At 33.8% G+C, this 106,735-nt stretch overlaps 3 protein-coding genes across 3 annotated transcripts; 1 reads left to right on the top strand and 2 right to left on the bottom strand.

Annotated features, from left to right (window-relative positions):
• Positions 1-2,874: 2,874 nt before the first annotated feature.
• On the bottom strand, positions 2,875-59,578 carry LOC129220074 (cell cycle checkpoint control protein RAD9A-like). The gene is made up of 11 exons (XM_054854411.1): positions 59,328-59,578; positions 46,450-46,520; positions 46,203-46,319; positions 39,053-39,167; positions 36,747-36,846; positions 36,556-36,662; positions 28,207-28,313; positions 17,416-17,480; positions 15,129-15,275; positions 10,768-10,981; positions 2,875-3,119 (listed from the first exon to the last, which is right to left on the bottom strand). The coding sequence occupies exons 1-11, from the start codon at positions 59,359-59,361 to the stop codon at positions 3,012-3,014; spliced, it is 1,185 nt and encodes a 394-aa protein (XP_054710386.1). The 5' UTR covers positions 59,362-59,578; the 3' UTR covers positions 2,875-3,011.
• A 246-nt stretch (positions 59,579-59,824) lies between these two features.
• On the top strand, positions 59,825-75,991 carry LOC129221508 (60S ribosomal protein L8). Its single transcript, XM_054855999.1, has 7 exons — positions 59,825-59,908; positions 60,034-60,173; positions 64,083-64,224; positions 67,999-68,217; positions 70,347-70,462; positions 72,155-72,241; positions 75,889-75,991. Exons 2-7 carry the CDS (start codon positions 60,036-60,038, stop codon positions 75,961-75,963), a joined length of 777 nt encoding a protein of 258 aa, XP_054711974.1. The 5' UTR covers positions 59,825-59,908; positions 60,034-60,035; the 3' UTR covers positions 75,964-75,991.
• Positions 75,992-88,923: 12,932 nt separating this feature from the next.
• Positions 88,924-103,401, bottom strand: LOC129220540 (calaxin-like). The gene is made up of 4 exons (XM_054854969.1): positions 103,378-103,401; positions 95,943-96,002; positions 91,220-91,324; positions 88,924-89,001 (listed from the first exon to the last, which is right to left on the bottom strand). The coding sequence occupies exons 1-4, from the start codon at positions 103,396-103,398 to the stop codon at positions 88,951-88,953; spliced, it is 237 nt and encodes a 78-aa protein (XP_054710944.1). The 5' UTR covers positions 103,399-103,401; the 3' UTR covers positions 88,924-88,950.
• Between the last annotated feature and the right edge of the window lie 3,334 nt (positions 103,402-106,735).

Genomic DNA, 106,735 nt, shown 5'->3' with positions numbered 1-106,735 from the left:
AAAAGTCCCCAGACTTAGCCAATTCCAGTGTGAAGTGGGGGACATCTTTCACACACTTTGCAGATGGATGTCCTGCAGCATGCATTTTCATTTCTTCTTATTCTCATGTACCGCAATAACTCGAATCTAAAGGGACCAAGGAAAAGCTTCGGCTTATCGGAAGTTAGACTTAGCACTAGTTTCGGTTTGACATTTTAATATTAAAAACCTTCGAATATTTTAATTAATATGTGCATATAACAGACAAAATTACAGAACTTATAAGTCTTTAAGCACAATATGCACAGTTGTATCAAAAATACTGAGAGAAAAAAAAATCAGAAGCATGGTTTTAATTTCGATACTGTTGGAACGACTTGAATAGAGCTGATCCTACTCCAGGAAAGGTGCACTATCTTCATTTGTTTCAAATTCGGATTCATGGATTCTACCACTTTAGAAGTTTTCCTTTTTCTCTTAAGTACCTGGACGACCGAGCCTCGCTCGGCTTTAAAAGAATTATTTTTTGTCAAATTGTATTTTTTTAAGGTTCAATACTTTTCCAAATATACTTGAAAAGCTTCACGTTAACGAAATATTATGTACTCGACCTTCTTATAACACTAAGGTACCAAACAAAGAAGATTCTGAATGTAATTAAAGCAACATTTTGCTTTAAACTATCTGTTACCTTTGTTTCCACTGTACAATTTTCTTGTCAGTAATTAAAATATTTTGACCTTAGTTTTGCTATGGTGAAATCGGTTTTTAACCGAATACTTCATTTCATACTATGATGTGTTTCACGATTTTATCCCAATCGAGATTTTCTTTTTGAATAAGTAATTTTAGTTTTTACGCCAGAAAATGCTACATACAGCATGATATCCATCAAAACTGATGATCCACAAACTATTCCAACAAATGATAACAACTGTCTTAACAAAACATAAACAATCCCAAGACATACGCTTCTTCGAAATAAAATTTAGATGCGTGATTTAAAAAACATGTTAAACTATTTGAAGTGTAAAAAGAAAATAAATAAATAAAATAAAAAAAAATAGGATGGTCAAGCAATAGTTTCACTTAAAAAAGAAAAAAAGCCTTACATCGACTTACATAATGCTTTTGAATTTGTTTCAGCCAAGTGTGTTTGAAATTAGCCAAAGTGGCCAATATCAGCCAAACCTGGCAACCCTAAGCAAATATAAAATTTTAAAGCGAGAAGAGACAAATTTTCATTGTTATGGTTGCAAATCGTCTGCCTGATGCGTCAACTCACAGTTTACTTCAAGGCTTAACTCAATTTGACTTCATATTAAAAAACTTTTTTGTAAAAAAATCGCGTTTTTACAGAAAAAACACTGATGTAGATGAACTTAGAATGCAAAACTACAATTAAATCCAAAATTTCATCCAAATCGTTAGAGCCGTTTCCGAGATAAGAAATATATATATACCCACAAGAATTGCTCGGTTAAAGATATAAAATATCATTGACAGAGTACTTGCTTAGACATCTTTAATAGTAAAGAAAACTCACTCTGTCTCTCGAGAACTTATCTGCAAATGATCAAACTAAAGAATGAAGGGGAACGCATCTTAACTTAGGTCACTTGTCAACTTAAGAGCAAATTTGTAGATTCGTAGTTCAGCAACATGTCAAAGTGTAAACAGTACAGTACAACAAGAGAAAACAAGCTAACTCATTTCCGCACATGTAACTCCTTTATCGCACATTGGCTCAACAGGTGCTTTTCTTGCTCTAGAGGTCTATTGTGCAGGAATTACAAGTGAAGGTAAATTAGTTTTTCTCTCATAGTCGCTTGTAAATTTCCTTTTTTTTTTCGTTCTTTGGAAATAAATTTCGAGCCATCTTGGAAAAAAACTTCAAGTAAAGGAAGTTAACTTCGAGATATTGAGAATAATTAGCGTGAAATGAAAGACAAGGGGGTCAGAACTTGATAAAAACTTCGACTTATAGTAATATTCTAGTTATCGCAAATTGTATTTAAAGTTAGCGACTTTTCTTAAAACTTTGGCAGACTTTATCTTGATAGCAGGGACACAAGGTCAAGTGACTTATCCCTCCAACAAATGCATTAATACGATCTTTTTAATTGCTGCTTATTAAATTTCTTTTCATTACTATGCTATTTGTGTGGTGCCCTGTTAAGGATGTATTAGTTGAAAAGTTAAACAATCTTCCTTTTAAATGAAGTAAGCATAACTCTTCTTTTCATGTAAGAAATATCTTATATAATTAAAAACTGAGCGTATGTAACTATGCTTGTAACTATGTATGTACCTATGTATGTATGTCCGAGCTTCTTCTCCCGAACGACAGTGAACTGACCATCGAACCAGGTATCGATGTATTCGTAATCTTCCCGCCTTTATGTTTGGCTATTTAACATAATCCTCCGATAATAAAGAGCGGAAATAGATTAAAAACTATTAATTACGACATTTAGATTTCGACATAAAATCCCTATTTTTCGAAGGCTTTCTCTCCATTCCAATTATTATTCAGTGCTTCATCTCCACTTTACGCAACAATGCTTTTATTAAAATTTACAGCGTGAAGAAAATCATTAAAGGAAAGATCTGTTGCCATTTTTAGCTCTCAAATATGAACAACTAAAATTCTGGTTCTTGTTTTCAGTCTTTTCCCGCAATCGGGGGGGATTTAAAATGTTTCCTTTTTGGATATTTTTCTTCGATCTGCCACAAAATTTTACTGATTTTTTTTTTTTTTTTTTCTGGTTGAAACCTGATTGTTGAACACATGTCACTTGACATAACTTTTCTTTTCGAAGTAGACCGTGCAAAGCCAGGCGACGCGGCTAGTAAAAAAATAACTCTTCATGAATAAGATAAAAAAAATCTGTATTTTCGTTCTTGAACGACAGCCTAGTGATACACAATGACATCAATATCACATTTCGAGGCACCATTTGCATTATTTTCAACTGTAAAGGTATTAAAGATCTTTTACACAAGTTAAAAATGTCAAATTCTCAGCAGAGTTAAGAGTCCAAGAATTCTTCATCGCTGTCTACAACGAGCACTTCATCGTTCTCGGGCATCATGGAGACGCATGTTGCTTGAGACAAACCCAGAAACATCGAACGAAACTAGAAATAAAAATGTGTTTAGAAAATTGTCAAAAAATTTACGCACTTTTATTGAGTAACTTATGAATTTTAACAAGTGAAAAATAGTGACTGGCACTCTGAAACTTCATATTTTATTTTGAAAGTGTTGAAAAAGGAGAGGGGGTTTAAAAAACTTTTTTTCAGCTACAGTTCAGGACATCCCCTATTTGTTCCTTACACTTACTAATAGTATTATGCTATAAAAGTTTTCGCTTCTTACTCAAATTTTAAGAGGGTGCTCTATGACTTCTCCATTTAACATTAGGCATAGCATAGAAAATGCCACGAATTAAGAAACATTTAATTTTCTCAGCTGTTTTTTCAAAAATAGTGATTTTATTGCAATGTATAAGGCATACTACTCGTGTATGTTATGATATGTACCCTTGTTTTTTCAGTTCAATGTATTTTTAACCCCCTCCCCATACTGATGAAGTTTGGGGGGAGGGGGTTGAGCACCCTCTTTCAGTTAAAATAGGAAGCTAAAATTCTTCCAGTATATTACTATCCACAAGGCTAAAAATACTGAGAGGTGTCCTGTTATCTAGGAGACACTTTTTTTTTACATGTATTTTTGAACCACCCTATGGAACAACCTATATCGAGGGACTGGGATCAGGGTTGCCAGGCGTCCCGGGTTTCAAGGGACAGTCCCTCCCGTACAGTGGCGCCGACTCCATGGGGCCTGAGGGGGCCCGAGCCCCCCCAATAATTTAAGAAAATTATTAACTATTTAATGCTTTCTAAACTCAAATTTGTCTTAGTATTTTTTATTTTAGTTGTTTGGAGATAGTTACCTTGTAAAATGCATTTCGTAATGAGTTTAAACAACTATTACAGTAAAAAGCAGGTTTACTGAAAAGGAGAAGCGATTGAACAATTTGGCTGTTCTTCATAACCACCAAGATATTTTGGATGAATTGAATATTTGACAAATCGTCAACGACTTCAAATTCAGTAATCTAGTCAGGCGGTTGACATTTGCATTTTTCTAAAGACAGCCCAGCACCTTACTAAAAACACCCTTCTATTGGTGTTTAGAGCAACTTTAAAAATCTCTGTAAAATAGAGAATTAACTACATACACAATGTTAGATTAAAATTTCGAAACATTAGTACCTACTATTACATTATTCCCGTATTACTATAGTACTGCATTAGTTTTTTTTTCAAATACTTAAATATTTTTAGGTTATAAGACTCTATAAAAAATCGGCTATTTACATACTATATTAACTTTATTAACTAATATTAAACAAATTAACTTTGGGATATTATTTTTATTTAATGAATTCTGAGCCTTATTCAAAGCAAGCTTAAATTACCTATTTCACTTATTAATTCAAGTGCGACAGCAATATTTTATGATTTATTTTTTAATGATAATTTGGGATTTATTTAAATATAATTTGAATCTTTTTATAGATATATATTCACTGTTCTGCAATAGTCTAAAAACAAAATTATTATACTATAAATTAACTTTTTACGAAAATACCGTACAAGTGTTTTTTTTTCAAAGCCAAAACGTGTGTCGAGTTAGCAAGAGTAAAGTTTTCGGGATTCCAATGTTGATAATATATTGCTCTAAATTGCTTAAAAAACTGTAAAAATTACTTTTTCCATCTCCAATTTAGAAAATTTCCCGGGGTTAGACCTGTGGTATGCCCCCCCCCCCCCACCCTACCAATTTTTCGTGGGTAGGCGCCACTGGGAGTGCCCTTCCATGCAAGTCAAGTGTCCTACATTATATCAATGCCTAGCCAGGACACTGCACGACGACTTCCCTCAATATAGAATTTTAAAAATGTCCCTCACTGAAGACAAGTGACATGATCTAACTGAACCGGAAAATTTGCGTACCAATTCTTAGATTGACCTTGAAAATGCTTTGCCACATATTGTTTGTTTGTATAAATCAGAAAATATGTAAATTGGCATTTTCAAAGCTCAAAAATCTAAACTTTTATTTATTTATTTATTTTGGAAAAGGGCGGGGAGGGGGGGGGGGGGGGGGTCCGTGGGATTACATAGCCTCTGGATCACCGGTGACGTTTAGCCCCCCCCCCCCCCCCCCAATAATTTTTGCAAGTCGGCGCCCCTGCTCCCGTATTTTGAAAAATTGTCCCGCATCCCGGGGAACTTCTATACGGGATGGCTAAAGTCCCGTATTCTAGCTAATAACAATATTTCACACAACGAGACATTTTTTTAAGGGAACAATGGAACAAAATTGAAGTAAAACAACAAATGTGAAATAAAGATTGATAAGAAAATCATGTGACTATTTTTTTAAAGTAGCTAGAGAGCAGATTTGAAAAATAAGTTTTATGGATCGTTCGTCACTAAAACCTTAAAACATTAAGACGATAGAAAAAGTCTGTCTGAACGGTAAAAATGTACAAAGTCTGACTGAAGGATACCAGAAATTTCTTGAAACAACTGTGATTACCCAAGAAAGTGATTTAATTTCACAGATAAAAATCCCCTTTTGCCTTTAAGACCAATGACTTTAATGGCTAAAGTACAGTTTTCTGATTCGTCAACCATTGTAGAACAGTAACATTTTGAAAATAAAGTATTAGTAGATGATCTATATCTGTACAATGAGTTTTCATCAACACAAAGTAAATCTTTTTAAAGTTTTTTTCCTTTTGGCTCAGCATTCTACCATCTTATTCATTTGTTGAATGAATATTTTCGTATCTGAATTTGAAGTGAACTGACGTACAAATAGATGTTCTGTTCAGTTAATTAAAGCAGAACTTATTGTGGCTATATTCATTAAACGTAAGTTGCAATGAATTTTATAACAACTTAAAGACACATAAAAATTTGAAAAGAATTGTTACAGGACTGAAATCAAATAGCAAATATGGTTTTTGAAGGCATAGGATTGATCCGTATTATAATACGGATCAGTCCTATGTCTTCAAAAACCATATTTGCTATTTGATTTTAGTCCTGTAATAATTGTACAAAAAATGGGGTCATTTCTCATTGACTAATTCTTTTCTTTCATTTTTTCTTATTTGATTTATTGATCATTTCCGGCACGGTGGCCACAAAAAATAAATAAATAAATAAATAAATAAAAACAAAACAAAACAATTAAAAACATTTTTTAAAAAAATTGCTCCTCTAGAAAACTACAAAATTTATGGTCTTTAATGATCATGGATGACAGTAGTACAAAAATGGCTTTTTCTGCTGGCTAAATTTCTTGTTCAAAGCATCCCAATTTTAAGACTCAAAAATGGGGATTTTTTAATACCCTGTTAAGAGTTTGAATTTTAATTTGTATTTGTTACCTTCTTTTAGCTCGTTAAAAATGTAAGATTTAATTCCATGTCTGATCCATCGTAAAATCCACATGTTTATCAATAGTATATCAAAATAATTTTACTCATTCAGATTTCCCCATTGGATGGTGTGGCATTAAAAAACAAGTTTTTTTCCACGATTCCTTTTCATTATTATTTCAGATAAAGTAGTCACATTGAACAAGAAAATTTTTCGATTGCACCCTTGGTGTTATAGCCAGACCCCGAAGTGGTTTTCTTAGGGAAAAAAGTAGGAAATAAGGAATCAAAAATTAAAAAAGTAGGAAAAGTAGGAAAAAAATCACTTAAAAAAGTAGGAAAAAAATAGGAAGAGATAGGACTACACACACGTCAAGACGATTGACAATCATTAGTATGAAAAATAAACTGGTGGAAACAAAGATATTAATTACAAAAATATGAAAATAAAATCCAAAGAAACATCTTTCAACAATACAGTAATAAAATTTTTAAGTGTGAAAGAATAAAATGCAGTACAGCGATAGCAAAAAAAAAAAAAAAAAACCACCAATAATAATAATAATAATAATAATAAAACTCTTTTTTGGTGCAATAAAACCTTTTTTGTTAAAAATTTGTTTTGTCAAAAACGAAAACATTCCCTTCGAGAGCATCCATTTATCATTTAAAAATACCAACACTTTCAACTCCTGTTATCATAAACTACGATACAAAAGCAAAGCAAATATTAAATTAGTTTTAGTTAAAAATAATCAGCAGCTGACATACATTCTTGCATAAACAGAGGTAGATGTTTGTTTAAAAAAAAAGGAAAAGGAAAACGACTGAAAATGCAAAACTAAAATATATGTGCTCTTAAATATGGGACATAAAATTTATAATAAAATAATTAAACTAAATAAATAACGAAATAAGTCAACTAAAGGGTTTGTACTATGTTATGTACTTTTAGCATTCAACATACATTTTTGCTTCAGGCCGTCTTTTATGGGGGTCAATTTCTCACCTCCCTGGCTTTGGAAAATAAATGCTTAGCTATACAAGTTTGTGCGGTTTTTGTTGTTTTCAGATAAAATTTGCATTCAGTATACATCCTTCGCTAGCCACCTCCGGGGGGAGGGGGGGATCAAAGTGACGGACCAGTTCTAATTTTAATCAAGCAATAAAAACGAATATTGTTTTAATGGTTTGATAATTTTTACCTTCTTCTTGTTCCAAAATTTTTGTCACAAAAAAAAAAAAAAAAAACCGAGCTGATGTGTGCATCACATGACTTCCTTTTACTCCAATTTAATGTCATTTTCTCATTATTGGCAGTTTTAATGTGATTCAATAATTTACTCTCTAAATATCACCATCAGTGGCCAAATTGAAACCAGATTAAAAAAAAAATAATAATAATAATTTGAATTTTGACATCTTGAATTCAAATTATGTTTTTCGCAATCACGAGTGTGTGTATGTAGGCGTGTGTGTTTGTGTGTGGGGGGGTGTTTGTGTGTACGGGGTATGTGTGTTTATGTCTGTGTGCTGGCATAAGTGTGGGGAGGTATGTGTATGGGTGTGGGGGGGTTATGTGTATGGGTGTGGGGGGGTATGTGTATGTAGGCATATGTGTTTTTGCCTGTGTGCAGGCAGGAATGTGTGGGTAGTTGTGTGTATGTGTGTGTATGTCGGCATATGTGTTTGTGTCTGTGTGCAGGCATGAATGTGTGGGTAGTTGTGTGTATGTGTGTGTATGTATGCGTGTGTGTTTGTATGCGTGTGTGTTTGTGTGTGTATGTGTTTGTGTGTGTAGGTGTATGTGTGTATAGGTGTATGTGTTTGTGTATGTGCGCGTGTGTGTGTGTAGTTGTGTATGTATGCGCGTGTGTGTAGGACATGGATGCAACCTGGAGAGGGCTTTCGCTATAGGTGCAGCATCGTGAGGAGCCCGCCTGTCCACGGTGATGGTGCAGAGGGTGGCGGTGGGAAAAATCAAAGGAACGTCAAAAACAGTCAAATGAAAGCAATAAGCAATCGTGATTGCTCAATAAATAAAATTAAATTAAATTTAAAAAAAAAAATCCAAATTTGTCGCCAAGTTGGCGACCAAAAGACTGGCGATATATCGCCACGTGTGAGCCAAATTATAACACCACTTGAGTTTACATCGAAATTAGCAATGATTTCCCCGCAAAAAGGGGTAAAAGACCCCCTTTGGAGCATCCGAATGCAACCAAAAAGGGAGGTGCACAACTAGACCCTACTACAATACGTACCAAATTTCAACTTTCCAGGACATACCGTTCTTGAGTTATACGACATACATACACACATACATACGTACATACAGACGTCACGAGAAAACTCGTTGTAATTATCTCGGGGATCGTCAAAATAGATATTTCGGGTGTCTGTACGTTCCTAGGCGTATATCCACGTGTGGTAAGGTTGAAAAATAAACTTTACGTTCATTCGGGGGTGAGCAAAATGGAAATGAAGGCCGATTTTTGAGTAAAAATTTTTTCGCGAATACAATACTTCCTTTTTTGTAAAAGGAAGTAAAAAGGAAACATCCATTCATGGTAAAAATAACATTTTTATCAAAGACAAAGATCAGTTACTAATGTATCTCTGTGCATAAAAGGGAAGGCATGTAGTTTATCTCAATCCTCACCATACAACAAAAATATTCATTCGTAAATTGTTCACGAAGTTAAGAGTGAAAGGGGAGAACCTGGCATCAAATGCCTGCATATATATCTTTCTCCCCCCCCCCTCCCTTTGGTCAGGCGCACTAAGTACAATTGCTTACAGTAGATACGCCGCATCGGTATAATTGCCGCACCCCGACAAGAGAAAGAGTCTGTCAAAAAATTTTAAATGCTCAGAAATGTCGCATTGTCATAAACACAGCGCATAAAAATGATGAGCAACTCCTAGATATTGATGATATATCAGAGTAGAAAATACTCATTAAAAAGAAAAAAATTACATATTAGTTTGTGACTCTATCCCCCAACTTTTAAAAATAAGAAGAAATAAAAACAAAATATCGCATTTAAATTGATTTCCGATTTTTCTCCAAAAATAGGAAACGTTTTGCCCATCCAAGTTTTGCCGCTTTTTTTTTTTTTTTTTGCAAATACACTCTTTGCAAGGAAAGAAAATGAAATTTTATGGAATTTATAATCATGTTTACGATTTAGAATGAAGAATAATCATATTTATGTACGAAAAAAGTTAGTTTCCGCGATTATTTTTGAAGTGGTCCGTTTTTGCGAATTTCTGTTATCTGTCGCTTTTATGTTGTACTAACATCAATAAAATATATACAGTGTACAAGTTTTTCATTTTTTGCTTCCTTATGTTCCTTTTAAGGTTTTACATTGCCTTTCTGTTTAAATAGAGCTCCAATTCACTTGTAATCATACAAAAAATTGGCGAATAGGAAATTTGGTTCTTCCTGCATTTTTTGAACAGTCGGCCGTTTACTTTAATTAAAGCTTCTAATTGACGGGTAAATAATATATAATTGCATCAGAATGTGCCAGTATCTATTTTTTTTTAGTTTCGTTAATACAGTAGGAATGAAGTCGGGGCGATAAAAAGAAAAGTCGATCATAAACGACGCAACGGCAAAAAAGTCACTTACGAAAATTTAACTTTTAAACACGCAAACGCCGCCGCCGCGGCGTTCCTTCCAGAATTTAATGTAGCCAGTCAATAAAAAGCTCAGGATCTGCTTGCTTCTTTTGCTTTTCCAAATTGAAACATGTAGAAAATTATCGGTGTGGCATTGTTAAAATAAGAATCAATGCACAATTAGAAGTGCTATACTAAAGAAAGAAAAAGTAGGAAAAAAAAGGAAAAAGTAGGAAAATAAGGAGAGAGCTCTAAAAAGTAGGAAAAAGTAGGAAAAATAGGAACTCTTCGGGGTCTGTATAGCGAACGCAAGTAAAAAACAAATTAGCAACTGTTGCTATGAACGTCGATCTGAATACTGAACTCCGTTCTGTTGCTCGCTTTATTCTTTGAGTTAGAGTTCCTCCAAAAATGTGCTCACTCATAACCATGCTGAAAGGAATCTTCCGAAAGCTTTTTAAATATGGTTTTGTATCACCCCTTAAAAATACACCCAGTAACTGCCCTCAATCTCAAAAATATCACCCCCCCCCCCTCCTCTCTTCTTACTCCAAGAAAGTCTGTCCCGTATTTACTGTTCTTAAATCTGGCAACCCTGACTGGGATGCACAAAAATGTCCGCTAATTAGAAGTGTCCATCAAAGGAGGCTTCCCCGTACAACCGAAATCCATGATCTGTGAAAAATTAACCATACCTTTTTGTGAGGTGGAGTTGAAGGAACAACATCTTCCACATTATCATTGTTAAGTTCCAGATTTCCTTCTAGTAATGACTCATCATCATCATCATCACTCAAAGAGATTAGTTTAGGTAAATTAGCATTTTGTAATGTGTTATTTGCTGAAGCTTGTTGGTGAATTGAAACAGTTTCGTTCTCCGGCAATTTTTTGTTTCCGCCTTTTATTGTCCTAAAAATAAAAAATAAGAATAAACCTTTATAACAAATGGTAGTATTAAATATTTTCAGAAGATAATCTTTAAGTTTCAACAGGCCTGTCATTTTGAATTTTTCCAGTAGGGCAAAGGGTCAATACTCAATGCAATTTTATCGGAAAATAGAAAAAACCACACCCTCTTATATGTAAAAATAAAATAATTTTTCAAAACCAGGAGGGCAGTTGACCTTTTAAATGGACCTGGGTTTCAATGAAGTTTATTAATGTTGCAAAAGGGACATTGAAAAAACAGTAAAACAAATCAAAACGTATTTTTATGTTACATTCAACAGAGAAGCATTTTTAGAACCATAGATTGCATGCATGAATTAAATTTTGAATCTTAAAAATAATGTACAACGTTAAAAAGTTTTTATAAAAGTATTTTCCTAAGATTTGAATTAAAAATTTTAAAAAGGTCTTTTACAAACATCCCCCCCCCCTCCCAGAAAAAAAACTTGTTCTTTCAAATCGGGGCATGGCATTGATCCTATTTAGCACACCCCGAAATTGCTCTACTTCTTTTCAGTTTAAGCTCCGACATAGAGGCATGGTTTTCCAATTGTCAGAAAACAGTTGCCCACAATCAGATGAAATTTTATGTTTTGTCTCATATAGGTCTAATACAAAGTTGAAGATCATGGTATGAAAAAATACGTAATCTGTAACAATAAAGGCAAATACAACATTGCTATTGTTGTATATTATTGCTCTAAAATCTTAAAATTATAGGCATGTAGCTTTAATTTAGGCTGTAAACTCTTACTTCTTTAAAATACTTGCCAAAGTTTTGTCAAAAATGCGGGTTTATGAAAGAAGATTTTAAGTGGCACTGTTTTGCAATAATAAAATTAAAACAGCTGTTTCAAATAAAACAATTCATTTGGAAGGCAATGTATACAAATACTGCAATGACATGTTCATTAAAAACTTTTTTAAACCCAATACTTAATCCATTATCTATACATATAATAAAATAAGATGTTTGAGTGTGTGTGTGTGTGGCGCGCTTCCCGGGAAAACGGTAAGGCCCAGAAAGATGAAATTTGGTATACAGGTGCAGTTTTTGCCGAAGATGTGCACCTCGGGCTTCGATTTTTGATATTTTAATTAGAAAAAAAGTTATTTAATATTTTATGTGTTTTTTTGCATTTTTTAGTACTTTTTGCCTCACAAACCCCGAACCAATCGCTCCACACAAATATTTTTCCTACCATAGTGTAGGAAATTTAATTTTAAATATGATGAATGAAAAAAGTTTGAAGATAGAGCAATTTTTGTATTTTTTATGGATTTTTGAAAAAACCTTTAATTTGCATTTTTTCCTGGGTTTTATTTTTTTCTAATATCATTCTGCGAGAAGTATCAAAGCCTGATATCTGAAATTTAAGTTGGTAATAGTAAAAACATTTTGCCCTCTTTAGAAGTAAAAAGTTCTTAAAAATACACAATGGTTTTTTTTTTACAATTTTTTTAATACTGAACACATTATGTCTTTCCACGCATCGGTCGAAGAAAGCGTTCTTCAATCTTTTATGCCTCTGACGTCACTACTTGGATTTCGATTCGATATTTACGATGGAATCTTAATCGCAAACAATGTTAATCTTTTTTTTTACGATATAGCTTATTTCTACATTTTATGACGTGTTGACCACGTGTTTTTCCGGCAGCGCTTGATTTTTTTCGTTCCTTTTTATTGTTTTATTTGGAGATTGCATTTATTTTTTTCCATCCCCCCCCCACCTGGACGTTTTGCTGTATCTCTCTATATTACATTACATTTCATTGTGCACATTTAATTCAATAAAAAACAGCGAGATTTTTTTTTCTTTATCAAATGCTACTTGCACACTACGGGGAATTTTGGAGATAACTTTTTTTTTTTTTTTGCTCTACTTAAATAAAAGCGGTTTTTGAGTGATCTTTTTGTTTTTATTAGGAAATGGCCGGGTAGGTTAAAATAAATAGAGATGGATAAGAAAATTTAGAGATAGATCGTAAAGGTAGATAGCCGCCGAAACAGGCAATCTTGGCGTAAAAATGTGAATGGCACAAAAAAAGATAGAGATGGATTGATTAATACTGCTGCCAAATTTATTTTAACAGCCGCCGAAGGCGGCAAACTTGAAGTGAAAAGGTAAATGACAAGTTAGCCAAACAGCCGCCGTAAGTGGCTGCTTGCATAGAAAGGCGAATTGCGTAAAAAGGCGAACCAGCTGGTCGCCGCAGGCGGCTAGTTATTAATATAGTAAGTCTCGTAATAAATCTGGAAAAAATAAGTCCTCTAACAATTACTTAGGTATAAACAGTTGCAGCTTTTTTTTTTTTTGCTCTTAGTAAAAATGCTATTCTACCTCATAACATTGACTATTCATTTTTGAAGGGAAATATTTCAACATTACTCTGGACTTGGTCGTCATTACCAGAGCTAATAAAATTTTTTAAACCTTTGCATATTGATCAGATATGCAATGGTTTAATAATATTATCAGATTTTAAATGATACATTGCATCAGTGGTTCCCAACCTTTTTCAGTTTACCAACCCCTTTTTTAACCAACTAAACAGGAAACCCCAAATATATTTGTGAACAAATCTTGGGCAGATTTTACATGAAAACTCAAGGTGCTTGGGACATTTTATTTATCTTGATGACAAAATTTATGCTGGACACAATAGATGTAGAAATAAGAAACATCTATTTTGAAGTGTTAAAGGTTCTTGAGCTTAAGGATTGATGCTACTCAATAAAGCTCTTTTTTCTTATATGTATATTAATTTTGAAACCACTCAATAATACAGCGTATCTGAAAAGTCCTTGACGCATTTTAATTTTATAAAAAAAACAACAAATTGTCTATTAATATGCAGTTTGCACCATAATACTTCGTAGCTTCAAGAATTTTTTATGGCAATGTAAACCAAAAAAAAAAAGTGAAAAAAGAACAAAACTATAAGTATAAGCAGTGGCGTACCTAGCATGGGTGACACCCAGGGCGGTAATTTGTGGTGTCACCCCCCCCCCCCCGATGCAAAAGGAAAACAAATTTTTATGTAAACATGAAAGCATGAAATTCAGGCAATTTTCAGAAACAACTACATTTGTGTCATAACGAAATTTTAAGTGGGCTAAAATGCAAAAAAAACAAGGGGTTCTGGGGGTTTACCGCCGGAAATTTTTCAAATTTATAGCCATAAAAATGCATTTAAGCTTCATATTTTTCAAAAACTTGCAAGTTCACTCAGGGTTCGCCCCCCCAAGCAAGCCCCCTGGCAAGTTCACCCCCCAGACGGGTGACAACCGTGGCAAAATGCACCTCCATAGTGATGCCACTGGTAAAAGTAGTCGCTGCATCACTACAATGGGAATTGTTCTTTTTAGTGTGACGATACGAACGCCAATGTAAATTACTTATAGTTAACACTTTTTTACATTGCCATAAAAAATTCTTGAACCTGTGAAGTCTTATGACAAAAACCGCACATTGATATGACAATTGATAGTTTTTCTATGAACTTTTAAACTGTGTCAGGAACGCATATAAGCAACCTTTACACAGCTAGGGACCTTGAAATACTTTTGGGACTCCTGATTGGTCAGTCGATGCAAACGAGTCGGCCATGATTTTCCCCCATACAACCTATTGAACAAATTTTGTTCCTCAGAAGTTCTGGATTCACGTCTGAATGTTTTTAATTAATCCCCTCCCCTCGAATCAAGTCTAGAAGACCAGTCTTGAATAATAATTAAGAAAAGAATATGAATGTAAGAAATAAAATAATTAGAGAATGAAATAATAATTAGAGTGCGCAAAACAAGCTATACAGGAGATGGATGATGTTCTCACACGGCAACCAATCAGCAGTCTCCAGATTTTTACGTGCCCTATAGCAGAGTAAAGGTAGTTTATATGTTTCCAGACACCTTGAATGCATTTTAAGTGTAGGAATGATATCCTAATCCTGTGAAAAGGACTTCAGACACCATTTGGGACCCACAGGTAGGGAACCCCTGCATTACAGAAAGAAACTTTTACTCTGCAGTTGGATAAACAGCAGACTGTTATAAAATTAAATTTTCAAGAACAAAGCAATCGCATTGAATGACTATAATTACTTTTTCTTAACTTGAGTGTTTTGCGAGACTGACGTTCTGAGAACGGAGCTGCTGCATGACGACGACTGGGTGTCTCTGTCTGCTAAAGTCGCTAACACAAACTGCACATCCACTCCTCGCAAGCCTGTGATGCTGAAGGTAACGGGTCTGAAAATATAGTTACATTTTAGCAACTTACATCTTGACTCCAGCTCATGAATATTAGGGTGGTTCAAAAATACATGTAAAAAAAAGTTTTTCCTAGATAACGGGACATCCCACAATATTTTTAGACTTTAAAAATACTACTTATTAGACTTATTAATATACTGGAAGAATTTTAGCTTCCCATTTCAATTGAAAGAGAGAACTTTTTAGCAGAAGCCAACGTCAAAACTACATGCTTCCTGAATTATTTTTTCCCTTTACCCCTTGTAAATTTATGCTATAACAATCAAGTAGCTCTTCTACATTTGATATTCTAGTTTTCAAAAAAGCTAAAATGATCTTTTGTAATCCCCTAGTATCAGGATGTAATTAAATAGAAATTAAAACTAAAAAGCTGTCTCTTACGGTGGTTCAAAAATACATGTAAAAAAAAGTTTCTCCTAGATAACAGGACACCCCTTAATTATTTTTAGACTTGTGGATAGCAATAAAATAGAAGAATTTTAGCTTCCTATTTCAACTGAAAGTGTTCAACCCCCTCCCCCAAACTTCATACGTATGGGGAGGGGGGTTAAAAAAGTACAGTGAACTATAAAAACAATGCTACGTATCATAATATACACTAGAATGCATATACATTGCAATAAAATCATTATTTTTGAAAAAACAGCTGAGGAAATGAAATGTTTTTAAATTTGTGGCATTTTTATGCTACGGCTCATGTTAAATGGAGGGGTCATTAAGCACCCCCTTAACATTTGAGTAAGAAGCTAAAATTTTTACAACATAATACTATTAGTAAGTGTAAAAAAAAAAATACTCCAGCTGAAAAAAAGCTTTTTTGAACCAGCCTAATGAATATGATATTTGCTGTCTGTGCAAATGCCATGAAATTTTCATTAACTGGAACAAATTAGTTAACAACTGACAAATTGTTTTTGACACATACAAATAATTTGTGGATATGAATTGTTTTTGAAGAATATATTGTTTTTGATTGGATTTTTAAAACATTCAGAAAGTAATGTAAATAGCATATGGTTCAAATGAAATAAGGTAAAAATATAAGTATAAAACAAGATTCATTATGAAGCAAAGTTTGATGCAGGATTTATACGAGAAATAAAATAGGGTTTTGCTAAGCATTAAGAGTTTCAGTTGCCAACAGAGATTTTATTACAGAAATGACAAAATTAAGTTATCATAAATAAGAGTTTTATTTTTTCTGAATTTAACTAAATCATTTAACAAGGCACTTTAAATCTGTAATACAATTTTTACATTACTAATAACTTAATGAATGTAAAATAAAAAAGGAATATTATATTGATTACATATTCAAGTGTAGAATATTACTTTTTGGTAATTATTATAATATTTTAATGATAATAAACGAATAATACTAATATCATTAATGCATACCATGGTTTTTATATTGCAAATATCCCCCCCCCCCTCCATTGACCCCTCCCATGCATTGTGAAAACATTTTAATTAAGAAAAGTGTCTCCTCCAGGCTCGTTGTATCAGAATTTTTCAGGGGTAGAAGGTTAATACTTAATGCATTCTAATAGGGAAAACCAAAAAATGACATTCATAAATGCATTATCACATTCTTTCCAAAATTCGGGGGGACGGGAAATCAACCCGCCCTTGATTGTAGAAAGTACGGGCCTACCCCTCCCCCCCTCCCCTCTTCATGTTCAGCTGGACATTGCAAAAAATTTAATCTTTAATTTAAAAGTAATCGTGAACAAATGTGAAAGCATGAAGGATGCTTTCAAGCTATGTATTACATTTGTGACGTTTTCAAAATAAATATAATTAAATATTTTTTAACCTTTCAATATTTTTTACATTAAAATTCTGATGTCTCAATAACATGGAAAAATATAGTTTTTTAATTATTTGAAGTTTATAATTTAAAAACATATGTATAATTTTAAAAAATGCTGAACTTAATGAACTCATTAAAGGGTAAACCCATGTCCAAAAAATATTTTTAAAAATAAATCAGCCAGTTTTTCACACATAGAGAAAATGTTACTTTTAAGAAAATCTAATTCCTCAAAAAATAATTATACTTCTTGAAGAATGTATAAAACAAATTATAACTATGCACAATATGTAAAAAACTTACTTTCCACCGGCTTGACACTGTATTGTGATGGGAACACTGAAGCCTTCTGAGAAACTCAAGATTGCCTGGGTTCAGTTTTTAAACATTAGTAAACTTATTTTCCATTTATTAGTCATGCATTTCATTCAAAAAATTATCTCACTCAAATAATACAAATGATAATACAATAATTATGATACAGTAATTATAAAGATTTTAAACAAACACAGTTCTACAATCAATGACGGATACAAGGGAGGGGCGATGGGGGCAATCGCACCCTCCTCGAGCCAAGATGCAGGAACTCACCTTCGGAATATTTTAGGTACTGAAATTCCAAAAACAAAATTTCATACCATCTTCGTTTATGTTACAAAAGAGAGAGCTCTCCCTTGAAATTTTTTCTGAATTGTAGTCTTAAAAACGCAATTGGCGGCACATCTCGTAACACTTTAGTGATAGGGACATTGTACATAGTTTTTCGAAATTCCAAAAGCTCAAATATTAGACCATCTTAGTGGTCATTAAATGGAGTTCGGGAGACTCTCTTCCGGAAAGTTTTTCAAATTGAAGTCTAAAAATAAACAATTATACAACACTGATGACGTTAAGGTAAAGGAAGGATGGGATTCATAGAAGTTCCCAAAAAGAACTTAATTTGAGATGATCTTCCATGATGTTAGGAGGGGAAGGTTTGGAAATTAGTATAAGGGTAAAAAATTAAATCAATTGCCCCCTCCTTGAACACTTTCTGGTATGTATTTCATAAGGCAATAAATAGTCAAATCAAAATTTTCATTTAAGAAATTCTTAAAAATAATACAAAAAACCTGCATTATTACTAGCAATTTTTATCCTAATGCGAAAATTTAAGAAAGAAAATTCATATGATCAGAATACGCATATTCATCTTATAAATTCAAAAATACAAGTGAAGCAATATCACTATATAAATCACTAATTGATGAAAACTTAAGACACACACAAGAAAATTTGTATCAATATCATACATGGTATATATGCATTAACTATTGTTTCCCCTGCAACCCCAAACACATTTTTATTCAAGGCTGATTTTTCAAGATAATATCTTCAATAACAAAAAAAAAGTCTTTTTGTTTCATGAATAAATCCTTTTATTAACAGTTACATTTAACATTATTTACTATCAAATTAAAAAAAAAAATTAAAACGAGCTAATGTGTGCATCACATGACTTTCTTTTACACCAATTTAATGTTATTTCCCCATTATGGGCAATTTTAATGTGATTTAATAGTTAACTCTATAAATATTACCAACAGTGACCAAATTGAAAAACCAGATTTAAAAAAATAATAATAAATTTAAAAAAAAAAAAATTTGCCAAATTTATCGCTAAGTTGGCGACAAAACTTGGCGACCAAAAGCTTGGCAATATATCGCCAAGTGCCCTCCAAATTATAACATCACTTGAGTTTGCATTGAAATTAACAATGATTTCCCCCCAAAAAGGTGCAAAAGACCCTTTTAGAAACACCCCAATGCAACCAAAAGGAAGGTGCACAAGACCCCACTAGAAGTCTACATACCAAATTTAAACTTTCTAGGACTTTTCGTTGTTGAATTATGCGACATACATATGCACATGCATACATACATACTTTCGAACGTCACGAGAAAACTCGTTGTAATTAACTCGGGGACTATCAAAATGGATATTTCACGTTTCTATACGTTCATAGGCACTTATCCACGTGTGGTCAGGTTGGAAAAAATACTCAACATTCATTCAGGGGTGAGCAAAATGGAAATTAAGTCGATTTTTGAGTGAAATTTGTCTAGTGAATACAACACTTCCTTTTTTGTAAAAGGAAGTAAAAAGGAGGTACAAATGTAATACTAATGACAGAAACACAAGCAGAACCACATAACACTCTAACCCTTAATCTCGTAAAATGAAAACTTTTGTAGAGCCACAGACACTACTATAGATGCACTTATTTTTGTAAGCTGCAGTTTTCACAAAAATGAATACATCAGTGATTTTGCAACCTACAGATTTTATATTGATAGATCCAACAGTGGAAAAGAAAATACTGCGTGGAGTTAAAAGTTCCTCATTACTACGGGCTTGTGAAAATATGTGCTTTCATCCCCCAGACTTAAATATTCTTTCCTCCACAATTCATTCAATTTCTGAATTTTCAAACAAAAAATTTAGAATTAATACAGATTTTTTTTTCCCCATGAAAAATTGTATCTGATAATCATATCATACATGACTATTTCATTTCCAAAGAAAATTTGTTCAACACTATTGTATAGAGTTATTGTGTAGATAATTTATGTCTTGCACCTTAATTCAGTAGGGTCTGGTGGGGGAAAGTGGTCAATGGGGTAAAGTGGTCATACGTCAAATAAATTACTATAGCTTGGCAATAAATGTTCGAATGAATGTGAAAATTTTATTTTAGGTTCGGTGAGTTAGAAACTACATTTTGAATACAAAATTTCAAAACTGGCAAAATTTTATTTGGTAAAAAAAATATTTTGTGTAAATATGAAAATTTTAAAAATCTAAACACCTCTTTTAACTTCTTTGGGAAATTTTGTTTGTTAGAATTATGAACAGATTGACGGCACAGGAAGCTTCCTACATGTCTTAAGATCGCTTACTCATTAGCAGTTAGCTGAATATATTTTAGATAATTTTTTAGAACAATTTCAGTAAGATGGGGTAAAGTGGTCATAATATTAGGCTTAACGAATATTGTTCTCCTAATGTCACTGAATAGTTAAGTATAAGGCAGATATAAATTAAATATTAATTTCACTTAATATGTATTGTTTTTACAGTAAGTAGGGTTAAATATACGAGTATATACGTATGCATACGCATATACTCGTGTAGGCGCGTACATAAACGTATTCGCATAAATGCATCAGTAAATACGTATACGGGTATCTGCGATATGGGTATTTTTTATCTATGCAGATATACATTCGACTACACACGTATATACTTGCTCTTACTCGTATGTATACGAACACATATATACTCAGGTAGACACGTTTGTACACTTACGTACTCGAGTAGACACTTACATACAAGCATACGACATACAAGTATACAGGGTGAGTTTAAACTCTTGGGAAAATTTTTAAAAGGTGTTAGAGAGGAGGATAAGAAGCAAAAATCATAAGGAACATATGGTCACAAACACAATGCTGACGCACTACATGAACGCAAAGCCAAAGACTGATGGATACAAAACAGGTCACAAATTTGTTACACTAAGATAATTTTACACAATATTTTAGGTCGTAAGAAAGTTTTAAAGCGATTGAAGAAATTTGCGGCCTGCAGCTGTAATACAGGCATCGTAATCACAAAGACTTCTGTGTTTTAATAACGAGACTTTTGAAAAACTTTCATTCGTCGCTGCGCCTTTGTTGCGATGTGTGTATTCGAACTACTACGGGCCGTAACTTTTAACAAGTGCTCTAAATATTTCTGAAAACTAAAATTTTGAGGAAAATCATCTTTGTGTAAAAAATTTGTGACCTTTTTTGCATCCATCAATTTCTGGCTTTGGGTGCATGTAGCGCGTCAGCGACCATAAGCTCCTTATTATTCTTTGCATTTTATCCTCCCCTCTCACACCCCTTAAATTTTTGCTCCAGAACTTGGATTCACTCTGAAGGCATACATGTATATAAGCGTATATGCTCGTGTATACATATTAGGGTGGAACGAAAAAAACAAAGTTTTTATTTTCGAATCGTAATAGTGCGGAAAAGTTGCGATTGGTGAAGACTTATAAAACAAAACAAAAATTTTAAAAATCAGATAATATCTTCCGATCCCGCAACGAGCCTGAATATTTGAAAAAATGGAAAATTTCGTGTTTTCTTAGTGATTTTTCAAAAATTTTGCTTTAATGTTTCTTTTTAAAGCTCTAAGACGGAAAAGTTACGATTGGTAAAGCCTTCAGAAATATAAAAAAAATTGAAATCGAATAATACCTACTGATCCAGAAACAGGCCTAAAAAATCGAAAAAGTTGAGAATTTCAGGTTTTTTTTCCGAATTTTTAACATTTTTGGTTCAATGTATTTTTTCAGGCGGAAACATTTTTTCAGGCGGAACGGAGAAGTTACGTTTAGTGAAGACTTCAAAACAAAAAATAAATATCTTCTTGAAATAAAACAATATCTTCCGATCGCGCAACGAACCTACATGTTTGAAAAAATGTAAACTTTAAGCCCTTTTTCAGCTTTTTTTTAAATTTTAGTTTAACGATCCTCATAAGTTCGGTATGAAATACTAATGGAAGAACGTTTGTTTATAAAACAAATGTGATATTTTAGTATTAGCCTGCCTGTGAAATTGTCCACATGGCCCTTCATTCCCGCGATACTTATATTTTTTTATGCCACTCAGTACAGTGTATGCATCAAATACGCCCCATTAGCGCCTCATAATCTTGAATTTATGAGCTTTTTAGTTGGCTTGTGACTATAGGTATCTTACTTAAATGAATAAAGTAGTCGTGCTGGCATCAGTATTTCTCCATGTTTCTAATGTGCGTGTGAAGTCGATTTGCTCTGCTAAGGTGTTTCAAATATGAATCCATCTTTGCAGAAAAGAATTGCGAGAAAGTCCTTTGAGTGCCCTATATTTGGCCCACCCGAGAGATTTGCCAACAAATAAGACCCCTACTTATGAAAATGTACTTCAAAGTTGCTTTCAAGAGAGATTTGAGTTAGCTAGAAAAGTCAATAACACGAAAGTGAGTTTTTCCGTTGTTAAGGACATAGTGGCGCAAAAAATTAAATGTAATCTTTCAAATAAAGAACAACCAAGTTGTTCAGTCAAGAGAGAAACTGATAATGATTACAAGTCAACCGACCCAGAGAAGAAAACCCGGCGGCAGATGAGGATTAAGCTGAAAACTACGGCACTAAGTAGCGACCGTTACGGCGTATCAGATCGTGCAACTGCTGCCATAGCATTCAGTGTGCTTCAAGACGTTGGCTTAGTGACTGAAACAGATACTTCCAAAGTTGTTGATAGACAAAAAATTAGGAGAGAAAAGAGCCAAAATAGAAAAGATCTGCAAAGTGGCATTAAACAAGACTTCGTTCGGGGTATTTATTTTGACGGAAGAAAAGATGATACTTTATATATAGATAAGATTGAATCAAAGCAATTTCGGCGAACAGTGAAAGAAGAGCATTATTCTATTATCAAAGAACATGATTCCGTTTATATTGGCCACGTGTCTCCAAACTCTGGATCAGCCAAAGACATAGTGAATAGCATTGTTTCATATCTAAATGACAAAGAATTTCACTGGATGATTTAGCCGTCGTAGGTTGCGATGGTACTAAAAACAATTCTAAGTGGAAAAGTGCCGCGATTCGTCAATTTGAAATTTATATTGGACGACCATTGCAATGGGCTATTTGTTTATTACATTTCATTGAGTTGCCTTTTCGCCAGCCTTTTCGGCATTTGGATGGTGGAACAACTGGCCCAAATTTGTTTTCTGGACCAATAGGAGAACAACTCAGAGGTTACGAAAAACTGCCAGTAATAGATTTTCAAGCAATTGACTGTACAATTCCAGATGTAAACTGAAAATGCTTGACCAAGGATCAAAGATATCTTTTAGATATCTTTGATCCTTGAGATAGATTTTTCAGGCTATAAAGGGTGGCAGTTGCCCAATTGATTTGTCAAATCGTGACCCCAGCCCACTCTCACATTCCAGATGGCTCACTTATGCAAATAGAGTCCTTAGATTGTACGTAAATGTATCGATCCCATCAGTTGAGTTAAAAGACATAGCGACTTTCATTTTGAGATGTTACATGGCGGTGTGGTTTGAAATAAAGAACCGCAAAAATTTCACAGACGGTGCCATTCATGTTTGCAGAACAATTCAAACCTGTCGATACTTACCTGACAATCGAAAACAAGTTGTTTACCCTGTCATTGAAAGAAAAACTTTCTTTGCGAATCCCGAAAACTTATTAATGGCAATGGTGTTTGATGAAAGGAGGCACATAAGAGAACTAGCGTTTGAAAACGTCTTAAAAGCCAGGGAGTCTGTTTCTAAAGGCAAAAGAATTAGAAACTTTGTCATTTAATCTCTAAATTTCGAAGCAGAAGATTACAAAGAGATTATTAATTGGAACACGACAAAGCTATCTTCTCCACCATTTCTTCGAAAAGTTCCTAACAAAGACATTGAAAATCTTATTGCAACAGGCACTATACCCGGCTGGGATATAAAACTATACCCCTGCCATACGCAAGCTGTCGAAAGATGTGTGAAGCTAGTGACGGAGGCTTCACTCAAAATGTGTAGATTTAAATCAAGAGATGGCTACATAAGAACAACATTGAAATCTAGATCAATTATACCCGAATTTTCCAAAAAATCTGATTATAAATTAATTTTAACAAGTAACACTTAAAAAACTTGTATACTGGATTGTAAATTTGGTAAATATATTATAACTTTCTATTATTTGAAAATGTTTCATTGTTGTAAAGAATGGTAGTTTTGCATGTTTAGAAGTCAAGAAATAAATTAATGTTTATGTGTAATATAAGGTTTTTTAAAATGCTTTTCCCTGTAACAACGGGGAAAAAAACAAGAAGCACAATTTTATTTTTAATCACTGAGAAAAGATGAAATTCTCCTTTTTTTTTACTTTTCATGCTTGTTCCTGGATCAGAAGGTATTATTTGACTTCAATATGTTTTTTTTAAATTTCTGAAGGCTTCAGCAATCGTAATTTTTCCTTCTTAGAGTATTAAAAACAAACGTTGGAGCAAAGTTTTTAAAAAATCGCTAAAACCACATGAAATTTTCCATTTTTTCAAATTTTTAAGCTCGTTGCGGGATCGGAAGATATTATCCGATTTTAAAAATTTTTGTTTTGTTTTGTAAGTCATCACCAATCGCAACTTTTCTGCACTATTACAATTCGAAAATAAAAACTTTGTTTTTTTCGTTCCACCCTAATACATATATGTACTGGTGTATACACGTAAGTGTACGTATATACGTCTTTTCAGGTATATAATTGTGTTTACGCGTATACATACGTATATACTCGTGCTTCCATATATACATGTATATACGTGAGTAGATACGTACAAACACGCACTGGATACATCCAGGAATTAACTCGTGTATATCCGTATATACAGTAGAACCTCCATTAAGGGACACCTCCGAATAAGGGACGCCTCTATTTAAGGGACATTTTTTCTGGTCCCAGTCCCTTTGAATAGGTACTTCCATGTATTTACCTCTAATAAAGGGACACTCTGTTAAAGGGACAGTCACAAAGCCAAAAAATGCAAAAAATAATTGATTAGCGCATAAGAAATAATGAATTTACTGGAATTCAAGTTTCCCTTTTCCTCCAAAAATATATTTTGAGTTAAGTTTGACTTAAACATATGTGAAGGAAACAAGTAATGTATTGCAAAAAAAAAAAAAAAAAAAAACTTGCTGAAATTAACATGCATGATTTGCCCTCTCAACAACTTATTCAAGTAGGTTCAGCGCCAACGGAGAATGCACAGCAGCTAATTAGCTTTGTACATAAAACTTAAAATTTGAACATTAATTGTAACTCATGCAGTATTACATTGTAATTTACATAACATATTCAATATATATATAAGGAATTACTTCAAAATTATTTCTGTATGATAAAAAACTTAGCCATTACAACATTTTTAGTTAAATTTTAATTAATAAAATAATATCAATTTAGAAATTTTAATAATTGTGAATTTTATTTAGCATATAAGAAATAAGAAACATTTTCAGTATTTAATCATAAGTATTAATTGTGTTAGTGTTAATGTTTATTGTGATATTATGCTACTAAGTACACGGCATGCATCAATTCATCCACCTCCGAATAAGGGACACCTCTATTTAAGGGACAAAATGTCTGGTCCCCTTAGTGTCCCTTATTGAGAGGTTCTACTGTACATTTATGTACACTTGTGTATGTACCCACATGTACACCTGTACATATATGCGTATATACGTCTACTACACACGTATATATTCAGGTATGCACGTGTATACTCGAGATACAAGTGCATACATGCATATGACGTTCATTTATATGCATATATACACGTGACACGTATATAAACATGACACATATATACTCGTGTAGATACGTCAACACTCCTTTAGGTAATCACGTATACATGCTTATATACTCGTGTATGCATGTATATACTTGAGTAGGTACGTGCATGCATGTAGCTGATGTACACATGTATCTACTCATATATGAACGTGTTTACTCATGTTTACATGACACGTATATACTCGTGTATACACACATATATTAGTGCATATACTTGTAACCATAAAAATAACTGAAATATACAAATATTAGGGTTATTTAATATGGTTTTGCATTTATTTTTAACTATGACCACTTTACCCCAGGCTATGACCACTTTCCCCCATTCCATGGGGTAAAGTGGTCATAAATACAAAGGGAAAAGAAAGTGTTATAAAACTAATTAAATTAAAATATTTTTTTCTAAACTTCAATGTACTGTGTTCTTTAATAATGCAATGTAAAATAACAACAAAAAAAGTTGAAGTGTTTAAAGAATTTATTGTTTTTATTTTCCACCAAAGTTGAAAACCTACGATTTTATGACCACTTTACCCCACCAGACCCTACTTAAAAGTATAACTATATTTCGGTAGATACAGTAGACTCTCGTTTTAACTCGTGTACTTATATCGACTTTTATGTACAACATGCATAAAGAAAACATAAATTGATTTCCTGTCCTGTTTAAAAAGAGGAGCTGACTATGATAGTCTTTTGGCAGTTATTAAGAATTTTTCTCTATAGTTCTTCACAGAGCATTAACGCATCCATGATCACTTGAGTCATTTCCATGATAGAATCTTCCTTCACTAACAGATCAGAAAGATTATTTCTATTGTCTAGGAATGGCTCAAAATTTTCAATGTGGACTTTTTCGATTGTGTGTCACCAAAGTGAGTATCCTCGTTGGTTTTGTCCTCCTTTGTCACTCCTGAAAGCTCTTCTTCCAGTGAGTTCTGGACTGTGCGAGTTCAATAACTTTACTTCTGGAAAGAGCTCTGGAACCCATCGCATAAAATGTCTCCAGTGGCCCAATCTCGATTATTAGCAGGACAAAATGCAGTTTACTGCGTGTAATCTGCAATCTTTAGGAGTTTGGATTCTGAAAGAGGGGAAAATTTTACCTGTATGCCCCAAAGCAGAATACTTGACGATGTTCTGCAATGTAAAATCATTTGACCAAAATTGTTCAGCAAGTACTTCACGCATTGTATGCACAAGCAACCAACGTGATCTTTTCCACAAATTGGAAGCCCTAAATCAAAATCGTTTCATACAGGAGTTTTTTTTTTTTTTTTCACTTTTCAATACTTTACTGCTGCTGTGCATCTCTGTGGAACCTAAACCGATTGAGATTCTCCAAAAATGTTTTACATGCTTCCTAAAATGCATAAAAAGAGCAAAGATACAAAATTTTCTAAAAATTCTTCTAAGAAATTAAAATAATGTTTAAAAAAATAATAAATTACTTAAATAATAAGTAAAATGAGTCGAGTTAGGGTAGCAAATAATAAAACACTTAAAAACTTTCTAAATAACTGAATTATTTTTTGGATACAAAAGGATTGAAATCTCAAACAAGACACGTAATTTTCGGCGATAGACGTTGGAATGTATAAAAAAAAAAGGTTTATGGAGGAAACTGCAGTGGATGAGGGTCGATTGAGGGAAAAACCAAAAGCGTTAGAAAAATCAGAATCTTTTCAGATTTAAAATATGAAATTTCTGCAGAAGCTTTGCGCAAATTCTGTAGATTTCTTTAAGTTCGAAGTAAATCTTAAGTTCCTGCAGATGACTTATCGAATTCAACATTTTTTGCGAGCTTTCCGCCGAATTATTGTAATTTCCAAGAATTTTAGATTTAATGGTATTTTAAAGATATCTGCAGACTTTTTTAAAAAAATTTATCTTGAGTTGGAAGATATTTGCAGAAAAACTGCAGTTTCTGCAGATTTTCTGCAGAAATTTCACAGAAATCTGTAGAATTTCTGCAGAAAATTTGAGTTTTTTCTCTCACATTTGAGTAGCATTGTTCTGCAGCTCAGGCATCAGTTCTGCGACGTGCGTCGCAAATTTAGTAGTATTCTGCTTTGGGGCCTGTATGCATTGCCACATCCGCGTAAAATCGAAACTCATCCGTGTAAAATAAAATAAAGGTGTCAAATCTTAAACTGCGTAAAATAAACCCGCGTAAAACAAGGGTTTACTGTACAGGAAATTTTCGAAAAATGATACTCTTATTGTAATATTTGTTGTAAGTCAAAAGTTATTTTTGACATTAAAAAATGATTAAGTTTTTGTTATTAACATTTTGAATATTAATTGAAACTTTCTAATACACGGTGCAATATTTATTTAGTTAATATTAAGCTTATTTGTATTTGAAATATTTTGCTCAAGTAGCCGAGTACATGCGGGGCAAAGTGAAATAGCTTAGTTTGTTTACTCACGCAATCATTTATTAAAACACTTACGTGGTATTCATTTATTAGTTAATTCGTTTACAACTCGTATTAGTTATTCGTTGGGACACCCTGTATTTGATGTATAACCACTATAGCGCATTGATCACTTTACACCATCAGATCTTACATCCATTGATAATTTGAATGCTCACAGAAAAGATTAATTTAATATTAATGAAAAATCTCACTTTCAATTCCTTAAGGCAAAAAGTAATTTTCGTTTCTTGCTCCACTTCAAAAATGTCAAATTCTTCCGATTCTAACGTCAGTTCCGTATGAACCACTTTATTGGGATCTAATTTAACAGTAGAAAATAATATTATCTCCACAAAATAGTTTTTCAAACAAAGTTAAGTTCAAAAATATAAATAAATAAATAAATAAGATAATAATTGATGGGTCACTCTTCATGTTTTAATTTAACTAATGTTTTGCATTACTTCATCTTTCTGATGCATCTTTTCTGGTTTTCTAAAGGTATGAAATGATACACCCATTTATTTTTTTAAATAGCATGCAACTCACAGAATAAAGCATCTTACAAAGTTTCACTTCACAATTTAATATTTAACCCAACAAGGTTGCATTTAATTTGAACCATTAACCCTTGCCCACCTACATTTTCCTAAATTTTTCCAACAGTTATGTGTTTCTATATATTTTTTATTTTTCTGTAAAAAAAAATGGAAGTGTGACCCCTAACCCTTCCCACAAGCAAAAGTTTTTTAAATAAATAAAACTATTAAACAACGATGTCTCTCACTCCAAAACTGCCAAAGCCTTATGCGTTGCAGGATCAGCAGCAGAAATAATCTCCGTCGGAGAAAATTTACTTTCCAAACTGTTTTCGAATGAAGTTTCTGAATTTTCGGATTCGGTATGCGAAAGCTGGCCGCTCATTGATCGAATTCCAACTCTCCCAGCAAATTCGGACATTGGTTCCTGCACTTCCACAAGACTAAAGAAAATGTTCGTCGTATCCAAAGAGGGCCACTCAAAAAGGTGCTTGGAACACTTATCGTCAGGGTTGGCAAAAACCCGGGTTTTTTTAAAAAAGCCCATGGACCCAGGGTTTTTTGGGTTTTTTTAAATAAAACCCAAAAAAACCCAACTAAAGTTGGGTTTTTTTTTAAAGAAATGTGGGTTTTTTTGTCTTTTTTTAGGGAAAATGTGGGGTACTTGTAGCATATTGTAGCATAAGTATATGGACAAAGTGTAAAAATTATCTTCGGGTAAAAAGCTCGAAAACTAGTTAAAATTCAGAGTTTTCTGAAGAAAAGTATAAAAGACGAAAAAACCCAAGAATGTTAAAGTTTCAGATTTTTTTAATTTTCATTATTACCAACAGTTAAGGCAAAGTTACTTCTCGAGTGATAAAATCTATTGTTCGTTTTCAATTACTACATTTTTTTTTTTTTGCATTTTACTTTATAGTATTTCATTTTGTTATGCAAATATGCATTTTGTTATGCAACTGCAGAGCCTCAAGTCGTTTAAATCCCTTTTTACTGAATTCCAGCGTAATCAAGACATTTCTTTGAATTTTATGTTGCCTGTTTTTCTATTTCTGTGTACAGGGTAAGAAATATTAAACTTTTTTGTAAAATAATGAAAATACTGTACCTGTTCTGTTTTCTGTAGACCGTTTGAAAAATCTGTTTATTTCTAAAAAAATTACCTTGTGTTTATTCGAGATTTGTGACGTGTTGGTTAGCAGAAAATAATTTACATGAAAGCCTTTTAACTAGATTAGTTTCCTCTATACAATCTACAAATATTGAGAAAATCAGACGTGACAGGACTTGATCAAGATAAGTTGAGTTATTTATTGACCAGTTAAAGAAAAAAGTTAAATATATTTATTTAAAATCTTTGAAGAATATTTTTAATGCCGTTAAGAGTTAAGAAATACTATTAAAGCTCAAAATTCATTTTTTGTGTTCATTGTCTGTGGTGAAGAACAAATAAAAAAGAAGTTTAAATTGTAAAAGTATTTAAATTAATTATTTTTTGAAAAAAAAATTCTCAGGAAATTTAAAAAAACCCAAAAATGGGCTAAATAATGGGTTTTTTTAAATGGGTTTTTTCAAAAAAACCCATTGGGTCCGATTCGGCCAACCCTGCTTATCGTGGCAACTCCCCATTCGATGCAGGTGGAGCTCCAAATATTGCTCCAAATATTGCTCCGAATATTGCTCCAAATGGCTGTGGGACGGCCTTTTTCAACCCGCGGTCATCCGTCATAAAATTTCTGCAAATTAAAAACCGAAGAGAAGGAAAACCAGAAGCTGAATTTTACAAAGAGAGGTTTTATATGAAAATCTTTTTTTGAAAAAGACAATGTTATTTGAATTTGGTTATTGAAATGAAAATCAATGGTTGTATTATAATGAATGAAATTTAAAAAAATTCAAAAACTCAGTGACTGTTTGAACTATTTTAAATGCTGAGTCACAGCCTTTATGTTCTTTACACTCATTTCCTATCGAACAAAACGACCATTAGCAATAATTTCCCTAATTCCAATTTTCACACCCCAATTTTTTTTTTGACGATTATTCAACTAACATAAACTGCACATTTACAATCCTCCCCCCCCCCCCCTTCCGAGGAAGTTGGAGTTGCCCACACAGTCAAATTTCCTTAAAATATGCCCTGGTGTGATCTCAGTTTGGAACGATATATTTGAGTTTTTAAATGACACTAGATGGCGGTTGAAGTCCGTTAGTTTTTTCAATACTAACGGACAGAGTGTTGACCTTCAATATCTGCTTTCGGTTCTATTCTTTTTTTTTTTTTATCCGTGGACTTGGATAAGAAACATTGCACCTGTTACAGCATCTGAAGCTGGATTAGTAAGAGCTCAGATTTATGACTTTTGCTCCATATGTTTGTTTATATTTTACTGAAATGAAAAGTATGAATGTTTATTGGTTAGGGGTGGGAGTAAAATTTTCAGTTTTGAGTTTGCTGGATCATATTCGGTATGGTTAGGATTATGGTTATTCCAATCACGATGGATAAAAGAGGGAAATTTTTAACAGAGGGTCAGATGTAAAAACTGATGAATGAATCATATATGAAAAGGAAGGCATGAAATTTTGAACATTGGAGGAAGTGATACTGAGGATGTGGGTTTTAGTGTTTAGTTTTTTTAGCCCAAGTTAATGGCAAGTGGACATTGTAGGGGCTGAAGGAAGCATTTCAGCCCTCGGAAATAATTAGCAGAGTAGTAGTTTAAATAAGCACATGACGAACAAAGTCCAGAAGAAAAAAATATCCTTTTATTTTAGCAGAGCTAATACTTATACAATGTATTTGACTTACATTGAATCCTGTTCAACAGGAACATTAAAAATAAAACACTTATACTGAAACGAACAACATCTCGTCAAAAATGGCTAAAAACTTATTTCGAATTACTTTAGAATAGATGCATCTACACGAAATAACATTCCAATAAAACTAAGCCATTTTCATCTGAACTGGATAGGACGACACAAACGTGCACACTACACACACGAGAAAAATATGGGAGAGAGAGCGAGCTCTCAAAACTGCAGCATTAAATACCGTGAAACCCACATGGTGGAACAACCAACAGTCGAAATTTCAATCGCTTATGCAAAATAACAAGCACTGTTGCCACTCATGAAAACTTTAGAAAAACATCACACGGTTATCACACACAAGAACTAACCAAAACCCAATCCAGTTCAGATGAGTGAATCGCCCGAATGACGTCACTACAGATTCAATGTTGTTTACATCGGAGCAATTTGTCCGAACGCGATCTGCGATCTCTGGGCAATCTGCATAGGACAAAAACGTATTTTAGCAGAAATAACAGTGGGTTATTATTTTATTTATTTTTTTTACTTTACTTTATTTATCTAAATGAAAACTTTGACTAAAATACTAACAAGCGGCCCCATTTTTGCCACATGCAGAACCAAAAGTTACACATAAATATCCACATTAATTTCAAAAAAGGTCTACTATATTCACATATTAATAATAAATCAAACTATATGAATTTCAAAAATTTTACATGCCCAAAAAATTTCAAACTATTACAAATATAAATTTAGATCATATTTCCCCCAAAATGATATCACAAAAATTTCTAAGTTGTGTCTTAGTATATGGCTTTGTCAAGGCATCAGCTAAATTTAGTTTCGAATTCACACATACTAATTTAAATAGTTTTTCATTTACCAAATTTCTCAAAAAATGATATTTAATGTCAATGTGTTTACTCCTCTGATTCTGTATAGGATTCTTAGAAAAGTCTATTGCAGCAATGTTATCACAAAATATATCACAATTTTTCAAATTTAAACCCAATTTTTCATGATTCAAAAGATTCTCATAATCCAAATAAACTCTTTAGCTGCTTCTGTGAGTGTGACATACTCAGCCTCCATACAGGGCCCGATTAAGATATCAAGGGGCCCCAGGCCAAATATTTTTTGGAGCCCCATGTATTCAAACTTTATAACTTCAGCCGTTGACTGAAACAATTTTAGCCATAGACTAAAGAAATTTCAGCCATTTGGGGGCCCATAAATATACGAGGCCCTAGGCCAGGGCCTAGTTGGCCTATTCAGTAATCAGGCCTTTCTCCATAGTAGAAAGAGCAATACATTTATGCTTAAATGTCTTCCACAAAATAGGAGTGTTATCTAACAATATAATGTATCCCCCTATTGAAACTCTATCATCTCTATTTGCTGCTCAATCAGAATCTGAATAACATTTGAGATTTAAATCTGAAACATTTGATAAATTCAATTTGAAATTTTTAGTATACAGAACAGATCCAAGAAGACGGAGCAAACCATGCCAATGTTTCATTCCAGGATTAGATTGAAATTGTGAGAAAATGTTTAATGCATATGTTATGTCAGGGCGAGATCTATTTGCCAAATAGGCCAAACAACCAATTAAATTTCTATATGGTAAAGATTTACATTCTTCCTGCTCTGACACACAATTAGGAGAATCAATTTTAGAATAAATTACACCATTTGTAATAGGAAGGTTGCTAATAGGAATATTATAACTAGAATACATCTTGACAATTTTATCAATATATAATGTTTGATGAATATACCAATTCCCATTAATATTTTCAAATTCAACCCCCAACAATTTTCTCATTTCTCCCAAAATTTTCAAATCAAAATAATTTCTCCAAACATTCACAATTTCATCTAAATCAGATTTCAACCTACCAAAAAGTATGATGTCATCAACATAAAACAGAAGAAGAACCTTATTTTCATAAATATAACAACAATTACACAAGTCTATACTAGAAAAATTCATTTTCAATAAAGTTTCATGGAGTTCAAAATACCACATCCTACCACTCTGGTGCAAACCATACAAAGCTTTCTTTAATAGACAAACTTTTCCCGGCTCCTGTACATAACCACTAGGTAGTTTCATATAAACATCAGTATCCAATTTGGCATGCAAATAAGCATTATTAATGTCCACATGTAGATGACACCATTTGAAAAAGCACAAAAATGCAGAAAAATAATCTGATAATAGGAAAATCAAGAACAGGACTAAAAACACCTTCAAACGACTCTCCACATTCTTGAAGAAAACCTCGTGCACACAAGCGCGCTTTGAATTTAACTATATTTCCTAGGTGATCTTCTTTAACAGTGAATACCCACCGATTTTCCAAAATTTTAACATTATCAGGTGGATCTACCAACACCCATACCCCGCAATTGTGCATTGTCTGAATTTCCTGATCCATTGCATTTATCCACTGTGAAGCTTCATTTGAATTAACTGCTTCTTTAAAATTTCGAGGAAGTTTAATTTCAGCAAGATTTCCCTCCAATAGATCAGATACTTTACCTTCTTTTAAAATTTTTACAATTAAAAAGTCAAAATAAGACTCATCAACTTCAATATTATTTTCATTACAAAATTTAATTACATCATTCATAGAACGCAAACGAATTTTTGACCCCTCTACCCTGTAATAAATATCAGTTCGATCTCCTGACGGTCTTGGAACAGCTTCACGAGTCCAAACAATCTCAGAACATGGCGTTAATCCACTACTAGGTTCTCCACTAGACTGTTCATCCACCTCCTGACCTTCAACTTCCTGTTCTGACTTGGCAGGATAGTCATCATAATCATCAAAGTTGTCAGGTAAATATTTCACAGTTTGTGGACAACTTAACCCGGTACCTAGTACAACATGTAACATCTCGGTACCTAGTACAACATCTGCCCCTTTTGTTCCTTCATCGAAACTGACATTAGAAGTTTCAATAATTCTATTTTCATCCTCCAGCCAGATACGATAACCCATGGTAGTCTGAGCATACCCAACAAGAATTCCTGGTTTCGACTTATTGTCTAATTTTTTTCTTTTCTGAGCTGGAACACCAACAAAAGCTAGAGAGCCAAAAATGCGGAAATGTTTAACAGAGGGTTTTTTTCCCCAAAAAAAGTTCACATGGGGTACGATTATTCCCATGACAAGATCTATTCCAAGCATATGTGAAACAAACTGCAACTTCTCCAGAAAATTTTCCTGGCAAATTACTTTCCTTAAGAAGTGCACGAACTCCCCCCATTAATGTCTGCATATATCTCACTCACTCCATTCATTTCCGGAGAATATGGATTAGTTTTCTCGTGTCATATACCATGTTTATTTAAAAAATTGCAGGGGTAGAAGTGACTGACTTGTCCCATATAGGACATTTTCCACAAAAAATATAGGACACATTATATGAATAATTTTGCTATGAAAAAAGGAATAATACATATCATATATTATTCAGTAGTTGAAAGAATAATTTTTGAAAAAAGTGTACTTTATAGACTAAATAACTAAACAAAATTTGAACAAAGATAATTTTTATTTTTTCTTCCTCACTCACGGCCCAAGTACTAATTCCACTGCTCTTAGATTTTATATCTAAACTGAACCCTTTACCACTTGTATTAAGAACAAACAGAGCTTGAGAAGGATCCTTCTGACGTTTTTCAGAGTTTTCTTTATGCTTGAATGTTTTAGCATGCTGCCTCAATTGTGAAAATCCACTATTGCTTATGGGCACTGAACAGTTGCAAAAATGGCAAAAAGCGGTAAAATCATTTTTTCCTTTAGTGCACCATGCACCAAAATTTGTAGAATGTCCTCCTGGTTCAACAACTCCACACGAAATGTTGTTAAGCGATGCGATTTCGCCATTATAATTCCACTTATTACAACAAACTACGTTTTAACATCATAAGGAACTAACCATTCCACGATCTCAAAATTCCACAAAAAGAAAAGATTGCAAAAAGAAAATTAGAACATTCCGATCAGAAAATGCACCGAACGCAAAAATATACCAACGAAAACGAAAACCATGATGGAAAACAAAACAAACGGCTGTTGCCCACCCCCCTCTAATGCAAAATTCTAAAACCAACTTCAGTATTAGTTCTCGAAACTCCATCCACTATAGAGTGACGTCACATTGCTGTAGCCAATGAGAGAAGATGCCTGTTGCAGAATTTAGTCAGTTGAGTTTTTTAGTTTGAAATTCGTTTGAGCACGTACTTTCAGCGAAAAATCCGATGTCAGAAAGTTTATTTACCGTTCTTTTTAAAAGATATATATGGTATAAAACGGGAATATAGGAAATATAGGACATTTTTGAAAAATATAGGAAATATAGGACGATTTTGATGCTTTTTTTGAAAATATAGGAAATATAGGATATATAGGACTACTTCGACCCCTGAAATTGTCAAACAGTTCATTACAAAATTCACCTCCCCCATCTGTACGAATTGCTTTAATTTTCAAACCCAAAAGTCTTTCATTACGAGTAAAAAATCTTAGAAAAACATTAAAGACATCAGACTTTCTCTTTTAAAGATATACAGTTACACGTCTAGAGTAGTCATCTATCACACTCAAAAAATATTTATTACCCGCATTAGATAAAGTAAGAACTTCTCCGACATCCATATGTAGGAGTTCAAGAGGTTTAGAAGATTTTACGGCCCCAATCGGTTTAAAAGAAATACGTCTTGCTTTAGAAAGTTTACAAATATTACAACAGTCTATATTTTTATGTAATTCAGGCTATTTCTTACTTTTGTCTCAAATATTTTTGTTTTTGTTTTGATTTTCTAATGTTTACCCTGTGTTTTGAATTCTCGTATGCAAACTTATAACCCACTTACATAGATAGTCTTTTGTTTTACAGGAAAAACACCATTTTTCCTCAAAATTCATTTTTATTGTTTTTTAATATGATGAAAATATTGCTGGAATGTATTCAGAGAATATTAATGATAGTGAATCAAAATTTCGGGCCCATTCAACTGCAGTAATGGTTTTATACGAATTTTAAAATAAAATTAGGCTTAGCTACGAAAATCGCCCGGGCCCGTGCGCATTGATTCTTGCGGAGAAAAGGGCCTGGGAAAGCGCTTTTTCCTCTTTCCGTTGGTCCTGAACAGGTTAAAGAACTACAGTAAAAAAATAATACCTGGCTCATCATCGACATAGTTCCGAAGAATCACTTTGTTTGTACACACGGTTAATGTCAATTCTTCTACAGAGTTACTAAAATTTTGAATTCCATCATGAAAGAGTCTAAAAAAGAAAGTATAATTAATGAACCAAAAAAAAAAGCTGATTCATTTATACCAATTCAAAAATCTTAAAGTGTTTGCGAACCTAGAAGAGGCACTGAGCTTGCACAGAAATCCACTTTTAGGAAAAGATCCTTGAACAGTCTCATTCTCAATCAAGTTTAGCTGATAAATTTTTGTCATGCCTGAAATTATTTTTAAACTATCAACAACAAACAAAAAACAATTATAAAAAAATGAAAAAAATAAGTCACATATAGACAGGAGCAGATTCAGGGGAGGATCAAAGGGTCAGCTGACCTTCCTGTGGCATGAATTTTATTATGATTGTTACTAAACTTCAATTTTAAGATCTGAAAAAATAGTACATGAAATCAACGTTAACCTTTTTTTTTGCTTCGTTCTATCTGCAAGTTATTTTTTCTCAACATGTCATATTTCAAAGGATTGGCTGAGTTCGATTACTGGGCTATTGCTCTTTTGACATTTTTGCTTAATTTTAAAAGAAAAATATATTTAAAGTTAACAACATATCCAGCCTGTTTACCTAAAGAAGAATGACTTTTACTGAAAATTTAAGGCAACTATTTTTTAAGGCAACTTGCGCCAAGATCTATGTCGCAAGTTGCACAAAATTTAGGGAAGGGAGGGGTGGGGAGCAATTTGAAATGATAAGATATTTGATCTCATTTGGGGGGGGGGGGCTCTGTAGCATATGAGGAGGTCTGCCATCCTTCTTGCCCCCCCCCCCCCCATAACTGATACTTTTTTATGTTGGAAGTATAACGCTGGCCATTGAAACTTGACCCCCCTTACAAAAATTACTGAATCTGCCCCTGCATATAGACACAAAGAGGAAACAACATAATATTGGGTGAGCAATGAGCAATGGAATCCATCAACAAACTTCTTTAGGAAAATCAAAGCACTAATGTATATTCAAAATTGTTTCGGAATATGAAATATTATTCTTACAAATAGCTGAAAATGTTCTTTTGCAATATTTTTATTTAACTAAATGTTGTTAATTTGTTGAAAATGGGCGTGCATTCTTTTCACTCTGGTATATCACACATCTTCAAATTTTTAGTTGGCTTTAGTAATGTGATTTAAACTATGTGAGCATGATTGTATTTTATTATTCCGTAAAACTTTTCAGCGAATTGAGAATTTTCCCCTTCAAAAATTTAGGTTTGGGATGCTGAAATTTAGGCCCAGCTGATAGAGGCTTGAGAAGTTAAAAAAAACAAACTACAGATCACATTTACCCTATATGGCTGTTGTACTACTAATAAACATATGAGAGTATACTGCCGTGTTAAAGGGCAGTAACTGCAAGTTTTTCCATTTTCTTTTCTTTCTTTTTTTTGCATTTTTATCATCTATTGTGTGCAGGGTTCGAAAATATCCGATATTTTTATATAAATCCGATATTTTGATACACAATTAGCACAAGCAAAAGTCTTCAAAGTAGCAAATGCATCCTGAAATCACCCTTTATTTTCTCATATTATAACTACAATATGTAGACTTAAAAATGTCTAACATTTCATTTTACATTTCTACCGATTTTAGTGGAGTTAATTTAACATTAGCTGTTTCACTCGTTTTTCTTCTGTTAGCTACTTTTACAGTTATGATTCAGAATTAAAAAACATACATTGGTCGGTGCACAGTCATAAGATATTTTCCTTTTCTCTGACCAATGTTTATTATTTGATTAGGCACTTTTAATATGAATTAAAATTGTTAAATTACCAGTAATTTTATGAATATAGAATAAAAAAGGAATTATATTATACTTTGTTACATCAATGATGTATTAATACATCATAAAAATATAGTACACTAGAGGACCCGACAAATGATAGAAATGGTTGAAGATAGAATTAGAATTTTTAAATTTTTAGGTGAAAAAACCAAGTTGAAATTATTGTTTATTTCAAAATCTCATCCTGTGCACTTTCAACAATTTTAAAACTTCAAGTCTAGTAATATATTGAAGACTACTTTATTGATCGTAAATCAAAGTGGTCCCATAGTACATATATAAATGCATATAGCAGCAATGCATATAGCAGGATAAGCATAAGCATAGTGTAATTGTGAGTTATTAGAGCAATTTTTTAAATACCTTAATAACTCAAAAACTCGATATCTCGAATTTTTCCCCCGTCCCGAGATTTTCGAGATAACGAAAATGTACAACGAGGTTGTACTGAACTTATTTTCCCAATTATTTGTATGTTATTCAGGTAAAAAGAATACAGTGAAAAAAAAAAAAAAAAATTCAAGTCCTGTTTTTTAAAGTGTCTGATAAGGACAATAAATTGGGTTGTTGATTTGATTACAACAGAAACATAAAGCAAAGAAAAACTGAAAAAATCTTACCATATTTGCAAAAAAACTTTAGATGCAAATATTCCGGCATACTGGTGATATCAAAAAGACATTTTTCGACATTCTTTTCGAGTGTGGGGAGAGATCGAAATGCCATAAGACATGACTGAAACAGAAATAGTATACATAAGTGAAAACAAAATCAATTTTACAAAAAGCCATTCAAAACAGATTTTTTTTAATACAAATTTAAATTAATATAAATTAATTCATTTATATTTTCAAAAACTAATTCACTATACTGTCGTTCTAAGCACAAAAGTGGTATCTGCACATTTTATCAAAATCGAGTTATTGTCACCAGGTGGTCGTTAGTCATTTAATTTACCTAAATCTCAAGTTTTTTGGCGATTTGTGAAAGCAAAGTATTAAAAAAAGCTTTAAGAAAAAAGTTGTAACTGCACATTTTGCACAGTTTGCTAAGGCAATTTTAATTGTAAGTGAGAAATACTAAGTGTTTAAAGTGGTATCTGCACAATTACCACTTTTTTCCTTAGTAATTTGTAGATACGACTTTTATACCTTAGTAAAGCAGCATATTTAATAATACAAATACAAAAGTGACGACCAGCAACAGGCTCTGGACCCAGCTAGACTGGACCTAGTCAATTTACAATCCCCAATGAAGATCAATGGCCCTCTTAAAACTATCTACTCCCTTGCTCATTACCACCTCTTCCTGTAAGCTGTTCCGAGGTTCCACTACCCTGCTAAAATAATAATTTTTCCTAATATCCATGTTAGCCTGAGATTTAAATAGCTTAAAACAATGACCCCTTGTCCTGTTTTCAGTGCTAAACTTCAGTCATGTAACATCTTTCGTTTTAATAAATTTAAACAGCTGAATCATGTCCCCTCGGTCTCTTCTTTGCTCAAGACTGTACATTTTAAGCCTTCTAAGCCTGGAATCATAATCTAAGTGGGAAAGTCCACTTATTAGCCTTGTAGCCCGCCTTTGAACCCTTTCCAATACATTAATGTCTTTCTTAAGATAAGGAGACCAAAACTGAACAGCATACTCCAAATGGGGTCTTACCAAACTTCTATATAAAGGCAGAAGAACTTCTTTAGATTTGTTTGATATAGATCTATTGATAAACCGAAGCATCTTATTGGCTTTGTTGCTAGCAATGCTGCACTGTTGGCTAAACTTTAAAACCTGACTTATTAAGACCCCCAGATCAGTAACTTTGTCTGCCTGACTAATGACTGAACCTTGCAAATATAACTTGTACACTTATTTCCATGCCCTAAATGTAGCACTTGACATTTCCCAACATTAACAGCCATACCCCTTTTATCAGCCCACTCCGTAATATGATCTAGATCCTATTGCAGCTGATTTGCTTGTTCTTCATTTTCTACAGTCCCCATAACTTTGACATCATCAGCAAAACAATTCATGTTCCCAGAAATATTTTTGTGAATATCGTTCATAAAGACAATGAACAAAACAGGCCCTAACACTGATCCTTGAGGAACGCCGCTTAAGACCTCACTCCAATTAGAATAATTTCCCCTTACAACTACCCTTTGTTTCCTTCCGGTCAGCCAATTTTTTACCCAAATGAAAGTTTTCCCTCCTATTCCTATATCAGCTAATTTGCTAAGTAGAGCAACATGCGGTACCTTATCGAAAGCTTTTTGAAAATCAATGTAAACAACATCTACAGGCTTCTTATTGTCCAACGCCATGGTAACTTTGTCATAGAAATGTAATAAATTAGTTGCACAAAATTTACCTTTCCTGAAATCGTACTGAAAACTAGTCAAAAGATTATTAGTCTCTAGAAAATTTACTATCTTAATTTTCATCAATGTTTCAAAAATTTTGCAAACCACCGAAGTTAGACTCACAGGTCTATAATTTCCCGCACTCCCTTTAGACCCTTTCTTGAAGAGCGGTGTAATGTTAGCCAGCTTCCAGTCCTCTGGCACTGTCCCCAAGTTATAAGAAGCATTGAAAATATTTACGATTACATCTGTTAATTCCTCCGCACATTCAACTAAAATTTTTGGATAAATATTATCAGGTCTCAGAGCCTTAGTCTCTTTAATTTTTTTCAAATGAAGTAAAACGTCATCCTGGAAAATACAAAGTCCTCAAGCTGTACTATAGCTTGTGTCTTGTTGGTGTCAACTGTTGAGATACAGTTATCGTTAAAAACACTCGAGAAAAAGTTATTAAGAACATTAGCAATATCACTATCGTCCTGAATTAAAATTCCGTGCTCATCAACCAGTGGCCCAATATGACTGTTTCGAACTTTCCCCAAATTAGCGTATGCAAAAAACCTCTTGGGATTCCTGTTTATGTTATCTGCCAGTCTTTGCTCCAACTCTCTTTTCTAAATCTGTACCAAATACTTAAATTTACGCCTTGCCTTACAATATTGGAGCCTATCTGCACTGTGACCTGTTTCTCTAAACCTAGCAGTGTATTGTAACAGAGTTAGTTTAGTAAAATTAGTTTCCCATTGAATAGTTGTTATAGCTCCATATCAAAAACTAGTACAACTTTGCATATATATTCAAGTAAATATTCAGCTTTTTTTACTTAAATTTTAATTAGAATGCAAATTATTAAAAATGAGCTGCATGTAAAATATTCAAATCTAATTCTTTCATTCAAAAAAAAAAAAAAAAAAAAATGCATTCATTCTATGGCCAATTATATTTTTAAGTATCGTCTGTTGTCAAAATTATCTTAATGCTGGGTAACAATGAATCTAGAAATAAAACATTGTAATTGATAGCATCAACACATTCTTAGACTATAAAGAACAGAAAATCATTATGGTTTACAGTTTTAAATGTCCGAAATTTTGAAAATGGTACTTTAAGGTAGATTCTGTTAGATTTGTATCAACAAAATAAAGCGGCAGCTAAGTTCAAAATAAGCAGATATTTTCAGTACTGTTTAATGATACAGTAAGCGTATTTTACTAAGCTATTTTTGCCATAAATGTGCAAATAGCCCTAAAAATGTCTAGTAATAGTTGCTTACAGTGAAATTAACCTAGCATATAAAAAGGTTCTGAAGAGAAAATTATCATATTTGCATTTATTAATTTTAAATTAAGAATTTTACAAAACTACGCTCTTATGTAGGTTAGATAAGTTATTTACGAAACAACTCTACCGTGAGTTGATCATTTAATTCATTCACAAATCAAAGAAACAAGTCGCAAAACTTTAATCATGAATTTCTCCTTTTGAGCTCTACTGCAGATACCACTTTTGTGTGCTTAGCACAGCAATATATGACATATACAGGTAATCAAAATAATGGAAACACCTGTGAAGAAAAGTGACATTTCTGACTGCTTCATAAGTAATAAAGAATAAAACTCAATGTCTGTTTTTACTTCCTTTTACAAAAAAGGAAGTATTGTATTTGCGAAAAAAATTTCACTCAAAAATCGGCCTTAATTTCCACTTTGCTCACCCCCGAATGAATGTTGTGTTTTTTTTTTCGACTCGACCAAGCATGGATATATGCCTAGGAATGTACAGACACCCAAAATATCCATTTTGACGATCCCCGAGTTAATTACAATGAATTTTCTCGTGACGTCTGTATGTACGTATGTGCGTATGGGTGTACGTGTGTATGTATCTCGCATAACTAAAAAACGGTATGTCCTAGAAAGTTTAAATTTAGTACGTGGACTCCTAGTGGGGGGTCTAGTTGTGCACCTTCCTTTTTGGTACCATTCGGATGTTCCTAAGGGGGTCTTTTGCCCTTTTTTGGGGGGAAATCGCTGTTAATTTTGATGTAAACTCAAGTGGTGTTATAATTAGGCGGACACTTGGCGATATATCGCCAGTCTTTTGGTCGCCAACTTGGCGACAAATTTGGCAACTTTTTTCTTTTTTTTTAATTTGGTTTTGATTTGGCCACTATTGGTGACATTTAGAGAGTAAACTATTGAATCACATTAAAACTGTCAATCATGGGGAAATGACATTAAATTGGAGTAAAAGGAAGTCATGTGATGCACACATCAGCTGGTTTTTTTTTTCAAAATTAGCAATGTACATATTCTGGTTGTATATGGTGGCTTAATTAAAGTTCTGGAAGTCTTGAATTTTTTTCAAGAGCGTGAAATGTCGGACTTCTCAAATTTTAAAAGAGGCCAAATTGTTGGAGCACGTCTAGCTGGAGCAAATGTAAATGAAACATCTCGAATTTTTGTCGTTTCTAGAGGTACAGTATCTAAAGTCATGATAGCCTACACATATTGCGGTAAGACAAGCTCGGCAGTTTAAGGAAAGAGAAGCTCAGTGAAAGAAACCGACGAGTGTTGAAGTATTAGGGTCTATAAAAAGTGAATAACAGCAGCAAAAGTGACCACAGAACTAAATCACCATCTGGATTCACCAGTGTGAATGATCATAGTAAGAAGGGCTCCTTTTTAAACAGAACATTTACTGCAGAGTAGGGTGGAACGGAAAATTTTTTTCTTGATTTTCAATTTGCCGTAGTGCGGAAAAGTTGCCTTTTCATGCAATCAAGATGTAAAAAAATATGAAAAATATTGAAGCACGTCTTGAGGTGCCGCAAAGAGCATAAAGTTTTGCAAAATTGCAATTTTTGCTACATTTTAAATTTTTTTTAAAAAAATTTTAAATTTATCTTTATATTTCAAATGTTGTCGAAAAGCAATTTTTATGCTCAACAGGTCTCACAATAACTTTTTTTTGTTGTTCGGATTATGTCTTGAGGTGCCGCAAGAGCAAAGTAATTTTCGCAAAAACACTTTTTGCCGAATGCACTGGCATCTGGGAGCTTGAGTCATTGCAGCAGCGGATGTTTAAATGGGGCGGGGATGGTCAGCAGTGATTTCTGTGAGGGGGACCAAGCTCAGATCAGGTGTCAATTTCTTTGTGGAGTTGAGTTAGTGAGTAACGTAAAATTCCGTTAGTTGGTAAGATACTTCACTGTTGTGAGTTGCAATGGCTCAGTCTAAACAAGTGCAGACGAGACAAACATCGGAATGTCCTATTTTTGGAATCTTTAGCGATTTCAATGAAGTTTTACTACCTACTTACGAAGATGTAATGAAATGCTATTGTTTTATTACACACGGCTTAAAATGTGCGGCTGGAAAAGATCTTTCTGTAAGTGAAATATATGTCTTTTTAGTTTCCAGTGTAGATTACATTTGGTCAAGAGCTTCTTTGAGACAACAGGAATAGAAGCATAATGGATTTTTAGATGGTAAAACAAAAGAATCAAACGAATTTAAAGACAAAATAGGTCAACAGCTGGACACCTGTTCTAATCTTCCTGTGGTTACTTCCTTACCTATTGAAAATAGCCTTCTTTTTGAGAACATACAGGACATTAAGTACCGATCACAAATATGGATTGGATATGTGTGTCACTATATCAAGTGGGACTTGCTCACTAGATTTATTTTCAAAGAACCTGGGGAAACTTCCCCACTCCAGATGACTTACATTTGCAAGCCGTATATTTCAATTGTACGTGGCAACTAAAAATCCGACTGAAAATCTCAAGACTCTGACTCAGTACATTGTTAAAGTATAGTTTCCTTTATATGGGCGTGGCATTTCGCTAAATTGTTTGAAACAAATAATAATACTGAAATATATTAATAGTAATCCTTATTCATTCATACATTTTCAAGAAGGGATCTGTTTCTTTTACGGATCAAGTGGGCAATGCGTACGCTGCTGTGTGGTTTAACGTCAAGTTAAAACCTTCTTGTACTTACGGCTCTAAACATTTATTTGAACGTATCTTACATTCACGATACCTCTCTCATGATTTTAAGAACATTTAAACCGAGTTATATAAAGAAATGGGTATTTTGATGCAACAGAAAATCTCCATTTGGCTATGTTATGCAAAGAGCGTAGAAATGTAAGAGAACTTGGATTACGACGTGTGTTGAATGCAAGAACACAAAGTAGAGGCTGGGTTTAGAAGTTTAAAGTTCAACAACTAATTTTTGCTGCCAAAGATTACATCGATTTGATCTCATGGGGTGAAAATGAAATAACCGAACCCCCCTTGGTAAAACATTTGTCTAGTGAATCCCACAAAGTGAAACTTGTAACCAGTAAGCGGCTCTTAATAAGTATAGTTCAGTCGCAGGAGACGAAAAATTGACTCAAGAGTTATTTGGAAGAAAGAGTTATTTTGTACAAAAAGAAAAAAAAAAAAACTACAATGTGTCAAAGAAGTAGACACAAACATCATACAGGTGTAGCCAATAATTTACAATCATTAAGAATACTTTGAATGGTAAAAATGGAATTGTTAATGTCTTTTATAATATACTAGTGATACCCGCACGGCTTTGCCCGTTGTAGAAAAATTAAAAGGTCATTTGGTTTGCTTGTATATTTACAAATAATGTAAGAAGAATTTCTCGCCAATTGGCTTGCCCATGTTACGGTTTCACGTTATGACAACTTGGTAATTTACTCGCTCATCTTATAATTTTGCTCGGGTAAATGTGATTAAAATTGGAATAGAAAAAGAACAAAATCGAATTTTCGAAAAATCGCTTCGAGGTGCACACCCCCATGCTACAACCTAACTTTGTGCCGAATTTCATGAAAATCGGCCCAACGATCTAGGCGCTATGCGCGTCACAGAGATTCAGACAGAGATCTAGATCTCCAGACAGACTTTCAGCTTTATTATTAGTAAAGATTACGATTTTTTTTAAAAACTGTACTTTGTAATTAGTATTTTATTTCTTAATATAATGCTTAAAAATGTATTTACTGTCATATTTTATGCCGTTATAGACAGTAGGAAAGCATAAAAACGAATTTCATTGTTAAATGGAAATTTCGGTTATTATCAAACTTTAAGTTCGTTGCGGCACCTAAAGATGTTGTAGTAAAGCAATGAAATTTCTTCTGCTTCTTTTTAAACTGAAATGACAACTTTTCCCCCCTACGGCAAACCAAAAAAATTGAAAAAAAAAATTAAGGTCATTTTTGTTCCACCCTACTGCAGAGTATGGTTGTGAACACCACACGTGTCTCAGTGTTTCCATTATTTTGATAACTACCTGTATATATATTTCAATTACAACAATTTTATTCATGAAACTCATAAATAACAGGGGAACAGCATGAGTAATAGTCATTTTACCTTGAGCAAAACTTTACGTTTTTCACACGAATCATCTCTATATGAGATAAAGAAATCAGGCTTGAATGTGAAGCATGCATATGCAGATTTTGATGAATTCACAGTATGAAATACTAGCTGGAAGAGAAAGTAAAAATCAATGACATATTTCAAAAACATGTATCAATTTAATTAAATGATATTTGGTGCAATAAGTACGGCAAAAACCAATTAGTTAATAGTTAGGAATCAGTATACAAACACTTACTCCGGCCGGGAGAGCTTCGATGTATAAATCATCTGCAATTTTGACTAGGGCATGGAATGCTTTGCCGAAAACTGCAAATGAAAATAGGTGAAGTACATCAATTGCTACAAAAAATTATTTTTAAATTATAATACATTTTAAGAAACTTACTTTGAGAATTTCACAAAAAAGAGGTTGTTTAGACAATTTAACCCATTAAAATGGTACACATATAAAAAAGGGATCTTAGCAATAAAAGTTAAAACACGTTTTATTATTTTCCAGCATGATATCCAGTGGATAAACAATGAAGAAATTTGGTTTGGAAAATTTTAAGCAGCATCCCTTTTTTTTCAAAAACAATAGCAATCGTAATAGAATCCAACTTGGAACCTAGGATTTTGAGTTTCATGTATTTTACAGGGGCGTCCACTAGGGCATGGCTCTAATTAATGCTTATTTGTAATTATTGTTAACCCTTATTATAATTAACTTAGTAATAAAAGGTAAACCACTTTTCACTCCAAAGTTCCACGCACCTGCCATTACTTGTGGCTTAACCAGTTGAACGGGACCCTGAAGTCAGTTCTGATTTTTTGAACCAGACCAGAAATCGAACAATCCCTGCTCCAGCACCCCCAGAGGTATCGTTTCACTTGGAGGACTTTGTGACCACGAGCATATTTAACGTTCCCCAGTCACCATTAATAAAGACAGTGGATCTTTGACCAGCGAGGATCGAACCCAGGACCCTCCGGCCACATGTCCGATCAGACCACCACGGCCCAAAGGTAAACCACCTAGTGCACCCCTAGAAATACACTTTACACAGAATAACCATCAGTGAGCAGCACCATGTGGCTCACTTTGTAAAATGAAAGTGAAAAATTGGGTAATAAGTTGTGAGTTACTGCATCTTAGCTAGAGCAAGGGAATACAGTCAAAGTTCGTTAACATGAACTCGACGGGGACGCCAAAAATTTCGTGTTAACAGATTTTGACGTTTACCAGATTTAGTGTAGGCTGACAAGTTCTTTTGCTTTTGTGTCTCAGAAAATACAATAGAAACCAAAGTACCTTTGTGCAAAAATGCACACCCAGGCATTAAAATTTATAGTGTATATATAGTAAGAAACACAAGTGATTCGAAATAGACAATGGCTACTCGGACCATTTCTCTACGACAGAGCATTTTCAAGCATCTGATTTTTCCTTGAACACAAGACTGGATTTTCACTGCAGTGTTGAGGGTGCAAAAAAAGCACTTTATCGGTTTTAGACCTCAAACCTCTACTACATGAGTAGACTACATGAGTAGAACAAGTGTTCAGAATTAGACATTTTCTTTTTTTTTACGATGAAATTTTAAATGTAGGTTTGTAAACCACTTGGTGAAGATTTCACTGTTCATCCAAGCTTTTTTACTGTAAGCATAGTCTACAAGTAAAGCTTGTTCTTTCTTGAAGCAACGATGTTTTCCCGATTTATGGAGAAATTTTCTCTCTGCCATCCATATCGCTTGCTTTCAAGTGCAGATCTTTCGACTTTCAAAAGCAATTTCATGTAAATTTATGGGGATTTCATTTTTTCTTTTCCCTTTTTTCTTTAAAACTACAAAATTTGCTTCATCTTAAGCGGGACTTCGTCTAAAGCCTCTTTGTGTTAAGGAATTGATTTAACACTATGTATTTTGTAGCAGGGGTGCCCATCCCCCCCAAGTTCAATGGCGCAAATCCCCCGCCCCACAATTTTAAATTTTTCTCAATCATCTTTCCCTTTTCTATTTTTTATTCTTAGCTCTCTCTCTCTTTTTATTTATTTTTTTAAAAATATTTTTAATAATTTTTTTTTTAAATTTCTTAATTAATTAATTAATTTTTTTTATTATTATTATTTTATTAGAAAGTTCTGTGTGCTACACCAATAACATACACACATACACACAGCAACTAATAAATAAATGAAATAAAATATAAACAGAATAAAATAAAATAAAATAAAATAAATTTGATTTAAAAATAATTTAGTAAATAAATTCAATAAAATAAATTTTTAAAAAATTTACCCCCCCCCAAAAAAAAAAAATCTGATGGTGCAACTTGCGCCATATTTCCTTGTGGGCATCCCTGATTTGTAGCTTCATCTGACAGGGAGTGACATTTATTTCGCGCTAAGCGAAATTTTGCATTAAGCAAGTTCATGTTAATAGGGCTTGACTGTACCAAACAGCTTGTTTGCTGCATGCAGACACTGCAGTCCAGGGTTGGCTTTCTGCCGGCAGAAACTGGTTTTTGCCCTGTCAGTGGCAGAAACTGGTTATAACCGGTAAAAACCGGCAGAAACTGGCAAAAATTTTAAAATATTGTTAACTGTTCCTCTAACTATTTGATCATATTTTTTTAAGAAAAACTAAAAAAGTAAATCCTTTTTATCATTTTAAAAAGTAAAATCCATTTCTGTTGCTCTTGCTTTAGTTCAGAAAATGAACTGTTCAATTACAGATGCTTATAACATTTGGAGTAATGTAACAAAAGATGAGAATCTTATTTCCGCTTAAGAAAATTGTGTCACATACAGATTTAAACAGTGAGTTACTGATTATCATTTGCTAGCTTAGGTATATGTTTCATCTAAAGTGCTTGAGAATAAGATTATAATGTGCTCATGAAGAAAGAAACAGAATTTTACTTGCCAATAATAATCTAGATTTCGTATTGGTACGTAATGTAGCTTTGCAAAATAAAGTAGCTTCATTTTTTCAGACACATTTTTTTAATCAATTTATTATAACTACTTCAGCAACGACATGGTGGGCCAGTTTTAAAAATGTGCAATACATAAAAGTCTTGTTAATTTTGCTTGTTTCTGGATTATAATACCAGTTAGTTCTTCCGGATTTGATAAAATCTTCCCTAATTTGAATGGGGATAATATTGTAAATACATTGCACTTTGGTTAACTAACATTTAACTGTTTTTCCCAAGCAATTCCTTTTCTGTCAGCAATTACTTTTATCATTTTGTGAGTTTCTACCACATTTGTGGCAGATGGGGATTTTTGCCCCGCCGGCTTTAACTGGTTTCTACCACTGGTTTTAACCACCTAGGCAGAAACTTGCCAATCCTGCTGCAGTCCCACCTCTATCTGTGATCGTCAGTCTGGAATAGCCACAACAGAGCAGGACTAAACCTCTTGGCCAAGCAGAGGTGATCTTCAAACTGGTAGCTAAAATTTTTTGAACATAGCAGCGAGGGTCGGCAAAAAGTTTATAGACTATATTACAAGAAAAAATGCAATGATTCACAGAAAAATTGGAATGCATATATATTTTTATAGAGACATGCGCTGATTATGTGTTGGCACCCTGCTGTAAGGAAAATAGCACAATTGATTTTTTTCTAGACAAGTGTGGTTTTTTATATTATCATCAACAGTCACTCACAAAAAAAAAAAAAATATTATATGAAAATCAAAAAATGTATATATATATATATATTTCATATATATAAATATTTATATCGAAAAAAATTGCAAACTGTTACTCTAGCGAACCTTAATGAGATCAGAAGTTGATTACTTTTTACTGTCCAATTACTGTAAAAAGGGAGCCACAATCAAACCACTTTCGTCCCTAGTTAAGCTTGCTTGCTATATCAAGTAAAGTAGGACTCAAGAAATGGCAGCTCGTGCCGTGAAAAAGTTAGGGGGCCAGATCATGGGTGCACTCACATCCCCCCCAACCGGTTTTGATTTTTTAAAAATATTTGTTTTTAATTTAAACTTTCTTAACTTGAGTTTATTTTAAACACAGGACAAGCTACAAAATATTTAAACTACTAAGAAAATCACGAAAGATATTATCATTGTTTATGCCTTTGATTGCCAGCAAGGTGGTGCATTTTCACCCACTGACATTGAAAAATAAAATTAAATTAATCAGATAGGGAAAAGCTACAAAATACACGACGAAATTTTTTTTATCTTATGTTATTATATCCAGTACGCTCTCCAGTACTGCAGTACGCCTCCCTTGCAGCACCGGTAAGGGGTAGCAAGAGGGGGGGGAGCACTTTCATCCCTTAGCTTTTCAAAATAAATAAAAAAAATTTTAAAAGCAATATTAATCGAAGTTTTTAAAAGAAACATTATTTTTAATCTTTTAATAACTAATTATTTTGAATGAGAAAAATAAATTTTATTTTAAGCAAGGCCAAATTACAAAAGTGCAAAAGTAATGTGGTAAGAGAAATACGTAAAAACAAATAAATTAATTAACTTTCACAAAGATTTGTGAAAATACATCTGAGTATTTGCTTTAAAATAAATAAAAGAAATATGGATACACTAAATTAAAAAAACTAAAAATAAATAAATTAAAAAACTAGTAAAAAAAACTCTTAGCGATTTACATGCGGGTGTACCTTCCTCCATATGAATCTGCCGACGCCCATGGGCCAGATTCAGAATTTTTATGCAGACAAAGAAAAATATATCGAACTCTTTTTATTTTCTTCAAATTATTGATAACAATGGTTTGTCCAGGATTTTTCATAGGGTCCTATTTTTGTGAATTAAAAAAAAAAAATATTGTGAAAAATAAGATCTTTTTGTCAAATTACAAAATGTAAACCAAAAGTTATCCATCAATATAGATTCGATTTCTGATTTGCATACTCATTTATTAAAAAACAAGTCCATAAAATGTCCAATTTGGTCAATCGAGATTTTATAAAGGGTTAATCAGAATTTTGTGAAGGGTCTTTTTTAACTAATTATAATTATGTGAAGGGTCCTTTTTAAAGAATTAGATTTTTGTGAAGGGTCCTAAAAAGGACCTACATTTCCTCTGACCAGACCCTTGGATAACTAGTCATATTTCTACATGAGCAGTAATTTAAAGCAAGTAATAATTTCTGAGTAACAATGGAAAGACAATTTTTTGAATAAAAATTAATCTTATAATGATAAATGCACACACATACATACAACAGTGGCGCAACTAGAAAATAACTTTTAAGGGGAGGGGGAGGGGTATCACAATAGGAAAACAATCTCATCAATTTGATTGATTTGATTTGCTCATCAAAACTCAAATTTGAAACTTGTAGTTTTAAAAACGCAATTTTAGGTGATGTTAGGAAAAGAACAGTACAGGGAACCCCTCAAAATTTTTTAGAGTTTGAAGCCTTAAAACGCGGTGATAGGGCATATTTTTTGATGTTAGGGTAAGGGATGGAGCTCCGCGATTTTCATCGATTGTGTTTTTTTCTTTTCTTTTTAAAAGTTAATAGAAATCAATTTCTCCTCCCCCTCAATTTTTAGAAATTGCAGTTCCTAAACACAATTGTAGACAAACTTTGAAGATTTTGACGGGAATGGGTCCTGGAGTTCCTCCCCTGCAACTTTTTTCAAAATTGAAGTCATAAAATCTGCTTGATGAAAAGAAAAAATTCTTCGTATAATCGAAAATTTTGCAAAATTGAAGATCTTCAAATGAAAGTTGATACGTTCCGTAATGTTTTTGGGCGGCGAGGGGGGAGGGGGGGGTAGCTAGCTGACCAATTAGCTGTAACTATTGGACATTTTTAATTCAAAGATTTCTTTTAAAAAGAAATTGAAATTTACCCTAACATCATTATTTTTTTTGAATTAAAATCTCTCCTGCCCTATTGTGTTTCTCAGATACATTTTGATTTAACATAGAATTTTAGCAACTAAATTAAAAATGTGTTGAAGTAATAACTTTTAAGGTACAAAACTAATTTTACAAATAATCTAAAAAATAATGATTTCTTCTCTAAATTGACAGCATAGTACGCTAATTACTTGAATACAAAGAGCAAACGATATAGTCTTGTTAAAATCAAGGCTTCTACCTTTACTGTATGTTGTTTATTTTACATTATCTGAATCGCATAAGAAGAACATTCAAACTAAGAAAAATAAACAACATACAGGAAGGGTAACGGTCTCTGCAAATCCTGCTGCAAATATTGAGGTTCAATGCGCTGGTGTTGAGGAAAAAAATAAAAAACACCACAGGTAATCCACACCTCCTTAATTTTACTTTTTTAACAGATAATCCGTGGATTATCCATTTTTTTCAAATTACAAGCATGTATGCACAAAAAAAAAGAAAAGATAAATAAATAAAATGAAAAAAAAATATTGTCTGGAAAAAGAGAGGGGCACGGCCCCATCCCACGAGCCACCAGCGAACTCAAGGAAAAACCAGTATACAAGTAAACTTACATGTGAACAGGTTTCTGTTTGATTTTTGGTGCTAATGGCTCTCCCATAGGCAAATTAGCACTGAAAATTATTCTTAATTGGATTTTTTCTAATTTAGCTTAATTGCTCGCATTTTTTCTAATTAAGCTTTAGCTTAATTGTCAGACAGGAATGACGTGTAACAAAGAAAACCTGGTAGCACCAGGGGTGCAGAAAATGTTTTTAACACCAACATTTCCCCCAATCTGTATGAAAATTTCCCCAAAATTTTACAATATGCTATATGTTTCAGATAAAAATTCATTCCTATTACTATAGGTAGAGATAGTTTTGGGAAAAAAAAGCAATTGCATCTTTAAAACTAATAGAATGAACTAGTAGCCTTAGAACTCGGTATCTAAAAAGCAAATTAAGTAAATGCATGTAAGTTTTAATTAAAATATCATATCTACATTTATTTTAAATGTAGATTATTATCCAACAAATAGTTGATGAAAATATAAAGAGTGGTGATGAAAAAGAAAATGCATTCAAAAGACAGTTCCAGAAAAGAAAAAATTGGATTTTTCCTTTTTTTTAATCGAATCTGCAAAATTTTCCCCAGATGGTTCAAATTTCCCCGATCCTAGATCGCCGGATCGGACATATTCTGCACCCGTGGGTAGCACATGAAACCTATGGACTAGAGACGTACCGAGTGCTCGGTAACTACTCGGTACTCGGCCAAATTCTGATCAGATACTCGGCCAATACCGAGTAGTTGCAAAAAATTGAATATTGTCCGAGACAGATACTAAAATTTATAAAAAAAAGAGCAAGCATTATATTCTGCAATCATTTACAGTTAAAATTTATAAGTCAAATTTAAATTTTGAGAATAATGAAGTTTGTGGAATAAATCTTTATTTTAATGTCCCCAAAGTTAATAAAACTTATTTATTAAAAATTATGCAAAAAAGGTATGTATAGAAAATATGGAATTTTTATATTAAAAATGGATTTTTGCTACAAACAAAAATTAGTTATAAAAAATATAAATTACCTTTGCTTAAAAAATAAAAGGAAATAAAACAACGTTAAAAGCACACTGCAGACACGTGTTTTGGCATTACAAGGAATTTCTTTTTCAATGCACAAAATGGGAGCTCGTGGATTTAAAGGCATCCGACAAAAGTCGGATTTTTTTGTCGTATGTCTTTACATTCTTTAGCTCACATGTTATGCACTGAAAAAGACGTTCCTTGTAACGGGGGGTCAGAAACACGTGTCTGCAGTGTTCCTGCACATTTGTTTTATCTGCTTTTAAAAATTATTTATGTTTGGCGGACTAGAACTATAATTGATTGGTATACAGTGAAACCCCTCCTAACGGGCACCCCGCTTATGCGGACAGTTTTTAATTCCCCAGTTCCAATGCAAATAACATTATTAAACCCCTGTCCTGCGGACACCTCTATTGTGGACAAAAAAAAATTGTCCTGTTAGTGTCTGCATTAGAGGGATTTCACTGTAATTTGTTTTAATTCCAACTTGATTAATCATACCTTTTATTTATTTATTTTGAATTTTAAAAATAATTTTTTTGTAAAATTTTTGACACAAACAAAATTGTTTATATAATGCGTAATTAAATTTCAGCAGGAATTTAGTTTTAAAAACTATTATATGGACAAGGAGGTTTATACTACTATTCCAATAAGTTCAAAATTCATCACATGTGTGTCGGTGGTTCTTCTTAAAACATAATTGGTACTTGGTAACTCGGTCGAATAGTGAAAGGCCGAGTACTCGGTAACTCGGTACTCGGTATTCGGCCAAAGTGCTACTCGGTACGCCTCTACTATGGACCCTAGATAGGTACGTAACAATACTGCATGATAGACATAGGCCGAAACAACAATTGAAGTTAGTAAGTAGGGAGGTAAGTGGACATTTTTAAGTATTGAGTAAAATGCGTTTAAAGTTCCAGTCCTAGGTAAGCTTTTGTTGAAAAGCATTCCTAAACTATGCTCTGTAGCAGTACTTACTAGTACTTTCTGTCATTCAAAAACTGAGGAGAGGTTCATCTACCATTTGTACTGGTTATCTTCAAAATTTAAATTTTGGCACTTAGATCCCTTTGCTTCTCACTGCTGCATTTAACTGTGTTGGTTTCCTTAAATTCAATTTATTTTTTAGTGAGCTATAACACTTCAAGGTGTCCAGTTTAAAGCACTAAACAGGGTTCAAAATTAAAAAAGGTCTACCGGATCATAAAACAATCCATCGGGCAAGCAGATTATAAATTTATTCGGTTCATGGGACCCGCATTTTACTGCTGTTTCCCAGCTAAAAAAAACTAAAGCTCCTATCTTTTAAAAGTGCTGGGAGAAAATTTGCACCTGTATTTATAATGCTGAGGGCCGATAATTTAAATATGTGTGAAAAAAATCTCATCTGCAACATGACCTATTGACTTAGCCACCATCAGTAGTGTTTCTATTAGGGAGATTTATACAAATGTGACGACCAGCACCCAGTAGCAGAAACTTTCTAGCCAGTCTGCGACACTATTTCCGGTAGTTGAAAATAATCTGCAGCATTATTATTAGTTTTATTTTAAGTTTTAATAAAATACACAACTCCTTTGTGAAGGCCAAGACTTGGACAATTTTCCAACTGGCCAGTGGCCACTAGACCCGAAAAACTTAGTGGCCACCACTGCAGCTGAGTTTTAAAGCAATAAGGGGGGAGGGGAGGAAGCAGCTTTCACTACTTTCATAAAAATAAATAGAACTCTACACACTATGAAAACCAATTCTTTAAGACATATTAATTTTAATATAGAAAATTTGCATTGAAATGGGTTTTTAAATTTTTTAAATTAGTAAATGAGAAGTTGGCAGGAAACTGCATTTTAGATGAAATATTTAGCTTGTAGCAAAGCCTTCAAATCAATGAGGATCAAATACAACTGTGCAGATAATAATTCGCATTTTTCAAAAAAATATTTTATAAAAAGAAAAAAAAAACATGATTTATTGAACACTTTATGTTATCTTCAATAGTTTGTGTTGAGGTAAACATCCAATTCTGTTTTTGGAAACTTAGGTAAGTATTAGTATCCTTTATTTCTATCTTGCGAATGGCCAAACATGGCGTCTACGCGAAAAATTCATGGTTATAAATAGATATTTGAATTTGTTGCATAAAAGTAGCAATAAATTCAAAATCCTTAAAAAACTACAATTTATGTGAAATAGTCAGTTTTTAGCACATTAGCCTCTAAAGCAATGAAGATAAGATAATATTCTGAAGATAAAATTTTGCAATTTTAAAGACTATAATTAAGAATTATCCAAAAAAAAAAATTGACACATTTTGCTTAATTTTCAGCAGTTTGCATTTCAATAAACATCTAATTCCGTTTTTGAAAACGTAGGCACTTCATGAGTTTTACGTACCAACATCTTGGGAATGACCAAACATGGCGACTACGCTAAAAATTAAGATATTAATTTCTTAATTTGTTGCAAAAAATATTTAAAATAAAAATCCTCATGAGACTAAACTTTAGTAAAAAAGTTTTAGCGTTTTTGCGTCTAAAGCAATGAGGATAAGGTGAAATTTTCACATAAAAATTTTCACTTCTCAAGAAAATTATTTTAAAAAATAAAAATAAAAAAACGATTTGCTGTAGATTTTAAGTTATTTTCATTTCTTGGCAGAAAGATAATACATCCAATTCATCTTTGTTTTTGAAAACTTTTGCACTTTTCTACTTCGATTTTGTGAATGACCAAATATGGCGACAATGTTTCTAGTTGAAATGCTGAAGCATCCATCGCTCAAAAAGCGATCTCCAAACGATCTTTTTTAAGTTGTATTTCTTTTTTTTTTCTTCTTTTATTTATTTATTTATTTTTTTCCCCCCTTTCTTTCCTTTTGTTCTTTGGTAAAATTATCTGCAGGCCGCCTCGCAGTTTCTGCTACCGGGGACCAGCAACAGGCTCTAAGCCCAGCTAGGCTGGTCCTAGTCAATTAATTAGTCCCCAATGAAGATCAATGGCCCTCTTAAAGCTATCCTCCCCCTTGCTCATCACGACCTCTTCCAGTAATCTGTTCCAAGTGCGAACGAACCTACTGAATCTGTAATTTTCCTAATTTCCACGTTAGCCTGAGATTTAAATAGCTTGAAACAATGACTCCTCATCCTGCTTTCTGTGCAAAATATTAATCCATTAGCATCTTTCATTTTGATAAATTTAAATAACTGGATCATGTCCCCTCTGACCCTCCTTTGCTCCAGGTCATACATATTAAGCCTATTAAGTCTGGTATCATATTCCAAATCTGAAAGTCCCCTTACTAGTCTAGTTACCCTTCTTTGAACCCTTTCCAATACAGAAATATCTTTCTTCAGATAAGGCGATCAAAACCGAACAGCATACTCCAAATGAGGTCTTACTAAACTCCTATTATAAAGGAGATCTTGAAAGATCTCCTTTATGCAAGAGATCTTATTTAAAGAGATCTTTAGTGTTAGAAATAAGCGGTTGTTAGTCGCACTTTGTGACCAAAGATTTTGATCTTACACCTAGATTTCATACCCTAAGTGCCAATATAATCCCTTAAGTTTTGAATTGCATTGAAGCTTTTCTTTCCTAAAATTTTGGGGTTGATCGGCAACTAACGGCAGACTTCTATGATCTACCGGTCTACCCTAACTTAAGCTGGTTGATTGAATGTCATGGCATGACCAATATTAAGTATTTTTTCACCAGCGTGTTATTCATCTAATGTCATTTGATCAATTGACCGGTATCTACAGGTCGAGGTATGTGAACGCAGTCAAAGTGATTGGTTCAAGTAATTTTAAAATGCAACCAATTCCATCTTCAAATAACCAATTTCTTTTGTATATTTTACAAATATACTATGGACCAGACACAGTTCCGAAGAGGGGAGACATAAGGGTCATGACCCCTGTAAAGTGACCAAATATTGCCTAAAGTTGCGTTTTAGGGCTCCCCATTTAAAAAAAAAAAAACAGACCCCCTATCTTTACTAATAATACAGCTGAAAGTCTGGATCTCTCTTGCTGCCTGTCACTCGCATAGCTCCTTGACGGTTAAGCCGATTTTCATGAAATTTGGCACACAATTAGTTCGTAGCATAGGGGTGAGCACCTCTAAGCAATTTACAAAAATTCAATTTTGTTCTTTTTCTATTCCAAATTTAAGTACATTTCACCGAGGAAATTATTATAGCGTGGAGGAGTAAATTATCATAACATGGTTGAGCAAATGACTATAGCAAATCGGTGAGAAATTCACCAAAAATTATTTGTAAATATATAGGCAAACGAAATGACCTTTTAATTTTCTACTACGGGCAAAGCCGTGAGGGTACAGCTAGTTTGAGAATAAAACCACAGGAGATCCGTCCTTCCTATGGGCTGTTATATATTTTTCAAAAAAAAGCTATATTTGAATCATTGAAAATGGGAGCAACACGGTTGGCATTATGCCACCATGACCCCCCCCCCCCCAAAAAAAAAAAAAAAAAAATTGATGTTTTAACATATAAGTGAGAATGGATTTTGTTGTACACACACACACACAAAAAAAAAAGCATTTAGTATACACTCTTTCTCTAAAAAGAAAACTGATTTTTCTCGCTGACTATGAGTGCTGGAAAACGCTAGCCCCAATAGCTGCCTGCCTGCAGTAAAGGAGGTCGATTCCCACTAACTTCCTCTCTACTTATATGATTCTTGTACTGTCTTGTATGAAACAAAAAATTTTTATTTTTTTTTTAATTAGTATAAATTGGATTATTATAGGTACAAGCGTGTCGTATAGAGAAAGCATAGATTTCAACATTTTTATCTTTAACTTTTATACATACAATAAGGGTAGCAAATTAATGTGTGTATTACATGAGCATTTATTTTGATGAATGTAAGATTAAAACATGTTAAAACTATGAATTTCAACATTTTATTTAACATATGCAAGTGGATCCAATTATACAATTTAAAAAAAAAATTACACTACTCTTTTGTGTTGCTACAAAATTCTTGGCCAATATCAGCATATTTAAGAGATAATTTCAGACCAATTAAAGGACCAACAAAGCTCAGCCATGTAGCAATGTAATTTCTAAAGGGCACTTTCATTAAATCCGCAGTGTGGCAAGGATGAACCATAAAGCAGGGGAAACTAAATAATGGGTGATCTTGTTGGGTGACAGTGCTCCATTTTTGCTCTTCAAAATCACTTTTATAACATTCAGGCACACGTTCCCAGATTTGTTCCAGAGAAAATGGTTTGCCGTCTTGTCCATAGACATTGAAATACAAAACTGGCACACAATAACTATGGCTGTAAATGACGTGATAAACATACACTGCAAAATATCCTTCTGAATCACCAGGTTCAGAACGTACACAGCGTTTCTCTAAGTAAGGGAGATTTTTGTCGGTGCTTTTGATGGACCAGTCATCTCCAATCGTCGAAGAAAACCTAAGAAATTCTTCGATTTGCGCAACAAACGTGTCAGAAGTTAAAGACATTTATAAAACCAACTTCAATCAATTACTATTGTTAGAATGAAAACACATTAATGTCACAAATTAAAATATTATTCCCTTTTTTTAATTTAAATATAAGAACTAGAATCCTTACTTTTAACATTGGAAGCACCGATTAAGCATGACATTGTCAGCAAATGTTAATACAATCAAAATTTGTAGAAAACATTCTTCAATAAATTCAAAATTGACGAGTTCAACTACGATAACACTAAATGTCAATAAACTCGGCCTTTAATATTACTGTCAAATGATTGAAATCACATTTCATGAGTTTCTTACAAATACCTCATTAACAATAAATAACTGAATTAAGTTTTTTCCAAAAGCAACAAAAGTTGCGCCTTCCGCCATTAGTGTACACAGCAGACGATGTCATACAGTTAACGAAATCACAGTTTAGGTAAAAATCGTAGAGGCTTGCCGCAAATCGAAATTGTGTGATTTTTTTTCAGTGAAATTAAGGGGCGAAAGATTGTTTTAGAAAATTTAATAATTTTCATTTTGAAAACATGAAAATATAGTACTGATGAGTTGAGTTTTAATTATGTTCATTAATAATCGTCATTTTTATCCTTAAAAAGTGAAGTGAAGATGAGCATAACTGGTGACGAGATTACATCGAAGACGGCACGAAAAAAATTTTTTGCACGTTCACGTGGACTTGCTATAAAGGTAATTAATACAGTTATAAATTAAGAAACAATTGTAAATTAACAAAATATTAAAATTTAGTTAACTGTTTTCGAAATTTTGTCGTTTCCTTAGCATAACTTCATTTATTACGCTTGATATTTCAGCAATGGGTCGTGTAATTAGAAGTCAAAGGAAAGGTGCTGGAAGCGTTTTTAAAAGTCACACGAAACATCGAAAAGGAGCACCCAAGTTACGTGCCGTTGATTTCGCAGAAAGACATGGGTACATCAAAGGAATAGTTAAGGTAAATTTATCATATCAGAGATTTCATTATTATGATACTGCTTATAGAGCCTCTCAGGGCTATCAAGTTCAAAATGTTCTGTGTATTTTATTTTTCAAAGTAATAACACCTTTCTAAGACATGTATCGGTAGGACATTTTTTTTTTTAAATCTTGATCAATGTATGGGTTTTCAATTTTTAATTAAAGTATGTAGAGTGAAATAGATCCATGAACCATGTGTTAGGCTTAAGACTATAATGAGCCGAAACGTAGCTTTTTCACAAAACGTTTAACCGTTTCGAGTTGGGCTATTTAAAATTTCAATAAATTCTATTGATGGCATTTTCTTTTTAACCCGTAACAGGGGAGGTGAAAAGGTAGGACGTCATAGGGGACGTGAGGTCTCATAGACCGCTTTGTTTACAATTTAAAAAAAAAAATCCTGTAATTAAGATACATTCCTGTAGTTTCCCTTAGATGTTCTTTGAACCTTTATTAACACAGGTAAAAAATATTTTTGAACCTAAATATGCCTTTTCCGAGGAAACATTGCTAGAGTCTTAAGAATTTTCGAGAAAATCATATGCTGCAGTAAATAACTATCTATTCGTAATGTAAATGAATTGCTTGTAATTTACATTTTAGTTCTTTAATATATACAGATCATTTTAGTACCAAAAAACTGATTATATCACGTTACGTTAATTTTTTGACAGCTCTTTACCTATTAGTATTTCGAGAAAAAATTCAGCCTTCATAGTCCCTAAAACATCATTGCGTAACATTTGTGAACATTTCAAACTACCTCATCTGTTGGATGCAAAAACTATATCCGCGATTCTAACGTTAAGAGCCATGTCTACTACTGCGGAAAATTGTACAGGGGTGAATGTGTTTCGGTATTTTACCGAATTTCCGGTATTTTCGGACGTATTTCCGGTATTTTTATGTCCGAAAATACCGGAATTATGTTTTTTTTTTGTTGTGCTTTTATCTCCCTACCTCCGCAATTTCTTTTAATTTTATAATACTCATCAAATATACCTGTAAGAGCCTTAAGATGGACACCTATCCCTTAAGATGTACAAATGTCAAGATAATTTGTATAACAACAGCTTTAAAGTAACTTTGTAACCCATTAAAAATTTAATCAAATGTACACACACTATTTTGACTCAGAACTATTTAATACTATGGCAAAGGTGCACTTAAGTTATAGGGGTCAAAGATATCCCCCCCCCCCCCCCCCCCCCCCCCCCCCCCCCCCGTTCTCGCTTTGAAACTTTCAGATATTTTATGAACTCACAATCACCCTGATTGTAACACTGGAGAGGAGGTGCGGTCTCACAGAGCACTTCTAAAGAATGCGGTGAAATTTAAACCAGATGCACTTGCCTAAAGATACTGATAAGCCCAAGGAATGTTCAAGGACACAAAACAAAAAGCTATTGGGGAAACCCATTCAATTGGACTGAAAATGAAATAGGGGTGATCGGATTAACTTTTGAGCGGTCTGTGAGATCGCAGCTCCCCTGTTAAGGGTTAAGAATAACTGTCGAGTTCAATTTTGCACCCGCCCCCTTTCCGTTTTCTTCCCTTGGAAATTGTTTAAATGTCTGATCTGTATCTTCCTTTTAAGTGCCCTGAAGATATTATTTGAAGCAGTGATTTCTAACCTGCAGTTCGTCCACTTAAATTTTAATTAAGAACACTTTTGGATTCCTCTCTTTTCACCTGATTAAATGGTTGTCAACATATTAGTTCTATTATATGTGGTCTACTTAAGATGCCAGGGCTCGAAAAATCTTTAAAATTTTACATGCCCTGTAGGGCATGTTTATCTAAAAGATACATGCCCGAATCAAATTTTTACATGCCCAGCTTTTTTTATTGAATAATAATAAAAATATTAGAATTTTGTCACATAGCATTATCAGGCAAAAAAAAAAAATCTTTATATCTGAATCAAAAAATTGCAATAATTACACGCCCATCCCAGCTTGTAAGAGTAAAAGACTCATGCCGAATCCGTATTTTTACACTCCCCAGACATGTCAGGCAATGGAATTTTCAAGCCCTGTAAGATTCTGGGGGCGCTCTAAGGATTTTGAATTGTTATCCAGTAAATTAGCCGAATTTTAAATGATAGCCGAATTTCAAAAGTCTTAGCTAAGTTAGACTAACTGGTTTTAATGTATTTTTGTCTGTAGAAAAATTTAATCAGAGAATGAAAAGTAACCATATTTTTGACAACCTTTTGAGGATAAGGGAGATATTTTTTTTCCTTTTGGAAATTCCTTTGGCAGTTGCGAATGCTTAACGCAGTTCCTGGATTTAGGATGAGACCATAGAGGCAACGCTCACTATAGAGGATCATTTGATCTCATTGAGACCAAATGATCCTCTATAGTAAAAAGTTAAGAATCACTGATTTAGGCACCCACAAAAGAAGTGGTCAAGATTGCCGCTTCACTGAATATACATCCTTTTATCTCAGAAGTTTTCATTAGGCTCATGTTAAGACACTTGAGATGGTTGTGAAAACATCCCATGCCTCGAATTACCAATAACTTGATGGTTTTAGCTAAGCTTGCCAGACGTCTCAAATTTCAGACAAATCCTGGTGTCCCGGGCCCATTTACTTGGCGTCCCAGAAAAAATCTTATTTAATTATAGACGATCCAAAATGTTTTGAAATAACTAAGAAGGATTATTTAGAGTAATTACTTTCTCTTTTTTCCCCTTGCACTGTATGAGAAATGAAAACTATAGAAGAGTGATATTCTGGTAATGAATAGTTATACTGTTTTTTCGTATTGTCTTGTCTCGCCACATTACGCCCCTTCGTGTGAAATAATATTGAAATCGCTTGTCTCGGCTACAGCTGTTTATGATAGAGATAAAATAATCTTTGAACAACCCATGGTCTGATGATAGGAGTTTAATGAAGGAATCTACAGTTAAAGGCTTAATGACATGTAAATATATCGGATTTGATTGTGCCAATTTTCACAATAAGATTAAACCTAAAATATACTTTCTGAAAAAAGTCCTATCCAGTGAAAAATACTAGTAAATTAGCGTCCCGTTTAGTATTTCAGGAATATGGCAAGCCTAGTTTTAGCTAGTCCCTTTAGTTGTCCAGAATTGCATGTCGAAAAAAGGGGGATCAAAAGTGTAGAGTTGATTTATAAATAAAACATAAAAAGTATTTTGATGAAATCATAAACCTATATGTTTTGCGTATATTTTGTTCATTATCTTGAAGCCTGTTGGGGCCATTCCACCGTCATGTGCGCGCAAAAATACGCTTTAATTTCATTAACATTTCGTCATATCATAATATTTTTAAGAACCTGGGATAAGCAATTTTTTTAATCCTTACTTTGGATACCAAGATACTCTTGCCACAATTATATTTTTATTAAACAATTTTGTTATTTAAAATAAAATGTATTTACATGCGGGACATCCAAAGTCAACCTCTGGTTGATTTTGAGCAAAAATGACTGATTGAGCAAAAATATTAGCTTTTGAATAAGCTAATATTTTTGCCCTATTAATACAGCAATGACGAAACAAATTGTAGATTTTGAAAGCTATAGTTCTAACATAAAGGAAATATTTCTCTTTAGTTTATAAATAATTATTTTAAACCATTGAAAAAAAATTGTATATGCCCATTCCATTGAAAATGGTCATTTTGTCCTGCATGTGACAGTTCCTATATTTCATGAAAAAAATGACTTTTGAAGAAAGTTTTTGCTTAAGAAGTCACATGCATTTGTGATTTCTCAAGCAACAAAATTTTGTTCATCATCCTTTTTAATTATTTTTTACAAAATACACGAAGCGTCACGTACGGGACAAAATGACCATTTTCCGTGGAATGGCCCTGTTCTCTAGTTAACTTTCTCTCAACTTTCAGGAAATCATCCATGATCCCGGTCGGGGTGCTCCTTTGGCAGTGGTGGTCTTTAGGGATCCTTACAGGTACAAACAAAAGAAAGAACTCTTCATCGCTGCTGAAGGAATGTACACTGGACAATTTATTTATTGTGGAAAGAAAGGTAGATTAGATTATTTTCTACATTATTCTTAAAAAGGTACATAAAAGAATCTCCATTTTATTTGCACACTCCAAAAATTTGATTTTTTTTTTTTTTTCATATACCTATGACAAAAAACTTTTGGAAACTTTTCGAATGTCGGGAACTCATGCTTCTCCTAAGATTGCATGCAGTGTTTGAAATTTCAATCTTTTTGCATCTTGTAAATTGTTCGATTGTTTTAAAAGATAGAAGCTAAAAATGTTATCTATTAAACCCTACAGCATCTTTTAAATATTTTTCTGTTAATTGAAGTGATATATTTTTCCTTCCTAAAGCTTGTATTGATTGTTGCCAGGCCTATTTTATGCTGTCCCGCATTAACTACTGCTACTGTTCTGTTCATTTTATCTTGGTGGACATTTTATAGCAACAGATACAACCATTTAAATAGTAGGGCTCGACCTATGGCAATTTTTTGCCGATGGGCCGATGCCGGTTGTTCAAAGAGGGCCGATTGTTTTCCTCCAAATGGCCGATGCCGATGGCAAAAAAAATCAACCAGAAATGAATTGATAAGATTGTCAGGGATTTAAAGGATCATTGATTCATTTCACTTTACTTCTTTTCTACGAATAAGGAATTGTAATCACAAAAAAAAAGATTTTGACCTAAATTTCTATTTTACGATCATCCAATTTATACTTCACAAGTTTTTCGGCACATCTATACATGCATATGCGCCTAAGAACGTATAGGCTAAGAACCGAAATATCCATTTTGAACGCCTCCTCAGTTAATTATCGCAAATTCTCTTGTAATGTCTTCATGCGCGTAAATTTGCGTCACTCAAAAACTTTATGAAATAGTACGTTGAAAACTCATACGTACGTAGTACAGACCCCGAAGAGGTTTTTTTGGGGGGAAAAGTAGGAAATAAGGAATCAAAAATTAAAAAAGAAGGAAAAGTAGGAAAAAAAATCACTTAAAAAAGTAGTAAAAAATAGGTGGAGATAGGACTACACACACATCAAGAGGAAACAAATTTAGCGTAAATTTTATTTCTAATGTAAAATAAACTAACAGTATTTTTGATTTAAAAACGGTCCCAAAAATTAAATAACAGTTCTTTTGAAGTCTTCAAGGGATTTAATGAAATACCGAGTTGCAGAAACAAAACGAAAGAAAGAAGCTGACAATCATCAGTATTAAAAATAAACTAGTGGGAACAAAGATTATTAATTACAAAAATATGAATATAAAATTCAAACAAAGAAACACCCTTAAACAATACAGTAATAAAATTTTTAAGTGTAAAAGAGTAAAATGCAAAGTAACGATCGCAAAATAATAATAATAAAATAAAACTCATATTTTGGTGCAATAAAACCATTTTTGTTAAAGATTTGTTTTGTCAAAAACGAAAACATTCCTTCAAGAGCATTCATTAATCATTTGAAAATACCAACACTTTCAGCTCCTGTTGTCATAAACTATGATACAAAAAGCAAAGCAATTATTAAGTTAGTTTTAGTTAAAAATAATCAGCAGCTACCACCAATGCCTCGGAAGAGTTTCTGAATCTGCTTCAGCACTTCCGAAGAAAAAATTCAAAAGTCCCTTTGATTTCCGAATTATGTCGCCATTCAAAACGTCTTTAATCAATTTCTTACATTAATGCTCTAAATTCTTCCTAAACAATAGATAAAGCTTGAAAAAAAAAATCTCTAATTTTATGAATGGTGTTAGTTTTAAACAACTAAGAAGTACGTGAAATACACCGCCAGCTCAGTCATTTCTAGCCGAGGACTGCAGTTTCGTGCTTGTTAGCACTCATCAGCCCGGCATAAGTTAGTAACTGAGCTGGAGATGGAAAAAGCTCTAAAGGAAGCCAAGAGTGCGAAACGAACTGGTAGCTAATATAGAATTAGCAGACCAGACGAGTGACCGAAGCAATGGTTCGGTTCAACGTCGAAGATTGAACGCAAAGCAAGGTATATTCAGTAAATTACCGGGGGCCCATTAGCCAGGGCTAAAGCAGAAATACGTGAAATACACCGCCAGCTCGGTCATTTCCATCCGAGGACTGCAGTTTCGTGCTTATTAGCACTATGAGTGCTAATATAAGGAGTGCAGTAATTTACTGAACTAAGAAGTACCACTAGAGATGAACACCACTGATTTAGGCCATTCAACTAAGCTAAGGAAATATTCTTCTAAATCAGCATGCCTTGTACAGGGTGGCGACAGATCAGGGAAAAGTCAGGGAACTTTATGAATCAGGGAAAAGTCAGGGAAATATCAGGGAATTTTGAAAAAATAACAAAAAATCAGGGAAAATTTATTTTATGAAGAAAAAAATTTTTTTTTGCTTTACAAAATTTAGTACTCTAATTCCCTATGCATTTTCCGCCAATTATCTGTTCAAACAAAAAGTAAAATTATGAGGTGCGATTATACACTGCCGCATATTTGTGCATCTTTTTTCCTCAACGTCAAAGTACTGAATCTTACTTATTAACCACAGGATGACTTCCTAAGATTGCTTCTGTGTCTGTTAGGTTGTTTATTTTACCTAGCTTGAAATTTCCTTTTACGCTTTCAATGCTACGTAAAATAAACAACCATACAGGCAAAAAGGAAACCTTCATTAATGCCTTAGCTCCTTTGCCTTTATTCCATTGTCTCGAAGTAATTAAGTACTGTAATCACGATTTCAAGAAGAAATCTTTGGTTTTTGAATTAATACTATAAAAGCTTAAAAGTTATTACTTCTTCGTGTTTTTAATTTAATTGCTAAAATTGAACTTTCAATTAAAAAAACTTTGTTTTTTGCCGTTATACTATTTGTTGTCGCCGCAGATTATAAAGGTTTTCTTTTCTTCAGACTGAAGTGATTTTTTAATTTTATAACCAAGTTGTATTCTTCTTTTATATATTTTGAAATTAACTAATTGCTTTTTTCTTCTTCTTTTTTTTCTTGCATTTCAAAGTTGTTTGTTACAAAAGCAATCTAAGATTTTTTTTCGTTACGTACTGAAATCATTTGAAATAGAGTTAACTTGTGTACTTAAGTAAATATCTTTACTTTTTTATTGTTAAAATGCTGTATTCATTCATTAAAACCTATGTTCTTGATTAGAGAAAAGCTCCCTATGAATGTATGTCAAATGGTTTCATCTGTTTTGCATAAATATGTCAATGAGTTATATAAGAATAACTACATTACTTCTATTCTTTCACTATTACTTGTTATTCTTGCAACAATTATTATACTGTTTGAAAACTTAGTTCAAAATAATTTCAATTACTTTTTAGTTCTATCAGAAATACACACATGTTTTTAAGAGTAATTTTAATAGTTTTTTAAAATTCTTATGCTAAGTGGTTTCTGGAAGTAAAGTTTTTTTTTTTAATTTTTTATAATCTTTCTATGTAGAAAAAATTAATATACTGTTTTGTAGGGTTTTTTTCCCCAAAAAAATTGACTTGATATGTGTTTTTAACCATTTTATTAAAAAATAGCATTTTTTAAAAATAAAACTTTAGTTCAACAACTTTACACAACTTAAAACGTTTAAAATACTGCATTTTATACAAACATACTATGGATTTCAAGTAGAGTAAAGAAAGAAAACCATTATCATTGGCAACGTAAATCAGGGAAATTTGGTGAACTTAATCAGGGAAAAGTCAGGGAACTTTTTTTCACAGTTCCTGTCGCCACCCTGTTGTAATTTTTCCAAAAGAAATTCAAATTAATACTTATCTAAAATAATGTTTTCTTTTTGACAGCTGTTTTACAAGTAGGCAATGTGCTTCCTGTGGGTGCTATGCCTGAAGGTACCATTATTTGCAACTTGGAAGAAAAATCTGGTGATCGTGGACGTCTGGCCAGGGGCTCCGGAAATTATGCCACTGTTATATCTCACAATTTAGATACGAGGAAAACGAGGGTAAAGTTGCCATCTGGTGCAAAAAAAGTTCTACCATCTTCAAACAGGGCTATGGTTGGTAAGTGACTTTTAGAACCATTTCTTTTTATAATCCGGTCTCCAATAGTTTAAAGAGAAGGCAAAACTGCAGTCTTCAACCTTCAGACTTTTATTCCCATCCAGGAAGAATTGACAATTATTTTGGTGAGAATGGCCATTGTTAGACTATGTCAGTCAATATAAAGCTTTTTTTTTTTTCAAATTTATCAACAGCTGTTGAATTGTTTTTTAAAATTTTTTAATACAATAAGAGTCTATTATACGTGTTTCAAAGTGGGGTAGTGTTGCAATTGTTATAAATAAGAAACTTAACTATGAGGGAAAAGATATCTGCATACAAAATATTTCTTTTCTTTCTGTTATTTATTCTATAACTTTTCCCTGCTTAGAATATTTTATCACTGTTAAGGAAAAACAAGCTTATGCTTATTTTAAAATCTTTTTTTTTAAACCCAAAAGTTGTTGAGTTGTAAATTTAGAAGTCCTTACTTTTATTTTAAAAATCCCGTTTATAGTCAAATTTCTTCATGCAAAGTCTTCTTAATTTTATGCATAAGCTTTCTCCAATTTTCAGCTTTCTATATTGGCAGGTGGTATAATTAAGTTGAACTGAGACTGTGAGAAGTGAAAAAAAAAAAGAATTAAAAATTTGCAGATTTCCAATAATACAAATAAGAGAACTCTCCTTGCTTTGGGAAAGAAATGTTAGTAGTGGCCCTGATAAGATGCTGCTATACAGCATGATTTAGAAAGAAAATTCCATGAAAGGCTCTTTTAAACGTCAATCCCTTTGCTTCTCACTGCCTCAATTGAAAATCTTAGCATAAAGCTAGGTTTGTAATGTAAGGCAGTGGTTACATATTGCAAAATATTCCTAAATTGCAAATACAGTGAAACCTTAATGTCTCGAAACCAACCTGGGAAAATGCTGAAAAGTTATGTATTTTCTTGTAATTTTTTCCTGCGATTTCAAAGTTTTTGCACAGAAGCAAGTTTAATTGCTGACTTTCCTTGGAAATTTTTGTAGCTGAGTCATTTTCAGAGACATCTAACAATTTTCCTAAAAAGTATGACAATAGGGAATTGGGGAATGGTTAACGGGAAAATTAAATTGAATGTGTTTGATAATGGAATTCGAGCTTTTGCCATTTCTAAATGAAAAAAGAAAGTAGAGATTGCTACTTATTTCAAAACGACTTGTTTATTGTTATGCAGAGTGGTTGCATAGTAGGGGAATGTGAGGCGAAGTGAAATGGTTAAGATCACTTACTTTTTTCCCATGTGAGCAAATTCTTTTTTTTTTTTTCATGGGGCAAAGTGAAAAATGAGTTTTTTTGAAATAAATATTTTTTATTTAATTACTAAAGAATTTTTGATCAACTGAATAAATAAATAGAAGTGAATGGATAAATAAAAATTAAAAGGAAAAACTAAACAAATAAGAAATTTAATAAATTCGAGAAAAATAAATGAAGAATGAAGTAGTGAATGGATGAATAAATAAGCGAATTATAAAATGAAGAAGGAATGTAAAACGAAATAATTAATGAATTCGTGAGTCCTTTAAAGGATTGAATAAGTGAACAAAATGATCTATTTCACTTAGTCTCCCATGCACTTAAATAACTGTACAAATTATTTAAAATACAAATAAGCTTAATATGAAACAAATAAACGCTGCACCGAATAATAGATCTCAGTTAATAACAAGAACAAAATCATTTAATAATAACAAAAATAATTTTTGACTTACAACAAAATATTACTGTTTGAGTATCCATTTATGAAAATGTTTTTGTTATCATATTCTTGGATTTTCAGAAGTAACTTTTTCTTGACTGAAATAGACTACATGTGTTACTAAATAGTTAAAGTATTACCAGATAGGTGGCGCTGAAAGTGCAGCAAACACTCTACTATTTTACTTTGTCCCACATTCCCCTACATATTTAATATAAATCCTGTATGCGTGTAGTTGTGTTTCTTCATAACCTTGATTGCTCAATATCTAGAATTTGTTTCTCTTTAGAAAGATTCGCGGAAAAGGAGGTTTAACTGAGATCCTTTTTCCTTACTGAAAGCCTTCTTGAACTAGAAATAACCTTTGACCCTCCACTGGTAATGAATATGCATCCATTTCTTTTTTAGGTATTGTTGCTGGGGGAGGACGTATAGACAAACCAATCCTAAAAGCTGGTCGTGCTTATCATAAATACAAAGCCAAGAGGAACTCTTGGCCCAAGGTTAGAGGTGTGGCCATGAATGTAAGTATCCAATTTTCTACTTTTTCCACTCTATTCCTATACGAAATTCCAAGGTTATTCTACTATAGCAGTCATTGATATGGCCAAGATATGAATATCAGTTACATTGATTTAGCTAATTATGAACAACTTATTTCATACTACAAAACCATATTACATAACTGTCGACCCTCCCGAACAGTTCGGCAAATTCTTGAATTTTGATATCTTCTCACTAAGAAGTACAGTAGAGCCTCGATTATCCGAGCTGATTGGGACTGCTAGTGCCTCGGATGTCGGAATTCTCGGTTAATAGAAACTTTGCGTAATAACCTGTCCAAATCACAAACTGTATGAATTAAAAATACGATAGAATATTTTTTTAAGATGGACCTATAAAAAGTCAATTAAAGTTTTTTCAACAATACCAAATTTAATATTAAAAGATGCAATAAAAAACAAATTTATAGGATACATTTTATTTTCAAACTGAAAACTCATTATTTTATTAAATTAAGTTTTTTTTTTTTTTTTGAAAAATGGACTTCATTATTGGCTCAGCAGAAACGTCGGTTAATCGAAGCTCGAATAATCGGGGTTCTACTGTATTAAGCAAGGTTAAATACTTGTTTTGCATGTTTGAGTACACAAATCAAACTTCTACAAAATGCATTTTAAATTTTTTTTATAAAGGAAAATGAAATAAACAGTCTAGACTGTGGTGCTAAGCACAAAAGTGGTGTCTATAGTTGAGCTCTAACTGGGATTATGCTGTTTTACATTTTACACCTCATATTTTTGATTCAGACACCCTTTTTCAGATGAACAGGGATCATCATATTTAGGTAAAATACATTACAGAAAACCACCTTGTGGGTGGTGCAAATAACTCAATTTTGTTAGGAAGTGCAGATACAATTTCTGTGCGTAGCACAGCATTATGAGCAGAAGTATTTGAAAGTTATGGGAATTTTTTATCTTATAAGTAACAAGTGTTGTAAAAAATGTTGTAAATTAAGCTTTTGCTTTGAGTAGTTGCATTTTCGTGATTTTCTAAAAGATTATTTGGCAATTATGGACACATAAACCCACATTTATTCCGTTCAACATCAGAACTGTTTTCCTTTAATAATTTTATTTATTCAGCAAGCTTGAAATAGTATTTTATTTGATATGGTATTATTTACAAAAAAAAAAAAAAAGCATATTGTTTGGGATAGTGAAATCATGTAAAACCCAGGCTTAAACCAGTTTTCTTTAGTATTCTTTTTTCCTCCAAATTTAATTTCATAATCAGTTTCACACTGAGCTCTAAATATTTCTGGGTTAGGATATTTCAAGAGCTTCAACATGGAGGAATTTTCTTGTACATTTAGATATTTCAAAGCCATTACACTTTACAAAAAATAAATTATAAGTTTATAATTTATCCATAACATTACTATTACTAAATTCATAAAGAATAAAAACTCGAAAGATTCCAATTTAGGCCAAATTAAACAATGACTTAAGATGGGCTCGATTTGTTAACTTGTTTTTTACCTAAAAGTCCAGGAAATCTTGCGCAAATAAGACACTTCTACCATCAGTTTTCCTTCTTACAAGTATTTTATTAAATGCAGACTTCGTGATAAACTGTTATATTTTTCTGCTAAAATGGGAATTTTTACTGTGACAAAACTTAATTAACGTTGTCGATCTTTTTCATTCTAGCCCGTTGAACATCCTCACGGTGGTGGTAATCACCAGCATATTGGTAAAGCATCCACTGTCAGGCGAGATGCATCTGCTGGTCGCAAGGTAAGTGGAGCTGCGTTCATTTTGATAATTATCCCTTTAAATGTAGGACTGATATCCCCTTAAAATTTGTGGTAAAAGTAATTTTGCTCAATATTTTAGGCTAGTTCAAATGTTTAGAAAAATATTGGAAATAAAATAATTATTTAAAATTATACTTTTAATATAATTAGGAAAGCTCTAACGGGGGGGGGGGGGCTTACCGTCTCGGAAATTCAGACGCTACTCATTACGCTGACGACGTAGCCACCGAGCTGCTGCCGAAGAGAAATCTCTACTAGTATATAAAAGCTGTCTAAAATTTTAGAGGCAGTTTTCTCGTAATGTTCTGGCTAGTGTGCTTTATTACTTTACTGTAGGGATATTCTCAAGAGTTACTACTAATATTTATTGGAATTTTGTTCTGATAAGCGGGATTGTTTGCTGGATCTGGGATAAAAAAAGCCTTGGCGTTTCTATATTTTTTAATCGGCAAAACCTTTCTTCTACTAAGCAATCAATAAATGGTTAGCCCTTGCAACACCAGGCTCAAGATTTCTGAATACAAACTCGTAAAAGTTGTTTACAGCTTAAAAAAAAAAAAAAAAAAAAAAAAACTTCTGCTCCTTGGAAACCTCCTTTTCCGTAACTTCTACTAGACCTAAATCTTCCTTCTGCTGAGGTGTGCCAATCCAGTTATCACGACAAAAACGTAGAGGAGTTCATTATGTAAAAGTAGTCTTCCGAAGATGACTCTTTTTAATGCTACAGTCTTAGACCGAGCTACACCAGAAAAATAGATATGAGCCGTTTTCACATGGAACCAATGTGTTGAAGTTAAAGGGGTGGGAAACAGACATAAAGTGAGTTTTGAAAAAATATGCAGTTGACCCATTTTCAAAATGACCGATTCAATTTCTCTATTACTAAACTGCTTAAGCTGTATTTCATGCCCTAAAATTTGCGGTTCTAATTGATTATTTTCGTCCAGTTTTGTTAGCAAACTGTAAACAAAATTTAACCTATTGTTTATTGTATGTACTCTGAGGAATGAATATGGGTCATATCACATCGAATCGCCTAATGCCATGAGCCATCATATCTCCGGTTTTGTCCATTATTTTTTTACGAACAGATATCAGTGAGATAAGCCAGGGGTCTGTCCAGGATTTTTCACAGGGTCCGTTTTTTGTGAAAAATAAAATAATTTTGTGAAAAGTGAATTAATTTTGTGAAAAATAAAATAATTTCGCAAAAAAAAAATTTTTTTTTTTTTGTTAAATCGAAATTTTAGAATTTAGAGCAGGTACAAACTACATCATTTAAACTTAAAGTAGAGTGTTTTCCTCTTCTATGTTGAGAATATCATTCTGGGGTGTTTTTCTAGTATTTAGTGGGGGGGGGGGGGGCGGCATCGCTCCTTCAAGTAGCAATATTTATCTACCATTCTACATTATGTTAAATTATACTAGAAATATTTCTGTACAGCATTTAAAATAATTGTAACAAATAAATAAAATTCAGACGAGGGGGTTCAGCATTTAACTTCTTGACCCAAGACACTCTTAAAAAAGCACAGAATTTCGTTTAAAACTTATAAACTCCGTGATTTTAACAAAAATAAAGAGATTTTATTTGTTTACTTCTTAACAAAGCGTACTAAACATCAAAAATTCAAAAAATCGGAATCCCATAGCGGATGCAAAGAGATCGCAATTCTCAAAGTGAAGGCATCAAAGGTATAAAAACGGCTTGTAAAAGATATATTTTTGATAAAATAATTTTTAAATTGCATTTTAGAGTCCAGTGATAAACATATCATTAATATCTGTGGACACAGTTAAAGCAAAAATAAATTAAACCATCGATTTAGCATTTTAATTTTTGACTCATAAAAAAAAAATGGAATTTTGCTTTGAAAACTTGAAGTGCGTGTTTTAACAAAAATAGACTTTTCATTTATTTGCATCCTAATAAAACGAAGTTAGCTTGAAAAAAGAACAAAATATGATTCTTATATCGGATGTTAAAAGATTTCTTTTTTAAAATGTAGACGTCTAAAGAAAAAAAAATTCAAGTAAAACAGTTTATTTACAGTTAATCATCCTTGTTAGCATCGAAAAATCAAACCCATATAATTTTCTCCCAAAATAACAGTTGAACATCGCACCGCACCATAAAAACGCAAATATTGACAAGCTGGTAAAATGATGAGAATACTTTCTAATCAAGTTCATTATAAAGGTTTAACGCCAGACGCTAAATGGTGATAATTTTAAAGTTGGTAACCCTATCTGAAGCGATCACATTTTTTCCCCACTCTTACTATCCCTTTGCAGTTCTAAGTTCATTTCGCTGATATATATTATTGTTTATTAAATCATCAGCGGAAGAAAAGTGCTTACCAAACGCCTTTTCAGAAACGTTGACAACAACACCGCTGCTAATTAGCTGTGATAAAACAAACAAAATTATTTGAAACCAAACTTATTTCCAGCTGTTAATTTCTTTCCAAGAAGCAAACAACAAGCATTATATTTATTTGGCAGTAGCAATTTATCGCTTGCAGGAGCATCACAAAAGTGCAATTTTTTTTTCTTTGCAAAATTAGCAGATTTTGTATAAGCTGATCCCTCTAATTTGACTTAAAAAAGGTTCCAATTTGCTTTTAGATTTGCTCTTTCAAAAAACAATTTGTGAAAGATCCATTCTTGTTTATCAGAATTTTGTGAAGGGTCCGTTTTGGTTGATCGGATTTTTGTGAAAGGTCCGTTTTGTTTGATCGGGATTTTGTGAAAGGTCAGTTTTGGTTGATCGGATTTTTGTGAAGGGTCCGTTAACGGACCCAAATATCCTCTGGCCAGACCCCTGTAAGCTCAAATTATTTTTTAATGGATTTTTTGAATGAAAATTACATTTTGGAGAATTTTTTCAAAAATTCGATTTTTGATCATTTTTTTGGAGTCGCCGATTTGGAGTGAATTTAGAAATTCTCTCTTACTTCTTTATTTTTCAACCAATTAAGCTGCATTTGGTATCAATTTCAAGCTAATACTTTTCACTTTCAGTGTGAACCACAGAAAGTATTTTGTGAAAAGTTGGGTGTTGCCACTCTTTATCTAAAGTCAGTTTTTATGCTTTTTCAATTGGGAGATTAAATAAGTCATATCTCTGGAGTACCTACTATGATCGCTGACTACACTGACTTAATTCAAAGAAAGTTGAATGAATTTCTGTTGTTAAAATATGACTTTGTTCGGATTTTTGCTGATCCAATTCTTCTGTCAGTACTGAAAATTTAAATTGTGTCGCAGAAATTTGAAAGATTTTAAGAAGTTTGCGTACAGGCTGTTTCGGTTCAGGATTGAAAGTTACTTTCTGAAGAAAATTGAAGCTCTTTTTTATGCAGGGTTGTTTGATTAAACCACGGGTTTTTTTCCAACAATGTTTTTTTTTTTTTGAGCCTAATTAGAAAACATAATTTATAAAATGTTGCAAGCAGTGATAGAGTTGGTTAAATAAATGAACTATGTTAAAGCAAATTATGCTTGGGATAAAATGCTCCGTTCAAATGTCATGCAGCAGTTTTTCTTGTAGAATTTTTTTATTATCTATAAAACTTTTTATTTGGATTTTGTCTTTTGTTACTCATTATGTTTTATTTTTTCTAGGTGGGTCTCATCGCTGCCCGTCGTACCGGTCGTATCCGTGGTGGTAAAACTTCTGTATCTGGCAAAGACGATTAGACAAATAAAGATTTTTATTAAAACTTGTTATATAGTGTATAACATCATTATTGGTTTTCATAGTTTAGACACAGAACAGCTCTACACACCACAGAGGAGTGTTTGCATCTTTCATTATCTTCAGTTGAGCAAGATTTTTTTTTTTTAGCAGTAGTATTGGCAATTTCAGGTTATTTTTCTCGACCGCATTCTATGGGGACACTAAAAGGGCTACAACGCACCTAGAAAATATGGAAAACCTAGTATTGTCAGGGAATCCCTCTCAATTTTTTCATCTGATGCGTGAAACTAAAACGTAAAAATGTAGAAGCGCAGCAAATGTTGTATTCCAGGTAAGCGAATTTTCCTGAGGAAGAAAATTGAAGCTCTTTTTTATGCAGGTTGGTTTGATTAAACCACAGGTTTTTTCAACAATGTTTTTCTTTTTTGAAATATTTCATTGTTTTCCCCCAAATGTTTCCATAAATTTTACATATTATTGCAAAGAGCAAAATATAATTAGTGCAAAGTAACTAGCAGAGCTTTATAGATTAATTACAGATTAAATAAAAAATTTTTAGAAACTTAAATTTTTTTGAGGCAATGCAAATTTGCTAAATAGTTTTTATATTTTTTAACATCTATGCAGCTTTCCTAATAGGTACATAAATATACATGGCAGACCAACTAAATTTTCTAAATTTACATGGAAAAAAAATCCAAGTAGCTATTATGTACCATTAAAGCGATGCACAGTGTAAAGATATCTTAACAATACAGGGTGGCGACAGATCAGGGAAAAGTCAGGGAACTTTATTAATCAGGGAATTTTGAAAAAATAACAAAAAATCAGGGAAAATTGATTTTTTGAAGAATTTTTTTTTTTTTGCTTCACAAAATTAAGTACTCTTTTTCGCTCGAAAAAAAAATCCCCATTTTTCGCCAATTATCTGTTCAAAAAAAAAGTAAAATTAATGAGGTGCGATTATACACTGCCGCATATTTGTGCATCTTTTTTCCGCAACGTCAAAGTATTGGATCTTACTTATTAACCACAGGATGAACTTCCTAAGATTGCTTTTGTGTCTGTTAGGTTGTTTATTTTACCTAGCTTGAAATTTCCTTTTATGTTTTCAATGCTACGTAAAATAAACAAACATACAGGCAAAGAGGAAGCCTTCAATTATGCCTTAGCTCCTTTGCCTTTATTCCATTGTCTCGAAGTAATTAGCGTACTATAATCACGATTTCAAGAAGAAATCTTTGGTTTTTGAATTAATACTATAAAAGAAGTTATTACTTCTTCGCGTTTTTAATTTAATTGCTAAAATTGAACTTTCAATTAAAAAAAACTTTGTTTTTTGCCGTTATACTATTCGTTGTCACCGCAGATTATAAAGGTTTTCTTTTCTTCAGACTTTTGTGATTCTTTAATTTTATAACCAAGTTATATTCTTCCTTTATATATTTTGAAATCAACTAATTGCTTTTTTTTTTTCCTTTTTTTCCCTTGCATTTCAAAGTTGTTTGTTACAATAGCAATGTAAGATTTTTTCTCACTACATACTGAAATCACTTGAAATAGAGTTAACTTGTGTACTTAAGTAAAGATCTTTATTTTTTATTGTTAAAATGCTGTATTCATTCATTAAAAACCTATGTTCTTGATTAGAGAAAAGCTCCCCATGAATGTTTGTCAAATGGTTTCATCTGTTTTGCATAAATATGTCAATTAGTTATATAAGAATAACTACATTACTTCCATTCTTTCACTATTACTTGTTATTCTTGCAACAATTATTATACTGTTTGAAAACTTAGTTCAAAATAATTTCAATTACTTTTTAGTTCTATCATAAATACACATGTTTTTAAAAGTAATTTTAAGTTTCTTAAAATTCTTATGCTAAGTGGCTTTTGGAAGTAAAGTATTTTTTTTAAAAATTTTTCTATAATATTTCCATTTGTATAAAAATTTAATATACTGTTTTGTAGGTTATTTCCCCCCCCCCCCAAAAAAAAATTGTCTTGTTTTTTTTTAAACCATTTTATTAAAAAAAAGTAGCATCTTTTAAAAATATATCTTTAATTCAACAACTTAAAACGTTTAAAATACTGCATTTTATACAAACATACAGTGGATTTCAAGTAAAGCAAAAAAAGAAGACCATTATCATTGGTAACGTAAATCAGGGAAATTTGGTGAACTTAATCAGGGAAAAGTCGGAACTTTTTTTCACAGTTCCTGTCGCCACCCTGCAATAGAATATTTAAATAATGAGAAAAAAAAATCACTATAGTCCAAGAACACTTAGAGTAGGCATAAAATTGCGCTTATACCTGCACACTTTTTGCTTCCATGATAGATGATGCAGTCAGAGCAAGAAAAGAATATATATATAAAATTATGAAAACAGAAAACTCTGCTTGTATAAAAAATTTTAATTTTCATCTTTCAAGGAGCTTTTTTGATCCCAATAGAATAAAAGAAGTCTTATGTATGAATGGTGGAAGAATCTATTAACATATTTTTATGAGTCTTTATTATTGGAATATATTAAAAGTATTTCTATTATAGTTTTTACTGGGGCTTTTAATTAAAATGATTTTTTATTCTTTGATTAAAAAAATTGTATTCCTAAATGCATTAAACCTGAAGAAATAATGTCTACAATGGAAAACATGATTTTCCTAAAACCTACTTGTCGTGTTTCTTTAATTGTTGTCACTGATACATTACTTAAATAAATTACGTGATTTGTAACTTTTTTTAAAATCTTAAAACAAAGTACATCAGACTTATGATTCATTTGTAGAAATTGCAAAATACATTCCATGTTAAAGAATGCATGAGTTTAATTTTACTTTAATTTTTAGTATACAGCTATGATTTTGAGGAAACTAATTTTCAAGAATTTATTCTTGGTTATTTGTAATTAATAATGTCTGAACTATCATTACATATTGTATTTTTTATAATGATTAGATTTTCAAACAATATTCTCTTATAGAATTCTCCAAGTATGAGGAAATGAAATTAAATGGTTTTACTCTTAATTAAAGAAATTAGGCACAAATATGAGTATTAAACATTCTTTAACTATTCATAAAGTCTTTAGTATTTTCCTTATAAAATTGTTTTCCTTACAAAAAGTAATAAAAACCAAATAAACCTGGTTTAAACCAAAAAAAAAAAAAGTTTAAAAAAAAACCGGTGTTTATACCAACCCTATTTTTAAGAACTAAATGCAATAAAGCTACAAAAAAAAAAAAAAAAAAAATCCTTATGTAAAATATGAAGCTCTGATTTATATCATTACATTTTATTTTGCTTCTTTTGGGGAGGGGGGGGGGGATCAAGCCATGCGCTACTAGTATTTTCTGCAAAGTACATGTAGTCTTACTAGTATTTTAATAGCTTTTATTCTACTTTTTTTCTTTCTTTTTCATGAAATGAATCATAAAAATATAAGGCCTCAAAATTTTAGCTTTTACAGGTTAAAACTTGTTCTTTTGGAAGTAGCCAATAATAAAGTGACTTCGCCGAAATTGCTTAGTATTTATCCATGTATCCTCAAACTTTTCTATCATTTCAATGGTTGGAGTTTATTTTAATTCTGAATTGGAATGACTTTATTTATGCTTGCAAACTTGAACTTTATTTAGATAATTAACCATTACATATTTTTCGTAAAGATAGTAAATTGAAAAAGAAATGAGCATTTAATTTTTACTTTCTTCTATATCTAATATATAGAAGAAAGTATTGGATTCGTGCAAATTTTCGAATTTGGACGGATTTGAACGTTTTGATGTGTGCTGAGTCTATTTCAACTATTTTTGGAAAATGTGTGTCACGTATGTGCGTGACCAGTGTTTTGTGGCCGCTCTACAGCAAAAACCGCATAAAATCGAACGAAATTCAATACACGTGTGTACCAATGTGAACTTGGGCCCATTGGTTTTTGGCGCGAATTCCTCCAAGGGGGGTGGAGCAATGGGACTTTTTTGGGTTATGCATGCCTGCTATTCCCCAGGAAGTAACGGGCGGAATCAAACAAAATTTGGTCCATACGTTACCCTTAACAGGTAAAGGTGCTGATTCAATTTTGGTGTCAATAGCTGAAACGGGGGTGGAGCTATAGAACGTTTTTTGTCGTTAATTTTGACTGCTGTATCTCAAGAAATAATGAACATAATCAAACAAAAATTTATCGACAAGTAGCCCTTAAAGGGTTTAAGAAATGATTCTATTTTCGCGTCAACTGCTGAAAAGGGGATGGTGCAACCGGACGTTCTTTTTTTTCCATTGTGAGTGCCATATCTCAAGAAGTAATGCTACGTTCTGGATGGAATTTGGAATAAATATGAATCTATATGTAAACAGGCGTTGGTTCAATTTTGGCGCCAATCGCTCCAAGAGGTGCTGATTTTTTTTGAGCAATCACGATTGCTTATTGCTTTCATTTGACTGTTTTTGGCGTCCTATCATTTTCTTTTCCCACCGCCACCCTCCGCACCATCTCCGTCGACCGGCTACAACAACAACCGGGATACGATACTTCCTTTTTTGTAAAAGGAAGTAAAAAATATGTATACTTTGCTATTATTTTTACTTCCTTTTACAAAAAAGGAAATATTGTATTCGCGAAAAAATTTCGCCCCAAAAATCGGCCTTAATTTCCATTTTACTCATCCCGAATGAATGTTGAGTTTTTATTTCGACACGACCACACGTGGATAAGTGCCTAAGAAGGTATAGACGCTCGAAATATCTATTTTGACGATTCCCGAGTTAATTACAACGAGTTTCCTCGTGACGTCTGTATGTACGTATGTATGTCGCATAACTCAAGAACGGTATGTCCTAGAAAGTTGAAATTTGGTACGTAGACTTCTAGGGGGTCTAGTTGTGCACCTCCCCTTTTGGTTGCTTTCGGGTGTTTCTAAAGGGGTCTTTGGCCCCTTTTTGGGGGGACATCAATGTTCATTTCGATGTAAACTCAAGTGGTGTTATAATTTGGCGGACACTTGGCGGTTTATCGCCAGTCTTTTGGTCGCCAAGTTTTGGCGACAAATTTGGCGATTTTTTTTTTTTTTTTGGAGTTTGGTTTCAATTTGGCTACTGTTGGTGATATTTAGAGAGTAAACAATAGAATTAAAATTGCCAATGATGGGGAAATGACATTAAATTGGAGTAAAAGGAAGTCATGTGATGCACACATCAGCTCGTTTTTTTTTTTACAAACTGATGATTGAAGTACTGTCATGTGTCCATACTTGGGACAGTTTTGAACTTTTACCTTTAGTAGCGCATTAATCATATGCGCTATTCGGAAGAAGTACCGTAAAATGGGGGAACATTGCTCCAAACTATTTTACAGATTTTCGAGGACTTCAGTGACCAGCGCTCATAGTCCTCCTATATTTTCAGTTTGTCAGATATTCTGTAGTATATCCTATATTTTCCTATTGTATCCTATATTTTCTAACTCCTATATTTTTTTAACAGATGTTAAATGCTACTCAAAAATGCAAAAACCTTCTACTCATTACTCCCCTGTGCTGTGCACTCTTAAATCTTTAATATTGGTATACGTACTAAACTTCAGTTTAAATTTTTTTTACTTTTATGAAATATGCAAAATATAGAAAGATGATTTTACGTGCAACTTTTAACTTGTTTTTTATTCATAAATTAATACTTTTTCTTTTAATGAATTTATTTTGCATAATTGTAATAGTATAACATGCTAATTATATTTACATATTAAGTTATATTTTTATCTGACTCTGGCTATCACTACTAATTTCAATCAAGTACTTTCCACAAATTTGCTTTAAGTTAAGTTTAGACAGTTAGAGTAACTGAGGATGGACAGTGTTACCCACTTTTTCATTTGAACCTAAGCTCGCCCTTCCCCCCTTTTTTGAACTTTAATAATTTTTATAATTCTATTTGTGTCTTCCAACCTTTTTCTTCCATGGACTACACTATACTGGTATGATGATACATTTTGCTATGACTTAGAACAGTGGTTTACAACCCTGGGGGGGGGGGGGGAGCCTCCAAAGAGTAGATTTAACACATTAAGGGAGCGATAAGTTCGTGAAGGGTGATGGGGCGAGTAGTATTTAAAATACAGGACAGATGGGTTGGGGTCAATTATCTTGCCCTCCTATATGACTGGTTTGAGGGGAGGAATATGGTTTTTACGGTTTTCAACCGCCATCCCCTTGAATTGACTGTAAATCTGCCCTTGCAGCAAATGGGCATCATTTTAGCTATGCTCAGGACCCAATTAAACCCCTTAAGTTAAGGGAAGCTGTCATTTCGGGGCCCTCCACGTTTTGTTCAGGGATTTTTTTCAAACAGTCGACGAACATTGAAACAAAACTCACTAATGTTACAAGTTTTATAAAAGTGGGCCAGCAGAATTCTGCTTAAAGTTTTTTCATCCTCCCCCTCTTCCCAACAATCAGTTGTTGAACAGATTTATCACTTCCAAAAATAGCTATAAAATCGCATTCTAACACATTTGGGCCAGATTCTATTAAATCAGTTCTGTTGTGATGTTTGCAATCTCTTTAAAGCTGCACTTAAAAGCAAACACTGGAATTTTTAAGCCGTGTTTCAGCATAGGCGGATTTAAGCCGAAATATTTGGGGGTGCAACAATAACAGGGATCTGAGGAGGAGGGGGGGCTATTTCCGGAATTACAAGGCAGTGGCGAAATCAGAAAATAATTTTAGGGCGGGACACACTTTTAAGTCTAAAAAACGCGATGTAAACCATATTTAGTAAGATTAGGGGATGGGCAATTCTTAACATTTCAAACTGCAGAAAAAGTCTTAAACGAAAGTCGATATTAGAAGCAATGGGTGAATCTAGCTACTGGTTTGGAATGGGATTCACGCCCCAGAAAAAATTTGAAATAGTAGTTTTGAAAACGCAGTTTTACAGTTCTTGGTGATATTTTAGAGGCAAGAAAGGTACGTGTGGCTCCAAGGCTATTTTTAGAAATTTTAGTCTTATAAATGTGGTTGTAGTCCATATTTATAGTTTAGGTTATGAATGACTGCCCCAATGACATAGACTGCCTCCAATCGATTTTTTGAAAAGCAGATAGAAATACGTAACCTCCTCCCCCACGCTACCTCTTTAACTTTTCATAATTGAAGTTCCAAAAATACTACGGAGGACAATTTTTGATGCTGTTACCGGACGGGGTGTTCTGGAGCTCTCCCCGGGAAAATTTTCGAAATTGAAGTCCTAAAAATGAAGTTCTTCTGCAATAATCCATGGTATTAAAAAAAAAAGGATTCTCCCACTTAAATGTTTCGAAATAGTAGTTTTCAAAACCAAAATATTAACATTCTTTGATGATAATAGAGAAAGGGGGGTCAGAGGCCCTTGTTCGAATATTTTCGAAAATTAAAGTCTTAAACACATGAGTGTAAGACCATATTTGGTAACGTTAGGAACACTGCAGTTTTTCAAAACTGAAGCTCCAAAAACGAAATTTTATACGATTTTCGATGTATTTAGGTGATTAGAAGATCTTCCTTGGAAATTTTATGAAAGTGAAGCCCAAGATTTGGAGAAGAAACATTTTGAGGACCAATAGATAAAATGAAAACGAAATAGAAAAAAAAAAAAAATGGAGGGGGAGATATGAAAGAAAGAGGATTGTGCGAGAAGCACACAATTCGCCGCCAGTAATCTAAAGCTGTTGAAAAATTTATTTGTTAATATTTCTTTTTGAAAGAGAAATTAAAATTTTTTCCCAACATTCTTTTTTTTCCGTAAAATAACTGCGTTTTCTCAAATTGAGATCTTTTCTTCTCTTCAATAATACAGAATATTTTTGTAAAAACTTCTACTCAGCATTTTGTGGGGAGGGTCACCAGTTTTGTGCCCCCTCCCCTCTGGATGCACAACTGCAGTAAATTGTCCGATAGTCCTCTTTCAAAAAGTTTTGATACTTTACCTTAAAATTTTTGGTTTTCGGTTGATTTCGGTGTAGATTTTATTGATCAAGTTTCTTGCAATAGCCATGTTTTTTTTTTTGGACTTTATTAGCCATTGTTGTTTTAAAATAGAAGAATTTGTATTGATATACGAATAAATACCCAATTACAGAACATGCAATTATTCTACACAATAACACGGCACAATAAATTCTTTGAGAAGTTTCTTTATTTGCATGAAATTATTTATTAGGTTTTTTTCCCTCCAAATGGACAAATTTACTTTAATTCTTAATATGAACACAGTTATGTTTTTCTTTCACTTGGGACGTGTGGTGATACACTGGATTTAAGTAAATTTACTAGTATAGCAGCTATGAATTTTTTCCCCCAACTGCGTTTCTGAGTGAAATATACTGAACTAATTTTTTTTCAAAACCCAACCAAAAATTTTGGGGGTGCGGCGCACCCCCTGGCACCCCCTAAATCCGCCTATGTGTTTCAGTCATATTTTGTCTTCCTGGAAATTTCGAGGGGAGGATGAAGCTTCCCGTGCCTTTTGGCAGTCAGGCCCTATGCTGATGTCACAACTACCGTTCTAACTGCATGATCAGTAACCCGTAAGTGAGGAGACACCCTATGGCTGTGAGAAGCATGCCCCTCGTGAAATAGATCATCTCACAACCGGACAGCTTCAGCAAGGGGCGTTCCATCAGGTACTGCAGCAAGGCGACAGTGGCCCATTCCTCGGCACCCGTTGCAGGGTCCTGAGTTATCATTTCCCTGAGATGGTAGAACGACATCACATTGCGCTGTATCTCGATGGACACCTGGGCCGCAGAAAGAATGCTTATCAAGAGATACGCCCCGGAAGACACCACGATGGTAATGTCCTCCAGGATGAGGCCTTCGGGGAAGAACCCTTTCCCGAAGTGAACCACGGTGGCGAGGACGATGAAAATGAACGAGCCGTTCGTCATGATCAGCAGAAATGCTGGTTTCGAGAAAATGCTCTGGATTTCGTCAGCAAAGTCCAAGATTCTGGAGTACCTCTTCAGAAGACAAGGGATGTCTTCAATCGGTGTTTTCTTCTGAAGGATGTATTGGAATCTTCGTTGGTATTCAGACAGGACGGAACACGTTCGTGAGCATACGTACCAGTAAAGTAGTACCACGATGCCGATGAACACGAATCTTTGCAAACAGCAGGCTGCCGCTTTTGTGAAAATGTACAAGTACACGGCTGAGGTGTAGTTTCGTATTTCGTACGAGTATGCGAAGAAGTCTGGAACGTTTGGTTCCCGAAAAAATACGATCAACAGATATCCGGACGCGTAAAGTAGTGGTAGGAGAAGAATGAACACAAATCCGAGATTGATTGCAGCATGTCGCCTGAATTTCTGAAGGTGGACGTCCCTCAAATGTAAATGCAAGGCTCTCAAGAGGTGTGGTATTTCGTTTCCTTTCTTTCGAATGGCGTGCCAAACCATCAGTGGGAAACTTGCGCTCAACACAAAAGCTAAGTTCAAATTTGAGCTATTATTCTCTTTCATCGCAATGAACACTTCCATCACAATGTAGTCCACATAAATTAAATGGTATATCACCGCAAATAACGCTCTACACATTTTGTCCACTTTTTTTTCTGCGAATACGTTCGACATCTTGATACCAAAATAGAAACAACACTTGCACAGCAGGCGATCGCTTTTCAAGTAAGACTTACCGTCATTGGGAAACACTTTACCACCTGCACCAACAATTCTGGGGCGCTCTTTGATCATCCTGTGTAATATGTAAAAGAATGTCCTTTGTGTCTACAAGAAATTTTGCTAGAAATTAAAGTTTTTTTTTCTTTTTTAGGCAATAGGTATTTTTTTCAGTCTTGTACTTGCGTTAAAAGTTCTTAAAATAAAAACTTTAATTGTAGTAGTTTTAAAATAATGAAGCATTCATTCCAGTTTAACCTGGGGCTGTTTTGTCACTTTTCATGAAATCAATTGTTTAATCAACAATTTTAATATCTTTGCCGATAAAATGAAATTGTGAACACTTGAAGCACGAGTTTCTACCGAAAAGTTCCCCAACGTCGTTTTAATCGAGGAATCGCTTTCGGTATCTTCATACTTCCGTTGGATTATTGTTTTTGCAGCTTAAGAAATAAATTCCAATTAATGCTGATTTGATGCACTTGAAATTGTTAAAGTTGATTTTGACAAAAATACACGTTGTTGAAGAAACTTTTTATATCATGTATTTGGGAATAACAGGGAAAAAAGTTCAGAAAAACTGAAGTCTCCAGAATCGACTTTACATACCGAAACGAATAAAGCCACCAACACTCATGTATGTCAAGCTAACAACTTACTGGTTTATTCACAGCAAATCCGTGTTATTATTCGAACTTCCTCAGCTAGGTGATATGAAAAGTTCGATAACAATTGAAAGATAATCGCGAAATTGGAAGGAAATGTCAGACCGAACAAAACAGCATGCAATGGCATCAAAATTAGAGCCAGAGTTTCTGCCCGCTGCAAGAGTCGACAAGACAGCAGCCAGAATTGACGGAAGGGACAATGCACGCAAACTTATGTTCCTGATCCACGAAAGCAATATCCATAAAATGTCAACAGCAAATAGATCTTAATGTCGATAGTTACCGAAGAAAACGAAACAAATCCGCCAGCGCTCTTTTTTTTATTTTTAAATAGCGACAATGAAAATGGCGTAGGTCAATTAAACAAGATTTTGAGTCATTGAATGGTTTAGTAGCCATTTTTGCACAAGATGCAACTTCTGTCCAGTTTTACGATGACTGACAATCGGCAAATGGTTCAAAGCACTTGCACTATTTTCGCTTGAAGTAGAGTAAAGTTGAAACTTCTTTCTGATGATGTAAATACGAACCATAAAAAAAAAAGACTTACACCATTTCTGCTCTCTACGGTTCAGTTATTACTTTCAAAATCGTAAAGTTCTTTATAATCATGTTTAAAGCTGAGAATCATTATAGTTTGCTAGAATTTTATGGGAGTTGCTTTTGCTTAATGAGTTGACACAAGATAATTATTTGCTCACTTTTATGTTTCATCAGCTCTTACGTCGTGCAATATTTCACGCCATTTACCACTTTATTACTAAGAATGTGTTATTATGTAGATTCCAAATGGAAGGTGTCTGATATGTGAAGTAATAAAAAGTTAGCGGAAAGTTATTATGAAGCACTAAATGCGAAAGAACAATTAATATTATTACTCATTATTAGTCTAAGAGGTGCTTTTTCAAAGTGCAGTTCAACTCAGCTAAAAGAAGTTATTAATTCGTTCAAAACTTTTCCAGTTATTAGTGTTTGACTGTGTAGCAAACATAAATGGGTTAATGATTTCGATACAAGAAGTAACATTAGATGATAGCAATGAAGTTTGGGAAAAGGGGGCGGGGGTAGCTGCTTTTTATGAGACTGTTTTTGAAGAGTTATAAATAAATGTCAAGGACTTATAGGTTGTTGTTTTTCTCAATACGACCGATCTCATGCAATGCAAACTAAAAGGTTATCGAATTTTGCATAAAAACAAGTAATCAAACCAGTTACTGTAGTTCAAGTTCTACAATTATGTTTTCCTTTTTTTATTTTGCTTTTGCTTTCATTATATTTTTGAATTTTTACTCTCTTTTGTGTGCAAAAGTTTTATTTAAGTATTATTATTACTATTGCTAAAACTATTGCTTGTTAAATTGCATCAAGCAAAATAAATAAATAAATGTAAGGAAAATAATAAAGCTAACTGAACAGACAGTTAAAAACAATAAGTAAAATGAAATACTTTATTACTTGATATTATTATGCTGTTTTAAACGTCACAAATAGAAACATGCCGGCAGAAGAAAGAGAAGTTTTGCAGAAGATTCCTGAGCAGGGGGGGGGGGGGCTGATGGGGATTTTCGTGTCTCAGATTAACACTACCTATGGTCAGCTATTTCCAAGTTGTTTATAGCATTGTTGTAATCAGCAGGAATTGCCACAACTTTTCTTGAACGAACAATGCTGCAATCAGAGCGTTTAAAAACAGTTGATAGCAGCGTTGCTGCAATGAGCTTCAATTACAACAGCTTACATTGTTGCAAGAAACTATTTTCAAGCTGATTGCGGCATTGTTGCAATTACAATGAGCTTGAATTGCAATAACTTGAATTGCAACAACAATGGCCCAATCAACTACTGACTGCAGAATATTTGCAATGAGCTTGAATTGCAACAATTTCTCTCGAATCAACAATACTGCAAATCAAGTATTTTCGAGCTGATTTCAGCATTGTTGCAATGAGATTGAACTGCAACAACTAGGATCAACTGCGACACGGAGCTATTTCAAGCGGATTTCAAATTATTGCGAATAGCTTGAGTAGAAACTAAGTAACAATATCTTGTCTTAGACCAACAATGCTGCAATAAACAACTTGTAAGAGGTGATTGCTGCAAGAGCTTGAACAGTAACTTTGCATTCCTGCGAGGAACGTCTCATCGGACATCTCTTACTATTACTTAGAAACAGCTGGAGCAACGACTGTTGTCAGTTTCTGCACAAGTTAAACAGCTCACGATGGGTGTTGTATCAGACATTTATGTCCTCCCTATGTCAAAAGGGTTCATACTACCACTTCCTCTCTTACTACAGTAGTAGAACTCTTTAAAATAAGTAGTTGTTGTACAAATTATGGTTTTCATTCATTATGAGTAAATATGTTATAAGACACATTAATTAGCCAAAGGAAGTAGATGAGGGCACTAATTTAAGTCACACAAATGTAAAAAAATCGATATAAAACAACACAATATCACAATGTTTAACTTCATGCTGGAACTCTTCACTCTTGCTTTAAAATTGGGGGTTAAGACTTGATTTAAGTCTCCTGTTTTATTAGACTACAATTGTAGATTGGCAGATGACTGATTTTTCTTTTTCAAAGCTTGAGGTATTTCATCGGAGGAATAGCAAATATTATTCCAAGCAAACTCTTTCTCCGTGTATCTCACTTCTATTTATTGTCAGTAAAGTTCTTCATTTCTTCTAAGAATGAAACGTGGCGCTGAAAAAGTTTAAAAAACAAAGTTAGGGTGGACTTATCTTTATAAAGTTTAAAATTTAAAAATGTAGCCAAGTATTTGGTAAAAAAAATACATTTATTAAAAGAGCTTCAAAACTGACGACTTGAATCGACTCTGAACGTTTACAATGCCAAAATCATCCCTCACATTATAGCTTGCTTCGGTTCAACCTTGAAATGCGTTTGTTAAACTTTACTGACAATTAAATAGCCCGACCTCGTTTTTCCGAACTAACTGGGACCAAAGGCAATCCGGAAAAACGAAAATCCTGATGATAGTACGGAAAATAAGCAGAACACATTCTAAATTGAACATACATAGTAAGGGCACCAGTAACAGACAAGGGTCCAGTAACAGTTAAAGTAAGTCCAGTTTAAATAATAAGCCTTTTAGGAGGGTAAAACGGATGTTGCTGTGGCCTATGAATGCGGCTCAACCATCTAGTGTTATCAGGGTGAATTCTATGAGCCAGTTGGTATTTACGAGACAGTGATGGAAGATTATGAACAGCCACCACGAGGTCTGCCGGTGTTTCAAGTTCATTTGAGTTTAATAAGGCTTTAGTTCAAAAATAAAGAACTTTTGCACATTTTGGAAGAGAAAAGGGGAATTCTGTCCCTTAGCACTCAATCTTTCCTCATCATTACTGGCAGAGCCTGATTACCGCAGGGGCATGGGGGGCACAGGCCCCTCCTCTTAGATTTCAGGGGGCGGCAAAATCCCTTTAATTTATCATGTTAACAAAAAATAAATAATGATTTCACTCAGAATCCAGAGCACAATGATATCTTTGATATTTTTGCAAATATCAAGACAAGGAAAAAAAATCTCTTATTTTGTTGATAAAAATTTCTCTTAAAAATTTGATCTCTTTGCAAATCCCAAAACCATTCCAAGTTTAGTTCGCATTTAGTATTAGTATTTACTGTTAAAAGCTATATCACAGATAATTTTGATATTTACGGTGTATTGCAACGGGCAAAGTTTAACCGCATCTTATGTGTGATATGAGGTACCACCAAATTTAGCATGGTTGTATTATTACGCAAGTATCGGAATATTTAGTAGCTTCAGAATAAGCGGAAATAGGGGGCACGAAATGACTTTCATGCCCATTGTCTTCGAAAACTTAGTCGGGCCCTACGGGGCCCTGAAATAGAAATGTGCCCCGTGTCAAATATCAGAATGATCGGACTCTGATTACTGGGCATCATCAGTTTTTCTGTCTCTGTTACTGGGGGTCGGGACTTTTTTTCGAAATTGAGCTAATAAAAATAGAATGAATTCATTCAGAGTATCCAGCAGCAGCCAAAAGTTAGATGAGATGTAGTTTCATGAGAGAAAAATAGTTTTAAAAGTCTGAATACATTAAGGCTCAGAAAAAGTAGTTGACCTGGTGAGAAGGATGTATGTATGTCTGTTACTGGTGCCGTTACTCTACCTTTTATTACAGCGAAAAACAACGCTTTGTTATGAAATTACATAGCATTGTTACACGCAAACACTTTATCATTTCTAGTTGAGCTGCAGTGGTGTCGGACCGACACTTCAAATACCCCGTATGTTGATAAGATACTTACTCCGTATATGTTGTTTATTACAGTACTATAATTTATTGTACGGCCTATGCATGCAGGGGTCGTATTTTTAATCGGAATAAAGAGTGAATGTTTGGCGTATTCATAGTTCTGTTCTCACTATCATAATTTAGAATGATCTTTTGAGTGAAAAAATAAAAATTGACTCTACAAATATGATCTGGATAAACGGAGGCCAGATAAACGAGATTTACTGTACTGGTATTCATAGTTGTTTTTTGATAAACGATTAAATGGCTTAAATGAAAAATGATTAAGTAAGCGTTATGCTAAACTATGATCTAGGTGGAAAACCAACGAAAATAAAGCTACAAATTTTCTAGAAAATACATAGCCATTTCATGGCCACAATGTTACTTCTTCATCAGTGCAAAAAGCTCAGCATACAACAAGAAAATCCTTAAGTACTCTCACGACTTTCTTGTTGTGTGGTGAGCTTTTTGCTCTGAGGAAAAAGCTCTATTGTACCAATAAAATGCTGTGTATTCTCGATTATTGGAATTGGAGCTTTATTTATGTTTGCTTTTCACTTAAATCGGATTAAGAAAGCGTGCTCCAAACTGACTGACCAATGCAAGAAGGACTATACGAAACCACTCACCTTGTAATCAGGCAAGCACTGACCAAATATTTCAATGAGCAACCAATCTTGCAAAGCAGCATTCTTGAACTCTTCATAGTTTAGGAAGCCATCGCTATCTTTATCCTATGGGGATGATGAAAAACAGGAGCAGTGCAATAAAATACAACAGGCGGAAGACTAGTTAGTGATAACAGTAAAAAGTTGTTTTTGCATTATTTTCCAGTTTGCGCATGGAAACTTCAAGTCATTTAGGTTGTATTAGAATGGAGTAACCGGTTGAAGCAGGCTCATAGGGGGAGGTTAGGGTGGTTCAAAAAAAAACTTTTTTAAAAGCTAGAGTCTATATATATATATATATATATATATATATATATATATATATATATATATATATATATATATATATATATATATATATATATATATATATATATATAGGACACCCTCTATTTTTTATAACACTTATTAAAAGTATTATGCTGCAAAAGTTTAAGCTTCTTACTCAAATTTTAAGAGGGTGCTCAATGACCACTCCATTTAACATGAGCCGTTTCATAGAAAATGCCATATATTTAGAAACATTAAATTTCTCCATTTGTTTTTTTTTTTTTGTAAAAAAGTATTTTACTGCTATGTACAGTGAAACGTGTGTAAGTTGACCACTTGCGGTGCACTACTTTAGTGGTCAACTTAAACAGGTGGTCAACTTACAGATTGATTTATATAAGGGCTAACTCCGTGCCTGAAAAAAGTGGTCAACTTAGAAAGGTGGTCAACTTACAAGGGTGGTCAACTTCACAGGTTTTACTGTATATGCACATCACTCGTGTATATTATGATATGCAGCATTGTTTTTTCATTTCAATGTATTTTTTTAACCCCCCTCCCCATACTTACGAAGTTTGGGGGAGAGGGTTGAGCACCCTCTTTCAGTTGAAATAGGAAGCTAAAATTCTTCCAGTATGTCACTATCCTCAAGTCTAAAAATAGTGAGAGATGTCCCGTTATCTAGGAGAACCTTTTTTTTTTATACACGTATTTTTGATCCACTCTAGGGGAGGTGTCAAAAAACTTTGAGGAAAGGGAAAGGATGTCCTCCAAAGCTGCCCTTTTAAAATAGAAAGTTGTGCTATATAACTGGATTTTAAAGTCATTATGGATTTTTAAAAAATCAAAGCACAGCCACAAAAATTAAGACGGACTACCGCAGTTAACTCTTCTCCCAGTTTAGTGTCCCGTTTTAATGTTCATTCAAAACTAGCGGTACTCGCACGGCTTTGCCCGTTGTAGAAAATTAAAAGGTCATTTGGTTCGCCTGTATATTGATGGATGATGAACTTCTCGCCAATTTCCTATGTTCATTTGCTCGTCCACGTTATGATAATTTGGTAATTTGCTAGTTCATGTTATCATAATTTGCTCGGTAAAATGTTCTTAAAGCTGGAAAAGAAAAAGAACAAAATCGAATTTTAGAAAAATCGCTTCGAGGTGCACACCCCCATGCTACAAACTAGCTTTGTGCCACATTTCATGAAAATCGGGCGAGCGGTCTAGGCGCTATGCGCGTCGCAGAGATCCTGACAGATAGAGATCCGGACACCCAGACAAAGAGAGATCCAGACATCTAGAGAGAGAGATACTTTCAGCTTTATTATTAGTAAAGATAACACGAGAAAAACATAAAACATAGACTTATCAAGTCAATTCCTCTTGTTTTAAGAGCATGCATCAATCAACAGTGTCACGAAAGTTAATATTTGAACTTTAAAAAGGGAAGGGCAAGCAAATACAACATAAATTTTTTCTCATTTTCGGTATCTCTCCACAAGTGGATTACTTGACATTGAATCAAAGAAAAACTACACCATAATTCAGGGCAATTAGCAATCGGGTTTTATACTAGAACTTAGAACACTATTTTCAAAATATTTTACACAATTCTACTCAAGAGGAGAAAAAAATCCATTTGAATTCAATTTTCACCAAAGTCCCATTTAACATTATGGACATGGTGAATCCCCCCCCCCCCAGATTAAAGCTTCTGTTGCTATACCGAACTAAATACGGTTCAAATTCTAAAAAAGTTAACGCTCTACCGAAGCTGTATTTACGTCAATAAAGTTTCGTCTCTCCTTTCCTGAAATATGATGCTTGTAAAAACTGGAAATATTTCCAAATGAAGTTACCACGAAAAGATACGCAACATGCAGGGAGAACTCCATGCTTGTAAGAACGTGAAGATTACATATATTAACACTTTGAATACCATCGGTAAATTTAAATCCCTGGAACAGTTTCGCCTCGAAGACAGTCCACGTGCCTCCTTCTGGTGGGAAACTGGGCGTCAAAGTTCTCTGTGCCATTCATATCCGTGCCTTAATGGTGGCTCATGGAAGAATCGATGCAATAGCGAGGGATCGTAGTCGGTAGGCCTGCAAGAGCCCCATTAGGAGAAAAAAAAATACTGACACTTCTCCCTCGTAATGTTTCCGTTGAATTTCAAATACGTTTTTCAAATTTGAGCACAATTCAAGGCACTTCCAGCAGATAGACGATTTTACGAGGGGTATGGTGATCGGATTGAGAAGGGGAGGTTGGTCCGTACGTCAAATCGCAGCTGATACCCACATGGATGCGAGCACGTTGCATCGGCTGTGCCGAAGATGGTTGGAACAACGAAATGTGGCAAGATTGAGGGGTGCAGGGGCAGCCAGAGTGACGTCAGAACGCGTGGATCGACGCATTCACTGACAAGCTGTAGCAGACCCACAAGTCACTTGTTCCTCGATTATGCAGCAGGTGCAAGATACCCTAAATGTTCCCGTGTCAACCAGAACCATTTCCCGTCGTTTGATCGCACGTGGTCTGCAATCACGGCGTCCGCTAAGAAGACTGCCATTGACCCCACAACGTTTAGTATGATGCCGGACTAGAGCGACGTGGATGACAGAATGCCGAAATGTCGTGTTCTCAGATGAATCTCGCTTCTGTTTATGCAGTGATAGACGAAGCATACGTGTGTGGCGTCGACGTGGAGACAGATCTAATCCGGCGGTAACTGTGGAACGTCCTACCGCACGACAACGTGGTAATGGTTTAGGTCGCAATTGCGTACAATTCCATATCACCTCTAGTTCGTATTCAGGGCACTATGACAGCCCAACGATACTTGGATAATGTGCTGCGGCCGGTGGCAATCCCTTACCTCCAAGGGCTACCTAATGCAATTTTTCATCAGGATAACGCCCAACCACACAGTGCTCGCATCTGCCAACATGCTCTCCAAGGCTCACAGATGCTTCCCTGTCCATCATACTCTCCCGACCTGTTACCCATCGAACATGTGTGGAATGTGATTGGACGCCGTTTGCAGACTCTGTCCCTGCCTCGTTCAGAAGACAAACTGTGGCAAATGGTTGAAAGGGAATGGAGAGTCATCCCTCTGGACACCATCCGCACCCTTATTGACTCTATGCCTAGACGTGTTTCTTCGTGTATCGCTGTCCGCGGTGGTCCTACATCCTACTGAACCGACGCCGTTCTAACTCTGTATTCTGCCTATCATTTTGAAATTAAGATCATTTATTATTCCTTGCTGTCTCTGTCTTTTTTCCAAATTTCATCACTTCCTGACCATTCCTTCTTTGGTGTTGCATTTTCAATGTCGAGAAGTGTAATTTGATATAATATGTTTTGATAATGTTTAACATGCAGGGAAAGGCTTTATTGTGACAAGGCTGAACTCAATCCGGTAAATTAACAGTTTTACTGATAAGACTGTCATTTCAGGGGAATGAAGAAATGAAAACAATTAATGCTATCGACTGGAGTTTATGGTTAAACTACCCTGTGTTAGAACTAACATTTCAACTATCAAAATATCATCAAACAGGCAATGGCTTCGTTTAAATGTCGAAGAGTAGAAGCAATTTTCATCCGTCATACTTTGGCGGGCGACTTTCTAGTATAATAATGATATATATACTAAAAGTTCATGGTTTGTTAGTTTTGAAAGAGTTATCACAGCATAGCTGCCAGCATTGAAAGATGAAAATTCTGGAGACTTATGATGAGTAAAATTAGGGAGACTTTTCATGAATAAATTTAGCGGCAAAAGTTTGAGTGCAAAAAGAATTTCTAAAAAACAAGTAGGGTTGAAGTAAAAATAAGAAATTACAACGCATAATTGCACAAAACAGATTGCTGTAGACGCGTGTTTCAGGAAAATTAATGCGCTCTACGATTGCTATCAACCATATCATTGCCAGTACACGTGAGTAAAGATGCGAATTAAAAATTTTGCTCTGTGAATGGCAACACTGAATGGCATTTCATCATTTATGATGTCATCGTCAGAAGCGTAAAGAATAAAAGCGCAGCAATTAAAGTAATTTTTTTAAAAAATATTAAACTTAAGTCAAATTCTTCAAAAAAATGGTCATATCCTATGTTTTTAAGCATGCTCTTTCAGAAAAAAATACTTTTGAAATTTTGGAAACGACCCCATTTTAATCCCTGAAAAATCCTTTTTGCAGAGAATTTCGTTGCTTTAATAAAACTTCTGGACATATGAACTTCATTGGGCAGTTCGGAAGAAGGTATCAAAATCTGGGAGTGTCCCGAAAGCAGCTATGTCACAGTATTTTCGTGACACCCAATTTCTTTTGAAAATATTCGATAAAAATTCCTGAGAATTTAGGATTAAAAAAATATTTATGATTGTCTTTTAAAATATCCTTACCATTTTATTTAGGATCAGTTCTAAAAGCACTAAAAGCATATCGGGATCACTTCCGCTTGCCTGAAAAATAAAAATAAAAATAAAAATTAATTTGAATTTTGACATCTGGAATTCAAATTATGTTTTTCGCAATCATGAGTGTGTGTGTGTGTGTGTGTATGTAGGCGCGTGTGTTTGTGTCTGTGTGCAGGTATGAGTGTGTGGGTAGTTGTACGTATGAGTGTTTGTGGTGGGGGGGGGGGGGGAATGTGTATGTGTGTGTAGGCATATGTGTTTGTGTCTGTGTGCAGGCTTGAGTGTGTGGGTAGTTGTGTGTAATTGTGTGTGTGTAGGTGTCTGTATGTATGCGTGTGTGTGTATGTGTTTGTGTAGGTGTATGTATGTACGTGTGTGTATGTGTTTGTGTAGGTGTATGTATGTATGTGTGTGTATGTGTTTGTGTATGTGTGCAGGTATGAGTGTGTGGGTAGTTGTACGTATGAGTGTTTGTGGTGGGGGGGGGGAATGTGTATGTGTGTGTAGGCATATGTGTTTGTGTCTGTGTGCAGGCTTGAGTGTGTGGGTAGTTGTGTGTAATTGTGTGTGTGTAGGTGTCTGTATGTATGCGTGTGTGTGTATGTGTTTGTGTAGGTGTATGTATGTACGTGTGTGTATGTGTTTGTGTATGTGTATGTATGTATGTGTGTGTATGTGTTTGTGTTTGTGTGTAGGTGTATGTATGTGTTTGTACGTGAGTGTATGTATGCGTGTAAGTGTAGGATATTGACACAACCTGGTGGCGGTTTTCGCTATAGGAGCAGCATCGTGAGGAGCCGGTCGACGGTGATGCTGCAGAGGGTGCTGGAGGGAAAATAAAATGATAGCACATCAAAACAGTCAAATGAAAGCAATAAGTAATCATGATTGCTCAAAAAAAAAAAAAAAATCTAAATTATTTGCTTCAAAATGAGTTTATTTACAATGCTTAAATGCCAGTGAGTAGCAATTATTGAACATTTTGCTCTAAATTATCACAGAATAACTTACTGTTATAAGAACAGCAAGTAAGTTACTACAAAAATGTTCGCTATTTAAAGCTACACGACTTAAAGGATTAGAATGAAGTTCGGCACAAAATTCAATCAGCCGTCAAGAAAACTGATGAGAGTAGTCTCAATTGAAAATTCGAGTTGCAGTTCTGTTTTTATTCCAACTCTTAGTAAAATTATAAGGTTAAGTATTTCACAAAAAATATCTCTGCAGCTACGATATTTCTGCAGCAAATCTAAGCCATTCAAGAATTACACGAGATGAACTTTACCCGAAGTCCGTGGAACAAGGCTAGTTGAGCTATGACTTTGACTATATTTAACTGTTTTAGGAGAGTTTAGTGAAAAATAGACGTGTTATTGGCTCGGATTTTAGTTGGAATCTTTTGGAAAAACTACGAAGAAAGTTTCGTAGCTCAACTTAGCGTCTATTACATCTCCTTTTTTTCCGAAGCAGAGGTAAAACAGAGACTCAACTTCTCAGAGCCTCGCAATAGAATTCGCTTATCCTTTATTTTAAATGTTTTTAAAACTCTAAAACAAGACTCGCTAAAAATAAACGTGGTAATATGTTTTAAAAGTAATGTTTACTTAAAATAGGATTCATTTTTAACACGCTTTTATTAGCTTCACCTGTATGTATGTATGTATGTATGTATCTTGTAATGGAATCTTGCAGCTCAAATTTCGCCCACTTCCTGCGATCGGATTCTTTTGAAATTTGGCGCGCTACCTCAGACCCGATGACAATGCAATATTCTATATTCAAATTAATTAACTCTTTTAATTGTTAGTTTCCTCCAATTTTAATCAATATTTTGGCATCAATCCAACAATGTGAAAAAGGAAAAATTTTAAAAAATACATTAAAAAATGCTCGCAAAAATTATTTAAAAATATCTACAAAAACCTTTCATTTTTCTGCATCAGACAAAATTTGTTTCAATGTTCCAAGGTAATTAGAACATGAAATATAATTGTTTTTAACTAATTTCATGCCAAAATTTAGGTGAGCCTTCCATTGGAAATTCATTGCTGATCAGACCATTGTTAAACAAAACTTTTATTCAAATGCATCTCAAATTTTCAAAGTAATATAAATATGATTTCCGCAAACATACATCGATGACTCACAATAGCTTTCCATCGGGGTGCCCTTGTCTTAACTTTAAGATATTGCTTCGCACTCGTTTTATAAATAATTTCAATTCAACTTTTACGAAAAGAAGTAATTGCAATTTTGCCTGATAATTCTCCAACATAAGACTAAAAAACAGAAAAATAAAATAATAGTTTAAAAAACTAAAAAAAACACGCTTTCGTAGCAAAATGAACTAAAAAGTGAAAAATAATCTTTGGGTGATAGTAGTTGAAAAATCACTTAATTTTAATGTAATACAAAAAAGCGTGGGGTGCTTCTTATCAGTTGTCCTGAATTTCTGCCATTTGTTGTCCAAGCAAAAATGTGAATAGACAGCAAGCACCCCACGCTTTTTTGTATTACATTAAAATTAAGTGATTGGTCAACTACTATCATCCAAAGATTATTTTTCACTTTTTAGTTCATTTTACTACGAAAGCGTGTTTTTTTAGTTTTTTAAACTATTATTTTATTATATCAATACAACGCTTTGAACGGTCAACCGCTTTATCCATACATTTTTACTTCCTTTTACAAAAAAGAAAGTATTGTATTCGCGAAAAAATTTTCACTCAAAAATCAGCCTTAATTTCCATTTTCTCACCCCCGAATGAATGTTGAGTTTTTTTTTTTCCGACCCGACCACACGTGGATATATGCCTAAGAACGCATAGACGCCCGAAATATCCATTTTGACGATCCCCGAGTTAATTACAACGAGTTTTCTCGTAACGTCTGTATGTACGTATGTATGTGCGTACGTATGTCGCATAACTCAAGAACGGAATATCCTAGAAAGTTGAAATTTGGTACGTAGACTCCTAGTGGGATCTTGTTGTGCACCTCCCCTTTTGGTTGCATTCGGGTGTTTCTAAAGGGGGTCTTTTACACCTTTTTGAGGTAAAACCTTTGTTAATTTCAATGCAAATTCAAGTGGTGTTATAATTTGGCAAACACCTGGCAATATATCGCCAAACTTTTGGTCACCAAGTTTTGTCGCTTTTTTTTTTTTTTTTTTTTTTTGAGCAATCACGATTGCTTATTGCTTTCATTTGACTGTTTTTGGCGTGCTATCATTTTATTTTCCCACTGCCACCCTCCGCACCATCACCGTCAACCGGGTCCTCACGATGCTGCTCCTATAGCGAAAGCAGTCCCCAGGTTGCATCCATGAGCACACACACACGCATACATACACAACTACACACACACACACACACACACACACACACACACACACATACACCTACACACATACACAAACACATACACACACGCATACATACAGACACATATACACACAACTAACCACACATTCATGCCTGCGCACAGACACAAACACATATGCCTACATACGCATACACATTCCCCCCTCCCCCACATTCATACACACAACTACCCACACACTTATGCCAGCACACAGACACAAACACACATGCCTACACACACATACCCCTACACACAAACACACAAGCGTACATACACGCACTCGTGATTGCGAAAAACATAATTTGAATTCAAGATGTCAAAATTCAAATTAATTTTCTTTTTTATTTATTTATTTATTTATTTTTTTTAAATCTGGTTTTAATTTGGCCATATTAGAGAGTTCACCATTGAAACATTAAAACTGCCAATATTGTGAAAATGTATGTGTATAAAACGTTTTCTTTGCTTCGGTTCGCAACAAACTTGGGGTGAAAATATTTAAAGGGTTTCTTTGCTATTACTTCGAGGCACTTTATCATTAAATTGGAGTAACAGGAAGTCATGTGATGCACATATCAGCTCGTTATATAAGGTTTTTGGAATATTCCTTAGCACCAGAGTCACGTCTAGTTGAAGGGCTGGAACATCGTCGTAAAAACCTTTTTACTTCGTTTTACAAAAAAGGAAGTATTGTCTTCGCGAAAAAATTTTCATTCAAAAATCGACCTTAATTTTCATTTTGCTCACCCCCCGAATGAATGTTGAGGTTTTTTTTTTTCGACTCGACCACACGTGGATATATGCCTAGGAACGTATAGACGCGCAAAATATCCATTTTGACGATTCCCAGGTTAATTACAACGAGTTTTCTCGTGACGTCTGTATGTACGTATGTATGTGCGTATATGTGTGGATGTGCGTATGTATGTTTCATAACGCAAGAACGGTATGTCCTAGAAAGTTGAAAATTTGTACGTAGACTCTTAGTGGAGTCTAATTGTGCACTTCTCCATTTTGGTTGCATTCGGGTGTTTCTAAAGGGGTCTTTTGCCCCTTTTTTTGGGGGGGGGGGGGAAATCATTGTTAATTTCGATGTAAACTCAAGTGGTGTTATAATTTGGCGGACACTTGGCGATTTATCGCCAGTCTTTGGTCGCCAAGTTTTTTTCGCCAACTTGGTGACAAATTTGGCGATTTTTTTTTTAAATTTTTACTTTCTTCTATATCTAATATATAGAAGAAAGTATTGGATTCGTGCAAATTTTCGAATTTCGAATTTTGACGGATTCGAACGTTTTGAGGTGTGCTGAGTCCATTTCGACCATTTTTGGAAAATGTCTGTCTGTCTGTGTGTGTGTGTGTATGTGTGTATGTGTGTGTGTGTGTGTGTATGTGTGTCACGTCTGTGTGTGACCAGTTTTTTGTGGCCGCTCTACAACAAAAACTACCGCATGAAATCGAACGAAATTTAGTACACATATGTGCCCCTATGTGAATTTGTGCCCATTGGTTTTTGGCGCGAATTCCTCCAAGGGGGGTGGAGCAATGGGACGTTTTTCGAGTTACGCGTGCTTGCTATTCCTCAGGAAGTAACTGGCGGAATCAAACAAAATTTGGTCCATATGTTGGTATTAACAGGAACAGGTGCTGATTCAATTTTGGTGTCAATAACTCAAACGGGGGTTGAGCTATAGAACGTTTTCCGTCGTCAATTGTGACTGCTGTATCTCAAGAAATAATGAACGGAATGAAAGAAAAATTTATCGGCAAGTAGCCCTTAGTGGGTATAAGAACTGATTTTATTTTTGTGTCAACAGCTAAAAAGGGGGGGTAGCGCAATCACCCGTTCTTTTTTTCCATTTTGAGTGCCCTATCTCAAGAAGTAATGCTACGTTCTGGTTGAAATTTGGAATATATGTAAATCCATATGTAAACAGGCTTTGGTTCAATTTTGACGCCGATCGCTCCAAGAGGTGTTGATTTTTTTTTTTTTTTTTTGCGAATAAAAATAGCTTTATTAATGCAACAATAAGAAAGATAAATCGTAATAGATTGTCGTCTGCGTATTTCTCGTGATTTTAATTGTATGGAAATGATCGGAAATATTATCTCAATGATTTAAAATTTTTAACTGTTGCCATCTTATGTTTGTTAACAAATAAAATATTTGTAATTAATTCAAGCAAGGCTTTTAAAATAACTTTCAATTTTCGCTCTTTGCTTTGCTTTTGCAATAATTCAGACATTGGGATAGTCGTCAAGTTTTTGCATGTGTAATTTTGTTTTTGTTGGGAATATTGCTTCCTCGTCAAGCATGGGGAGGGATCAGAAAAAGAAAAATATAGAAGAAAGTTTCGTGATGGCCATAACATACTAGTTAAATCTGGTTTTAGTTTGGCCACTGTTGGTGATATTTAGAGAGTAATCTATTGAATCACATTAAAAATGCCAATGATGGAAAAATAACATTAAACTGGAGCAAAAGGAAGTCATGTGATGCACACATAAAGCTCCTTTATTGCAGTTATCAGTTTTAGGAACGGAAAATAATCACACGGTGACAGATCTGGCGAATACGGAGGTTGATCGAAGACACAAATATATCTTCTGTTCCCGAAACGTAGATTGATGTTCAGTAAAATGAATCCTATTTTGAATAAATATTAGCTTCAAAACATATTACCAAGCTTATTTGATTTTATTACTAAAGCGTTTTGTTTAGTTTACACCGTTTTCATTATTCGGAATTTAACGCCACTCATGATAGAAACTATAAAATTATGAGGCGAAGAGCAATTGTTCTTCGCAAAAAGGCATTTCAAAGGTTTTTCAAAACTTTTGAAAATTCCTCGTCTAAAGGTCTGTTAGGGTTTTTCATGAAAACACGTGATTTTACGCAAAAGAATCCCGTTTTTTAATATAAAACAGCGGTGATGCCCCCCCCCCCAGCTTGAGTTACGTCTCGGGGGGGGGGGGGAGTCGGCAAAACGCTGACGTTTTGTAACTATGACTAGGAAAATTAGTCCCTCTAAATAAATACAGTAAAAGCCCTCCTAACGGACACCCCTCTTATACGGACATTTTTTTTAATTCCCCCGATTCCAATGTAAGTAACTTTATCGAACCCTGTCCTGCGGACACTTCTCTATTGTGAACAAAAAAATTCGTCCCGTTAGTGTCCGCATTAGAGGAGTTTTACTGTATATTAAAAGCAACGATAATAAGTCGCTTGTTCTCGTCGTCATGGTAATCTGAAAAATCAAAGGAACATCAACTACAGTCAAATGAGAGTAATAAGCAATTCATGATTTAGCAGTAAGTTATCACCCCTAAGTCAGGGCTAAGGCAGAAATACATGCAATACACCAGACAGCCCGGTTATCACATCCTCAGACTGCAGTTTCGATCTCTTTAAAACTCATCAGTCTGGATTAGTGCTGCGGACACACGTTGGTAACATAAATTTATTTTATCTACCAGTTTGTTGGCACTGTCAGCTTCAATGAGATGACATCTGCCTCCAGCTTGGTTATTAACTGTTCCTTAGTGAGCAGTAGTGCCCCCCCCAGTTCAATGGCTCAAATTCCCCCCCCCCCCCTCAAAAATCTCAACACTCTTTCTCTTTTTTTATTTTTAGCTCTTTTTTTTAGTTTATTTCTTTATTTTTTTAAATATTAGTTATTTATTTATTTTTTATAAATATTATTATTATTATTCTATTAGAAAAGTTCAGTGTTACGCCAATGACAGACACACACACAAACTAAACAAATAAAGTGAAATATAAACAGAATGAAATAAAATAAATAATAAAAAAATAAAAATAAATTAATAAATAAATGTTATAACCCCCCCACAAAATTTTTTTTTTGTTGGCGCAACTTGCGCCATAGTCCACCCCCCTCCCCCCCACTGTGGGCACCCCTGTGACTTAGAAGCTCTAATAAGAACGAAACAGTTTTCTCAGAATGTGATAACTGGTCTATTTGGTAAATTTTTATTTTATTCGTGATTGCTGAAAAAACATAAATATTAATTAAGAAATTAAGCTAATTACCTCCGAGTTCGTTTCGCTCATTAATGTGACAATGGCGTCTCTACTCAGCTGGGTTGTTCCATTGATGTCATAGCACCTAAAACAGACTTGACAAAATTTCGACCAATCAGAACACTCGAGAGAGAAACAAAATGCATGCAACAAGTGTACTCAGTGAAAATTGATTAATAGACATTGGTTGAAAAGTTTTTTTTTTTCCATTAAAACTATCATACATTTTCGAACTTCAAATAATGATGAATCAGTAATTATCTCACCAGAGAACCACTTGAATAGTGCATTTATGAAAAAAAAAAAAAAAGAAAAGAAAATAAGTAGCAATTGAAAGAGCATATTAGAATACTTTGAAGCAAAAATTAACAATCCTCGTGCCCCCGCTATCGAGACTTATGATCTTACTAGCTGCGTCGGCCGGATTTACACGGTCTACCTCAGAAATAAAAGTTATGTCAAGTGGCGCGTGTTCAACAATCAGGTTTGAACAAAAAAAAAAGTGAAAATTTGAGGTAGATTGCAGAAAAATAACCAAAAAGGAAACATTTTAAATCTTCCCGTTTACAGGAAAAGCCTCAAAACAAAAGCCAGAGTTTTATTTGTTCACATTCGAGAAAAAAAATCGCAATAGATATTTCTACTCAATGATTTTCTTCACGCTATGAATTTTAATTGAAGCATTGTTACGTAAAGTCGAGATGAAGCACTGAATAATAGTTTGAGTGGAGGAAAGCCTTAAAAAAATAGGGATTTTACGTCGAAATCCAAGTAGCATCCTCATATAAATAATAGCCAATGATCAAGTAACTCGCGTGTTTCAACAATGAAACTCGCGCCACGGCATGATTATTTGATAATATGATTTGGTAATGTTTAACATGCAGGGAAAGGCTTTATTGTGACAAGGCTGAACTCGATCCGGTCACTTAACAGTTTTACTGGTAAGACTGGACCATTTCAGGGGAATAAAGAAACGAAAACAATTAACGCTGTCTACTGGAGCTGAGGGTTCATCCACTGAAGTTAGGGTTAAAATTTCAACTATCAAAATATCACCAAACAGGCAATGGTTTCGTTCAAACGTAGAAACAATTTTCACCCGTCATACCATGGCGGGCGATTTTCTAGTAATTAATAGTTTGGCAATGATATCTCCGCTAATTATTATCGGAGGATTATGTTAAATAGCCAAATAAAAAGACGGGAAAAATTACGAATCTATTGATACGTTCTTCGATGGTCATTTCACTGACGTTTGGGAGAAGTAACTTAGACATAGATAGATAGATACATAGATACATATGCTTAGTTTTTAATTATATAAGATAGTCATCATACACTTTGAGAAATTGGAGAATTAATGAGTACTTGAAGGTACCCCTCGATTTCACCGCATGCGTGGGGCAGGATATCCATCAGCAAGGCATGTGGAAGATATTTTCCATTCCTCACCCAAACTCGCTCAATTTGGCGAATTTTCTTAAAATTTCGGCAGACATTTCTGTACCTCAGAGCCAGAAGGACGTAAGTTCAAAAAATGCGATTTTCCGTTCATTAATGCTAGTGATGTGCCGGATCGTTAAAAAAGTAGATCCGCGGATACGGATACGGATCCGGATCATTAGTGGCAAGATCCGCGGATACGGATACGGATATCAAATTTATTTATTTTTTACCCAATTCAACTATCCAAGTGTAAAATTTGTTACGGAAGGTATTCCTGTCAGAATAATGGCAGTTTCTTCAAAAAATTTCAACAGCGGCAAAAATACAATCAAGACTATGATTTACTCTTTAAAGAAATTTCGTCCGACCAACGAAATACAGAGCCGGGAACACCTTCACAAACAGTAAATAGAGAATTTAGTTTCACTTTTTTTTAAGGATGCCGAGGGAAAAAAATGAAGAATAACAGAAACCCCAAATCAATAACAAAAACTAATATTAAATTAAAAAATAAAAAAACAAAACATGTCCCAGAGAGCCGACCTCATATTAAGATGAATTTCGCGGGTCAGAACACACATTTGTTAAAAAATATGAACTGACAGCGGGTAAAAATTTTAAATCATTGAGCTTTTTCTCTGATCTTCCGACTATGAAATCGCTACCAATCACGCGTATAGAGGCTTAAAATTGTATTTAAAATTTACTTAACATCTTATATATATATCTCCTACTGTATATAAGTTGGAGGTTTCAAATAAATATCAAACGCAAAAAACTTCGTTCTTTCAATTAGGGCCAACATTTTTAACGTACGGGTAAATTGTTACTACTATAATTGTGAAAAACGTTAAATCGGTTTTTAATTAATATCTCCGGTAATTAAAGTTCTACAAAAACGAGGCCAAGCTAAGAACACTTTCGATCAAGTCACCTTTTAAACGAAAAATGAACTATCAAAATCGGTTCATCTGTTTAGGAGCTCTACGACGCCATAAAAAGACACACTGATACACACTTTTAAAACTTATTTCCCCTTCCTTTTTGCAACGGGGGGGGGGGGGGGGGGTACAAATTGACTTTTGAAATGATACCTAATAATTTAAATAGGGAATAAAACCTAATTTAAACGGAATTTAAGAGTCTTTTATTCAAATATTTAAAATTTTTTTAGAATAGAAATGATCCGTTTAAGATCCGTCAAAAAAGTAACGGATACGGATACAGATCTTTATTTTCCCTCGGATATCCGCGGATACGGATACGGATATCCGGAACATCACTAATTAGTACACTAGTGGTACCCGCACGGCTTTGCTCGTAGTAGAAATTTAAAAGGTCTTTTGGTTCGCCTGTATATTTACTAATAATGGATGACGAATTTCTCGCCAATTTGTTATGCTCATTTAAAGCCCACGTTACGGTTCCACGTTATGATAATTTCGTGATTTACTCTTCCACGTTGTGATAATTTGCTCGGTAAAATGTTCTTAAAATTAGAATATAAAAAAAACAAATTTGAATTTTCGAAAAATCGCTTCGAGGTGCACACCCCTATGCTACAAACTAAATTTGTGCCAATTTTCATGAAATTCGGTTGAACGGTCTAGGCCCTATGCGCGTCACAGACATCCAGACAGACAAACAGACAAATATCCAGACAGAGAGACTTTCAGCTTTGTTATTAGTAAAGATAAAGATTGTATGTAGAAGCCCATTCCCCATCGAGTCATGTGCGCGTAAAAAAAAAAAAATCTGTTTCAATATTTTACGAGGATAAAGAACATCTCATATTTTGCTTGGGCTAGAAAAAAAGTTTTTCCTCTCTCCTGTAAAATTATCAAAATGTGAGTTACGTCCTTCTGGCTCTGAGGTACAGATTTAAGACGTCCTATTTCGATAACGGAGGCACGTGAGC

Source organism: Uloborus diversus, chromosome 4 (genome assembly GCF_026930045.1).
Source record: "Uloborus diversus isolate 005 chromosome 4, Udiv.v.3.1, whole genome shotgun sequence".
NCBI lineage: Eukaryota > Metazoa > Arthropoda > Arachnida > Araneae > Uloboridae > Uloborus > Uloborus diversus.
Note: the sequence above shows the minus strand (reverse complement) of the source record. Positions and strands in the feature narration are given on the sequence as shown.

What these genes read in the sequence shown, in the direction of transcription:
- LOC129220074 (XM_054854411.1), bottom strand. Translation starts at nt 59,361, where the DNA reads ATGTCATGCTTAATCGGTGCTTCCAATGTTAAAA. An exon ending in AACGTAAAGTTTTGCTCAAG is followed by an intron (nt 39,168 to 46,202) that starts GTAAAATGACTA and finishes TTTCTGTTTCAG; the next exon opens with TCATGTCTTATGGCATTTCG. An exon ending in CAGTGTCAAGCCGGTGGAAA is followed by an intron (nt 15,276 to 17,415) that starts GTAAGTTTTTTA and finishes CTATATTTTCAG; the next exon opens with ACCCGTTACCTTCAGCATCA.
- LOC129220540 (XM_054854969.1), bottom strand. Translation starts at nt 103,398, where the DNA reads ATGAGCGAAACGAACTCGGAG. An exon ending in TGAGCGAAACGAACTCGGAG is followed by an intron (nt 96,003 to 103,377) that starts GTAATTAGCTTA and finishes TTTATTTTTCAG; the next exon opens with GCAAGCGGAAGTGATCCCGA. An exon ending in AGTGCTTGCCTGATTACAAG is followed by an intron (nt 89,002 to 91,219) that starts GTGAGTGGTTTC and finishes AAACTTTTTCAG; the next exon opens with CGCCACGTTTCATTCTTAGA.
- LOC129221508 (XM_054855999.1), top strand. Translation starts at nt 60,036, where the DNA reads ATGGGTCGTGTAATTAGAAGTCAAAGGAAAGGTGCTGGAAGCGTTTTT. An exon ending in TTAGAGGTGTGGCCATGAAT is followed by an intron (nt 70,463 to 72,154) that starts GTAAGTATCCAA and finishes TTTTCATTCTAG; the next exon opens with CCCGTTGAACATCCTCACGG. An exon ending in ATGCATCTGCTGGTCGCAAG is followed by an intron (nt 72,242 to 75,888) that starts GTAAGTGGAGCT and finishes TATTTTTTCTAG; the next exon opens with GTGGGTCTCATCGCTGCCCG.